Source organism: Mustelus asterias, unplaced genomic scaffold, assembly GCF_964213995.1.
Source record: "Mustelus asterias unplaced genomic scaffold, sMusAst1.hap1.1 HAP1_SCAFFOLD_102, whole genome shotgun sequence".
In the NCBI taxonomy this organism is placed as follows: domain Eukaryota; kingdom Metazoa; phylum Chordata; class Chondrichthyes; order Carcharhiniformes; family Triakidae; genus Mustelus; species Mustelus asterias.
Genome location: NW_027590149.1, coordinates 1 through 105148, shown reverse-complemented (window position 1 = coordinate 105148; position 105148 = coordinate 1). Strand labels below are relative to the sequence as shown.

The 105148-nt window shown below is 47.4% G+C and overlaps 2 protein-coding genes across 2 annotated transcripts; one reads left to right on the top strand and one right to left on the bottom strand.

Annotated features, from left to right (window-relative positions):
• The first annotated feature begins 1719 nt into the window (after positions 1-1719).
• On the top strand, positions 1720-59227 carry LOC144484370 (NACHT, LRR and PYD domains-containing protein 3-like). Its single transcript, XM_078202892.1, has 11 exons — positions 1720-1774; positions 1893-2059; positions 3244-3348; positions 18585-18756; positions 18860-18925; positions 22632-24369; positions 33074-33160; positions 40077-40247; positions 49544-49714; positions 54992-55159; positions 57870-59227. Exons 1-11 carry the CDS (start codon positions 1720-1722, stop codon positions 57955-57957), a joined length of 2988 nt encoding a protein of 995 aa, XP_078059018.1. The 3' UTR covers positions 57958-59227.
• A 24616-nt stretch (positions 59228-83843) lies between these two features.
• LOC144484369 (NACHT, LRR and PYD domains-containing protein 3-like) lies at positions 83844-95466 on the bottom strand (the record flags this gene model as incomplete). Its single annotated transcript, XM_078202890.1, has 3 exons — positions 83844-84178; positions 89759-89926; positions 93729-95466. Coding segments are annotated over 3 exons (1994 nt in total), but the record flags the coding sequence as incomplete, so codon positions are not given.
• Positions 95467-105148: the final 9682 nt, after the last annotated feature.

Sequence of the window (105148 nt, the reverse complement as noted above, 5' to 3'; positions counted from 1 at the left end):
CCTACACGCCGTGACCAGGGTAATCAAACATCCAGATTTTCTGCACTGTCCTATTTTTGAGCCCTGTATCTCTGGGTTGTCTCCTGCCAGGATGCTCTTTGTCCTGTAATTTTGTGTTTCCAATTCTGGACATGCGCTGTGTGTATTCGCACAGGCACAGCCTTTCTGGCTCTGACCCATCAAGAAGCAACCTGCCCCAGCAATTACAGGTTTGGTAGCCGCTCCCCTGCCCATTCCAATGCCAGAGGTATTTCCTTACCTCAGGGTTGGTCACCGTGACTTTGACTTGAAACTGAACTGGATTAGCCATGTAAATATAGGAGCAGTCAGATGTGGAGCATTCTTTGGAGAGTAAGTCATCTCCTGTCTCACCAAAGTCTACAATGTACAAGGCACAACTGGAAAATTTGCAATTTGTTTACTGTGGCTCCATGAACACTCAAAGCTCAACATCACCAGGATAAAGTGACTCAATTGATTGACACCACCCATCCATCACCTCATTCTCTTTGCCACCGATGCAAGTGATAGCAATATGCATCATTTACAGGGTGCATTTCATCCCCTCACCAAGGCTCCTTCAACAACACTTTCCAAGCCCGAGACCTCTGCCACCCTAGAAGAACAAGGGCAGCAGATATATTGGGATACCATCATCTGGAAGTTGCCCTTTAATCCACACACCATTCTTAAGAACATAAGAACATAAGAAATAGGAGCAGGAGTAGGCCATCTAGCCCCTCGAGCCTGCCCCACCATTCAATAAGATCATGGCTGATCTGACGTGGATCAGTACCACTTACCCGCCTGATCCCCATAACCCTTAATTCCCTTACCGATCAGGAATCCATCCATCCGCGCTTTAAACATATTCAGCGAGGTAGCCTCCACCACCTCAGTGGGCAGAGAATTCCAGAGATTCACCACCCTCTGGGAGAAGAAGTTCCTCCTCAACTCTGTCTTAAACCGACCCCCCTTTATTTTGAGGCTGTGTCCTCTAGTTTTAACTTCCTTACTAAGTGGAAAGAATCTCTCCGCCTCCACCCTATCCAGCCCCCGCATTATCTTATAAGTCTCCATAAGATCCCCCCTCATCCTTCTAAACTCCAACGAGTACAAACCCAATCTCCTCAGCCTCTCCTCATAATCCAAACCCCTCATCTCCGGTATCAACCTGGTGAACCTTCTCTGCACTCCCTCCAATGCCAATATATCCTTCCTCATATAAGGGGACCAATACTGCACACAGTATTCCAGCTGCGGCCTCACCAATGCCCTGTACAGGTGCATCAAGACATCCCTGCTTTTATATTCTATCCCCTTCGCAATATAGGCCAACATCCCATTTGCCTTCATGATCACCTTTTGTACCTGCAGACTGGGCTTTTGCGTCTCATGCACAAGGACCCCCAGGTCCCTTTGCACGGTAGCATGTTTTAATTTGTTTCTTACTTGGAACAATATTGCTGCTGCTTCACTTTTCCTGTATAGAAGTCTTGATATTCCCTTCCCAGCAGTACTGTGTATATATACAGCATGTAAATTGCAGCAGTTCAAGACGGTGTCTCACCAGCTTTCCAAAAACAATTAAGGATAGACAACAAATTCCGGCCTTGCCTGGAACCCTCACACCCAGTGAGCAATTTAAAAAATGTTGATTTTATATTTGAAATTGATGGACTCTTGTTAACCAAGGGTGGGTATGGATTTGGGGCAAAGATGATTGTTGTCAGGTCAAATATGCTTTCACTGAATGTTTCTGTGTTCCCAGAAGGTGTTTGATAATGTGGCTCACAGGAGGCTTTAGTTGCTCTCTGTAAAGGGAAGTGTAACAACATGAATAGGAATTCATTGACAGAAATGTGTTTATTTTTCTCCATTTGTGTTTACAGATCCAAACTCCACAATCCCTCAGTTCCTGACAAACTGTGATGATTACCAGTTGTTCCAATTGACAAAATTCTACCGGGACCGACTAGAGCAGGCGATGGAAGGGGGAGTGGATGGAGTCAGCTTAACGTTAACATACGAGAGGATTTTCACTGGACAAGAACATGGGGTAAGTGGGAGGAATACAGAATTAGTTTGCATTATTCCTATCAGTACACAACTTTCCGGATATATTGACAAATGATGGTAAAAGAGCAGGTTCTGTCCAGATAATCTTCCAGCAGACAAGGAATCACACCCTGCACTGATAATGGAGTTATTGACCAATAATATTCCTGTCTTTAAGTCTACACCAGACCCAGGTATGAGGAGAGGGAAACTTCACAGCTCGACTGTACTCACCACGCACGGGGACAGCAGCTTGGCTGCACTCACCACGCACGGGGACAGCAGCTTGGCTGTACTCACCACGCACGGGGACAGCAGCTTGGCTGCACTCACCACGCACGGGGACAGCAGCTTGGCTGTACTCACCACGCACGGGGACAGCAGCTTGGCTGCACTCACCACGCACGGGGACAGCAGCTTGGCTGTACTCACCACGCACGGGGACAGCAGCTTGGCTGTACTCACCACGCACGGGGACAGCAGCTTGGCTGTACTCACCACGCACGGGGACAGCAGCTCGGCTGCACTCACCACGCACGGGGACAGCAGCTTGGCTGCACTCACCACGCACGGGGGCAGCAGCTTGGCTGCACTCACCACGCACGGGGACAGCAGCTTGGCTGCACTCACCACGCACGGGGACAGCAGCTTGGCTGCACTCACCACGCAGTTTATTGGGATATTACTGGGTCCACTCAGGTGCTTGCGTAAACCAGTGTTAAAGGCGCCCTTGCGAGATCGGAGCTTTAAAACACCATGAAACATGCTTTGATCTCACTGGCAGTTTGTATATTTCGTCAAAACCAATTTGTTTCACTCAGGCCCTTTATAGAGTCATAGAGATTTACAGCATGCAAACAGGCCCTTCTGCCCAACTTGTCCATGCAGTCCCATTTTTTAACCCCTAAGCTAGTCCCAATTGTGCCTTTTTGTCCCATATCCCTCTATACCCATCTCATGTAACTCTCTAAATGCTTTTTAAAAGACAAAATTGTACCTGCCTCTACTACTACCTCTGGCAGCTTGTCCCGGAAACTTAACACCCTCTGTGTGAAAAAATTGCCCCTCTGGACCCTTTTGTATCTCTTCCGTCTCACCTTAAAGCTATGCACTCTAGTTTAGTCTCCTCTATCTTTGGGAAAAGATATTGGCGATCTTGCTGATCTGTGCACCTCTATTTTATAGACCTCTATAAGATCACCCCTCAGCCTTCTACGCTCCAGAGAAAAAAGTCCCAGTCTATCCAGCCTCTCCTTACAACTCAAACCATCAAGTCCCGGTAGCATCCTAGTAAATCTTTTCTGCACTCTTTCTAGTTTAATATACTTTCTATAATAGGGTGACTAGAACTGTACACAGTATTCCAAATGTGGCCGTACCAATGTCTTGTACAACTTGAAGACATCCCGACTCCTGTATTCAATGTTCTGACTAATGAAACCAAGCATGCCGAATGCCGCCTTCACCACTCTGTCCACTTTTTCAAGGAGCTATGAACTTGTGCCCCTAGATCTCTTTGTTCTGTAACTCTCACCAACGCCCTACGATTAACTGAGTAAGTCCTGCCCTGGTTCGATCCACCAAAATGCAACACCTCGCATTTATTTAAATTAAACTCCATCTGCCATTCGTCAGTCCACTGGTCCAATTGATCAAGATCCCATTGCAATGCCAGATAACTGTCTTCACTGTCCGCTATGCCACCAATCTTGGTGTCATCTGTAAACTTACTAACCATGCCTATTAAATTCTCATTCAAATCATTAATATGAATGACAAATAACAGTAGACCCAGCACGGATCCCTGAGGCACATCACTAGTCACAGGCTTCCAGTTTGAAAAACAACCCTATACAACCACCCTCTGTCTTCTGTCATGAAGCCAATTGTGTCTCCATTTGGCTACCTCACCCTGGATCCCGTGAGATTTAACCCTATGCAACAACCTACCATGTGGTACCTTGTCAAAGACCTTGCTAAAGTCCATATCGACAACATCAACTGCACTCCCCTCATCTACCTTCTTGGTTACCCCTTCAAAAAACTCAATCAAATTTGAGAGACCTGATTTTCCACTCACAAAACCACGCTGACTGTCCCCGTCAGTCATTGCATCTCTAAATGCCTGTAGATCCTGTCTCTCAAAATACCTTCTAACAATTTACCCACTACAGATGTGAGGCTCACTGGCCTGTAGTTCTCAGGCTTTTCCCTGCAACCCTTCTTAAACAAACGCACAACATTTGCCACCCTTCAATCTTCAGGCATCTTACCTGTGACTTTAGCTGAGGAAACCTGCTGTCCTGACTCAAGCTGGCCTGTATGTGGATCCAATCACACAGAAATGTGGTTGACTACTCACTGCCCTCTGAAATAGTCTAGGAAAAGAGGCAAATTTTCCCAATCAGGATTGTCTTGGCAGCACGATTACTGACTGAACTTTCCAGGCTGAACTTGTGGCAGATTCACTTGTTCATGACAGTGTTGGTAAGACTCAGCGCACAGCCTGTGTTGGAGATGAAGTAGCTCTTTAAACTGAGGAGTGGGTGTGGTGTTGTGCGATGCTCTGCCCTCGTGAAATGTGATAGATTTATCAGGTGCAGCATTGCTTATCCATCACTCCACCATTATAATCAAACCAGAGGCCTAGCTCTGGTTCAATGAGTTGTGTAGACGAGTGTTATGACGGCCATAAAGGACATGGGAGATTGTCATTAAATCTCCTGTCAGCTTTTTGAAGTACAAACTTCCTGCTTGAGCGGAGGCTTTAATCGGACTGCTGGTCTTGGGATACAGACTTGCTTGCTGTATGTCGTGATTGCGGCTCTTCCATTTGGTTTTCAGTAAACGGTTTCTGGTGATGGGAAAGTGGATTTGGAGGCTGACTGCATTGGCGATGAGGAGTGAATAAAAAAACATTTTTTTCCCCTCTGTGGACGACCGCCATTTGTCAAGTAGCTTCTTCAGTAATGAAAAGCAAATATGTTTCTTCTTGGGAAACCTGAGCCCTATGATAACAGTGTACAGAGTGCATGCATGACTACCTGTCAGGCAGGGAGGAAGCAGACGTGTGAGGGAACCGTGGTTTACTAAGGAGGTGGAATCTCTTGTGAAGAGGAAGAAGGAGACTTACGTTAAGATGAGACGTGAAGGCTCAGTTAGGGCGCTTGAGAGTTACAAGTTAGCCAGGAAGGACCTAAAGAAAGAGTTCAGAAGCGCCAGGAGAGGGCATGAGAAGTATTTGGCAGGTAGGATCAAGGAAAACCCTAAAGCTTTCTATAGGTATGTCAGGAGTAAAAGAATGACTAGGGTAAGATTAGGGCCAGTCAAGGACAGTAGTGGGAAGTTGTGCGTGGAGTCTGAAGAGTTAGGAGAGGCACTAAATGAATATTTGTCGTCGGTATTCACACTGGAGAGGGACATTGTTGTCGAGAGGAGTACTGAGATGCAGGCTGTTGGACTGGATGGGATTGATGTTCATAAGGAGGAGGTGTTAGCAATTCTGGAAAGGGTAAAAATAGATAAGTCCCCTGGGCCGGATGGGATTTATCCTAGGATTCTCTGGGAGGCTAGGGAGGAGATTGCAGAGCCTTTGGCTTTGATCTTTGTGTCGTCATTGTCTACAGGAACAGTGCCAGAAGACTGGAGGACAGCAAATGTTGTCCCCTTGTTCAAGAAGGGGAGTAGGGACAACCCTGGTAATTATAGACCGGTAAGCCTTACTTCTGTTGTGGGCAAAGTATTGGAAAGGATTATAAGAGATAGGATTTATAATCACCTAGAAAGGAATAATTTGATTAGGGATAGTCAGCACGGTTTTGTGAAGGGTAGGTCGTGCCTCACAAACCTTATTGAGTTCTTTGAGAAGGTGACCAAAGAAGTGGGTGAGGGTAAAGCAGTTGATGTGGTGTATATGGATTTCAGCAAAGCGTTTGATAAGGTTCCCCATGGTAAGCTTTTGCAGAAAATGCGGACACATGGGATTGAGGGTGATTTAGTGGTTTGGATCAGGAATTGGCTAGCTGTAAGAAAACAGAGGGTGGTGGTTGATGGGAAATATTCATCCTGGAGTTCAGTTACTCATGGTGTGCCGCTGTTTTGGAGCCACTGCTGTTTGTCATTTTTATTAATGACCTGGATGAGGGCGTCGAAGGATGGATTAGTAAATTTGCGGATGACACTAAAGTCGGTGGAGTTGTAGACAGTGCGGAGGGAAGTGGCAGGTTACAGAGGGACATAGATAGGCTGCAGAGCTGGGCTGAGAGGTGGCAAATGGAGTTTAATGCGGAGAAGTGTGAGGTGATTCACTTTGGAAGGAGTAACAGGAATACAGAGTACTGGGCTAATGGTAAGATACTTGGTAGTGTGGATGAACAAAGGGATCTGGGTGTCCATGTGCATAGATCCCTGAAAGTTGGCACCCAGGTTGATAGGGTTGTTAAGAAGGCGTACGGAGTGTTAGCTTTTATTGGTAGAGGGATTGAGTTTCGGAGCCAGGAGGTCATGCTGCAACTGTACAAAACTCTGGTGCGGCCGCATTTGGAGTATTGCGTACAGTTCTGGTTGCCGTATTATAGGAAAGATGTGGAAGTGTTGGAAAGGGTGCAGAGGAGATTTATCAGGATGTTGCCTGGTATGGTGGGAAAATCGTATGAGGAAAGGCTGAGGGGCTTGAGGTTGTTTTCATTAGAGAGAAGAAGGTTAAGAGGTGACTTAATAGAGGCATACAAGATGATCAGAGGATTAGATAGGGTGGATAGTGAGAGCCTTTTTCCTCGGATGGTGTTGGCTAGCATGAGGGGACATAGCTTTAAATTGAGGGGTGAGAGATATAGGACAGATGTTAGAGGTAGGTTCTTTACTCCGAGAGTAGTAAGGGCGTGGAATGCCCTGCCTGCAGCAGTAGTGGACTCGTCAACATTAAGAGCATTCAAATGGTTATTGGATAAACATATGGATGATATTGGAATAGTGTAGATTAGAGGGGCTTTAGATTGGTTCCACTGGTCGGCGCAACATCGAGGGCCGAAGGGCCTGGACTGCGCTGTAATGTTCTATGTTCTACTTTCATGTTAGCAACATTGAAGGAGATGAAAAAGAAATGTAATGTTGTTGACAGCTTGCGAGGCCCTGACATTCAGTATGATTTTAAAAGTTTGACCTTGCCGCATGTCCCTGACTTAAACTTTTGATGAGCTAGTAGACCTGGGGAAAAACCACCGTGACCTGAATCCCTCTGTTATACTCCAGAGATACCACTTCAACGTGGCTGAGAAACCTGTAGGGAACCTGTCACCCAATTCTTGTCTGGATTACAAAAATTAGCAGAACATTTGTGAAGTCATGCTGCCTCTGGATGAATTGTGGCGATATAGATTGGTATGCAGCGTAAATAACCTAACTCGCCAAAAGAAGCTGTCGGCATAACTCAGTCTGGATTTACAACAAATAGTTCCAAGAACCTCATGTCAGGAGAATGCAGACGAGGTGCTCAGGAGCTACAAGGGTCGTCAGGCAGCAAAGTTATCCAACTGGGGAGTGTGTCATTGTGTAAACAGTCTTCAATAGAGAGTGCTTGTGTAAAGCAGGTGTTAAAGGACCCCTTTGCGAGATCGGAACTTTAAAACACCATGAAACAGTCAACGAAAGGCAATAATGACCTGAAGAGTGTTAGAGAACATTGGCCAGAGAGTTGCAGATGCCAGACAATAAATTATTACAAGTACTGCCAAAGGGCACAGCCAAGGTGAAATTTTAGAAATAGGCAAAATGCGTGCTGCCCAGTGAAGAAACCATGGCCAATACCTGATCGTACCATGCTGCTATTCCTTCTTCCAGAGTCAGGGATATACAACGGAATCACATCACCACAACAAAGGCTGCCCTCATAATTACAGAATTACTGGTAAATGGCTAACCCCAAAGAACAAAGAAACAGGAACAGGCCCTTCAGCCCTTCAAGCCTGCAGCAACCATGCTGCCCGACTTAACTAAAACCCCCTACCCTTCCAGGGACTATATCCCTCCATTCCCATCCTATTCATGTATTTGTCAAGATGCTTAAAGTCACTATCGTATCTGCTTCCACTACGTCCCCCGGCAGCGAGTTCCAGGCACCCACCACCCTCTCTGTAAAAAATCTGCCTCGTACATCTCCTTTAAACCTTGCCCCTCGCACCTTAAACCTGTGCCCCCTCGTAATTGACTCTTCCACCCTTGGGGAAAAAACTTCTGACTATCCACTCTGTCCATGCCCCTCATAATCTTGTCGACTTCTATCAGGTCGCCCCTCAACCTCTGTCGTTGTAGTGAGAACAAACCAAGTTTCTCCAACCTCTCCTCATAGCTAATGCCCTCCATACCAGGCAACATCCTGGTAAATCTTTTCTGTAACCTCTCCAAAGCCTCCACATCCTTCTGGTAGTGTGGCGACCAGAATCGAACACTATATTCCAAGTACGGCCTAACTAATGTTCTATAAAGCTGCAACATGGCTTGCCAATTTTTAAACTCAGTGCTCCGGCCGATGAAGGCAAGTATGCCGTATGCCTTCTTGACTACCTTCTCCACATGCGTTGCCACTTTCAGTGACCTGTGTACCTGTACACCCAGATCCCTTTGTTTATCAATACTGTTAAGGGTTCTGCCATTTACTGTATATTTTCTTTCTGTATTAGACCTCCAAAATGCATTACCTCACATTTGTCCCGATTAAACTCTGCCACCTCTTCACCCAAGTCTCCAACCGATCTATATCCTGCTGTATCCTCTGATGGTCCTCATCGCTATCTGCAAATCCACCAACCTTTGTATCGTCCGCAAACTTACCAATCAAACCAATTACATTTTCCTCCAAATCATTGTAATATATATTATATATATATATATAAAACAGCAATGGTCCCAGCACTGATCCTTGAGGAACGCCACTGGTCACAGCCCTCCATTCAGAAACGCACCCTTCTACTGCTACTCTCTGTCTTCTTTGACTGAGCCAGTTTTGTATCCACCGGCACGGTACGGTACGGTGGATACAAGGGCGGCACGGTAGCACAGTGGTTAGCACTGCTGCTTTACAGCTCCAGGGTCCCGGGTTCGATTCCCGGCTCGGGTCACTGTCTGTGTGGAGTTTGCACATTCTCCTCGTGTCTGCGTGGGTTTCCTCCGGGTGCTCCGGTTTCCTCCCACAGTCCAAAGATGTGCGGGTTAGGTTGATTGGCCAGGTTAAAAAAAAAAATTGCCCCTTAGAGTCCTGGGATATGTAGGTTAGAGGGATTAGCGGGTAAATATGTGGGGGTAGGGCCTGGGTGGGATTGTGGTCGGTGCAGACTCGATGGGCCGAATGGCCTCCTTCTGCACTGTAGGGTTTCTATGATTTCTATGACCTTGCCAGCTCACCTCTGATCCCATGCGACTTCACCGTCTGCACCAGTCTGCCATGCGGGACCTTGTCAAAGGCCTGACTGAAGTCCATGTAGACAACATCCACTGCCCTACCCTCACCAATCATCTTCGTCACTTCCTCGAAAAACTTGATCAAGTTAGTGAGACATGACCTCCACTTCATAAAACCATGTTGCCTCTCTCTCATTTCCAAGTGGGAATAAATCCTGTCTCGAAGAATCCTCTCCAATAATTTCCCGACACTGATGGACATCATAATGGATACCCATAATGGGCATTTGGTACATCCTTAGCTGGTCTCTGTTCTAGGAGAACAGACACACAAACACCTCCAACTTGGCATCCAACTCCTAAGTTTGGAAGACACAAAGGCCAGGCTAGCCACCTGCACACGGGAATCTTTACAAGTAAAAATCACCACCGTGGTCTCAGTGACTTCAAGGCAGCAAACAACTCGCCTTACACAAAAGGATCAAGTTTCATGGGACGAGATTGGCTCCAGAAGATCCGTCTGATGCGGTTGGAGATCTTTAGGCTAGGCGTTGGGTGACTGTTCAAATTCCAGTCGATGCCCTGGAAGTTTCCAAGAAAGTCTTGAAAAAAGTAAAAGGGGCCAAGGCCAAGATCTACATCGACCCCGATCTAAACCTAGGGCAAGACCAGTTCCTTACTCCGGGCTGGAGAAATTGGAAACTGAACTGGGGTGTCTTGAAAGTGTAGATAGAATAAGGCCTGTGCAATTTGCAGAATGGGCGGTGCCTGTAGTGGCTGTTTTTTAAGTCCAGCAAATCAGTTTGTCATCGGGATTATAAACAGTCAGCTGGTTTTTCAAACTCTATACTCCCCTCTGCTTGAACAGAGGGGAGTACGATAGGATGAGGGTGGAATTGGCTAATGTAGACTGGGCGAGCAGACTGGTAGGTAGGACAGCTGAGGAACAGTGGAGGATTTTTAAGGAGATTTTTTTTTTAAGTACTCAGCAAAAATATATTCCGGTGATAAAGAAAGACTGTAAGAAAAAGGATAACCGGACGTGGATAACGAAGGAAATAAAGGAGAGTATTAAAATAAAATCAGATGCATACAGAGTGGCCAAAAATAGTGGAGAATTAGTGGATTGGGAAAGCTTTAAAGAAAAACAAAGAACGACTAAGAAAGCGATTAAGAAAGGAAAAATAGATTATGAAACTAAACTAGCTCAAAATATAAAAAATGATAGTAAAAGTTTTTACAAGTATATATAAAGGAATAGAGTGGCTAGAGTGAATGTTGGACCCTTGGAAGATGAGAGGGGGGATTTAATAGTGAAAAACGAGGAAATGGCTGAGACTTTAAATAAGTTCTTTGTGTCGGTCTTCACAGTGGAAGACACAAATAGTTTGCCGAATATTAGAGATCGAGAGTTGGTGGGAGGGGAGGTCCTTAATACAATTACTGTTACTAAGGAGGTGGTGCTTGGTAGACTAATAGGACTGAAGGTAGACAAGTCCCCGGGCCTGGATGGAATGCATCCCAGGGTACTGAAAGAAATGGCTGAGGTAATAGCAGATGCGTTAGTAGTAATTTATCAAAATTCGCTGGACTCTGGGGTAGTGCCGGCTGACTGGAAAACAGCTACTGTTACGCCGCTGTTTAAAAAAGGAAGTAGACAAAAGGCGGGTAACTACAGGCCGGTTAGCTTAACGTCCGTAGTTGGGAAGATGCTAGAGTCCATTATTAAAGAGGAAATAACAGAGCACCTGAATAAGAATGGTTAGATCAAGCAGACGCAGCATGGATTCATGAAGGAAAAGTCGTGTTTGACGAATCTACTGGACTTTTATGAAGATGTCACTAGTGCGGTTGACAGGGGAACCGGTGGATGTGGTGTTTTTAGATTTCCAGAAGGCGTTCGATAAGGTGCCTCACAAAAGGTTGCTGCAGAAGATTGGGGTACACGGAGTTAGGGGTAAGGTGTTGGCGTGGATTGGGGATTGGCTATCTAACAGGAAGCAGAGAGTTGGGATAAATGGGTGCTTTTCTGGTTGGCAGTTGGTGACCAGTGGCGTGCCGCAGGGATCGGTGCTGGGGCCTCAATTGTTTACCATTTACATAGATGATCTGGAGGAGGGGACTGAATGTAGGGTATTCAAGTTTGCTGATGACACGAAGGTGAGTGGGAAAGCGAATTGCGTGGAGGACGCGGAAAGTCTGCAGAGAGATTTGGATAGGCTGAGCGAGTGGGCGAGGATCTGGCAGATGGAATATAACGTTCGCAAATGTGAGGTTATCCACTTTGGAAGAAGTAATAGTAAATTGGAATATTATTTAAATGGAGAAAAATTACATCGTGCGACTGTGCAGAGGGACCTGAGGGTCCTTGTGCACGAATCGCAAAAACTCAGTCTGCAGGTGCAGCAGGTGATCAAGAAGGCGAATGGAATATTGGCCTTTATCGCGAGGGGGATAGAATATAAAAGCAGGGAGGTCTTGCTGCAACTGTACAAGGCACTGTTGAGGCCGCAACTGGAGTACTGTGTGCAGTTTTGGTCCCCTTATTTGCGAAAGGATATATTGGCCTTGGAGGGAGTGCAGAGAAGGTTCACCAGGTTGATACCGGAGATGAGGGGTGTAGCTTATGAGGAGAGATTAAACAGATTGGGTCTGTACTCATTGGAGTTTAGAAGGATGAGGGGTGATCTTATAGAGACATATAAGATAATGAAGGGGCTGGATAGGGTAGAGGTGGAGAGATTCTTTCCACTTAGAAGGGAAACCAGAACTAGAGGGCACAGCCTCAAAATAAGGGGGGGCCGGTTCAGAACAGAGTTGAGGGGGAACTTCTTCTCTCAGAGGGTAGTGAATCTCTGGAATTCTCTGCCCATTGAAGTGATGGAGGCTTCCTCTTTGAATATGTTGAAATCACGGGTAGATAGTTTTCTGATCAATAAGGGAATTAGGGGATATGGGGAGCAGGCGGGTAAGTGGAACTGATTCGCTTCAGATCAGCCATGATCTTGTTGAATGGCGGGGCAGGCTCGAAGGGCCAGATGGCCTACTCCTGCTCCTATTTCTTATGTTCTTATGATAAGCACTCCTGTTCAGAATCAAAGATCTCTATGCTAACTCAACAGGTGGCCAGATGTTCACCAATTTGGACATGTGCCACGTCTATCTTCGGCTTGTATTGGATAAGTCCTCCTAGAAATATGTGATAAATGCGAACAAGGAACAATAGAAGTAAACTCGCTTGCCCTTCGATCTCATCAGCGTGCCATTTTCCAATGAGTCATGGAGAACATTCTTCAAGGGCAACCCAAGTAGCTTCGTAACAGGGACACCTGGCATACTTTAAAAAAGGTCTTGCAGAGTTTTTCAAAAACGGGCGTGTGCTTGATGAGGGAGAAATGCATCTTCCAAGCAGCCGAAGTAACCTACTTAGGCTACCAGATAGATGGCAACGGGTTAGACCCAGTGGAGGATAAGCTAAAAACAATCAAGGAGGCATCAACTCCAAAGAACTCCACAGGGGTTGAAATATTTTCTGGGATTGGTTACTTATTATGGAAAAATTATCCTGAATTTGCCTTCCATGCTGGCTGCCTTGCACGCCTTACTATGAAAATACAGAGATGGTCCTGGGAAGCTCCACAGGCAGAGGCTTTCGCCAAAGTCAAACGTTGGCTATTATAATCTAACTCATTGGCCCATTTTGATGCCGACAAATAACTTGTGCTGACACGCAACGTTTCCCTGTACAGGGATGGGCCGGTGCTTTTACAGCACTGGAAAGATGGGACGGAGAAGCCCACCGTGCCTGCATCCAGGATCTTTCTGGATGTAGAGTGAAGGTATTCTCAGATTGAGGAAGAAGGGTTGGTGGTGTATTTGGTGTGGGAAAAGTTCCATCAGTATGTCTACGGTAGACGTTTCACAATCATTACCAACCACAAATTCATATTGGGACGTTTCAACCAGGACAAGGCATCCCGTTATTGTCTCCATCCAGATAGAGTTGGGCCTTTTTACTGGCCGCCTACAAATATCATACAGAGCACCAGTCTGGAATCCAGATTGCCAATACACTGAGTCGCCTCACATTGCCCACAAGCCTGTCTCCTTTACCAGCATTGCATCAGGTCGTGATGACACTAAATCATTTGGAGAGTTTGCCAGTCTCCGCAAGGCAGATTAGAGCCTGGACATAGAAAGATCAATCTCCAGCATTTGATCCTAGATGGAGGATTCCAATGATGACCCTGCGAAGAAATGCAACCTTACCTCGCTAAGAAAGACTAGCAGTGTTGAGGATGGGATCATTGAGGGTCTCGAGTGTCGTTCCGCCCCCAGGATGACATCCAATATTAGTGGAACTACATAATGGCCACCTTGGAGTATCAGAGATGAAAATGCTGGCCAGGAGCTACGTCTGCTGGCCCGGCCTCGACTCAGTCACTACGGACTTGGAGAAGCAGTGTGACTTGTGCTAAGAAAATCAAAAGCTTCCTCCCTCAGCCTCTCCACACCCATGGGAATAATGTGGCAGGCCATGGGTACAAGTACATGTGGACTTTGCAGGGCCCTTTATGGGTTCCATGCTTTTAATCATGGTACATACACACTTCAAATGGTTGAAGATGTACTGCACGAGTTCCACGACTTATCCCAGGCTGCGATCAATAAATTGCGATAAAGCTGTTGTACGCATGGGACAGCAGAAGCCCTGGTTTCCAATAGTGTTATGGCCATTACCTGCAGTGATTTTCAGAATGTCGGCTCTCTAATAGTGTCCAAATCACCCGACTCAGCACCTACCAGCCCGTCGTCAAACAGATTGGCGGAACAGGCGGTGCAAACCTTCAGAAATGGCATGAGAAAAAGAACTGATGGCAACCATGGAGAGCAAACTGACATGATATTTGTTTGACTATAGGACCGCACCACATATAACAAATGGAGTTGCCTCTGTGGAACTGTTACTGGGATGGCAGCTTCATATCAGACAGAGACTGCTGTTTCCAAACCTGGCAGGGAGGGTGGGGACCCACCGAGAAAATCAGAAGAAAAATCAAGATTCTACAAGGACAGAAAGAACATTTGAAACAGGTCACCTGATTCACACAATCAACTTCAGCGATGGTCCCAGCTAGGACCCTGTGCTTGTTATGGAGAAAACGGGGCCTGTATCTTAAGTGTAAAGCATTAAAGAAACAGCTGGAGCATCTCAGACGCAGGTTGTCCACTTCTGAACAGGTCTCACTCCCATGGAGACAGCCGCTTCCAATGTTGGCCCTCAACGTGAAGCTGAGTCCGCATTAGCCTCTCCAGATAAAGAAGGCATGGACTCTGAGATGAAAGCTGAGGAAGCGGGTGTCCAGGCTACAAAAAAACCAAAAGAGGAGACCGCATCAGTGAACCTACGATGCTCCCTCGAAACAGAGGTCCCCATTCACTTCACTGCCTGACCCAGGCCCGCCTTCAATGCACAGCAGTCCAAACGCTAAGTGACAGAAAGTATCTCCTCATGGTGGGGGTTGAGGGGGAGAAACGGACTCGAGGTGGGGAGAGGGGTGGGGCGAGTGTTATGAAGGACACGGGGGATTGTTGATAGATCTGCCCAGGGGCTTTGTGGAGTGCAAAGTCACTTATTAAGCAAAGGGAGCCTTGCCCAATGGGAAGATAGCGATTGGAATTTAAAACCTTTTGCTTTAAGCCACACTGTTATTGCAGGTCCCAGGTTTACAGACTTGTTTACTCTAATGGATGCAACTCTTCTTGTTAGTCCCATTAAAGGGTTTCTGGAGAGAGGAAACTGTCTCTTTCTGAATTACTACAGAGGGCATTGCAGGAACAGCAGCAGGGATACATAAAAATGATGTGCCAACCTGGTGAATCTACAACCCCTCACCATGCTATAGATAGACAGGCAAGTTGAGCCACAACTGACACAGCATAAAGCTTTTCTATCCTGCCACGCCAGGCATATCATGTTGGATAATTAAACAGCAAACGTGTGGAGGGGATTTTGCAAAGTTCCACATCAAAAACATCAGAGTCCAGCTCATGAGTGCAAAAGACACGGCTGAAGCATTCGCAATAATATTCAGTCAGACATGTTACTGAGTTATTCATTTCAGCCTCTTCATGGGATCCCCATCATCACAGAAAAACCAATTCAATTCCCTCCACATGATCTAAAGGAATAACTTAGTGCTTGGTGTGCAGCAACACTGACAACATCCTGGCTGTGATACTGAAGCTTTGTGCTCCAGCACAGGCTGCACTGTGAGCCAAGCTGTTCAGTGCAGCTACAACACTGGCATCTACCCGACAATATGGAAAAATTGCCAGCAACAGCCTGTCCATGATAAACAGGACAAACCCACTCCAGGAATTACCATTCTATTAATCTATTCACAGTCATCAAAATGACGGAAGGGATCATCAACAGTTCTTGCAGTGGTCCTTGCTCAGCAATAACCTGCTCACAGATACTTAGTTTGCGTTCTGCCAGGACCACTCTGCTGCAGAGCTCCTTTGGTTCAGACATGGTTAAAAGAATTACAGGGGAGAGGTGAAAGGGTCTGTCATTCACATCAAGACAGCATTTTCACTCGATTAGCATCAAAACCTTCCGGCAAAACTGGAGTCAATGGAAATCCGTAATCATATCGCCTCTGAAACTTGTTTTCAGTGAAGACAGATCCACTTTCCACAATGGGTCCTCGTCCAACCACACAATCATCTCAACCATTCCAGTTGTTTTCAGAAGCTGCAATAATTTTGTTGCACTGAGGGAACCACAACTGGATACAATATTCTAAATGTGGTCTCATCAATGATTTTAGAAATGAGCTGTATTGTCTCACTTTGACTCTATTGTCCTCATAATACACCACAACGCTTAGTTTACTGCAACTGACACTGACTCGTATCAATTTTCGATCCTTAGTCTCAGAATCTTACAGAATAGAAGCTGGAATCATGTTAAAAAGAATGCTGCCCCTATTTTTTTCATTGTGGAAAGTCAGTCTTCACGGGGGAATATAACATCATTGAATTCATTCACTTTGTGATTTTCTGCCCCTGTGCTCTGGGAAAGTAATTTACTCCCTCTCTTAAACATTGAAAAAAATAACTCCATTGTCTGCTACCCCCAACACAAACTCCATCTCCTCACCACCTGATTGTATTCCATTCCCAGCCGCTGACTGACACCTGGCCAGACTATCTGTGACTTCAGTGTTCAGAATCAAGCTGAACTCCATTTCCTGCATAATTGTCAGTGCAGAAATATCCTTATTCTCTGAATGTAACACTGCAAATTTCTCCTCCCACCTCAGCACAGCTCCTGCTGAATCCAAATCTATATTTTTGTTACCCCCAGATTCGTCTGTTCCAATGTTCTCCTGTTGGGCCTCCCATATTGCCCTTTATCTTCAGCTCCTCAGATTCTGCTGCCTTTACTGTGTTCCCCGTCAGACTCCAGATATCACTTTGTGCTCACAATGGCCCCCCAGTCCTCAGATGTCTTCAATTTAAAATTCCCATTCTTCTAGTTTGTGAGTCAATGAGTTTGAACCATTCCTGTAAACTCCAGTCTGAAATTCTCCATTAGCACGACTCTGACATCTTGCGCAGCCCCTCCTTCACACCCCACTTGTAACTGTGTTACTATCTCTCAAATCCGATCTAACTCCCCTCTCCTCTTCACCCAGATTTCATACTAGTAATTTGAAAACAAAAAATGTTTTGTTTCTGGAATTTGAGTTACTGAGTGGTAAAGATTACATTAGATTTTTCACCATTGTCAATGGCTCATTCTCCTGCCCTAAATTAGCAGTCGGTATTTGGATTAGTCAATGGCAATTTGTCAGTCAAATTTTATTTTAACATTGCTTCCATTTAAATAACTTAAGGATCAGATTCATTATTTCCCTGCCATCTGAGTTCTGATTCGTTGTTTATTTTACTTACACATGGAGAGCAGGAATCCCTACAGTCCATAAGTAGGCCCATCATTCTGCACCAACTCTTTAAAAGAGCAACTTACCCAGGCCCATCTTTAGACAATGGAAACAGGAGCACCTGCAGGAAACCGACACAGACATGGGAAGAATGTGCAAACTCCGCACAGCCAGTCACCCAACACCGGGATCAAACCTGTGCGACTGCAATGGTAACCACTGTGCGGCTAGGAGTGGGCCGTTCAGCCCCTCGAGTCTGCCCCGCTCTTTAATGACATGATTTGATTGTAGCCTCCAATCTGCAGACTGCCTATCCACGATACCCATAACTCCTTGCTGACCAAGACGCCATCCACCTCTCCGTTCCTACCACCGTTTGAGGAAGAGCGTTTCAAAGACGCATTACCCTTTCGGAGAAAAAAAACCATAGCCACATCTCATCAGGATCCTGGTAAATCACAGCGTGATTTAAGTGTGTGGAAAAAGTGCATCATGTTGTCAATCAGTCATCGAATGTCATAGAATCAGAGAAACCCTACAGTGCAGAAAGAGACCATTCGGCCCATCAAGTCTGCACCGACCACAATCCCACCCAGGCCCTACCCCCATATCCCTAAACATTTACCCGCTAATCCCTTTAACCTCTGCATCTCAGGACACTAAGGTGCAATTTTAGCATGGCCAATCCACTTAACCCGCACATCTTTAGACTGTGGGAGGAAACCGGAGCACCCGGAGGAAACCCACGCAGACACGAGGAGAATGTGCAAACTCCACACAGTGACCCAAGCTGGGAATCGAACCCAGGTCCTTGGAGCTGTGAAGCAGCAGTGCTAACCACTGTGCTACCGTGCCGCCCCATCATGTTGGACACTGAAGGACAGACAGCTAATCACATGTAAATATATCAGATTCACAGTGATTCCTCACACGAGTTGAAATGTGTTTTTGATTTCTAGTTCAGTTGATTCACATTTGTTTATTGTTAGTGATTGGAACGAGATTTCGAGAGAATTTTCAGTCCGTGTTTATTATAGATCAGGACCCGGCCCAGTGACTGATTTCTGAGCTGAAAACAACTGGGAAATCCCATCACTGAGCAGATCCTTTCCATCTCATTCTCAGTGTTTATCTTTCACTCTGCGTCTCACTATTCTTCATTACTATTCTCCATAGAAAGTCACTGAGCTCGTGGATAAGGGAAACCGGGCGGACAGTTCCAAACTTCTCCTCAATCTGGTGATGGAAAAAGGATCTCGGGCTCGAAGGGTGATGTGGGAATCCTTTGTGAGAATGCGTCACGGAGTCCCAAAACTGGATAAAATACTGAAAGAAACACAGGAGCTTGGTACGGTAAAATCACAGTGAATTCAATTTTCCATTTAAACACTGTCGATATCACTGTAATATTACACTGAGCCGATTACATGGAAGTTCATTTATTTAAACAGGTGCTGATTCGTTTGATTATATCAACATCGCACATGGTTTATCTGAATTACCCACTAACCTGAAAGGTAAGAGAGGAAATGGAGATTATAAACTATTTCACTTCTGAGAATCTGAATGATTGGTTGGAGCCTTTGTTTAAGAGATTGTGAAAATCTGGGATACTGAAAATTAAAGACTGTGGAAATTGGGTAGAGCATGATTCGGTTTTGTCATTAATGCTCGACCATACATAGCTTCAAATTACAATTCAGATGATCTGTCTTTTTTTTTCCAAAAATGTGTGACCATTGCATCTTTTCACTTAACCTCGCTGTTAATTGCTATTACTTCTGAAGTCTTATAGACACCTGTCCGAAACCCGGTACCGTGTGAATTCAGTACAGAGCTCCTGCGTGCCTGGGTGTTCTAACAGAAAGCAAAGAGTGGGGTAAATGGTTGTTTTGGTTGGCGATCAGTGACGAGTGATGTGCCTCAGGGATCAGTGTTGGGACCGCAATTGTTTACGATTTACACAGATGAGTTGGAGACCAAGTGTAGTGTGTCAAAATTAGCAGATGACACTAAGATGAGTGGCAGAGCAAAGTGTGCAGAGGACGCTGAAAGTCTACAAAGGGATATAGATAGTCTGAGTGGGCGAGAGTCTGGCAGATGGAGTGCAATGTTGGGAAATGTGAGGTCATCCATTTGGGTACGAGTAACAGCAAAATGGACTATTACTTAAATGGCAAAAAATTGCAGCATGCGGCTGTGCAGAGAGACCTGGGTGTCCTTGTGCAAGAATCACAAGGTGTTTGTAGGTGTAGCAGGGAATTAAGAAGGCAAATGGAATTTTGTCCTTCATTGATAGACGGATGGAGTTTAAAAACAGCGAGGTTATGTTGCAGCTGTATAAGGTGCTGGTCAGGCCACACCTGGAGTACTGTGCATAGTTTTGGTTTCCTTACTTGAGAACGGATATACTGGCACTGGAGGGGGTGCAGAGGAGATTTGCTCGGATGATTCCGGAGTTGAGGGGGTTGGCTTTTGAGGAGCGACTGAGTGGACTGTGAAGATACTTATTGGAATTCAGAAGAATGAGGGGAATCTTATAGACACATATAAGATTATGAAGGGAATAGATAAGATAGAAGCAGGGAAGTTGTTTCCACTGGCAGGTGAAATTAGAACTTGGGGGCATGGCCTCAAAATAAGAGGGAGCAGATTTAGGACTGAGTTGAGGAGGAACTTCTTCAACCAAAGTGTTGTGAATCTGTGGAATTCCCTGCCGAGTGAAGCAGTTGAGGCTACCTCACTGAAGGTTTTTAAAGCAAGGATAGCTACATTTTTGAACAGTAAAGGAATTAAGTGTTATGGTGAGCAGGTGGGTAAGTGGAGCTGAGTCCACAAAAAAATCAGCCATGATCTTATTGAATGGTAGAGCAGGCTTGAGGGGCCAGATGGCCTATTCCTGCCCCTAGTTCTTATGTTCTGGGCTCACAGTAAAGAGTTGGGTCTTGAGCCAGATGTAAAGGGTTCGCTGCACCTGAGAAATCATTCCTACCATAAACATATCAAATTAGTGAGTAGCAAAATCCCAGATGGCCCGTCAAGCCAAACCCGGGCCACCAGGGCTCAGTGTTCAGAAGTGGAGATGTCCACTGATGACTGTACAATGTTCCAGAACATTCATGACTCCTCAGATACTGAAGCAATTCCTGTCCAAATACAGCAAGTTCTGGACAAAATCTAGGCTTGATCTGACAAGGTTGCATGTAAATTTCACACCACACACGTACCAAGCTATAACTATCTCCAACAAGAGTGGATTCAATCATCGCTCCTTGACAATCGGTGGCATCACTGTTTGCTGTATCCCCCACTATCAACAACCTGAGGGTTACCATTGACCAGAAACTGAACTGGACTCGATATATAAATAGGGTGACGACAAGAACAGGTCAGCTGCTCAGAATTCTACAGCGTGAAAGTCATCTCTTACTCCCTGTAAACTTTCCACCATCCACAAGGCACAAGTCAGAAGTGTGATGGAATTCTCTGCCCTCACCTGGGTAAGTGCAGCTCAACGACACGCGTGGAATTCCTCACATACCAGTTTAAAGTAGACTGTTTGATTAATACCCGCCCACAAAACGTATCCTCTCCACCACCGACGAAAAATGGCAGCAGTGTTTACCACACTGAGACTCCTGAACAATTACAGCCTCTCCCGCTCCTACGCAGTGTCTAATATCCCACTTAGCATTTCTGCAGCAGATTGGGAGCTCTGACCAGTTCACAAACTATGTGGACTGCTATATAATCAAGATCTACCAATGAGATGTCTATAATAAGGGCAGGGAGGAAAGTATTAACCATCAGAGTTAAAACATCACCTTTGTAACATCAATGGGGGCGATTCTCCCAGGTCGCTGTGCTGCTTTGGTAGTGCAGCAGACCAGGAGACTGGTGCAGAGCCGTTTCACAGGCTCCCCGCTGGGGGCCATAGCCTGCCTGCGTCTCCGGCAGCTGGATTTCGGGCACCGACAGCTCCGTGCCAGAGATCCGCGCGGAGCTGTATAAATTATTACAATGCGCATTTGAATCTGCTTAAAAGTCATTAGCGGGCCCAGCACTGAGATTTCCGGGCCCACGAGCCTCTCGCCCCGCCACCCCCTCACGTCAGGAGTGGTTCACTCCGACGGGGTTTTGTACAACTTCCCATTTGCAGGGAGCTGGTGACCAGACCCCGCTGGAGTGAAGGGGATGTCATCGAGGCCCCCAGGAGGTTGGAGGTGGCTGGGGTACCCTGGGCATTGCCAGCCTGGGCCCCTGGCACTTCCAAAGGGGCAAAGTGCTAATGTCCAGGACACCTTGGCACTGCCTACTGGGCATTGAGCAGTGCCAAGAGTACAGGGCCTAATGGGGATCGGGCCTGTGGGGGTGAGCAGTGGGGGTGGGGAGTCCCGCTTCCACTCTGCATTCGGGCTGAGTGACGGAGGGAGGGAGGACAGCGATTGGGGCTGGCCATCAGGGTGGGGGGAGGAGATCAGCCTTCTGGGGGGGGTGGGGGAGGGTCAACATTACGGCGGGGTCAGTCCGTTGGGATGGGGGGGAGGGGGCGTTGGGACTGTGTAGGAGGGGGAGGGGAGGGGGCGTTGGGACTGTGTAGGAGGGGGAGGGGAGGGGGCGTTGGGACTGTGTAGGAGGGGGAGGGGAGGGGGCGTTGGGACTGTGTAGGAGGGGGAGGGGAGGGGGCGTTGGGACTGTGTAGGAGGGGGAGGGGAGGGGGCGTTGGGACTGTGTAGGAGGGGGAGGGGAGGGGGCGTTGGGACTGTGTAGGAGGGGGAGAAGTGCTGGCCGCCGGCATTGTGGGGCCAGTACGCATGCGCCGATCTCTGCACTGACAGATCATCGCACGCACAGTGGCCGCTCAGCGCGATGCTGCCGGCCCCTCCAGCCTGATTCACGCTCGTGCAATCTGCTCTGCAGAGATTGTGGGAGATTCATTTTGAAACTCCCGCTGAAAAGTCCAGCATGATTTACTCCAGTTTTTACACAAATTCGACACCGAGATTCCTTTTCGGGAGAATCGCCCCCAACATGTGATAGAAATATTGGAATTAAGTGAAGACCTGAAACCTTAAGTGGAAATTAATCATTGTCAAATGAGGTTTTCAATAATTCAATTTTATATCCCACTCAAACCTTGACTGACACTGTAAAATAAATCTCTCAAATCAGCAAAGACAGTGTCTTAATGCAACTAACATTTTCTCTCTGTTCTTATTGAAGATCTCCAACAGAAACACAAGGAGACACTCCGGGTACAAACTGAAACACTGAGAGTGAGCACTATCCTCATAAAGGAGAAGGTTAAGATTTTCCAGCTGGTTGATCGATACGCTGAGCTAACGGTTATTTCTACAGTTCGAGATCGGACACTTGTCGAACATGAACTGCTGGCAAGAGGCCGAGACCATGAAGAATGGAGAGAGAAACATCTCCGGAAAGAACTGGAAAAAATCCGAACTGATCAATTGTTCCAGAGCAGCTTTTCCCAGAGAAAATTCAAATCTGGGAATTCAGCAGCAGTGAGCGGAGTGCCGGGAATTGGAAAAACAACAATGGTACAAAAGATTGTTTATGACTGGGCCACTGGGAAAATATACCCACACTTTCAATTTGTTTTCAGTTTTAAATTCCGGGATTTGAACACTATTAACTGTAGAATAAACCTGAGGAATCTGATACTGTTTTTCTATCCTTACTTTGGGAATATTCTGGGAGAGTTCTGGAAGAACCCAGAGGGATTGCTGTTTATATTCGATGGTTTGGATGAATTCAAGGACAGTATTGATTTTGCTGACAATCGGAGAAATACAGAACCTCAGTACATGTGCACAGATCCCGAATGCTGGTGTGAAGTGTCTGACATTGTGTACAGTTTAATACAGCACAAGCTGCTCCCAGGATGTTCAGTGTTAGTGACCAGCCGCCCCACTGCATTACATTTATTGGAAAAGGCTGACATCAGTGTCTGGGCTGAAATCCTGGGATTTGTTGGTGATGAACGGAAGGAATATTTCAACAAGTTTTTTGAAGATCAGACGGTGGCAGCAGCTGTTTTCAAACACGTGGAGGAGAACGAGATCCTGTACACCATGTGTTACAACCCTTCCTACTGCTGGATCCTCGGTCTGTCACTGGGTCCCTTCTTTACACAAAGAAACAGGAAACAGCAGCAAGTTCCCAAGACCATCACCCAACTATATTCCTACTATATTTACAACATTCTGAAAAACCATGGCCGAGAGATTGAAAACCCCCGTGATGTGTTACTGAAGCTTGGTGAGATGGCCCACACAGGAGTGTCTGAGAAGAAGATTGTGTTTAGAAATGGAGATTTGATCAAGTACAAGCTGGAACCTTCCCAGTTCCTGTCTGGATTCCTGGTGGAACTTTTGGAGAAAGATGAATCTGCCCAGAGTGTGGTTTACACATTCCCACACCTCACCATCCAAGAGTTTGCAGCTGCACTCTCACAATTCCTGACTCCAGATCCCGGGGAGATCGGGAAACTCCTCAGTGAAGCCCACAGCGAGGATGATGGGCGATTTGAGATATTTCTCCGTTTTGTTGCTGGTCTGTCCTCCCCACAGTCAGCTCGACCCCTGGTGGAGTTTCTGGGTCCGTTTCTTCATCAAACAACCTGCCGAGTGATTGACTGGGTGAAGGAGAAGGTTGAAGGGCAGATTGGAGACACAGAGACTGAAACTGGGAAGAGGAAGCTCCTGAACACATTCCACTACCTGTTTGAGTCTCAGAATAAAGCACTGACTCGGAACACAGTGGGATCGGTGGAAACACTTCCATTTAGTGAATTGCGACTGACCCCGATTGACTGTGCGGTCCTGTCTCATGTCATTGGACTCTGTGATACAATAAAACACCTCGAGGTGGAGCGATGCTACATTCAGTGTGAAGGGCTCCAGTGGCTGGGACCCGTTCTGCACAAGTGTCAGGAATTGAGGTAACTGTTTGGTCTCAGAGCGGATATTTTCATTGTTGAGAAGCCATTTCCTTTGTTCCAAATAAAACAGAGACATGTTCAGTTGAGGAAGTCAAGAGGGAAACAATGTCCAATGGTCACAGAGAAAGCGCGGGAGAATGGCACAAAGCCATAAAGCTCATTTGAGAGCAGATGCAGACATGATGGGCCGATTGGCCTCCTTCTGAACCTGTAATAAATTTTGAATTCTCTGATAAAACTACAGCGGTTCAAGAAGGCAGATTCTCGTGGGCAAATAGGCATCGGCAATAAATGTTGGCAAAACCAGCGATGATCACGTTCCTTGAGTGAATAAAAGCATTATTGGGATAAATTTTAAATAATTCGAGGTGTAAAGGCCTCGTTACAAATTTAAAAAAAGGATATTTCACTCTCCCAACAGAAACCATCTGATTATGTATGATGCTAGAAGGAAATTTGTTTCTCTTGTGTTCGGTGCAGCTGACAGTTTGTGGCTATTGTCAGGATTATTTTCCTGCACGCTGCCTCTGTTATGTATGATAGTTGGTGTGTGTTTTATCGGGACAGTGTCCTTTTATAAGTCATGTGATAACTGGTAACATCAGTCAGGGTCGCAGTGGAGGTTCAGTCTTGTATTAAACCTCACAGTGTGCAGTTGTGAAAAGAAACCTCCCTTAGGTTACAGCAGCCCACGCTGTTTCTGTTCCATGGTTCTGACTGCAGCCTCATAAAACCTGAATCACTCGCTGTGTTTAAAAAAAATAGCTTTATTCACACTGTATTTGCATCTTTTTCAAATCACTTTAAATCTTGTTGTTGATCCTTGTCCGAGCAGCAACATTTTGATTTGCTCCCTGTTCTCTCCAGCACCATCACTATTTTGAACATTTCTATCAAATGTCCTCTCAGCTTTCTTCCTTCCAAGGTGAACAACCTCTCCTATCGATCCTCGTGTCCGAAGTTTCACATCCCTGTAGCCAATCTTTTAAACATCTTCAGCGCTCTTTCCAATGTGTTCTAAGCCTTCCTAAAGTATGACGCGCTGAACTGAGATCTAACTGATGTCTTTTGCAGGTTCAGCACAGCCTCCTTGCTCTTGTACTCTATGCCCCGATTGACAATGTTATGATCCCAGCTGATTTCTGGACAGTCAGGTCGAAGAGCAGAAACCCGGCTCAGTAAATCATAACTTTTATTTATTGTTTTATTATTTAGAAATGTAGATGAACAGAATAACAAGGGAGGCGATTAACTTTTAACAAAAGAATAAAACCTTTGTTAAAAAAATAACTGCAATGCACCACCCCATCTAACTTCACAGATGTCTGCAGATCTGTAAGGATGACACGAGTTACAAAATAGATCTTATGCTTTAATGTTCTCAGTAAGTACACAGTTAATGTAAACCAACAATCCACCTGTGGTTCAGATACACCACTCTCTGAAACTCAGTGACAGATGCCACCCAAAGTAACTTCAGTGGATTCTTCTTCAAATCCCCCCAAATGTTTGTAACAATGTGAGAAAACCCGTCTCACTGGGACTGATGCTTCCGCTCCAGAAGCTCCACTCTAGAAACAAAAGCAGCTTTTGGAATCTTTTCAATGCTTTCTCTCAGGTGCCTTCACCAAGGATCCCTGTCCAATATTTCAAAGTTTCCTTTCATTATTCCTCCATACTCAGCCATGCCAACAGACACCAGTGCCTCATAGTCTGTATGAAGGTGTCACCAACTTTAGGAATATATCAGATATCTGGATTCTCGTGAGCAAACTTTACAATGTCTGCATCTCGCAGCTCTGTCTTTAACTGGGAACCTCTCTCTGCTCCTCTCTTTAACTTCGGGAGCAGTAGCTTGTTCAGATTCAGGTTTTGTTGTCGCTTTGACTTCTATCTTCCTGGCACTCCTCTTTTCCTCCTTGGTTTCTGACGGTGATTTATCTTGTGGGTCCTGCTTTCTGAGTCCCTGCATTGCCCTGCCTCTCCTGGCAGCCTCTGTGAACTCCATCTCGCTTCTTGGGTTAACTGGTTGTAACTGAAACTCAGTGTTTCTATCATTCATTGTGGACTTCTGAATAGAAACAACCATTTTTTTAACCTCTCTAACTCTGACAATGTCGTAAACCTTAAATTAAAATGCAGGGACACAAAAAACCCGCAGGCAGGCAGCTTTGTTTAACACGAAGTGAAATTAAAGTTTTGGCTCTTTCTTAACACACAAGCACAGAAACACAAATTCAACTTAAACTCATGAATTATTATCTGATCCCTACAAACATAAACTATTTCACAGCAGTAAAGCCCAAGATGCTGTATTCTTTATTAACTGCTCCCTACACTTGCTCTGCTAACGGCAATGATCAGTGTACATATACGTCCAGTCCCTTTGATCCTGCAATCCATTAACAATTCCACCGATTATTTTATATTCCTTCCTCATGTGCATGTTTCCTGAAAGTATCACCTCACCCGTCTCTGCATTGAACTTAATCTGCCACCTATCTGTACACTCCACTATTGTCCGTTTTTCAGTCCCAAGCTCTTCTCCTCACAGTTTACGACGCCTCAAAGGTTTCTGTGATCAACAAACTTTGATATTTTCCTCTATACTGCAAACACCTAGATCATTCACATATATCAGGGAAAAGCAAGGATCCCAATACTGACCTCTCGGGTTCTCCACTACCGACATCCTCCAGCCTGAAAAATATCCATTACTCATTGTTCATCCAATTTTGTATCCACATTACGACTTTCCCATTTATTTTATGAGCTTATGCCACAAGTCTGTTGTGTCACTGCATCAGATGATTTTTGAATATCCATGTACACCACATCAACAGCAGAACCATCATTGACCCTTTCAGTTGCTTCTTCCAATTAACAGCAATATAAAGCCAGTCACAAACGGCATTTCTTTTTACCAACCAATGAATTTAGTTTTCTGTGTGTCATTATTAGACTTACCATTTCCCTTTTGAACTTAGCATGGGCCGGCTCAGAGTGGCTGAATGATCAACTGACCCTCGGACCCTCAGCTAAGTTTAACACTACTGCTCCAGGCTGGAGCCGCAGACTTGACTAAATTGGATTGACCCAGTCTTTTCGGTTGTGGTTACTGCCTCCTGGCCCTCTCTTCATCCACTCCAACAAACTGAGATAGCTGGGAATTAAACCTGTATCAACTGCTTGGAAAGCAACTATGCTCGCTATTATATCACTGTCATTGCATTTAGTGACTCCTGTGGAGTAGGTGCACCCACAGAGCTGTGAGAAAGAGAGTTCCAGAATGTTGGCCCAGTCACTGTGAAGGAACGGTGCTATATTTCCAAGTCAGGATGGTGTGTATCTTGGAAGGAAACTTCCAGGTGATGATGTTTCCATTCATCTGCTGCCCTTGTCCTTAGGGATAGAAATCACAAGTTTGGAAGGTGCTGTGTAACGAGCCATTGGGAGTTGTTGCATCTTGTAGATGGTACACACTGCTCGCTCTGTACCTCTGTGGTGGATGGAATGAATGTTGAACGTGGAGCACCAGTCAACAAGCAGAGTTATCCTGGATGGTGGCGAGCTTCCTGAATCTTGAGCTGCACTCATGCAGACAAGTGGATGGTATTTAATAAAATTCCTGACATGTGTCTTGTCGATGGTGGAAATGTATTTGGAAGTCAGGAGGTGAGTTACTCTGCGCAGAGTTCCTGGCCTTTAATCTTCTCTAAAATCCACAGTAATGATATGTCTATTCTGTTTCTGGCCAATGGTAGCATCGAAGGTGCTGATCGTCAGGATTCAGGTGATGATAATCCCATTGAATGTAAAGGGAGATGATTGTATTCATTCTTGGTGGAGATGGTCATCGCCTGGCACTTGTCAGCCTTCCTTGAATATTGTTCAAGCCTTGCTAAATATGGACAGGTCCTGCATTACTATCTTGCGGAGTCGAGAATGGTGCTGAACGTTGTACAGACATCAGCAAACATCTCCACTTCTGACTTTATGATGGATGAAATTTAATTGATGAAGCAGCTGAAGATGGTTGGGACGAGGGCACTCTCCTGAGAACTTTCTGCTGTCATTTCCTGGAGTTGAGATGACCCTCACTTCACCCACTCCCAACAAACTGAGATATCTGGGAATTAAACCCCTATCAACTGCTTGGAAAGCAACTATGCTCACAATTATATCACTGGAATTGCATTTAGGGACTCCTGTGGTGTAGGTGCTCCCACTGTGCTGTGCGAAAGAGAGTTCCAGGATTTTGACCCGGTCACTGTGAAGGAACGGTGCCATATTTCCAAGTCAGGATGGTGTGTATCTTGGAAGGGAACTTCCAGGTGGTGATGTTTCCATTCATCTGCTGCCCTTGTCCTTCCAGGGATAGAAATCACAGACTGGACAGTGCTGTGTAACGAGCCATGGTGAGTTGTTGCACTGCATCTTGTAGATGGTCCAACAACCATAACTAACTTCCTTTGTGCTGGTGTTGCTCCAACCGGCAGATAGTTTTTTTTCTCTCATTTCCATTGACTTCAGTTTTTCTCTGGCTCCTTTTTGCTACATGTGGTCATATTCTGCCATGATGTCAAGGGCAGACACTCTCATCTCACATCCTGAGTTCAGCTCTGCTGTCCGTGTTTGCATCAAGGCTGTAATGAGGTTGGGGACTGAGTGACCCTGAGTTGCGTCGGTATTCACAAAGGAGAGGGATGTGTTGACTGGGAGTGTCTTGGAGGGGAGTGTTGAACTGTTGGAGAAAATCTCCATTACAAAGGAGGAAGTGTTAGGTTTGTTAGAGAATATTAAGACTGACAAATCCCCAGGGCCTGATGGAATCTATCCAAGGCTGGGAGACGAGAGGTGAAATCGTTGGGCCTCTGACGCAAATCTTTGTCTCGTCACTGGACGCAGGTGAGGTCCCAGAGGATTGGAGGATAGCTAATGTGGTCCCGTTATTTAAGAAGGGTAGGAAGGATAACCCGGGTAATTATAGGCCGGTGAGCTTGACGTCCGTGGTGGGGAAGTTGTTGGAGAAGATTCTTAGAGATAGGATGTATGCGCATTTAGAAAGGAATAAACTCATTAACGATAGTCAGCATGGTTTTGTGAGAGGGAGGTCATGCCTCACTAACCTGGTGGTGTTTTTTGAAGAAGTGACCAGAATGGTTGACGAAGGAAGGGCCGTGGATGTTGTCTATATGGACTTTAGTAAAGCGTTTGACAAAGTCCCTCATGGTAGGCTAGTGAAAAAGGTTGGATCTCATGGGATAAAGGGGGAGGTGGCTAGATGGGTGGAGAACTCATAGAAGACAGAGGGTGGTAGTGGAAGGGTCTTTTTCCGGCTGGAGGCCTGTGACTAGTGGTGTTCCGCAGGGCTCTGTATTGGGACCTCTGCTGTTTGTGATTTATATAAATGATCTGGAAGAAGGAGTAACTGGGGTGATCAGTAAGTTTGCGGACGACACAAAACTGGCAGGACTTGCAGATAGTGAGGAACATTGTCAGAGGCTACAGAAGGATATAGATAGGCTGGAAATTTGGGCAAAGAAATGGCAGATGGAGTTCAATCCTGATGAATGCGAAGTGATGCATTTTGGTGGGAATAATGTAGGGAGGAGCTACACGATAAATGGAAGAACCATAAAGGGTGTAGAGACGCAGAGGGACCTGTGTGTGCAAGTCCACAGATCTTTGAAGGTGACGTCACAGGTGGAGAAGGTGGTGAAGAAGGCATATGGCATGCTTGCCTTTATAGGACGGGGCATAGAGTATAAAAGTTGGGGTCTGATGTTGCAGATGTATAGAACGTTGGTTCGGCCGCATTTGGAATACTGCGTCCAGTTCTGGTCGCCACACTACCAGAAGGACGTGGAGGCTTTGGAGAGAGTACAGAGGAGGTTTACCAGGATGTTGCCTGGTATGGAGGGGCTTGGTTATGAGGAGAGATTGGGGAAACTGGGGTTGTTCTCCTTGGAAAGACGGAGGATGAGGGGAGACTTAATAGAGGTGTATAAAATTATGAAAGGCATAGATAGGGTGAACGGTGGGAAGCTTTTCCCCCGGTCGGTGGTGACGTTCACGAGGGGTGATATCAGAAGGACATATTTTACACAGAGGGTCGTGGGGGCCTGGAATGTGTTGCCGGGCAAGGTGGTGGAGGCGGACACACTGGGACCGTTTAAGACTTATCTCGACAGCTATATGAATGGAGTGGGAATGGAGGGATACAAAAGAGTGGTCTAGTTTGGACCAGGGAGCGGCGCGGGCTAATTGTTCTTTGTTTCTCGTTTCAAGGCTTCATTCTATGATCATCTTGTTGGTGCCAGTACAGAGCGAGACTGCGGATAGTTGGGAACCTATCTCGAGGGCAGGGAATTCAGATGGTGTTCGTAAAGCAGAAGTGGAAATGAATAGGGTTGGGTAGCATTTTCTGATCAGGGCCAGTGTGATCTCCTGGACTCGTTTCGATCGCCTCAGGGGGTCGGAGAGGAATTTCCCAGATTTTATTTTCCCCATATTGGCCCTGGGGTTTTCACTCTGGGTTTTCGCCTCTCCCTGGAGATCACATGGTCTGGAATGGGGGGGTGGGGGTGAGTTAATAGGTTGTGATGAACAAAGCATCGTAGCTGTGAGGGACAGCTCGGTGGATAGGATATTAGGATGTAGATAGGCTGGAAAATTGGGCGGGGATCCTGGATTCAGGATTCAATCCTGGACCGGGGAGCGGCACGGGCTTGGAGGGCCGAAGGGCCTGTTCCTGTGCTGTATTGTTCTTTGTTCTTTGTTCTAAGCACAAGCTCAGAGTCAGCGAGCAGGTCATTGCTAATTAAATGCTGCTTGATAGTCTCGATGACGCCTTCCTCTGTTGGTGATTGAGAGGAGACTGATGGGGTGGTAAATGGACAGATTGGATTTGTTCTTTCCTTTTTGTTTACGGTCATATCTGGGCAATTTCCCACTATTTTAGGTAAATATCAGTGTTGTAGCTCTACTGGAACAGCTTGGCGAGGAACAGAGCAACTTCTGGAGCAGTAATCTTCAGTACAGTTACTGGAATATTGTCAAGATCTGTGGTCTTTGCAGTATCCATTACCTTTAGCTATTTCTTGACATCATGTGGAGTGAATCGAATTCGCTGATAAATATCTGTGATGCTGGGGACCTCTGAACGGTTTAGCCACTGAAGTTGGTTACTAATATTTGAGCCATATCTTTTGCACTGATGTATTAATCGTCTCCGTCATGAGGATGGGATATTTGTGGAGCCTCCTCCTTCTGTTGTTTCATCATCCACTACCATTCACAGCTCAATGTGGCAGGACTGCAGAGCTTACATCTGAGCCGAGGAAACCAGAATTTCCTGAATGAGGAAACCTGCTGCTGGAAAATCTCCAGTCAAACTGTCAGTGATATGAAACCGGGTTTGCGGATAACCCTTTCCCTGGGCGGCACAGTAGCACAGTGGTTAGCACTGCTGCTTCACGGCTCCAGGGTCCCGAGTTCGATTCCCGGCTCGGGTCACTGTCTGTGCGGAGTTTGCACATTCTCCTCGTGTCAGCGTGGGTTTCCTCCGGGTGCTCCGGTTTCCTCCCACGGTCCAAAGATGTGCGGGTTAGGTTGATTGGCCAGTTTAAAAATTGCCCCTTAGAGTCCTGAGATGCGTAGATTAGAGGGATTTGCAGGTAAATATGTGGGGGTAGGGCCTGGGTGGGATTGTGGTCGGTGCAGACTCGATGGGCCGAATGGCCTCCTTCTGCACTGTAGGGTTTCTATGATTCTATGATTCAATGTGAGGATCGACTGGAAGTAAGAACTCATGGTAATTCCCGGAGATAGAACACGAGCCAGACCTGCAGAAAATGTAGAGCCTGTTTACTGTGGAATGTAGCGGGAGACACCCCTCCCCTATAAGCTAATCAAACAGAAATATTTCAACTTTCTAATGGGAGAATATTCTTTCCTTGTTGTATAAAATTTAGGGGATGGACCTTAAAGCAACAGTTAGCACAGTTTCACACTTTAACTTGCCCTGAGATAGTATACAGATGTTATAATGTCAGCACAGGGAATCCCGAGCGATCCACTCTCACAGCTTTATTATTTAACCCTCAGTAAAATGTACAATTCTCAGAAAATCCTGGATTTATGTAACAGCAGAAATGATTTGAATTTTTGGAATCTTAGCAGGGTCAGTGAGATTCAGGAGGGTAATTCTGATGATCAGGAAATGAGACCAGAATGTGGGACATGTTTAAAAATTACTTGCTTGTTCACAGGATGTGGGCATCACCTCCTCGAGGGGCCATTAGCAGTGGGAAATAAATGCTGGTCTAGCCAGCGACACCCATATCCCATGGACAATTAAACAAAATATACATTTTGAGAGGTGTAAAAGAGTTAATTGTTCATCATTTTTCAATGCTGACTATTGCCTCTTCCATTCAACAGAAAGGGTTTGATATTATCTAATTTAATATTGTCACATTTATTAGTGCCAAAGCATGCCGTACATAGGGAAGGAAAGGAAAGAGTCCAGAATGCAGTGTCACAGTCACAGCTGGGGTGCAGAGAAAGATCAACTTGGATGAGATATAATATCGTAACTTGAATCAGGTCACCACTCGTTCCTGACACAAAAATAGATCCAGCTATTTTTTCTGCTGAACATTAATCTGAATTTAATGTGTTTTTCACTTTCTCCATTTAGTCTGCGTCACAATGAAGTGGGAGATTCAGGAGTGAAACTACTGTCTGCGGCTCTGAGGAATCCAGAATGTAAAATACAGAAACTGGAGTAAGTATCAGACTGTGTGAGATTGTGTTAATAATCAGTGGATGGTCTGACACTGTAAATTATTATCAGTGTCCGTAATCGTGTCATTAATAACCATTCCACATCATTCCTGTCAGTATTCGTGTTAAACACCACGGATTCGCTCTGATTCCTGAAATCTTTCTCTCTCTGATCTCCAGTTTGGAGAGTAACAGCCTCAGATATTCTCACCTCTGCTCTCGGTACAAACCAGTCAGTGATGTGTCTGAACCTGAGTTACAATAAACTGCGAGATTCAGGAGTGAAATAATTAACTAATCATTTATAATTATTCTCAAATCCATTCATGAGAATAAAAAAGATGAACAAAACAATTAAATGTTTATAGAATTCCCAGATATTGCTGGTCGCATGTTCAATTTAGTTTAATTTGTCATTCATATTATAGATGTTTATGTCTGTCGGCTTCTCAGTTTGATTAAATGTAGAAAACTGCTGTGTATCGGTAAGGCAGATTACAAACTACATTGAATTCTGATGAGTTTTATCCCGAGGGATCCACTCTCAAATTTACGTTAAACGGAGCTTAAGGAGCATCTGAAAAGAGAATGCAGAGATGGAGGTGGGGAGGGTTATGAAGAGAATTCCAGAGCTTACAACCCAGCAGTTCAAGGCACAGCTCAGCTGGCAATGGCAATAATCACAGTGCAGAATAGTCTGAATGATGTCCCTATCAATAATGGACATTGTTTTTAAGAACACAAATAATGATACTAAATATACCATTGCTATCAGTATTCGTGTTATTAAAAACACTACCCGCTATTAGTAGACACAAAATAAGCTTGGGAGCAAAGTTGGAGACCATGAAATAAAAGAGGCAAAGGCAGCCTGGATATGAAGTTATCTGAGTGACAGGAAACAGGCAGGAGAGGTGAACTGTACCTTTTCATTTATCGGAAGCTGACAGTGGCTTTCCCCAGCAACCAGTACTGTGTTACTACGACTAATTTTCTTTACATATACTGCCAAATGAGACTTGGGTTTATCTAAAGATGAGATGTGAAGCTCCAGCACACGGCCACCAGAACAGAGAGCGGACACAGCATATGATAGACCGAGCTCAATCACACCAAAACCAATGGATCAGATCAGAGATCTGCTGTCTTGCCATATCCAGTCATAAATAGTGTTACACATGCCACAAATGGTGGACATGCCGCTTACATGAGGTGACACGGTGGCACAGTGGTGAGCACTGCTGCCTCACAGCGCCAGGGACCAGGGGTCAATTCCGGCCTTGGGTGACTTGATGTGTAGAGTTTGCACGTTCTCCCAGTGTCTGTGTGGGTTTCCTCTGGGTACTCCAATTTTCTCCCACAGGCCAAAGATGTGGATATTCGGTTGATTGGCTATACTAAGTTGTCCCTAGGTGTCTCAGGGTGTGTAGGTAAGGGGATTAGTGGGCCACATATGTGGAGTTACAGAGATAGGCCCTGGGTATGATATTCTTTCAAAGAATTGGTGAGGACTCGATGGGCCAAAGGGCCTCCTTCTACACTGTGGGAATTCTATGATTCTATAAACATGCCACAAGAATTCCATCATTACTGATGAGGGAACCCAGAGCATCAGTGCCATCTTCAGCCAGAAGTGCTGAGTAGAATGATTAATCTCGGCCTCCTCCTGAGGTCCCCAGCATTACAGAAGACAATTTGATTCACTGCATGTGAGGTAAAGAAATGACTGAAGGCACTGCATACTGCAAACTCTGTCAGCCTGGCTGTACCCCAGCAATGGTACTGAAGAATTGTGCTCCATAACTAGCCATTCCCCTGGCCAAGCTGTTCCAGTACAGCTACAACACTGGATCTACCGGACAATGTGGAAAAAAACAGGGCAAATCCAATCTGATGAATTGCTGCTCCATCAGTCTGCTCTTGAACGTCAGAAAAGTGTCATCCTTCCAGTGCCTCATGAACATCACTGCAGGAGTTCCTGAGGGTGATGTCCAAATCCCAACCACCTTCAATTGCTTTATCAATGTCCTGCCTTCCATTATAATGTCAGAAGTGAGGATGCTCACTAATGATTGCACAATGCTCAGTACTGTTCACAATTCCTCAGAGACTGAAGCAGTCCATGTCCATAAACAGCAAGACCTGAACAAAACAGAAAATGCTGGAAAGGCTCAGCATGTCTGACAGCTTCTGTGGAGAGAGAACAGCTAACCTTTCGAATCTGGATGACACTTCGACAGAGCTGGCGTCTTAAGCTCTGAAGAACTTTCAGGCTTAACCTGATAAATGGCAAGTAATGTTTCACTACACAAATGCCAGGCAAGGACCATCTCCAACAGACGGGAATCTAACCATATTCCCTTTACATTGAATGGCAACACCATCGCTGAATCCTCGACCATCAACATCCTGAGTGGTGGGGGCGCACTGGGACCATTGAACAGACACTGAACTGTAAACACTATGGCTCCAAGGGCAGATCACAGTCTGGGAATTCGGAGATGAGGAACTCGCCTCCTGTCTCCCAAATTTTTCCCACCATCTCCAAGGCACAAGTCAGCAGTGTGATGGAATCCGCTCATCTTGCTGGATTGACTGCAGCTTCAAAAACACTGAAGAAGCTCATCCATGGAAAATGAGCAGACTGGATCAGCTGGCCATTCACCAAACTAAACATTGGCTGTCTCTACCACTGACGCACAGTGGCAGCATTTTACCACATACAAGGTGGAATGTAGCAGCTCACCAAGGTTCCTGAGCCAGCATCATCCAAACAGGCACTATCCATCACCGAGATGGCCAAGGAGATCAGAAGGATGGGACACCAACCAGCTTCAGATTTCTTTCCAAACCACACACCATTCTGACTTGGAATATATTGCTTTTCCATCACTGATGCGGGATCATAATCCCGGATGTCCCTTCCTAACGGTTTTGTACCAGATGCTCTGCAGAATTTAAGAAGATGGCTCACCACCTCCTTCTCAAGGGTAATTGGGGATGGGCTGCAAGTGTTGGCATTGCCAGTGATACCATCATCCCTTGAAAGAATTAATAAAGACAAGCGCTACCTACTGTAGAGGTGGGTAATTGTGCCTGTGTGTAACCCAAACACAGTCACGGAAGAGAGAAAAAACAGCTGCGACAGGACAAATAGTGTGACCATTGCACAGGCCAGAGGAATTCTAAAGATAGATCTGGTGGAACTATTTAATATACTCAGCGAGGGTCTCAAATGTCCTGGTGTTGTGCTGTGTTCCATACAACCTGGATCTAGAGTGGAGAAGCTGTGAACAAAGTGTGATGCAATACAATGTTGACCAGATGCTTCATGATGAGGAACCCCATGGACCACAGGCCAGGGACATGGGATATGTGTCAGGGAGGATGGAGATTCAGTAATGCAGACATGTTTTCCAAGAACCTTAACTCACACAGCCATTCAGTGTAATAAATCTTCACCATCTCCAGCCCTGTTGCTGTTTCTGTGAATGTTTTATAATTTCCCTGGAGCCGTCACGACATGAAACAAAGGTATTGGAATTGTATTGACCTGATTCAGTGCTGTATTTCCCATCTCACATTCCCAGTGAACTGTTAAAGACCCAGTAATATGGTGAAGGATTTTTTTAGTGGTGCTCCATCTCTGAATTTACTCAAAATACAGACATAACAAAGTGACCAGTAATAACAAAGTATAATCCTGTGAAACCCAAGGAAGCAACCCCACCATGACAACCACCGGCATCCCCGCACTTTCCGCTGAGCTGCAGGCAGCATCTTACCTCTCTCCTCTCCTCTGGGAATTTCGATGACCGTGGCCTTTGTCCTCGGATTTCCTGAGTCCTGGAAGGATCCGGCCAACTGCGGGTCCTCTGCACAGATGCTGGAGTTGTCTCTGTCATCATAGCTTCGTGAGGTGCTTGTGTCACAGTCGGAGCAGAAGGGGACCCACTGCCCACACCAGAGGCATCCTGAGAGGAGCTCCCGAATACTGCAGGCAGCCGCTCCTCTATCCATTCAGGGCAAACTGGACCCTCCCTGCTCAGCTGGGGAGGTCCTGACAGTTACTCCACACACATTTTCCCACCCCTCCCACAGCCCGTGTTCCACAGAGCTCATGGAGGTGGTGAGAACATGCAGGTTAATGTGTATTTCCTGTGGGTGATAGGCTGGATGTGACTCTCCATGAAGGTCACCAATCTCTCTGTGGAGGATGCTATTTGTGCTCAGACCTGAGACATGGTAACACTGCTGGCCTGGATTGACTCCTCCATCCTTTGTGTATGGATACACACAGCCTTTGGAAACTCCACCAGATGTTAAAGTATCCTACGCTGCAGCTCCAGTATCTGCTGCATTGTTAAAGACTCCAGTCACATTTCATCTTCCTGAAGCTGACAATGACCTGTCCCCTCGAGAGTGTGAGTGAACTCAGCTATTGCTGCCTTCATCAGCTGCTCGGGTTTGTGTGTGCTCTCCTGTGCTGCCAGATTGTAACCCCTTTGCTAATCGTGAGAGACATTATCTGCTCTGGCGGACGTTATAGAGTATAATGTGACAATCCATCCTCTGACCCCCTCCCCATCTTCAGAGCTACACGCCTGTCTCCCGCTCACCGCAGCTGTTGATTTGTGAGAGAGTGAAGAATGTTAGAGGGTAAGACACATTCCAACATGTCCTGGAGACTGTTCCTAACCCAGAGCTCCATGTGACCAATGGAAGACACACAAGCACCAGGTTTTGGACTCAGCAGCAGAGCCTCTCCTGTGCCCATCCATTCACTCACTCACTCTCTCTGGATCCACAACCCATCTCACCATCAGCGATTGCCCACCCAGCCTCCAGGTCTCCCAGCTCCAGCACTGCATCTTCCATTGACATAAGGATGACACAATCCAGACACTGTCATTCTTGGCTCCTTCTCTGATGGGTGAGTAACAATGGAAATTTATGTTCTTGTAGAAGAGGGCACACAGCGTCAAAGACACACACAAACCTGACGCTAATTTAGACTGCCCATCATGGGACCACCAGGATGGTCACTCAGTGTCGGCAGTGCAGCAGCCATCTCTGACTGACTCTTTACTCAGAGAGCGGTTGGGGTGTGGAATGGACTGCCTGCTGTCATAGTGAAGTCGGACACTTTAGGAACTTTCAAGCGGTTATTGGATAGGCAGATGGAGCACACTAGAATGATAGGGAGTGGGATAGCTTGAACTTGGTTTTGGACAAAGCTCGGCACAACATCGTGGGCCGAAGGGTCTGTACTGTGCTGTACTGTTCTATGTCCTATGTTCCATGTAACCCTTCACAGAGAGGCTGACATGTTCCTGAAGATTGATGCTGCTGTCTGGACATTGCCAGTGTCTGGGTGGAGATGTTCTTTCCACAATTTCTCTTTCATCCTTATTCACATATCAGCCTGTAGGCTTAACGCTCACCTTGTCAGAACATATCAGATTATTCATCTTTTGCCTCATTGCAGCCACTGCTCAGACCTTTGGCAGTGTCTATCCAGACTTGCTTGGGTTGATGTGACAGGTATCCTTCTCCAGTCCTGAGGGAACAGAACCTTCCTCCAAACCGAAATAGCCTTGAGAATTTCCAGGGAAGTGTCAGCGAATTGGGTTTAATCTGCCTTCTGCCATTTCAGCTCTTTGTTCATTAACCAGGGCTCCCTCACTGCTCCCTTCAGAGCCTTTAAAAGTGCTGCTGGCTGCCTTTAAATCTGGTGCCAGCATTGCCAGAATTGTGCTGTCCCCTGCAGCCAGTGGTTAAGCTCTGGAATGTGCAGGGATTTGGGGGAAGGTGGGGGAATGCCACTTAGTGAATTGCTCATTCGGAGAGTCAGTGCAGACACGATGGGCCGAGTGGCCTCCTTCTGCTCTCTAACAATACTGTGATTCTGCCTGTGCTGCCTGAGTGGACGGATTTCCCGAACCTGTCAGACATTTACTGTGCCCGTTCTGGCTCTGTGGAGTTGGTTAGTTCAGTTGGTTCGGTGTCTCCAGCGTGATGTAGAATGACGCTGTTGTTGAGGGTTTGGTCCTCGTACTGGCTGTGGGGTTAATGGAATCCCAACTCTTCCCATATCCCCACGTTTACTAAGTTGTATCCCTGAAGCGACATGTACCAAATTGTGTCTCTTTCTATTGGAGAGATTTCATTGAGGAATGTGGCTACTAACACTGTCCACACGGCAACATCACCAACTTCCAGTTGAAATATCGATAACATTTTCAACCACTGTCTCCACAGAATTCTTACGGAGCACAATGAGGCCATTTGGCCCATCGTGTCTGCACCAGCTCACCAAATTGACATTCGAAATTCGTGTCATTCTCCAGCCTTTTTGTCGTATCCATTTTCGTAGCTCATTGCCTATCTTCAAAAAATCATCTAATTCCTTTTTGACTGCTTCGATGCAGCCGACCTCCACCACACTTCCCGGCTGTGAATTCCAGACCCAAACCACTGGCAGTGTGAGAAAGGTTTCTGTCGCATCATCTTCAACCCCACCACACACTCCATTCCTGAGCCCCAGTTAGAATACTCACTGTCTCCATCTCCTGGTGTCCCTGTCTAACTGCACTCAGTTACCCCCCTCACTGTCTCCATCTCCTGGTGTCTCTGTCTAACTGCACTCAGTTACCCCCCTCACTGTCTCCATCTCCTGGTGTCTCTGTCTAACTGCACTCAGTTACCCCCCTCACTGTCTCCATCTCCTGGTGTCCCTGTCTAACTGCACTCAGTTAGAATACTCACAGTCTCCATCTCCTGGTGTCCCTGTCTAACTGCACTCAGAAGACTCATTGAATGTCCCGCGCTGTACATTATTATTGTTAATGATCTTATTCTTAAAAGCACTGTGGATTTACCCTGATTCCTGTTATTTTTCTCTCTCTGATCTCCAGTCTCCGTGGTAACGATCTCACAGATTCTTGTGCCGAGGACCTGGCCTCTGCTCTCAGTACAAACCGCTCACTGATAGATCTGGATCTGGGTGTCAATAAACTGGGAGATTCCGGAGTGAAACTGCTGTCTGTGGCTCTGAGGAATCCGGACTGTAAAATACAGGAACTGCAGTAAGTAGCAGACTGTGTGAGATTGTGTTTATAATAACTGAATATTCAACAATATAATTTCACCACTGGTATTTGTATAAAAAACACTGCCCATTACTATTGGCGTCAGTTATGAATAAGGAAAACTGCTTTTCCTCTGACTCCTGTTGCTTCTCTCTCTGATCCCTGAGCAATGGGATGTCAGTCCCACAGATCCTTATGTTGAGGGAGTGGGGGAATAATGTTATGGTTCACCCTCTGAGGTCCAGTCATTGGCAACTGCAAACTGTATTGAATTTCTACCTTCGGGTGTGCTGACTCTCAGAATCCCCAACCTGATCCAATCACATGACTTCATATTATAAGAGCCGACAGCTTTGACAAATCAACAGAAAAGGCAATGAGGGACAATTCGCCTGGGAGCAAAGGTCGCCAGTCACAAATCTGATAGGTTTGTGGTCACAGCACAGCTGAAGTAACGTATATAGTTTTGGTCACCTTATGAACGTATTTTATAAACAATTGAGAAAATGTTGGCTTGAGTCTTTCATGGCATGCCAGGCTTATCTTATGAAAAAATATAGAAATTATTCGTCCTATACTCACTGCAATTGGGACGAACCACAGCTGATCATGGTCGGCAGGGTGGTAGAGCTGTTAGCACTGCTGACTCAGAGCGCCAGAGACCCGTGTCAATTCCGGCCTTGGGTGACAGATTGTGTGGAGTTTGCATGTACTCTCCGTGTCTGCGCAGGTTTCCTTCAGTTACTCCAGTTTCCTCCCACATGCCAAAGATGTGCACGCTAGTTTGAGCGGCGATGGTAAATTGACACTTCATGTCAGGGGGATTTGCAGAGTTAATATGTAGGGTTACTGTTATAGGGCCTGGGCGGGATTGTTGTTAGTGAAGGATTGATGGGCCGAATGGCCCACAGCTTGTCTGGACTTGCAGAATCTCACTGGCTGTCCTGTCTGGAGACAATACACATCTCTTTAACCTGTGCTTAATGCTTCCTCCATTCACACTGTTTGTACCTTTAAGACTTGATTATCTGTAAAGACTGCACTCCAGTTATTATTCTGTAAATTGAGTTTGTGTCTCTGTATGCCCTGTTTGTGAGCATTTCTACACTCCACCTGACGAAGGGGCAGCACTCCGAAAGCGAGTGGCATTTGCTACCAAATAAACCTGTTGGACTTTAACCTGGTGCTGTTAAACTTCTGACTGTTCCTAACTCAGAGCTCCATGTGACCAATGATGAACACACAAGCTCCAAGTTATGGACTCAGCAGCAGAGTCTCTCCTGTGCCCATCTATTCACTCACTCACTCTCTCTGGATCCACAGCCCATCTCACCATCAGCGATTGCCCACCCAGCCTCCAGGTCTCCCAGATCCAGCACTGCATCTTCCATTGGCATAAGGATGACACAATCCAGACACTGTCACTCTTGGCTCCTTCTCTGACGCTGAGTGCCCTCTTCTACAAGCACATAAATTTCCATTGTTACTCACCCATCAAAGACACACACAAGCCTATGGTGCTGCCAGACTGCCCATCATGGGACCACCAGGATGGTCACTCAGTGTTGGCAGTGCAGCAGTCATCTCTGACTGACCGGAACCCTTCACAGAGAGGCTGACATGTTCCTGAAGATTGATGCTGCTGTCTGGACATTGCCAGTGTCTGGGTGGAGATGTTCTTTCCACCATTCCTCTTTCATCCTTATTCACATATCAGCCTGTAAGTTTAACGCTCACCTTGTCAGAACATATCAGGTTATTGATCCTTTTGCCTCACTGCAGCCACGTGCTGCCTGCTCAGGCCCTCGGCAGTTTCTATCCAGATTTGCTTGGGTTGATGTGACAGGTCTCCTCCTCCACTCCTGAGGGAACAGAGCCTCCCTCCAAACCGATATATCCTTGAGAATTTCCAGGGAAGTGTCAGTGAATTGGGTTGAATCTGCCTTCTGCCATTTCAGCTCTTTGTTCATTAACCAGGGCTCCCTCACTGCTCCCTTCAGAGCCTTTAAAAGTGCTGCTGGCTGCCTTTTAATCTGGGGCCAGCATTGCCAGAATGGGGTCTTCCCCTGCAGCCAGTGGTTAAGCTCTGGAATGCACAGGGTTTTGGGGGAAGGTGGGGGGATGACACTTAGTGAGTTGCTCATTCGGAGAGTCAGTGCAGACACAATGGGCCGAATGGCCTCGTCCTGCTCAGTCACAATTCTGTGATTCTGCCTGTGCTGCCTGAGTGCACGGATTTCCCGAACCTGTCAGATATTAATGTGCCTGTTTGGTTATATGTGGAGTTGGTTAGTTCATTTGGTTTGGTGTTTAGAGTGTGATGTAGAATGATGCTAAATCTGAGGGTTTGGTCCTCTTACCGGCTGTGGGGTTCATGGAATCCCATCTCCTCCCATTGCCGCACGTTTATTAAATTGTATCCCTGAAGCTACATGTAACAAATTGTCTCTCTCTCTATTGGAGAGAAACACAAAGAACAAAGAAAATTACAGCACAGGAACAGGCCCTTCGGCCCTCCAAGACTGCACCCACCATGCTGCCTGACTTAACTAATATCCCCTACCCTTCCGGGGACCATATCCCTCTATTCCCATCCTATTCATGTACTTGTCAAGACGCCCCTTAAACGTCACCACCATATCTGCTTCTACTACCTCCCCCAGCAACGAGTTCCAGGCGCCCACTACTCTGTGTAAAAAATCTGCCTCGTACATCTCCTTTAAACCTTGCCCCTCGCACCTTAAACCTGTGCCCCCCTAGCAATTGACTCTTCTGCCCTGTGAAAAAGCTTCCGACTATCCACTCTGTCCATGCCTCTCATAATCTTGTCGACCTATATCAGGTCTCCCCATAACCTCTGTCGTTCCAGTGAGAACAAACCAAGTTTCTCCAACCTCTCCTCATAGCTAATGCCCTCCATCCCAGGGCAACATCCTGGTAAATCTTTTCTGTACCCTCTCCAAAGCCTCCACATCCTTCTGGTAGTGTGGCGACCAGAATTGAACACTATATTCTAAGTGCGGCCGAACGAAGGTTCTATAAAGCTGCAACATGACTTGCCAATTTTTAAACTCAGTGCCCCGGCCGATGAAGGCAAGCATGCCATATGCTTTCTTGACTACCTTCTCCACCTGCATTGCCACTTTCAGTGATCTGTGGACCTGTACACCCAGATCCCTTTGCCTATCAGTATTAACATTTTATTGAGGAATGTGGCTACTAACACTGTCCACACGGCAACATCACCAACTTCCAGTTGAAATATCGATACATTTCCAACCACTGTCTCCACAGAATTCTTACGGTGCACAATGAGGCCATTTGGCCCATCGTGTCTGTACCAGCTCACCAAATTAGCATTAGGAATTTGAGTCATTCTCCAGCGTTTTTCTCGTATCCCAGCTCATTCTTTATATTCAAATAATCATCTAATTCCTTTTTGACTGCTTCGATGCAGCCGACCTCCACCACACTTCCCGGCTGTGAATTCCAGACCCGAACCACTGGCAGTGTGAGAAAGGTTTCTCTCTCATCATCAGCATCAACCCCACCACACACTCCATTCCTGAGCCACTGACCATCCCATGTCCCTCCCTGTGACTCAGGGTAAGGACATGGGAATCCTGTGCTCTTCCCTTTCACCATCGTCCTTTTTGTCGTTTAATCACTCCGGCACTTCCATTTTGTTCTTTCCTTGTCACCCGCCCATCCCCAGCTCCCTGTCACTTAAAACTATTTAATTCACCGCTATTTCCAATTTCTAATTTTAGCTCATTGAACTGAAACTAAATCTGTTTCTCTCTTCACAGATATTGCCTGACCTGATGAGAGTTTCCAGCAGATTCATTCATATTTCAGATTTACAGCATCAATAGAATTTTGCCTTCTGTATCAACTGAAGTTGTGTTTCTTGAATGTCCCGCGCTGTACATTATTATTGTTAATGACCTTATTCTTAAAAACACTGTGGATTTACCCTGATTCTGTTATTTTTCTCTCTGATCTCCAGTCTCCAAGGTAGCGATCTCACAGATTCTTGTGCCAAGGACCTGGCCTCTGCTCTCAGTACAAACCGCTCACTGATATATCTGAATCTGGGTAACAATAACCTGGGAGATTCCGGAGTGAAACTGCTGTCTGTGGCTCTGAGGAATCCAGACTGTAAAATACAGGAACTGGAGTAAGTAGCAGACTGTGTGAGATTGTGTTTATAATAACTGAATATTCAACAATATAATTTCACCACTGGTATTTGTATAAAAAACACTGCCCATTACTATTGGCGTCAGTTATGAATAAGGAAAATTGCTTTTCCTCTGACTCCTGTTGCTTCTCTCTCTGATCCCTGAGCAATGGGATGTCAGTCCCACAGATCCTTATGTTGAGGGAGTGGGGGAATAATGTTATGGTTCACCCTCTGAGGTTCTCTCCTCCTCCTCAGATGTGCACAGCTCTCCCCGGACACACCATCCATTGATTAGTGAAAGGGGGGAGAGTGAGTGGATGACAGTAAATGGAGGACAGGACATGGTGGTGGAGTCTCGCTGTTAGTAACAGATGTCAGTACAGCAGCGAGAGCTGAAATTAGTTCCAATGATCAAGATGCAGAATCAGTTTGGGGAGAGATAAGCATTATCAAAGTTAAAAGATCACTTGTAGGAATCTTTTATAGGCCCCTAACAGTATTCAGAATCTCCAACACAGGAATATTAATGGGGTCTTGTAAAAACATTCTGCAATAATCACGGGTGATTTTAACATTCATGTACAAAGAAGAACAAAGAGCCATGCAGCACAGTAACAGGCCCTTCGAACCACCAAGCCTGCGGCGACTCCTCATTCTTATTCAGACCCTGTACTTATTGCTCATACGCAGCTTCTATTCCTCTGTTCATCTCCTGTTCATGTTTCTATCAAGATTAACCTTGAACATTGGGAACGTGCCTGCGTCCGTCAACTTCACTGACTGTGCACTCGAGGCACCCACCACTCTCTATGTGAAAACTTTCCCCGCACGTCTCCTCTAAACTTTCCCCCTCTTGCCTTCAAACTGTCCCGTCTTGTAGTTGATCTTTCCACCCTGGGGAAAAGACTCCAACTATCAACCATATATCTGCCTCTATCAGGTCGCCCCTCAGCCTCCGTCTTTCCAGTGAAAACAATCCGAGTTTATTCAACTTCTCTTCATACCTTAACCAGACCAGGCAACATCCTTGTAAACCTTCTTTACACCTTCTCCAAAGCAGCCACATCCTTCTGGTTGTCTGGCGATCAGAACTGCACACAATATTCCATGTTGGGCCTAACTAAAGTATAATTCAGCTGTAACATAACTTGCCAACTTTTATACTTGATGCCCTGGCCAATGAAGCAAGCATGCTGCATGCCTTGTTGACCAAGTTATCCACCTGTGTTACCACTTTCAGGGATCAGTGGACAAGTACGCACAGATCCATCTGTATGTCAATGCTCCTGTTAGTTTTTTCAGACCGGGAAGGCTGGGGGGCGACCATGTGGAGTTGTATCAAATTATAGAAATAAACCTTTCCCCTTTGTTTTAGGAGACAATAACCAGGGGCATAGGTTTAAGGCATTGGGGAGGAGTTTCAGAGGAGAATTGAAGATGACAGTGTTTAGCATTGCTGCCTCACAACGTCAGGGACCTTTGTTTAATTCTGGCCTCGGGTGACTGCCTGTGTGGAGCTTGCATGTTCCCCCCCATGTGTGCGTGTTTCCGTCAGGTACTCTGGTTTCCTCCCACAGTCCAAAGATGTGTAGGTTAGGTGGATCGACCATGCTAAATTATCATTTCATGTCCAGAGATATGTAGTTTCAGTGGATTTGCCATGATAAATGTCCAGTGATAAGCAGTTGTGTGGGCCTGGCTTTTTCGGACAGTCAGTGCAGAGTCGATGAGGCGATTGGGCACCTTCTGCACAGTGGGGATTCTATGGTTCTGTGGAAAAGTTTTTTCACCCAGAGGGTGGTGGGAATCTGGATCTCACTGTCTGAAAGGGTGGTGGAGTCAGGAACACTCGCAACATTTAAGAAGCATTCAGACAAGCACTTGAAATGCCGCAGCAGACAAGGCTATGGAGCAAGTGCTGGTAATGGGTTAGAATAGATTGCTGCTTGATGGCTGACACAGACACGATGGGCCGAAGGGCCTCTTTCTGTGCTGAAAAACTCTATAAAGTCCCAGGGGTTGGAAGTTCTGAACCAGAACCTGAATTTTCACTGATTCCTGTGATTTCTCTCTCTCTGATCCCAATGCAGTGGAATGTCAATCACATTGATTTTTGTGCCCTGGGTATAGGGGAACAATGTGACGGTGACTGAGGACCCGTTCACATGCTTACAGGGGGACACACGTCACCCAGTCACACAGCCCTTGATTTGTGAGGAAGAGTAAAGAGTGAATGGAGGCAATTGTTAAGATGCAGACCAGAAACTCCAAGGTGTTTTGTGAAGTTAGCCTGGACCCTTGGTTTTACATTTGATTTTGGCATTGATGAGCATGAGGTGTTTCACTCCAGGTATGAATCAAGTGACCCACTAGGATGCTTTTATCAAACACAGTTTATTTAAGAATGCAGTTAGAATATAACAACAAGAATTAGCATAACCTTCACCAATTGCAAGACTTAAACATGACACAGTATAACTCTTAACAGCTAGCTATCTCTGTTGTTCCAATATAAAGCAATACCCACAGACATACACCCTTCTCCAACATTAGTTAGCACAAAAACAAGTAAGCTCACGTGATGCCGATTTCCAGCTTTTTACCACTTCCGGAGAGCCAACAGACAATTGTTTTCAGAGAAGGATGTCGCCTCCGAACAGCCCAACCGCAGAGAGGTAACCCCAGTCTCTGACAGCTTCCAACACAGCAACACTTAAACAGCAAAAACTCCAACTTCAGAGAGGGAAACAGCACTGCTGTTTGTCTTAACTTCAAGCAGCTTCTGAAAGCAGAATTGAAACTAGAATGTTCTGTGAAAAATAGCTGTCCCTCAGTCACATGACATAACCTGTCAATCACCCGCAATCAAGCTCTACACTGCCATCCCAGGGGAAACACTGAAACAACAGAACACTGCATTAGTTCAGATTAAAATCAACATGATGTCAATTATACTGCTTCAGTAACAATAAAGGAAACCGGCTACAGACAGCACGGTGCCGACAACATAACCTGCAGAGAAACATGATTAAAATAGAAACTAGAAGCAGGAGTCGGCCCTTCGAGCCTGCTCCACCATTCATTTTGTTCATGGCTGATCATCAAATTCAATATCCTTCAATATTCAGTATATTTCTTCAAGACATAGTTTGTAACAAAATGTACATTCCAACACGTCCTTCAGCCGGTTCCATGTGACCGGTGATGGGCACACAAGCTCTGTGTGTTGCAGGCACCAGAGAGTCTCCTGTGTCCATCCATTTGACCGCACACTCTCAGCTCCACAACCAGTATCACAATCAGCGATTTCCCACACTGCCTGCTGTTCTCCCAGCTCCAGCGCTGCTAATTCTACATGCAAGGATTACAAGATCTGGACACTGTCATCATTTTTACTTCATTCCCTGACGTTTCGTGCTCTCTTCTACAGGCACATAAAGTTCCATTGTTACTCTCCCATCAAAGACACAAGCCTATGCTGGTGAGAACCTGACTGACCATCATGTCTACACAGGGAAAGCCTCTTGCCTGTGACCATCCCATTCTCACAGTGCTAGAGTTATCTGACTAACTAGAACCCTGCAGAGAGAGGCTGACATGTCTCTGACAGTCGATGCTGCTGTCTGGGCATTGCCTGTGTCTGTGTGGGGATGGCCTTTCTACCATTTCACTTTCATTCTCATTCGACCCCATATGCCTCAGATTATATGCTATAAAATGCTTCACCACCTTGTCAGAACTTGGCAAATTATTCATCCTTTTGCCTCACTGCAACCATATAACCCACGCCTACTCAGGTCTCCAGTAATCTCCATCCCGATATACTTGGATTGATGTGGCAGATACTGTCCAGTCCTGAGAGAACAGAAATTTGCTCCAGACTCGTGTCGCCTTGGGGAAGAGTACCAAGTGTTGCCAAGTGCATCATTGAATTGAGTTTAACCTTTCTCCTCCCATTCCAGCCCTGTGTTCTTAACCAGGTCTTCCTCACTGGTCTCTCCAGAGCTGCTGCCTATCAAAGTGCTGCCCGTGCCAGCATTGCCTGAACCGGGACTTCCCCTGCAGCGAGTGGTTAAGGGCTGGAGTTCACTGTCGGAGAGTGTGGTGGAGACACGTTCAGTTGAAAATTTCCAATGGGAATTGGATTATGATCTGAATAGGAAGATTGTGCAGGGTTACGGGGAGAATTTGGGGGAATGACACTTCGTAAGTTGCTCATTCAGAGAGTCAGTGCAGAGAGCATGGGCCGAATGGTCTCCTTCTGCTCTGTAACAATTCTGTGATTCTATCTGAGAGAGATACCAATGGCCCTTTGTGGACACTGGCTAAATTACCTCACCCTGTTGACACTGCAACATCACCAGCTTCCAGTTAAAATGCCGATACATTTCCAACCATTATCTTCACAGAATTATTGCGGAGCACCACGAGGCGAAATGTGTCTGCACCGGCTCACCAAACTAGGATTAGGAATTTGTCTCATTCTACTGCCTTCTCCTCGTATCTTTGCACATTGCTTCATTCGATTGTTCATCGACTGCCCTCTGTGATGTCTCGAATCAGCCTGCCCCCACCACACTTCCAGACTGTACATTCCAGACCCGAACCACTGGCATCGTGAAAAAGGTTTCTCTCTCATCATCAACCCCACCACACACTCCATTCCTGAGCCACTGACCATCCCATGTCCCCCCCTGTGACTCAGGGTAAGGACATGGGAATCCTGTGCTCTTCCCTTTCACCATCATCCTTTTTGTCATTTAATCACTCCGGCACTTCCATTTTGTTCTTGTCACCCGCCCATCCCCAGCTCCCTGTCACTTCAAACAATTTAATTCACTGCTACTCCCAATTTCTAATTTTAGCTAATTGAACTGAAACTAAATCTGTTTCTCTCTTCACAGATGCTGCCTGTCCTGCTGAGATTTTCCACATATTTTATTCATATTTCAGATTTACAGCATCAATAGAATTTTGTCTTCTGTATCAACTGAAGTTGTGTTTCGTGAATATCCCGCACTGTACATTATTATTGTTAATGATCTTATTCTTAAATACATTCTGGATTTACCCTGATTCCTGTTATGTTTCTCTCTCTGATCTCCAGTCTCTGTGTTAATGGTCTCACCGATTCTTGTGCCGAGGACCTGGCCTCTGCTCTCAGTACAAACCGCTCACTGATAGATCTGGATCTGGGTTACAATAAACTGGGAGATTCCGGAGTGAAACTGCTGTCTGTGGCTCTGAGGAATCCGGAATGTAAAATACAGGAACTGGAGTAAGTAGCAGACTGTGTGAGATTGTGTTTATAATAACTGAATATTCAACAGTATAATTTCACCACTGGTATTTGTATAAAAAACACTGCCCATTACGATTGGCATCAGTTATGAATAAGGAAAACTGCTTTTCCTCTGACTCCTGTTGCTTCTCTCTCTGATCCCTGAGCAATGGGATGTCAGTCCCACAGATCCTTATGTTGAGGGAGTGAGGGAATAATGTTATGGTTCACCCTCTGAGGTCCTCTCCTCCTCCTCAGATGTGCACAGCTCTCCCCGGACACAACATCCATTGATTAGTGAAAGGAGGAGAGTGAGTGGATGACAGTAAATGGAGGACAGGACATGGTGGTGGAGTCTCACTGTTAGTAACAGATGTCAGTACAGCAGCGAGAGCTGAACTTAGTTCAAGATGCAGAATCAGTTTAGATAGAAATAAGATTTAACAAAGTTAAAAGATCACTTGTGGGAATCATTTATAGGCTCCTAACAACAGTCACAATCTCCGACACAGGACACAGGAAAAATAACGGGGCCTTGTAAAAACATATTGCAATAACCACGGGTGATTTTAATCTTCATATACAAAGAAGAACAAAGAACCGCACAGCACAGTAACAGGCCCTTCAGCCCACCAAGCCTGTGGCGCCTCCTAACGCTTATTCAGACCCAGAACTTACTGCCAATTTGCGGTTTCTATTCCTCTGTTTGCCTCTTGTTCATGTATCTACCAAGATGCACCTTGGACATTGGAAACGTGCCTGTTTCTGCCACCTCCATTGGCAGTGCCTTCCAGGCACCCACCACCCTCTGGGTGAAAACTTACCCCACACACCTCCCTCCAAACTTTGCCCCTCTCACCTTCATCCTGTGCCCTCTTGTAGTTGACCATTCCACCCTGGAGAAAAGTCTCTGACTATCCACCATATTGATGCTTCTCATAATTGTGGACACCTCCATCAGGTCACCCCTCAGCCTCCCTTTTTGTAGTGAAACAATCTGTGTTTATACAACGTCTCCTCATAACCTAACCGTCCTTGACCAGGCAACATTCTGGTAAACCTTCCTTGCACCCTCTCCAAAGCATTCACATCATTCTGGTCGTGTCGCGAACGGAACTGCAAGCAATATTCAAATGTGGCCAACTGAAGTTTCATGCAGCTGTAACATAACTTGACAACTTTGACACTCGATGCCCCGGTCGATGAAGACAAGCATGTTGTCTGCCTTCTTGACCACCTCATCCACCTGTGTTGCTACTTTCAGGGATCTGTAGACTTGTACACACAGATCCCTCTGTAGGTCAGTGCTCCTGTGGCTGCTTCCATTTACTGTATAAATCGCTCAGATTGTCAAAAGTTGAAAAGAAGATTCGTTCACAGAATATATTCAAGCAATTTCTTGGAGAAGCATGTTCCAGTGCCAATCACACATCAAGCTGTTTTAGACATGGTGATGTGCAAATGTGTGGCGTTTCCAACAAAAATACATTCCTTTCATTTGGAGAAGAGCAGCAGAAGTGTTCCAGCCGTTGCTAATTCAAGGAGTGTATTAGATTAAGTGAAGATGTGGCACCGGGGTTGGCACTGCTGCCTCACAGCGTCAGGGACCCGGATTCATTCCAGCTTTGGACGACTGTCTGTGGAGTTTTCACGTTCTCCCCGTGTCTGTGTGGGTTTCCTTCGGCTGCTCCTGTTTCCTCCCACAGTCCAAACAAACTGTGTAGGTTGGGTGGATTGGCCGTGCTAAATTGCCCGTTAGTGTCCAAGATGTGTAGTTTCGGTGGATTAGCGGCATAAATGTGTGGGGTTACGGGAACCCGGGCAACTGCAGATCTATTAGTCTGACATTGATGGTATGGAAATCCTATAATAATCTATAATAAAGGAAGTGATAACAGAACACTTCGAAATTAATGGCAGGATTAGACAGGGCCAACATGGATTTATGAAAGGCTGGCACGGTGACACAGTGGTTAACATTGTTGCATCACAGCCAGGGGCCCGGGTTCAATTCCAGCCTTGGGTGACTGTGTGGAGTTTCCACATTCTCCCCGTGTCTGCGTGTGTTTCCTCTGGGTGCTCCGGTTTCCTCCCACACTCCAAAGATATGGATGGTCGATGGATTGGCCATGGTAAAATTGCCCTTCATGTTCCAAGATATGTCGTTTAGGTGGATTAGCCCGAGTAAATTAGTGAGTTTATGGGGAGCGGACCGTGGTAAGTTCCTCTGTCAGTGTGTCTCGATGGGCCGAATGACGATTCCAACACTAGGGATTCTATAGTTGCATGATTCACACACAAGAGGTTATTAAATAAAATTGGAGCACGTGGGATTGGGAGGAATATACCAGCATGGATTGAGAACTGATCAATGGACAGAAACAAGGAGTTGGAATAAATGGGTTACTTTTGGGTTGACAGCCTCTAACTAGTGGAGTACGGCAGGGATCAGTGTTTGGGTCTCAGCTATTCAGAATCTACATCAATGATATGGATGTGGGGATCAAATATAATATTTCCAAATTTGCGAATAATGGAAAACTAGGTGAAAATCTGAATTGTGAGGAGGATGCAAAGATGTTTCAAGGGGATGTGGAGAGGCTCAGGGAGGCTCCACAACTGGAGTAATGTGTACAGTGTTGAGCTCTTTACTTAAAAAAGGATAGAATTGTATTGGAACCAGTTCAGAGTAAGTTCACTCGGCTGATTCATGGGATGGAGAGGTTTATTTTACAAGGAAAATGTGAGCAGATTGGAGCAATATCTATGAAAGTTCAGAAGGTTAAAAGGTGATCGCATTGAGGGGATGAGACAGGGTGGTTGCTGAGAGGCTGTTTCTTCTTGTAAGAGAGACCAGAACAAGGGGACAGATTTTAAAATGTAATTGTCAGTCCCTTAAGACTGAGATGAGGAGAAATTTATATTTTTAGATGGTGGCTGGTCAGTGGAATTCTCTTCCCTGGAGACTCGTGGCGGCAGAGTCATTGAATATATTCAAGGCTGAGTTAAGAATGATTTTGGATTGAGAAGCGAATCAAGGGTTACGGGGAAAAGAGTTGAGACTATAATTAGATCAGCCGTGATGGAGTATGCTCGAGGGGCTGAATGGCCTTCTGCTGTTCCTAGTTATTTTGTTCCTATCCCAATACGTCCTTCAGACTGCTCTCTGTGACCAGTGATGGATAAACAAGCTCTATGTTTTGTCCTCACCAGACGCTCTCCTGTGCCCATTCATTAGGCCACCCACTCAACCCATCTCACCAGCAGTAATTACCCACTCTGCCCCCAGGCCTTCCTGATCCAGCACTTCATCTTCCATTGGTGTAAGGATGGCAAGACCTGGATGTCTCCACTCTTCTTCACTCATTCCCTGATGATGTTTGCTCTCTTTCCAAGCACATAAATTGTTACTCACCCATCAAACACATGCAGTAGCCCAGGGTTGTCCAACGTGTGGACCAAGGGGCGAATGTGATCCTCGAAGCCCCTCAATGCGGCCCCCGGAGCGAGTTTCCAGAATCTCAGTCACACAGTTCAGTTTGAATGGAAGAATCTGCATGGAGCTGCTCCTCCAATCACATCCCGTTTCTTTCCCATGTTTGCTGCTGATAGGTTTTTGAGCCAATCTGCAGCAAATGTGGGAGAGAAACAATTTGTGATTGATGAGGATTAAACTCTAATAATCATCTTTATTTATTACTCATTATTGTGCTCAGCAAGTTGTTTCCTTTCATATCTCGGTTTAGTTTTTAATTGAAATTTCTGCTGTGCCAAACTTTATCATTCTGAAATTTACTCATCGGCCGCTTGAGTGAGAAAAACATTGACGTGTGTTTGCCCAGTGAATATGTTGGTCAGCCCTGCTCGAGCCTATGCTGGTGGCAGCCTAACGGACATGTCTCTGACAGTCAATGCTGCTGCCTTTGCATTGTAAGAGTTTTAACAACACCAGGTTAAAGTCCAACAGGTTTATTTGGTAGCAAATACCATTCTCTTTCGGAGCGCTGCTCCTTCGTCAGATGGAGTGGAAATCTGCTCTCAAACAGGACACAGAGACACAAAATCAAGTTACAGAATACTGATTAGAATGTGAATCCCTACAGCCAACCAGGTCTTAAAGAGACAGATAATGTGAGAGAAGGCAGCATTAAGCACAGGTTACAGAGATGTGTATTGTCTCCAGACAGGACAGCCAGTGAGATTCTGCAAGTCCTTTGCATTGCCAGTGTCTGGGTGGAGAAGTTCTTTCCACAATTTCCCCCTCATCCTTATTCACATATCAGGCTGTGCTGCACTCACCGTGGCAGAACACATCAGGACATTGATCCTTTTCCACTCTGTAACCACGGGTCTGAAACCTGCTCACCTCCCAGCAATCTCCATCCAGACTGGCTTGTACCGATGGGATAATCTCCTCCCATCCTGAGGGAACAGGACCTCCCTCTGAGCCTGAGCAGCCGGGAGGAGCCCCTCCAGGGAGGGAGGGGAGGGGTGGGGGGGGGCGCAAGCCTTGCTCTGCTGTCTGACATTTCAGCCCCTCATTCAGTGAGCAGAGCTCCCTCGCTGCTCCCTCCAGAGCTGCTGTGTTTGAAAGTCCTGCTGCCTTTGGAGATGGTGCCAGCATTGCCTGAACCGGGACTGCCCCGTGCCCAGGCTGCCTCAGTGGGCAGCTCCCCCTGCCTTCCAGCCGTTAATTGTCCCCCTCTGACAATATCACCTTCATAACTCTGCCTATCCTGCCCACACGGACACACCACCCATTTCCAATCCCCATGCTGGGACTTCAGAGCTTCTGGTAAAATCACAGCCATTATCTTCAACCTCACCACAAACTGCATTCCCAAACCACTGACCATCCCATGTCCCTCCCGAGCCACTCCGAGTAAGGACATGGGGATCCTGTGATTGTGGTCCTGTCCCATCATCACTTTTATCATTTAATCACTCCTGTAATTCCAGTTTGTCCTTTCTTTGTTTCTTCCCCAGCCACCCACCGCTGTCACTTCAAACCTGTCAATTCACTGCCCGTTCCCAGTTCCAATGGAAGCTCAAACTTTACCCCTGTTTCTCTCTTCACATGTATTCAGCGAACCTGCTGAGCATTTCCAGTTTATTTATATTTCATTTTCAGCATTGAGTATTTCCTCATTCTACAGAAATGCAGGTTGTGTGTTTGGAATGTCTGATACAATACATTATTATTGTTATTAACAGTATTATTTAAAACACTGGGGATTGAGCCTGATTCCTGTTATTCCTCTCTCTGGTCTCCAGTCTCAGTGGTACCGCTCTCACAGATTCTTGTGCTGAGGATCTCGCCTCCGCTCTCAGTACAAACCAGTCACTGAGGATTCTGGACCTGGGATCAAACTCCTTCACAGATCAATCTGTCCCTGCTCTCCGCCGCCTCATACTGACCTGCAGGAGTCTGGAGGAGATCTGGTGAGTGTTTGTGTGAAGTTTTAGTGTAACAATTAAAATATAAATCGATTTAAAGTATAAATGGGCCTGAATCTTCCAAGTAGCAGCAATGGTATGTGTGAAAATTCCCCCAAACTGAAACTGCTGCATATTTCTCCCAGGATCTTCGGTACTGCGACCCTGGGAGCTCCATCAGAGCAGACAAGAGTCGGGGAAGAGACAGCACACACCCTATTTACAGCACAGTGACCCCGGGGAGCTCCATCATAGCGGAGTAGAGTCGGGGAAGAGAGAGCACGTACCCTATTTCCAGCACAGTGACCCCGGGGAGCTCCAGCACAGCAGAGTAGAGTCGGGGAAGAGAGAGCACGCACCCTATTTACAGCACAGTGACCCCGGGGAGCTCCATCATAGCGGAGTAGAGTCGGGGAAGAGAGAGCACACACCCTATTTACAGCACAGTGACCCCGGGGAGCTCCATCATAGCGGAGTAGAGTCGGGGAAGAGAGAGCACGCACCCTATTTACAGCAGTGACCCAGGCGATCTCCATCAGAGCAGAGTGGAGTCACGTAGAGCGAGCACACCTTATTTACAGCACAGTGACCCCGGGGAGCTCCATAAGTGTTAGTTGATTGTGGGAGTGAATGGGTTGGTGTGTCGCTGGATGAATGGTTAGTCAGGGAGCTGAGGAGAGGTTCAAGGATTAGTTCTGGGTGTCGGGAGGGTGGTCGAGTTGTGTTGTGTTGGGTTGGAGGGTTAATCAGCAGTTTGGATGGTGGCTGGGAGTTGGTAATGTTGGGTGTCTAGTTAGATTTGGTTGCGTGGTCGGAGGTTGGGATTGGTTTATAGCTTTGGAGAGTAGTGGGTTTGGGTTGGTTCTTGAGTAATCAGTTTAAGTCAGAGATATAGTCAAGAATGTATTCAAGAGGCGGCTGCATATAGCACTTGGGGTGAACAGGATCAAAGGTTATGGGGAGAAAGCAGGATTAGGCTTTTGAGTTGGACGATCAGCCATGATTGTGATGGATGTTGGAGTCGGCTTAAAGGGCCAAATGGCCGCCTCCTGCTCCTATCTTCCATGTTTCTGTGTCAGGTCAGGAGAGGTTGGGACGGATGAGGCCAAGTTGGGAGGTTTAGTCAGATTTGTTCAAGGGCTAGTGGGAGGTAGTCGGGCTGGAGGGGAGGGAGAGATGATTTACGGGAGTGATAGCCTGTCAGGGGGAGGTACCAGCAGTAGCCAGGCCTGTGACATCACAGCTGGTTCTGCTGTGGGACAGGGTCGGGCAAAGAGCAAGCGAGCAGTAGTAATAGGGGACTCGCTAGTTAGAGGCACAGACAGGCGTTTCTGTGGCTGCAATCGAGACTCCAGGATGGTGTGTTGCCTCCCTGGTGCCAGGGTCAAGGACGTCTCTGAGCGATTGCAGGACATTCTTAAGGGGGAGGGTGAGCAGCCAGAGGTCGTTGTACATATTGGTACCAACGACATAGGTAGGAAAAGGGATGAGGTCCTGAAATGTGAATACAGAGAGTTAGGCAGAAGGCTAACGTGTAGGACCTCGAAGGTAGTAATTTCAGGACTACTATCGGTACCACGTGCTAGTGAGAGTAGGAATAGGAGGATTAGGCAGATGAATGACTGGCTTGAGAGCTGGTGCAGGGGGCAGGGATTTAGATTTTTGGATCATTGGGATCTTTTCTGGGGAAGGGCTGATCTGTTCAAGAGGGATCGGTTACATTTGAACTGGAGGGGGACTAACATCCTGGCGGGGAGATTTGCTCGAGCAGCTCGGGAGCGTTGAAACGAGGTTGGCAGGGGGGTGGGATCCAAAGCAGTAGGGAGACAAAAGAGAAGTTTGAGGACAGCACGGAAGTTAAAGAGAGCACATTAATTAGTAAAGGCAGTGTCAGTAATCCTAGTACCAGACAGATCAGACAGAAGCAAGACAGAGAGCAAGGGAATTCCAGATTAAACTGCATTTATTTCAATGCAAGAGGCCTGACGGGCAAGGCAGATGAACTCAGGGTATTGATGGGTACATGGGACTGGGATATTATAGCAATTACTGAAACATGGCTAAGGGAGGGACAGGACTGGCAGCTCAATGTTCCAGGGTACAGGTGCTATCGGAAAGATAGAACAGGAGGTAAGAGAGGAGGGGGAGTTGCACTTTTGATTAGGGAAAGCATCACGGCCGTACTGAGGGGGGATATATCCGAGGGTTCAGCCACTAAGTCTATATGGGTGGAACTGTAGTTTCGGGTGTTTTTTAAAAAAGGGTGGCATGGACAAGTTGGGCCAAATGGCCTGTTTCCATGCTGTAAACCTCTGTGACTCTATGAGTGGGTCTAGTCGGATTGTGGGAGGTGGAGTATGGGGATCAGTGGGAAGTGATTGGGGGACTCGGGTTGTGCTGTTCAGGTATTAGCCCAGGTGGTGAGCTGTCTAACATTACCTGAGTAACTATCCAGGTAAACTTTGTGGATCTGTCCCAAGTATCTGACTCTAACTGCAGCAGGGGGGTTCCCCAATAGTAGTTAATACCTCTGGGACAATTCCCAGGTAGATCAGTGCGTCAGGACATCCACAGGGTCCCGATGCTCATCTTCGGATGTGTGTCTGGCCTCTGGCGATCCAGAGACCAGAAGATTTGTCCCATTAACTCCAGTCTCCTGTTATTTACTCTGTTGTTCAATCTGTTTATTTCCTGTTTCATCTTTACTCTGTTCCAGGCTGCTCGGTAATCAGTTCAGTTCGAATGGGAAGAGACAGCTGGAGTCACTGCGGGAATCCAGACGGGGACTGACAGTGACAGCGTGAACATTTCAATCTATAAACATTGCTGCTCCACCGGTTACAGTGAAATCCTGAATTGTGAAGATCTTCGACAGCTCCTTCCAAACCCTTCATTCCTGCCCCTCTCCCTCCCTATTCCATCAGCCCCTCCAGCCTGGCACTGATTTCCCTGCTTACCTGGTTTCCCAGCTGGAAAACTGTTGTAGTTTTAGTCTCCACATTGAAGGAAAGATTGCTGCAAACCATTGTTTAAGCAGCAATGTGTTGTCAGTGTTCTCAGCAACAGAGTCTTCAACCTCCTTTCAAAATGGAGCAGCAGAGATCATTCTCCAGAGAGAGAACAGTGTGTGTGTGATTCTGACAGTACCCAGCAGGGGGCAGATTGGTCAATCTTGTCAGAGTTTCCTCTCTGTCTCTGTGAATGAATTAAAGGCTCCACCAGCCTCTCCTCAAAACCTCTTTCACTATCTGGTGATTAAAGTGACACAATGCCACCATCTGCTGGTGGCTCACAGCTACTGCAGGCGCTGCTCTCTGTGAGCCTCAGACAAGTTCAGTAAGTCCCATGTCTGCATCTGGGAACCGGTTCCTGCAGCGTGAATATTGAACAATATTGACAGGGATTGGAGTTTGCAGCAGGAACCCCGGCTGGTGAATTAACCCTTTTATCACCAGACACTGTACATGAACTCTGTTCCCTCATTCCCTATGGGAGATATTGTCTGGAGGTTGTAGTTGGGGATGATCTCAGACTGTAATGTGTACATTTGGTGCAGTTATCAGACACTAATCCCATTCAGAATGGGAGTGGGTAAACTCTGCTGCACTCTGTAATTCCTGTGTCAGACATTCAGTGTTTAATCTTACACAATGGATCTTGCAAACGGTTCTTTTAACGTTTCCAAGATAATTGTCTCAATCTCACAGACTGGTTCTCTGAAAATTGGAAACACAAACATTTTGAGACACAATTACAACCTTTAATCACATTTTGTCCGTGTTCGAACAGAAAATAATTTCCAAACAAACTATTCCCCTTTTGCAGCTCTTGCTTTCCAATTGCACAGGTTTTGGTGATACAGAGAGCAGCTCAGTTGGAATCCAAATTCTCTCATTCCACTCTCGCCCCCCGTTTACCCTGCCAATTATCAACCTCAACACAAGTTCCCACGTATTTATCTGGGACAGTTTCAGTGTTGACTCTGGTGAAGCAGGGTTTCCATTCCTTCACCCACAACACACACACACGGTAAATGTTACTGCAATTATTTCTGGAACTGTTACAATCCCGAATGCACAGGTTGATTAAAGTGATTCCAATCCAAAGGTGGAATGGGTTTCTGATTTATAATCTCAATCACACAGAGGCACTGACATTCCCACACAAAAACACACAATCACAATCTCACACACACGCTCACAGAGAGACACAGAGCAACACACAGAGAGGCACAATCATGGAAACCGACATACAGACACATAATCATACACATACACACATCTGTGCATCCTACACACATCCCTCCAGACACACACACACAGACACAAACTGGCACCCACACTCATTCACACACTGACAAACTCTCACACATGCTCACGGGCACAGAGATACATACTCTCACAAACACACACATACAAACCCAGACACTTCCACACTCTTACCCACGTACTGAGACACAGAGAGACTTACAGAGAGAAACACAGAATCTCTCTGAAATACACATAACACGCAGCCATACACCCACAGAAACACACATCACAAACCCATGCATTACAGCGGTGAATGAATTCTCAGCACCCCACAACCAAATGATTTAAGTTGGACAAAAGTGATAGCATTTCCTCTGAAACCGACATCCCTCGAACGAAAGCAACACAGGAACACTGGCGCAGCATTGCACAGGATCGGAGCCTCGGAAATGCAGTTTCCTCTTTCCTTGTTCCTTATATCTCACTGAGCAGATGCAGAGCGAGAGCATCGAAAGCTAGAATTCACAATTTCACTCTGTTCCTGCACACTCACCTCAGCTTTATTTAATTTCTGAATGTATGATTTATTTTGGATTATCCCAAAGATCTCAGGACAGATGCATGATGTCAGATATTACCATTATTTATAAAACTGTTTATTTTACCATGACAGATATTACCTGGTGTTTGTCAGATTGTTGCTTTTCATCCATCGACAGTTGCAGATGCCGGTGCTGAAAAGTGGGTAGATATTCTACACCATTAAAAGCATCACATTGGATCGGGGAAATTCTTCAAAGACTATGAATTAATCACTTTCAAATTAATATCATTTCTTCAGAACAAACTATTCATATCATCTATTATTGCAATTTAAACTAACTTTATTGTGTTGTCTGGTCTGGGCTAGTTTTAACTGAATACTGCTCAGTATGTGACATGATCTGTGTTATTGAGTCTTGGAAGAGAAAGGGTTAGTGCTGCTGCTCTGTAATTGTAATGAATATTCCTGATTTTATAATATGTATAACTGTAGTTATTTACAATTAAATGCTTATTGGTTAATCAGTTAAATGCTAATTGTGAATCATTGGAATGCTGAAACTAATACATACACAAGCTAATAAAGAGCGGGGGACTGGTGTAAATAATTGTGTAATAATAATAGTGTAAATAGTGTAAACGCTAACAGTGAGCGTGAAACTGAAAAGACCATAAGATACAGGAGCAGAATTCAGCTATTCTGCTCATCGAGTCTCCTCCACCATTTAATCACGGCTGATAAGTTTCCAAACCCCCGTCTCTCTCCCCCACCCCCCCGTCTCTCTCCCCCCACCCCCCCCCTTCTCTTCCCCCCCACCCCCCCCTTCTCTTTCCCCCCCACCCCCCCCTTCTCTTTCCCCCCCACCCCCCCGTCTCTCTCCCCCCCACCCCCCCCGTCTCTCTCCCCCCCACCCCCCCGTCTCTCTCCCCCCCACCCCCCCGTCTCTCTCCCCCCCACCCCCCCGTCTCTCTCCCCCCCACCCCCCCGTCTCTCTCCCCCCCACCCCCCCGTCTCTCTCCCCCCCACCCCCCGTCTCTCTCCCCCCCACCCCCCCGTCTCTCTCCCCCCACCCCCCCCCTTCTCTCCCCCCACCCCCCCGTCTCTCTCCCCCCACCCCCCCGTCTCTCCCCCGCCCCCCCGTCTCTCTCCCCCCACCCCCCGTCTCTCTCCCCCCACCCCCCCGTCTCTCTCCCCCCCCCCCCCCGTCTCTCTCCCCCCCACCCCCCCGTCTCTCTCCCCCCCACCCCCCCGTCTCTCTCCCCCCACCCCCCCGTCTCTCTCCCCCCCACCCCCCCGTCTCTCTCCCCCCACCCCCGTCTCTCTCCCCCCACCCCCGTCTCTCCCCCACCCCCCGTCTCTCTCCCCCACCCCCCGTCTCTCTCTCCCCACCCCCCGTGTCTCTCCCCCACCCCCCGTCTCTCTCTCCCCCACCCCCCGTCTCTCTCTCCCCCACCCCCCCGTCTCTCCCCCCCACCCCCCGTCTCTCCCCCCCACCCTCCGTCTCTCTCCCCACCCTCCGTCTCTCTCCCCACCCCCCCGCCTCTCTCTCTCCCCCACCCCCCCGCCTCTCTCTCTCCCCACCCCCCCCGCCTCTCTCTCTCCCCACCCCCCCGCCTCTCTCTCTCCCCACCCCCCCGCCTCTCTCTCTCCCCACCCCCCTGCCTCTCTCTCTCCCCACCCCCCCGCCTCTCTCTCTCCCCACCCCCCCGCCTCTCTCTCTCCCCACCCCCCCGCCTCTCTCTCTCCCCACCCCCCCGCCTCTCTCTCTCCCCACCCCCCCCCGCCTCTCTCTCTCCCCACCCCCCCGCCTCTCTCTCTCCCCACCCCCCCGCCTCTCTCTCTCCCCACCCCCCCGCCTCTCTCTCTCCCCACCCCCCCGCCTCTCTCTCTCCCCACCCCCCCGCCTCTCTCTCTCCCCACCCCCCCCCGCCTCTCTCTCTCCCCACCCCCCCGCCTCTCTCTCTCCCCACCCCCCCGCCTCTCTCTCTCCCCACCCACCCCGCCTCTCTCTCCCCCCACCCCCCCGCCTCTCTCTCCCCCCACCCCCCCCGCCTCTCTCTTTCCCCCCTCCCCTCCCGTCTCTCTCCCTCTCCCCCCTCTACTCTCTCCCTGTCCCCCTCTCTCAGGCCCAGTCGAACCAGATGACTCCACGCCGTACCTGTCCCCTCCCCTGCTCCCCCCCTGCCCCCCTCCGAGCGCTGCCCGCGGGGGTCCTCGGACGGCCCGCCCCGCCTCCACGTCCACCAGTGTTGGCACTCGGACATCTGCCAGCCACACTTGCTGGGCAAGTGCGAGCTGGGTCCAAGCTGCCCTCGTCACCACACCCGCTTCCCCTACCACTGGCAGCTGCTCCGACGCCGCCCCGCCAAGTGGATCAGCCTGCCGGAGCTGGCCCAGCACCAACTGGAGCGGCTGTACTGCGCCGGGAAGCCCAGAGAGAAAGAGTACCTCCTCAGTGTCCCTCAAGGCTGAGGCTTCAAACTGGGCCTATTAAGGAATTAGGCCCCACTCCATCCCTGTGTGAGTTGTGATACACAGGGACTAGGCTTCAATCTCGGCCTACCAAGGAGTTTGACACGCCGATCCTACTCAGGATGTCAAAAGCTGCACGGAGGAGCGACTCTCCGATCTCATTGAAGAGGGAGATGAGGAAGACTCGCTCAGAGAGTGATTAGTCTGCGGGATTCATTCGGCCCCCACGGAGAGCAGCGGGGACGGAGGGGCGCTGAATATATTCGAGGCAGAGGAGGATGGATGGGAGGGGAGGGGGACATCAAGGGGTAATGGCGGGGAGGAGGGTGGAGAGAACAAACTGATCTTATCAAATGGGATAGTAGAGGTGGAGGGGCGGAATGGCTGATTCGTGCCCCGAATTTGCACATTCCTGCGCGCTCGATGGTGGCAGAGGCATGGGAGTGGGTTGCTTTCGTTAATCTGTGCGTGCCTCTGTTTTCCCTCCCCCTCCCTCCCTCCCTCTCCCTCCCTCTCCCTCCCCCTCTCTCCTCCTCCCTCCCCCTCCCTCCCTCCCTCTCCCTCCCTCTCCCTCTCCCTCCCTCTCCCTCCCTCTCCCTCCCTCCCTCTCCCTCCCTCCCTCTCCCTCCCTCCCTCTCCCTCCCCCTCCCTCCTCCTCCCTCAGCCCCTCGCCTCAGAGATTGAAGAATCCTACAAGCTTGAACAGAAACGTTTCCGCTTCGCGTGGGACGGCACGGAGTTTGTCATCAACTGGGTGGACCTGAGCGAGAGCGATTTGACCAATGGGGTGTATCGCAAAATCTGCCGTCGCCCCGTGTTCTGCTCACCGCTGGAAATGGTTCCCTATCTGAGGTGGGTCCCTACCTGAGCACGGTGCTCCGAGTGTGGGCCTAACCGAGGGGATAGGGAGAGCGGAACTGTGCACGGTGCTCCGAGTGTGGGTCTAACCGAGGGGATAGGGAGACCGGAACTGTGCACGGTGCTCCGAGTGTGGTCTAACCGAGGGGATAGGGAGACCGGAACTGTACACAGTGCTCCGAGTGTGGTCTAACTGAGGGAGAGGGAGACGGGAACTGGGCACGGTGCTCAGAGTGTGGTCTAACCGAGGGGATACGGAGACGGGAACTGTGCGCGGTGCTCCGAGTGTGGTCTAACCGAGGGGTTCAGGAGAACGGAACTGTGCACGGTGCTCCGAGTGTGGGTCTAACCGAGGGGATAGGGAGACTGGAACTGTGCACGGTGCTCCGGGTGTGGGTCTAACCGAGGGGATATAGAGAGCGGAACTGTGCACGGTGCTCCGAGTGTGGTCTAACCGAGGGGATAGGGAGACCGGAACTGTGCACGGTGCTCCCAGTGTGGTCTAACTGAGGGGATAGGGAGACGGGAACTGTGCACGGTGCTCCGAGTGTGGGTGTAACCGAGGGGATAGGGAGACCGGAACTGTGCACGGTGCTCCGAGTGTGGTCTAACCGAGGGGATAGGGAGGCCGGAACTGTGCACGGTGCTCCGAGTGTGGTCTAACCGAGGGGATAGGGGGACCGGAACTGTGCACGGTGCTCCGAGTGTGGGTCTAACGGATGTATCTAAAGGTGAATCTCTCTCTCTCTCGCCAGGACTCTCCCATCTGCCGACCTCCCTCGAGAACCGCTCCACCACACGGCCAGCCCCGGGGGGGATGCTGCAGCCCCAGGGGTCGAATTGCCCGCCTCCTGGGTGGCCTACCCCCAGAGCCAGGGGGTGGCGTGGGTCCCACTCGCGCTGGCAGACTCGGAGTACCAGATGGTGTACTGGATGTTTCACCAAACCATCAGCGAGTCCAAGTTTATCATCGCCCACATCTACCGAATCCAGAACGCGGCACTCTGGGAAAAATATGCCAAGTGAGCGGGCTTTTCCTGAGTGGGGGGAGGGGGAGGGACCGGTGACCCCGCCATCAGAGGGGGGAGGGAGGGCGGTCGAAACCCCTGGCTCCCATTCCCACCCCCGCTGCACCCCGAGGCTCTGCAACCCTTAACCTCTTGTTGCGCAGGCCTTGATTGTGGCCTGGCTGGGGCTGGGAATCGGCACAGGCCTCGATTGCGGCCTGGCTGGAGCTGGGAATCGGCACAGGCCTCGATTGCGGCCTGGCTGGAGCTGGGAATCGGCGCAGGCCTCGATTGCGGCCTGGCTGGAGCTGGGAGTCGGCGTAGGCCTCGATTGCGGCCTAGCTGGGGCTGGGAGTCGGCGCAGGCCTCGATTGCGGCCTGGCTGGGGCTGGGAATCGGCGCAGGCCTCGATTGCGGCCTAGCTGGGGCTGGGAATCGGCACAGGCCTCGATTGCGGCCTGGCTGGAGCTGGGAGTCGGCGTAGGCCTCGATTGCGGCCTAGCTGGGGCTGGGAGTCGGCGCAGGCCTTGATTGCGGCCTAGCTGGGGCTGGGAGTCGGCGCAGGCCTTGATTGCGGCCTAGCTGGGGCTGGGAGTCGGCGCAGGCCTTGATTGCGGCCTAGCTGGGGCTGGGAGTCGGCGCAGGCCTTGATTGCGGCCTAGCTGGGGCTGGGAGTCGGCGCAGGCCTTGATTGCGGCCTAGCTGGAGCTGGGAATCGGCGCAGGCCTCGATTGCGGCCTAGCTGGGGCTGGGAGTCGGCGCAGGCCTTGATTGCGGCCTGGCTGGGGCTGGGAGTCAGCGCAGGCCTCGATTGCGGCCTAGTCGGGGATGTACAGGATGGGAACAGACCCTTTAGTCCAACTTGTCCTCTTTGTTTAACTGGAGTGAGAGTGGGGGAGAGAGTCTTAGCAGGAGTGCTGAGAGTAAGCTAAGAAGTGATTTAATTATTCATTTAAGGGTATTCCTAGTATATTTCGCGGGCTTTTTTCAGGGTTTTGAATTGAGGAAGTGAGGTCAGCTGAAGGGGATTCTGGGAGGTTGAGTCTTAGTATAAAAGGCAGTTACTTGGGGGGTTCGCTGGGAGCATAAAAAGCCGTCTGCACTATACAGCGGGCAGCGTCGGGAGCGGGCAGTGGAGTGAGTGGGGAGCAGAGTGTGCATTATAAGGGCTTTGGCTCACAGGGCTTGGGCTAAAAGGGCAAGGCAAGGCTAGTTATTTTTTACCCAACCCTATAAAGGATAAGGGCAGGTATGACTGATCGGCCAGTTCAGTGCTTCCGATGTGGGAGTTTCTGCAAACACCGAGCTTCCCAGAGGTTCACATATGTGCCAGGTGCGTGGAACTGCAGCTCTTGAGGGACCGTGTTAGGGAACTGGAGCTGCAGATCGCTGACCTTAGCCTAATCAGGGAAAATGGGAGAAAAATTGACAGCAGTTATAGGCAACTAGTTACACCGGGGCATCGGGAGAATGACACGTGGGTCACAGTTAGGAGGAGTAAAGGGCAGAAGGGTAAAGTACAAGGGAGGTCTCCAGAGGTGTCTCAAAATAGGAAGGGCTTGGTGACAGGTGTGAGAGGGGAGGGGAGTGGACAGTTAGAAGAAGGGTCACCTGTGGTTGTCCCACTCCAAAACAGGTACATTGTTTTAGATAGTGTGGAGGAGTGTGCCTCTCCAGGGGTAAGACACAGTGACCAGGTCACTGGCACACAGTCAGGCTCTGTGGCCCGGAAAGGGAAGAGAGGGGTTAGGAGAGCGATAGTGGTGGGGGATGCGTCAGTTAGAGGGACAGACAGGCGATTCTGTGGGGGCGAACGGGACTCCAGGATGGTAGTCTGCCTACCTGGTGCTGGGGTCACGGATGTCTCCGAGCGGATAGGAGGCATTTTAAAAGGGGAAGATAAAGAAACGGATGTCATTATACACATTGGTGGAAATGACGTAGATAGGAAGAGTAGGGGGGTCCTAAGGGAGCAATTCAGGGAGTTGGGAAATAGGTTAAAAAGTAGGGTCACTCGGGTGGCCATCTCTGGGCTGCTCCCAATGCCTCGTGCCAGTGAGGATAAGAATAGGGAGTTGGTTCAAATGAATGCCTGGCTAAAGGACTGGTCCAGGAGGGAGGGCTTTATTTTCATAGACCAATGGGAGGTTTTCAGGAGAGGATGGCACCTGTACAAGAGGGAGGGGTCACAACTAAGTTGGAAGGGCACAAATATCCTGGCTGGGAGCTTTGCTAATGCAGTTCGGGGGGGTTTAAACTAGTATGGCAGGGGGGTGGGGATCAAACTATTAGGTCTATAAGTGTGGTGGCTGGGGACGAGCTTGGGGCTGGGACAAGGCTGGCAAAGAAGAAGAGCACTCTGGGGGAGGACGACCTCACTGAGCCTGGGGGTCTGGAGTGCTTATACTTCAATGCAAGGAGCGTAGCAGGTAAAACAGACGAACTTGGGGCCTTAATGCGCACGAGGAATTTGGATGTGGTTGCGGTGACGGAGACTTGGTTGAAAGAGGGACAGGACTGGCAGCTGAATATTCCAGGGTACAAGTGTTTTAGGCGAGACAGAGGAGGGGCCAAAAGAGGTGGGGGAGTAGCGGTATTGGTTGGAGAGCATATTACAGCGGTGCAGAGGGAGGACAATTCGGAGGAGTCGTGTAGCGAGTCACTCTGGGTGGAGCTTAGAAACAGGAAAGGCGCAGTCACTATGTTGGGGGTGTACTACAGGCCCCCCAACAGCCCAAGGGAAGTGGAAGAATGGATATGTCAGGAGATACTGGATAGGTGCAGGAAATATAGGGTTGTTGTAGTGGGAGACTTCAATTTCCCTGGTATAGACTGGAAATCGCTGAGGGCAGGGACTCTGGATGGTGAGGCATTTGTAAAATGTGTACAGGAGGGTTCGTTGGAACAATATGTGGACAGCCCAACTAGAGAGGGGGCTATACTGGACCTGGTGCTGGGGAATGAACCCGGTCAGGTCTTCAAAGTTTTGGTCGGGGAACATGTGGCAAATAGTGACCACAATTCTGTTAGCTTTAGGATAGTGATGGAAAAGGATGAGTGGTGTCCCAAGGGTAAGGTGTTGGATTGGGGGAAGGCTAACTTTATTGGGATCAGGCAGAAATTGGCAGCTCTTGATTGGGAGAGGCTGTTTGAGGGTAAATCCACATCTGGTATGTGGCAGTCTTTTAAGGAATGGTTGTTAGGGCTACAGGACAAGCATGTGCCTGTAAAAAAGAAGGATAGGAAGGGTAGGATTAGAGAACCGTGGATAACCAGGGAAATTGAGGGACTGGTCAAAAGGGAAAGAGAGGCGTATGTTAGGTCCAAGCAGCTAAAAACGGAGGGAGCTCTGGAAGAGTATAATGAAAGTAGGAAAATACTCAAACGGGGAATTAGAAGAGCAAAAAGGGGTCACGAAATGTTCTTGGCAGACAGGATTAAGGAGAATCCCAAGGCATTTTATTCATACGTTAGGAACAAAAGGGTTGTAAGGGAAAAAATCGGACCTCTCAGGGACAAAAGTGGGGACTTATGCTTGGAGCCCAAAGAGGTAGGGGAGATCCTAAATGAATACTTTGCGTCGGTATTCACTAAGGAGAGGGATGTGTTGACTGGGAGTGTCTCGGAGGGGAGTGTTGAACCGTTGGAGAAAATCTCCATTACAAAGGAGGAAGTGTTAGGTTTGTTAGAGAATATAAAGACTGACAAATCCCCAGGGCCTGATGGAATCTATCCAAGGCTGCTCAGGGAGACGAGAGGTGAAATCGTTGGGCCTCTGGCGCAAATCTTTGTCTCGTCACTGGACACAGGTGAGGTCCCAGAGGATTGGAGGATAGCCAATGTGGTCCCGTTATTTAAGAAGGGTAGGAAGGATAACCCGGGTAATTATAGGCCGGTGAGCTTGACGTCCGTGGTGGGGAAGTTGTTGGAGAAGATTCTTAAAGATAGGATGTATGCGCATTTAGAAAGGAATAAACTCATTAACGATAGTCAACATGGTTTTGTGAGAGGGAGGTCATGCCTCACGAACCTGGTGGTGTTTTTTGAAGAAGTGACCAAAATGGTTGACGAAGGAAGGGCCGTGGATGTTGTCTATATGGACTTTAGTAAAGCGTTTGACAAAGTCCCTCATGGTAGGCTAGTGAAAAAGGTTGGATCCCATGGGATAAAGGGGGAGGTGGCTAGATGGGTGGAGAACTGGCTTGGTCATAGAAGACAGAGGGTGGTAGTGGAAGGGTCTTTTTCCGGCTGGAGGCCTGTGACTAGTGGTGTACCGCAGGGCTCTGTATTGGGACCTCTGCTGTTTGTGATTTATATAAATGATCTGGAAGAAGGAGTAACTGGGGTGATCAGTAAGTTTGCGGACGACACAAAACTGGCAGGACTTGCAGATAGTGAGGAACATTGTCAGAGGCTACAGAAGGATATAGATAGGCTGGAAATTTGGGCAAGGAAATGGCAGATGGAGTTCAATCCTGATAAATGCGAAGTGATGCATTTTGGTGGGAATAATGTAGGGAGGAGCTACACGATAAATGGAAGAACCATAAAGGGTGTAGAGACGCAGAGGGACCTGGGTGTGCAAGTCCACAGATCTTTGAAGGTGACGTCACAGGTGGAGAAGGTGGTGAAGAAGGCATATGGCATGCTTGCCTTTATAGGACGGGGCATAGAGTATAAAAGTTGGGGTCTGATGTTGCAGATGTATAGAACGTTGGTTCGGCCGCATTTGGAATACTGCGTCCAGTTCTGGTCGCCACACTACCAGAAGGACGTGGAGGCTTTAGAGAGAGTACAGAGGAGGTTTACCAGGATGTTGCCTGGTATGGAGGGGCTTGGTTATGAGGAGAGATTGGGGAGACTGGGGTTGTTCTCCTTGGAAAGACGGAGGATGAGGGGAGACTTAATAGAGGTGTATAAAATTATGAAAGGCATAGATAGGGTGAACGGTGGGAAGCTTTTCCCCGGGTCGGTGGTGACGTTCACGAGGGGTCATAGGTTCAAGGTGAAGGGGGGGAGGTTTAACACAGATATCAGAAGGACATATTTCACACAGAGGGTCGTGGGGGCCTGGAATGTGTTGCCGGGCAAGGTGGTGGAGGCGGACACACTGGGAACGTTTAAGACTTATCTAGACAGCTATATGAACGGAGTGGGAATGGAGGGATACAAAAGAGTGATCTAGTTTGGACCAGGGAGCGGCGCGGGCTAATTGTTCCTGGTTTCTCGTTTCAAGGCTTCATTCTACGATCATCTTGCTGGTGCCAGTACAGAGTGAGACTGCGGATAGTTGGGAACCTGTCTCGGGGGCAGGGAATTCATATGGTGTTCGTGGAAGTGGAAATGACTAGGGTTGGGAAGCATTTTCCGATCGGGGCCATTGTGATCTCCTGGACTCGTTTCGATCGCCTCAGGGGGTCGGAGAGGAATTTCCCAGATTTTTTTTTCCCCATATTGGCCCTGGGGTTTTTCACTCTGGGTTTTCGGCTCTCCCTGGAGATCACATGGTCTGGAATGGGGGGGTGGGGGTGAGTTAATAGGTTGTAATGAACAAAGCATCGTAGCTGTGAGGGACAGCTCGGTGGATAGGATATTGGCATGTAGATAGGCTGGAAAATTGGGTGGGGATCCTGGATTCAGGATTCAATCCTGGACCGGGGAACGGCGCGGGCTTGGAGGGCCGAAGGGCCTGTTCCTGTGCTGTATTGTTCTTTGTTCTTTGTTCTTTGTCTGTGCGGAGTCTGCACCCCCCGTGTCAGCGTGGGTTTCCTCCGGGTGCTCCGGTTTCCTCACACAGTCTGACAAACCTGCTGGTTAGTGTGCATTGGCCGTGCTAAATTCTCCCTCCGTGTTACCTGACATTAACCGAGTAAGTCCTGCCCCTGATTCAATCGACCAAAATGCATCATCACGCATTTATCTCAATTAAACTCCATCTGCCATTCGTCAGCCCACTGGCCCAATTGATCAAGATCCCATTGCAATCCTAGATAACCTTCTTCACTGTCCACTATGCCACCAATCTTGGTGTCATCTGCAAACTTACGGACCATGCCTCCAAAATTCTCATCCAAATTGTTAATATAATTGACAGATAACATAGAACATAGAACATAGAATGCTAAAGTGCAGAACAAGGCCATTCGGCCCATCGAGTCTGCACCAACCACAATCCCACCCAGGCCCTATCCCCATAATCCCATGCATTTACCCGAGCTAGTCCCCCTGACACTAAGGGGCAATTTAGCATGGCCAATCCACCTAACCTGCACATCTTTGGACACTAAGGGACAATTCAGCATGGCCAATCCACCTAACCTACACATCTTTGGACACGAAGGGGCAATTTAGCATCGCCAATCCTCCTAACCTGCACATCTTTGGACACTAAGGGGCAATTCAGCATGGCCAATCCACCTAACCTGCACATCTTTGGACACTAAGGGACAAGTTAGCATGGCCAATCCACCTAACCTGCACATCTTTGGACACTAAGGGGCAATTTAGCATGGCCAATCCACCTAACCTACACATCTTTGGACACGAAGGAGCAATTTAGCATGGCCAATCCACCTAACCTACACATCTTTGGACACTAAGGGACAATTCAGCATGGCCAATCCACCTAACCTGCACATCTTTGGACACTAAGGGACAAGTTAGCATGGCCAATCCACCTAACCTGCACATCTTTGGACACTAAGGGGCAATTTAGCATGGCCAATCCACCTAACCTACACATCTTTGGACACGAAGGGGCAATTTAGCATCGCCAATCCACCTAACCTGCACATCTTTGGACACTAAGGGGCAATTTAGCATGGCCAATCCACCTAACCTGCACATCTTTGGACACTCAGGGACAATTTAGCATGGCCAATCCACCTAACCTGCACATCTTTGGACACTAAGGGACAATTTAATGTTAATGAAATTTAAGGTCTCAGGCCTCCAGTCAGATGGGGGATGGTGGAGGGGGAATGGGGAGCTGTCTTTGGAATGTGGGAGGAACATAGAAACCCCTTAGCATCGCCAGGCGAGGCCCAGGCTTCATTTGGGGCCTAGCTGCCCCTCAGCTGTGGCCTGCCGGGGTTCAAAGGTTGTAATGGACGTGACGGGAGAATGGGGTTGGCATGCAGTCGAATGGTCACTGATTTTTCTCTCCCTCCCTCTCTCTCTCCCCCCTCCCCCTCAAGATGCCGTGCCCAATTCCACCAGAAACTGTGGGAAGAGTGCCCCTCGGGATGCTGGGATCGCCACCTCTTCCACGGGACGTCAGCGGAGTCGGCGAGCTCCATCGGCTGCCACAACTTTGACCCGGGGCTAAGCGGCCGCAATGGCTGCCTCTACGGTCGCGGGAGCTACTTTGCCACCAGGGCGCGCTACTCCCACGAATTCGCCCTGCCCGTTCGCCCCCGCCACCTGTCCCCCCGCCGGGCTCCTCTCCTCCACATGTTCCTGGCCAAGGTGCTGACGGGCCGCAGCGCCCTGGGCTGCCGTAACGCCCCCGGGCCCCCGTCCCTGGCCCCCGCCCAGCCGGCCGGAGGCCGCTTCGACTCCTGCGTCAACTCCCTGGACCGCCCCACCATCTACGTCCTCTTCGACAGCGCCCAGTGCTACCCCTATTGGCTCATCCAGTACCAGGCTGTCGACTCCATTGTCATCGAGTGAACTGTGGCCAATCGGGGCTGCAGTGGGGCGGGGGGCGTGACTTAGCAAACCAAAATGGCCGCTCTTCCCCATAGGCAAACCAAAATGGCTGCTTCCCCTTGGCAACCAAAATGGCCACCTCATTGGCACGGACAGTGAATTTTGCCAATGTAGAGGCCTGCGGCCTAATTGAACTGTTACCTTCCACCCTTGCAAGGGTGGCTCTGCGATTCTTGTGTGACCAATCCTGCAAGGCCTGAGGCCTACGTGAACTCTGACCTTTCATCTTGTCCTAAGGGCGCCCCGGTTGATTCCTACAGAATCTGTGTTGGATTATTTAATATATTTGAGATTTAAATTTATATTTAACATATTTTAAATGTTTTGTCATGTGAATTGACTGATCTATTTATATAATAAAGGCTATTTTTCTCAACTTTCTGCCCTGCTTCCTCATCTGCAGATGGGAACTGTGCACGGTGCTCCGAGTGTGGGTCTAATCGAGGGGATAGGGACACTGGAACTGTGCATGGTGCTCCTAGTGTGGGTCTAATCGAGGGATAGGGACACTGGAACTGTGCACGGTGCTCCTAGTGTGGTCTAACCGAGGGATAGGGAGACTGGAACTGTGCACGGTGCTCCGAGTGTGGTCTAATCGAGGGATAGGGAGACTGGGACTGTGCACGGTGCTCCGAGTGTGGTCTAACCGAGGGGATAGGGAGACGGGAACTGTGCACGGTGCTCCGAGTGTGGTCTAACCGAGGGGATAGGGAGACCGGAGCTGTGCACGGTGCTCCGAGTGCGGTCTAACCGAGGGGATAGGGAGACGGGAACTGTGCACGGTGCTCCGAGTGTGGTCCAGACATTCCATGGCGTAACCATCACAGAATCCCCTCCCCCACTATCGACGTTCTGGGGGTCACCATTGAGCAGAAACTGAACCGGGGCCCAGCCATATAAATACTGTGGCTCCCAGAGCAGGTCAGAGGCTGGGAATCCTGCTGAGAGTAGAGTCATAGATTCATCGAGTCAGCATGGAAAAAGGCCCTTCGGCCCAACTTGTCCATGCCGCCCTTTTTTTTTAAACCCCTAAGCTAACCCCAATTGCCCACATTTGGCCCATATCCCTCTATACCCATCGTACCCATGTAACTGTCTAAATGCTTTTTAAAAGACAAAATTGTCCCCGCCTCTACTACTCCCTCTGACAGCTTGTTCCAGACACTCACCACCCTCTGTGTGAAAAAATTGCCCCTCTGGACCCTTTTGTATCTCTCCCCTCTCACCTTAAACCTCTGCCCTCTAGTTTTAGACTCCCCTACCTTTGGGAAAAGATGTTGACTATCTAGCTGATCTGTGCCCCTCATTATTTTATAGACCTCGATAAGATCACCGCTCAGCCTCCTACGCTCCAGAGAAAAAAGTCCCAGTCTCTCCAGCCTCTCCTTATAACTCAATCCATCAAGTCCCGATAGCATCCTAGTAAATCTTTTCTGCGCTCTTTCTAGTTTAATAATATCCTTTCTATAATAGGGTGACCAGAACTGTACACAGTATTCCAAGTGTGGCCTTACCAATGTCTTGTACAACTTCAACAAGACGTCCCAACTCCTGGATTCAATGTTCTGACCGATGAAACCAAGCATGGAATGCCTTCTTCACCACTCTGTCCACCTGTGACTCCACTTTCAAGGAGCTATGAACCTGTACCCCTGGATCTCTTTGTTCTGTAACTCTCCCCAATGCCCTACCATTAACTGAGTAAGTCCTTCCCTGGTTTGATCGACCAAAATGCATCACCTCGCATTTATCTAAATTAAACTCCATCTGCCATTCGTCAGCCCACTGGCCCAACTGATCAAGATCCCGTTGCAATTGGAGATAACTTTCTTCACTGTCCACTCTGCCACCAATCTTGGTGTCATCTGCAAACTTACTAACCATGCCCCCGATATTCTCATCCAAATTATTAATATAAATGACAAATAACAGTGGGCCCAGCACCGATCCCTGAGGCACACCGCTGGTCACAGGCCTCCAGTTTGGAAAACAACTCTCTACAACCACCCTCTGGCTTCTGTCAAGAAGCCAATTTTGTATCCATTTAGATACCTCATCCTGGATCCCGTGAGATTTAACCTTATGCAACAACCTGCCACGCGGTACCTTGTCAAAGGCCTTGCTAAAATCCATGTAGACAACATCAACTGCACTGCCCTCATCTACCTTCTTGGTTACCCCTTCAAAAAACTCAATCCAATTTGTGAGACATGATTTTCCACTCACAAAGCCATGCAGACTGTCCCCAATCAATCCTCACCTCCTGGCTCCCACCTCCCCAAAGCCTGTCCCACCATCTACAAGGACACAAGTCAGGAGTGCGATGGGAAACTCTCCACTCACCTGGATGAGTGCGGCTCCCGACAACACTCGGGAAAGCTCAACACCCTCCAGGATAAAGCAGCTCCTCCGCCCCTCCCCGCTCGATCGACACGCTAACCACAAACATTCACTCCCTCCACCACCGACGCACAGCGGCAGCCGTGTGAACCGTCTACAAGATGCACCGCAGCGACTCGCCAAGGCTCCTTCAACAGCACCTTCCAAACCCCCCACCTCTACCATCCAGAAGGACAAGGGCAGCAGACACATGGGGAACACCCACCGCCTGCAAGTTCCCCCCTCCGAGCCCCTCACACCATCCCCGACTTGGAAACATATCGGCCGTTCCTTCACTGTGGCTGGGGTCGAAATCCCGGAACTCCCTCCCTAACAGCGCCATGGGTGTACCTACACCACACACACAGGGACTGACTGATGTTCAATAACAATCCCGGAACTCCCTCCCTAACAGCGCCGTGGGTGTACCTACACCACACACACAGGGACTGACTGATGTCCAATAACAATCCTGGAACTCCCTCACTAACAGCACCGTGGGTGTACCTACACCACACACGGGGACTGACTGATATCCAATAACAATCCTGGAACTCCCTCCCTAACAGCACTGTGGGTGTACAAAGAACAAAGAAATTTACAGCACAGGAACAGGCTCTTCGGCCCTCCAAGCCTGCACCGACCATGCTGCCCGACTGAACTAAAACCCCCTACCCTTCCGGGGACCATATCCCTCTATTCCCATCCTATTCAGGTACTTGTCAAGACGCCCCTTAAAACTCACGACCGTATCCGCTTCCACTCCCTCCCCCCGGCAGCGAGTTCCAGGCACCCACCACCCTCTGTGTAAAAACCTGCCTCGTACATCTCCTTTAAACCTTGCCCCTCGCACCTTAAACCTGTGCCCCCCGAGTAATTGACTCTTCCACCCTGGGGAAAAAGCTTCTGACTATCCACTCTGTCTATGCCCCTCATAATCTTGTAGACTTCTATCAGGTCCGCCCCTCAACCTCCGTCGCTCCAGTGAGAACAAACCAAGTTTCTCCAACCTCTCCTCATAGCTAATGCCCTCCAGACCAGGCAACATCCTGGTCAATCTTTTCTGTACCCTCTCCAAAGCCTCCACATCCTTCTGGTAGTGTGGCGACCAGAATTGAACACTATATTCCAAGTGCGGCCGAACTAAGGTTCTATAAAGCTGCAACATGACTTGCCAATTTTTAAACTCAATGCCCCGGCCGATGAAGGCAAGCATGCCGTATGCCTTCTTGACTACCTTCTCCACCTGCATTGCCACTTTCAGTGATCTGTGTACCTGTTCACCCAGATCCCTCTGCCTATCAATACTCTTAAGGGTTCTGCCATTTACTGTATATTTCCAATCTGTATTAGACCTTCCAAAATGCATTACCTCACATTTGTCCGGGTTAAACTCCATCTGCCATCTCTCCGCCCAAGCCTCCAACTGATCTATATCCTGCTGTATCCTCTGATGTTCCTCATCGCTATCCGCAAATCCACAAACCTTTGTGTCGTCCGCAAACTTACTAATCAATCCAGTTACAGTCAGAAACACACTCTGACATTCAACTAGGGGAGGCGGCGCGCAGTCAGAAACACAGTCTGACATTCAACTAGGGGAGGCGGCGCGCAGTCAGAAACACAGTCTGACATTCAACTAGGGGAGGCGGCACACAGTGACAAAAACACCCGGACATTCGACTGGGGGAGGCAGCACACAGTGAGAAACACACTCTGACATTCAACTAGGGGAGGCGGCGCGCAGTCAGAAACACACTCTGACATTCAACTAGGGCAGGCAGCACACAGTGACAAAAACACCCGGACATTCGACCGGGGGAGGCAGCACACAGTCAGAAACACACCCTGATATTCAACTGGGGGAGGCAGCACAGTGAGAAACAGACTCTGACATTCGACTAGGAAATTTGGCATGTCAGCTACGACTCTCACCAACTTTTACAGATGCCCCATAGAAAGCATCCTTTCTGGTTGTATCACAGCTTGGTCTGGGGCTCCTGCTCTGCCCAAGACCACAAGAAAATTCAAAGGGTCGTGAACTTAGCCCAGTCCATCACACAAACCAGCCTCCCATCCATTGACTCTGTCTACACTTCCCACTGCCTCCGGGAAAAGCAGCCAGCATAATCAAGGACCCCCCCACGCACCCCGGACATTCTCTCTTCCACCTTCTTCCGTCAGGAAAAAGACACAAAAGTCTGAGGTCACGTACCGACCGACTCAAGAACAGCTTCTTCCCGGCTGCTGTCAGACTTTTGAATGGACCTACCTCGCATTAAGTTGATCTTTCTCTGCACCCTAGCTGTGACTGTAACACTACACTCTGCACCCTCTCCTTTCCTTCTCTATGAACGGTATGCTTTGTCTGTAAACCGCGGAAGAAACAATACTTTTCACTGTATCCCAGTACATGTGACAATAATGTATCAAATCAAATCAAAGGCTGTTGACGGTGGAATAGGCCCCACTTTTCGATGTGATTTGATTTATTGTTGTCACATGTATTGTAATGCAATGTTAGCATTCATTTCTGGAGGGCTAGAATACAAGAGCAGGGATGGACTTCTGAGGCTGTATAAGGCTCTGGTCAGACCCCATTCGGAGTATTTTGAGCAGTTTTGAGCCCTGTATCTAAGGAAGGATGTGTTGGCCTTGGAAAGGGTCCAGAGGAGGTTCACAAGAATGATCCCTGGAATGAAGAGCTTGTCGTATGAGGAACGGTTGAGGACTCTGGGTCTGTACTCGTTGGAGTTTAGAAGGATGAGGGGGATCTTATTGAAACTTACAGGATACTGCGAGGCCTGGATAGAGTGGACGTGGAGAGGATGTTTCCACCAGTGGGAAAAACTAGAACCAGAGGGCACAACCTCAGGCAAAAGGGACGATCCTTTAAAACAGAGATGAGGAGGAATTTCTCCAGCCAGAGGGTGGTGAATGTGTGGAACTCTTTGCCACTGTGGAGGCCGGTTCATTGAGTGTCTTTAAGACAGAGATAGATAGGTTCTTGATTAATAAGGGGATCAGGGGTTATGGGGAAAAGGCAGTGGAATGGGGATGAGAAAAATATCAGCCATGATTGAACAGCGGAGCAGACACGATGGGCCGAGTGGCCTAATTCTGATGATCTGAGGGAACAGGCTGTATTTTAGACAGGCCTTTGACTGTAAAACAGGTCGTACTTTAACCAGGCTGGCGGTGAAAGAACAGGCCGTACTTTAGTCAGGCTGGTGACGATAGAACAGGCCGTACTTTAGTCAGGCTGGTGACGATAGAACAGGCCATACTTTAGTCAGGCTGGTGATGACAGGACAGGCCGTACTTTAGTCAGGCTGGTGACGATAGAACAGGCCGCACTTTAGCCAGGCTGGTGACGATAGAACAGGCCGTACTTTAGCCAGGCTGGTGACGATAGAACAGGCCGCACTTTAGCCAGGCTGGTGACGATAGAACAGGCCGCACTTTAGTCAGGCTGGTGACCGCAGAGCAGGCCCTTAATTTAGCACAGGGGTGATTGGCCTTGCTATTGCTCTGGTTAGCCCGCATGACAAGGCGCGGGGACGGTGGAGGGTGAATAACCACCCACATTCTTCATTCAGGGGGAAAGGGGGCAACAAAGTGGACAGGATTTGATTTATTATTGTCACATGTACTGGGATACAGTGAAAAGTATTGTTTCTTGCGCGCTATACAGACAAAGCATACCGTTCATAGAGAAGGAAAGGAGAGGGTGCAGAATGTAGTGTTACAGTCACAGCTCGGGTGTAGAGAAAGATCAACTTAATGTGAGGTAGGTCCATTCAAACGTCCGTCAGCAGCAGGGAAGAAGCTGTTCTTGAGTCGGTCGGTACGTGACCTCAGACTTTTATATCAGTTTCCCAATGGAAGAAGTTGGAAGAGAGAATGTCCGGGGTGCGTGGGGTCCTTAATTATGCTGGCTGCTTTTCCCCGAGGCAGTGGGAAGTGTAGACGGAGTCAATGGATGGGAGGCTGGTTTGCGTGATGGGATTGGGCTACATTCACGACCCTTTTGTAGTTCCTTGCAGTCTTGGGCAGAGCAGGAGCCCAGACCAAGCTGTGATACAACCAGAAAGAATGGTTTCTATGGTGCATCTGTAAAGGTTGGTGAGAGTCGTAGCAGACATGCCAAATTTCCTGAGCCTCCTGAGAAAGAAGAGGCTTTGGTGGGGCTTTCGTAACCATAGTGTTGGTGTGGAGGGACCAGGACAGGTTGTTGGTGATCTGGACACCTAAAAACTTGAAACTTTCAACCCTTTCTACTTGGTCCCCGTTGATGTAGACAGGGGGATGTTCTCCTTTACGCTTCCTGAAGTTGATGACAATCTCCTTTGTTTTGTTGACATTGAGGGAGAGATTATTGTCGCTGCACCAGTTCACCAGATTTTCTATCTCATTCCTGTTCTCTGTCTCGTCATTGTTTGAGATCCGACCCACTACGGTGGTGTCGTCAGCAAACTTGAAAATCGAATTGGAGGGGAATTTGGCCGCACAGTCAGAGGTGTATAAGGAGTATAGTCGGGGGCTGAGAACACAGCCTTGTGGGGCACCGGTGTTGAGGATGATGGTGGAGGAGGCGTTGTTACCTCTCCTTACTGACTGTGGTCTGTGAAAAAGCTAAAAGAAGAACTTAGGGGCTGGGGAAAGGGTGCTCATGGTTTGCACCAACCAGAGGACGCGGAGGGCTTATAGGGACAAACGGTCGAGAGCTTCAAGTTTTTAGGTGTCCAGATCACCAACAACCTGTCCTGGTCCCCCCACGCCGACGCTATAGTTAAGAAAGCCCCACCAACGCCTCTACTTTCTCAGGAGACTAAGGAAATTTGTCATGTCAGCTACAACTCTCACCAACTTTTACAGATGCACCACAGAAAGCATTCTTTCTGGTTGTATCACAGCTTGGTCTGGGCTCCTGCTCTGCCCAAGACCGCAAGGAACTACAAAAGGTCACGAATGTAGCCCAATCCATCACGCAAACCAGCCTCCTATCCATTGACTCCGTCTAACACTTCTCACTGTGCTGCCTCCCTTAGTTGAATATCAGGGTGTGTTTCTCACTGTGTGCTGCCTCCCCCAGTTGAATATCAGGGTGCGTTTAGCACTGTGTGCTGCCTCCCCGGTTGAATGTCAGGGGGTGTTTCTCACTGTGCTGCCTCCCCTAGTTGAAAATCAGGGTGTGCTTCTCACTGTGTGCTGCCTCCTCTAGTTGAATATCAGGGTGTGTTTCTTACATTGTGCAGCCTCCCCTCGTTGAATGTCAGGGTGTGTTTCTCACTGAGCTGCCTCCCCTTGTTGAATGTCAGGGTGTGTTTCTCACTTTGTGCAGCCTCCCCTAGTTGAATGTCAGGGAGTTTTAATCACTGTGTGCTGCCTCCCCTAGTTGAATGTCAGGATGTGTTCCTCACTGTGTGCTGCCTCCCCTAGTTGAATGTCAGGGAGTTTCAATCACTGTGTGCTGCTTCCCGTAGTTGAATGTCAGGGTGTGTTTCTCACTGTGTGCTGCCTCCCCTAGTTGAATGTCAGGGAGTTTTAATCGCTGAGTGCTGCCTCCCCTAGTTGAATATCAGGGTGTGTTTCTCACTGGGCTGCCTCCCCTTGTCGAATATCAGGGTGTGTTTCTCACTGTGTGCTGCCTCCACTAGTTGAATATCAGGGTGTGCTTCCTCCCCCAGTTGAATGTCAGGGTGTGTTTCTCACTGTGTGCTGCCTCCTCTAGTTGAATGTTAGGGTGTTTCTCACTGTGCTGCCTCCCCTTGTCGAATATCAGGGTGTGTTTCTCACTGGGTGCTGCCTCCACTAGTTGAATATCAGGGTGTTTTTCTCACTGTTTGCTGCCTCCCCTAGTTGAATATCAGGGTGTGTTTCTCACTGTGCTGCCTCCCCTAGTTGAATATCAGGGTATGTTTCTCACTGTGTGCTGCCTCCCCTAGTTGAATATCAGGGTTTGTTTCTCACTGTGCTGCCTCCCCTAGTTGAATATCAGGGTGTGTTTCTCACTGTGCTGCCTCCCCTAGTTGAATATCAGGGTATGTTTCTCACTGTTTGCTGCCTCCCCTAGTGAATATCAGGGTTTGTTTCTCACTGTGCTGCCTTCCCTAGTTGAATATCAGGGTGTGTTTGCTACCGCCCCTAGTTGAATATCAGCGTGTGTTTCTTACTGGGCTGGCTCCCCCAGTTGAATATCAGGGTGTGTTTCTCACTGGGCTGCCTCCCCTAGTTGAATATCAGGGTGTGTTTCTCACTGTGCTGCCTCCCCCAGTTGAATATCAGGGTGTGTTTCTCACTGTGCTGCCTTCCCTAGTTGAATATCAGGGTGTGTTTGCTACCGCCCCTAGTTGAATATCAGGGTGTGTTTCTCACTGTGCTGCCTCCCCTAGTTGAATATCAGGGTGTGTTTCTCACTGTGCTGCCTTCCCTAGTTGAATATCAGGGTGTGTTTGCTACCGCCCCTAGTTGAATATCAGGGTGTGTTTCTCACTGGGCTGCCTCCCCTAGTTGAATATCAGGGTGTGTTTCTCACTGGGCTGCCTCCCCTAGTTGAATATCAGGGTGTGTTTCTCACTGTGCTGCCTCCCCCAGTTGAATATCAGGATGTGTTTCTCACTGTGCTGCCTCCCCCAGTTGAATATCAGGGTGTGTTTCTCACTGTGCTGCCTCCCCCAGTTGAATATCAGGGTGTGTTTCTCACTGTGCTGCCTCCCCCAGTTGAATATCAGGGTGTGTTTCTCACTGTGCTGCCTTCCCTAGTTGAATATCAGGGTGTGTTTGCTACCTCCCCTAGTTGAATATCAGGGTGTGTTTCTCACTGCGCTGCCTCCCCCAGTTGAATATCAGGATGTGTTTCTCACTGTGCTGCCTCCCCCAGTTGAATATCAGGGTGTGTTTCTCACTGTGCTGCCTCCCCCAGTTGAATATCAGGGTGTGTTTCTCACTGTGCTGCCTCCCCCAGTTGAATATCAGGGTGTGTTTCTCACTGTGTCTCTCACCAATGTTTAACACACAGCATGGAAAACATCCTTTGGATGGTTCTTTGGGGAAGATGTAACACAGCTCCATCCCCCTGACATGAAGCGGCCAATCTCCCCAACCCGCACATCTTGGACTGCAGCAAGAAAGCAGTGGAGTGACCCGAGGACGGGACCTGAACCCAGCTCCCTGGGGCTGGGAGGCAGCAGCAGCATTAAGCCACTGTGCCCCAACTCCCCCAGCCTGAGGGGAACAAAGGGCCAAGGGGAAGAATGGGGCACCACGACATCTGGATGTTTATGAATGGGAGCTGCTGCCCAGTATCAGTCTGGGTTAAACACTGGCAGAGCACCACTGTAACTGGGAGTTTGTCCAACTCCCACCACAGCCAACAACAGCTCTTTCCTCTGTCATTGATTAACAGTAAGAAGTTTAACAACACCAGGTTAAAGTCCAACAGGTTTATTTGGTAGCAAAAGCCACACAAGCTTTCGAAGCTCTTAGCCCCTTCTTCAGGTGAGTGGGAATTCTGTTCACAAACAGAGTTTATAAAGACACAGACTCAATTTACATGAATAATGGTTGGAATGCGAATACTTACAACTAATCAAGTCTTTAAGAAACAAAACAATGGGAGTGGAGAGAGCATCAAGACAGGCTAAAAAGATGTGTATTGTCTCCAGACAAGACAGCCAGTGAAACTCTGCAGGTCCACGCAACTGTGGGAGTTACAAATAGTGTGACATGAACCCAATGTCCCGGTTGAGGCCGTCCTCGTGTGTGCGGAACTTGGCTATCAGTTTCTGCTCAGCGACTCTGCGCTGTCGTGTGTCGCGAAGGCCGCCTTGGAGAACGCTTACCCGAATATCAGAGGCCGAATGCCCGTGACCGCTGAAGTGCTCCCCAACAGGAAGAGAACAGTCTTGCCTGGTGATTGTCGAGCGGTGTTCATTCATCCGTTGTCGCAGCGTCTGCATAGTTTCCCCAATGTACCATGCCTCGGGACATCCTTTCTTGCAGCGTATCAGGGAGACAACGTTGGCCGAGTTGCAAGAGTATGTACCGTGTACCTGGTGGATGGTGTTCTCACGTGAGATGATGGCATCTGTGTCGATGATCCGGCACGTCTTGCAGAGGTTGCTGTGGCAGGGTTGTGTGGTGTCTTGGTCACTGTTCTCCTGAAGGTTGGGTAGTTTGCTGCGGACAATGGTCTGTTTGAGGTTGTGCGGTTGTTTGAAGGCAAGAAGTGGGGGTGTGGGGATGGCCTTGGCGAGATGTTCGTCTTCATCAATGACATGTTGAAGGCTCCGGAGGAGATGCCGTAGCTTCTCCGCTCCGGGGAAGTACTGGACAACGAAGGGTACTCTGTCCACCGTGTCCCGTGTTTGTCTTCTGAGGAGGTCGGTGCGGTTTTTCGCTGTGGCGCGTTGGAACTGTTGATCAATGAGTCTAGCGCCATATCCTGTTCTTATGAGGACATCTTTCAGCGTCTGGAGGTGTCTGTTGCGATCCTCCTCATCCGAGCAGATCCTGTGTATACGGAGGGCTTGTCCGTAGGGGATGGCTTCTTTAACGTGTTTAGGGTGGAAGCTGGAGAAGTGGAGCATCGTGAGGTTATCCGTGGGCTTGCGGTACAGTGAGGTGCTGAGGTGACCGTCCTTAATGGAGATGCGTGTGTCCAAGAATGCAACCGATTCCGGAGAGTAGTCTATGGTGAGCCTGATGGTGGGATGGAACTTGTTGATGTCATCATATAGTTGTTTCAGTGATTGTTCACCATGAGTCCAAAGGAAGAAAATGTCATCGATGTATCGAGTGTATAGCATCGGTTGAAGGTCCTGTGCGGTGAAGAAGTCTTGTTCGAACCTGTGCATGAAGATGTTGGCATATTGAGGTGCAAATTTGGTCCCCATGGCTGTTCCGTGTGTCTGGATGAAGAACTGGTTGTTGAAGGTGAAGATATTGTGGTCCAGGATGAAGCGGATGAGATGTAAAATTGCATCTGGAAACTGGCAGTTGTTGGCGCTGAGCACTGAGGCCGTTGCAGCAATGCCATCGTCATGGGGGATGCTGGTGTAGAGTGCCGAGACATCCATTGCCAACAACTGCCAGTTTCCAGATGCAATTCTGGCCTCTAATTCCCATTGTTTTGTTTCTTAAAGACTTGATTAGTTGTAAGTATTCGCATTCCAACCATTATTCATGTAAATTGAGTCTGTGTCTTTATAAGCTCTGTTTGTGAACAGAATTCCCACTCACCTGAAGAAGGGGCTTAGAGCTTCGAAAGCTTGTGTGGCTTTTGCTACCAAATAAACCTGTTGGACTTTAACCTGGTGTTGTTAAACTTCTTACTGTGTTTACCCCAGTCCAACGCCGGCATCTCCACATCATCACTGTCAGAATCACACACACACTGTTCTCTCTCTGGAGAATGATCTCTGCTGCTCCATTTTGAAAGGAGGTTGAAGACTCTGTTGCTGAGAACACTGACAACACATTGCTGCTTAAACAATGGTTTGCAGCAATCTTTCCTTCAATGTGGAGACTAAAACTACAACAGTTTTCCAGCTGGGAAACCAGGTAAGCAGGGAAATCAGTGGAAGGCTGGAGGGGCTGATGGAATAGGGAGGGAGAGGGGCAGGAATGAAGGGTTTGGAAGGAGCTGTCGAAGATCTTCACAATTCAGGATTTCACTGTAACCGGTGGAGCAGCAATGTTTATAGATTGAAATGTTCACACTGTCACTGTCAGTCCCCGTCTGGATCCCTGCAGCGGCCCCAGCTGTCTCTTTCCATTTGGACTGAACAGATTCATCTCCAGCCTGAAACAGATTAAAGATGAAACAGGAAATAAACAGATTGAACAACAGAGTAAATAACAGGAGACTGGAGTTAATGGGACAAATCTTCTGGTCTCTGGATCACCAGAGACCAGACACACATCCGAAGATGAGCATCGGGACCCTGTGGATGTCCTGACGCACTGATCTACCTGGGAATTGTCCCAGAGGTATTAACTACTATTGGGGAACTCCCCTGCTGCAGTTAGAGTCAGATACTTGGGACAGATCCACAAAGTTTACCTGGATAGTTACTCAGGTAATGTTAGACAGCTCACCACCTGGGCTAATACCTGAATAGCACAACCGAGTCCCCCAATCACTTCCCACTGATCCCCATACTCCACCTCCCACAGTCTGACTAGACCCACTCAGAGTCACAGAGGTTTACAGCATGGAAACAGGCCCTTTGGCCCAACTTGTCCATGCCACCCTTTTGTTTTTAAAACCCCGAAGCTAATCCCAATTGCCCGCATTTGGCCCATCCCCCTCTATACCCATCGTACCCATGTAACTGGCTAAATGCTTTTTAAAAGATAAAATTGTACCCGCCTCCACTACTACCTCTGGCAGCTTGTTCCAGACGCTGTGAAAAAATTGCCCCTCTGGATACTTTTGTATCTCTCCCCTCTCACCTGAAACCTATGCCCTCTAGTTTTAGACTCCCCTACCTTTGGGAAAAGATATTGACTATCTTGCTGATCAAAGCCCCTCATTATTTTATAGACCTCTATAAGATCACCCCTCAAACTCCTTCGCTCCAAGGAAAAAAGTCCCAGTCTATTCAGCCTCTCCTTATAACTCAATCTATCAAGTCCCAGTAGCATCCTAGTAAATCTTTTCTGCACTCTTTCTAGTTTAATAATATCCTTTCTAAAATAGGGTTACCAGAATTGCGCATAGTATTCCAAATGTGGCCTCACCAATGTCTTGTACGACTTTAACAAGACGTCCCAACTCCTGTATTCAATGTTCTGACCGATGAAACCAAGCATGCCGAATGCCTTCTTCACCACTCTGTCCACCTGTGACTCCACTTTCAAGGAGCTATGAACATGCACCCCGAGATATTTTAATTCTGTAACTCTCCCCAACGCCCTACCATTAACTGAGTAAGTCCTGCCCTGGTTCAATCTACCAAAATGCATCACCTCTCATTTGTCTAAATTAAACTCCATTTGCCATTCGTCAGCCCACTGGCCCAATTGATCAAGATCCTGCTGCAATTGGAGATAACCTTCCTCACTGTCACTATGCCACCAATCTTGGTGTCATCTGCAAACTTACTAACCATGCCCCTATATTCTCATCCATATCATTAATATAAATGACAAATAACAGCGGGCCCAGCACTGATCCCTGAGGCACACCGCTGGTCACAGGCCTCCAGTTTGAAAAACAATCCTCTACAACCACCCTCTGGCTTCTGTCAAGGAACCAATTTTGTATCCATGTAGATGTCTCACCCTGGATGCCGTGAGAATTAACTTTATGCAACAACCTACCATGCGGTACCTTGTTAAAGGCCTTGCTAAAGCCCATGTAGACAACATCAACTGCACTGCCCTCATCGACCTTCTTGGTTACCCCTTCAAAAACCTCAATGTAATTTGTGAGACATGATTTTCCACTCACAAAGCCATGCTGACTGTCCCTAATCAGTCCTTGCATCTCTAATGCCTGTAGATCCTGTCCCTCAAAATACCTTCCAACAATTTACCCACCACAGATGTGAGGCTCACCGACCTGTAGTTTCCAGGCTTTTCCCTACAGCCCTTTTTAAACAAAGGCACAACATTTGCCACCCTCCAATCTTCAGGCACCTCACCCGTGACTATCGATGATTCAAATTTACTCCCTAGCCTCCCACAATGTCCTGGGATATACCTCATCAGGTTCCACAGATTTATCTACCTTGATGCACTTTAAGACTTCCAGCACCTCCTTCTCTGTAATATGTACACTCTTCAAGACATCAATATTTATTTCCCCAAGTTCCCAAACATCCATGCTTTTCTCAACAGTAAATACTGATGAGGAATATTCATTTAGGATCTCACCCATCTCTTGTGGATCCGCACATAGATGACCTTGTTGATCTTTCAGAGCCCCGACTCTCCCCTTGTTACTCTTTTGCCCTTTATGTATTTGTAGAAGCTCTTTGGATTCTCCTTTGCCTTATCTGCCAAAACAATCTCATGTCCCCTTTTTGCCCTCCTGATTTCTCTCTAAACTCTACTCCTACACCCCCTGTACTCATCAAGAGATTCACTTGATCCCAGCTGCCTATGCACATCATGTGCCTCTTTCTTCTTCTTGACCAGGGCCTCAATATCCCGAGTCATCCAGAGTTCCTGACTTCTGCCAGCCTTGCCCTTCACTCTGAGAGGAATGTGTTTACCCTGAATCCTGGTTAACACACTTTTGAAAGCGTGCCACTTACCAGACGTCCCTCTTCCTTCCCACAGACTCCCCCAATTAACTTTTGAAAGTTCCTGCCTGATACCATCAAAATTGGCCTTGTCCCAGTTTAGAATATTAACTTTTGGGACAGACCTATCATTCTCCATAGCTATCTTAAAACTAATAGAATTATGGTCACTGGTCCCAAAGTGATCCCTCACTCACACTTCTGTCACCTGCCCTTCCTTATTTCCCAAGAGGAGGTCAAGTTTTGCCCCCTCTCTAGTCGGGCCATCCACATACTGAATGAGAAATTCCTCCTGAATACACTCAACAAATTTCTCTCCATCCAACCCTCTAATACTATGGCTGTCCCAGTCAATGTTGGGAAAATTAAAATCTCTGACTATTACCACCCTATTTTTCATGGAGCTATCTATAATCTCCTTACATATTTGCTCCTCAATTTCCCGCTGACTATTTGGGGGCCTACAGTACAACCCTATCAAAGTGATTTCCCCCTTCTTATTTCTCAGTTCTACCCATATACACTCAGTGGCTGAACCCTCGGATATATCCCCTCTCAGTACGGCCATGATGCTTTCCCTAATCAAAAGTGCAACTCCCCCTCCTCTCTTACCTCCTGTTCTATCTTTCCGATAGCATCTGTACCCTGGAACCTTAAGCTGCCAGTCCTGTCCCTCCCTTAGCCATGTTTCAGTAATTGCTCTAATATCCCAGTCCCATGTACCCATCAATGCCCTGAGTTCATCTGCCTTGCCCGTCAGGCCTCTTGCATTGAAATAAATGCAGTTTAATCTGGACTTCCCTTGCTCTCTGTCTTGCTTCTGTCTGATCTGTCTGGTACTAGGATTACTGACACTGCCTTTACTAATTAATGTGCTCTCTTTAACTTCCGTGCTGTCCTCAAACTTCTCTTATGTCTCCCTCCTGCTTTGGATCCCACCCCCCTGCCAAACTAGTTTAAACGCTCCCGAGCTGCTCGAGCAAATCTCCCCGCCAGGATGTTAGTCCCCCTCCAGTTCAAATGTAACCCATCCCTCTTGAACAGATCAGCCCTTCCCCAGAAAAGATCCCAATGATCCAAAAATCTAAATCCCTGCCCCCTGCACCAGCTCTCAAGCCAAGCATTCATCTGCCTAATCCTCCTATTCCTACTCTCACTAGCACGTGGTACCGATAGTAGTCCTGAAATTACTACCTTCGAGGTCCTACACGTTAGCCTTCTGCCTAACTCTCTGTATTCACATTTCAGGACCTCATCCCTTTTCCTACCTATGTCGTTGGTACCAATATGTACAACGACCTCTGGCTGCTCACCCTCCCCCTTAAGAATGTCCTGCAATCGCTCAGAGACGTCCTTGACCCTGGAACCAGGGAGGTAACACACCATCCTGGAGTCTCGATTGCGGCCACAGAAACGCCTGTCTGTGCCTCTAACTAGCGAGTCCCCTATTACTACTGCTCGCTTGCTCTTTGCCCGACCCTGTCCCACAGCAGAACCAGCTGTGGTGTCACAGGCCTGGCTACTGCTGGTATCTCCCCCTGACAGGCTATCACTCCCGTAAATCATCTCCCCCTCCCCTCCGGCCCGACTACCTCCCACTAGCCCTTGAACAAATCTGACTAAACCTCCCAACTTGGCCTCATCCGTCCCACCCTCTCCTGACCTGACATAGAAACATGGAAGATAGGAGCAGGAGGAGGCCATTTGGTCCTTTAAGCCGACTCCACCATCCATCACAATCATGGCTGATCGTCCAACTCAAAAGCCTAATCCTGCTTTCTCCTCATAACCTTTGATCCTGTTCGCCCCAAGTGCTATATCCAGCCGCCTCTTCAATACATTCTTGACTATCTCTCTGACTTAAACTGATTACTCAAGAACCAACCCCAACCCACTACTCTCCAAAGCTAGAAACCAATCCCAACCCCCGACCACGTAACCAAATCTAACGAGACACCCAGCAACATTACCAACTCCCAGCCACCATCCAAACTGCTGATTAACCCTCCAACCCAACACATCTCGACCACCCTCCAGACACCCAGAACTAATCCTTGAACCTCTCCTCAGCTCCCTGACTAACCACTCATCCAGCGACACACCAACCCATTCACTCCCACAATCAACTAACACTTATGGAGCTCCCCGGGGTCACTGTGCTGTAAATAAGGTGTGCTCGCTCTACCGCGACTCCACTCTGCTCTGATGGAGATCGCCTGGGTCACTGCTGTAAATAGGGTGCGTGCTCTCTCTTCCCCGACTCTACTCCGCTATGATGGAGCTCCCCGGGGTCACTGTGCTGTAAATAGGGTGTGTGCTCTCTCTTCCCTGACTCTGCTCTGCTGTAATGGAGCTCCCCAGGGTCACTGTGCTGTAAGTAGGGTGTGTGCTCTCTCTCTCTTCTAGGACTGTGCACTGATGGAGTTCCTTGGAGTCACTGTGCTGTAAATAGGGTGTGTGCTCTCTCTTCCCCGACTCTACTCTGGTGGAGTTCCCCGGGGTCACTGTGCTGTAAATAGGGTGTGTGCTCTCTCTTCCCCGACTCTACTCTGGTGGAGTTCCCCGGGGTCACTGTGCTGTAAATAGGGTGTGTGCTCTCTCTTCCCCGACTCTACTCTGATGGAGCTCCCCGGGGTCACTGTGCTGTAAATGGGGTGTGTGCTGTCTCTTCCCCGACTCTGCACTGATGGAGCTCCCCGGGGTTACTGTGCTGTAAATAGGGTGTGTGCTCTCTCTTCCCCGACTCTACTCTGGTGGAGTTCCCCGGGGTCACTGTGCTGTAAATAGGGTGTGTGCTCTCTCTTCCCCGACTCTACTCTGGTGGAGTTCCCCGGGGTCACTGTGCTGTAAATAGGGTGTGTGCTGTCTCTTCCCCGACTCTGCTCTGATGGAGCTCCCCGGGGTCACTGTGCTGTAAATAGGGTGTGTGCTCTCTCTTCCTCGACTCTACTCTGCTCTGATGGAGCTCCCAGGGTCGCAGTACCGAAGATCCTGGGAGAAATATGCAGCAGTTTCAGTTTGGGGGAATTTTCACACATACCATTGCTGCTACTTGGAAGATTCAGGCCCATTTATACTTTAAATCGATTTATATTTTAATTGTTACACTAAAAATTCACACAAACACTCACTCGATCTCCTCCAGACTCCTGCAGGTCAGTATGAGGCGGCGGAGAGCAGGGACAGATTGATCTGTGAAGGAGTTGAATCCCAGGTTCAGAAACCTCAGTGACTGTTTTGTACAGAGAGCGGAGGCGAGATCCTCAGCACAAGAATTTGTGAGAGCGTTCTTATCCAGACTGGAGACCAGAGAGAGGAATAACAGGAATCAGGCTCAATCCCCAGTGTTTTAAATAATACTGTTAATAACAATAATAATGTATTGTATCAGACATTCCAAAAACACAACCTGCATTTCTGTAGAATGAGGAAATACTCAATGCTGAAAATGAAAGATAAATAAACTGGAAATGCTCAGCAGGTTCGCTAAATACATGTGAAGAGAGAAACAGGGGTAAAGTTTGAGCTTCCATTGGAACTGGGAACGGGCAGTGAATTGACAGGTTTGAAGTGACAGCGGTGGGTGGCTGGGGAAGAAACAAAGAAAGGACAAACTGGAATTACAGGAGTGATTAAATGATAAAAGTGATGATGGGACAGGACCATAATCACAGGATCACCATGTCCTTACTCGGAGTGGCTCGGGAGGGACATGGGATGGTCAGTGGTTTGGGAATGCAGTTTGTGGTGAGGTTGAAGATAATGGCTGTGATTTTACCAGAAGCTCTGAAGTCCCAGCATGGGGATTGGAAATGGGTGGTGTGTCCGTGTGGGCAGGATAGGCAGAGTTATGACGGTGATATTGTCAGAGGGGGACAATTAACGGCTGGCAGGCAGGGGGAGCTGCCCACTCAGGCAGCCCTGGCAGGGGGCAGTCCCGGTTCAGGCAATGCTGGCACCATCTCCAAAGGCAGCAGGACTTTCAAACACAGCAGCTCTGGAGCTCTGCTTACTGAATGAGGGGCTGAAATGTCAGACAGCAGAGCAAGGCTTGTGCGCCCCCCCACCCCCCCCCCCCCCCCCCCCCCCCGGGAGGGGCTCCTCCCGGCTGCTCAGGCTCAGAGGGAGGTCCTGTTCCCTCAGGATGGGAGGAGATTATCCCATCGGTACAAGCCAGTCTGGATGGAGATTGCTGGGAGGCGAGCAGGTGTCAGACACGTGGTTACAGAGTGGAAAAGGATCAATGTCCTGATGTGTTCTGCCACGGTGAGTGCAGCACAGCCTGATATGTGAATAAGGATGAGAGGGAAATTGTGGAAAGAACATCTCCACCCAGACACTGGCAATGCAAAGGACTTGCAGAATCTCACTGGCTGTCCTGTCTGGAGACAATACACATCTCTGTAACCTGTGCTTAATGCTGCCTTCTCTCACATTATCTGTCTCTTTAAGACCTGGTTGGCTGTAGGGATTCGCATTCTGATCAGTATTCTGGAACTTGATTGTGTGTCTCTGTGTCCCGTTTGAGAGCAGATTTCCACTCCATCTGACGAAGGAACAGCGCTCCGAAAGCTAATGGCATTTGCTACCAAATAAACCTGTTGGACTTTAACCTGGTGTTGTTAAAACTCTTACAATGCAAAGGCAGCAGCATTGACTGTCAGAGACATGTCCGTTAGGCTGCCACCAGCATAGGCTGGAGCAGGGCTGACCAACATATTCACTGGGCAAACACACGTCAATGTTTTTCTCACTCAAGCGGCCGATGAGTAAATTTCAGAATGATAAAGTTTGGCACAGCAGAAATTTTAATTAAAAACTAAACTGAGATATGAAAGGAAACAACTTGCTGAGCACAATAATGAGTAATGAATAAAGATGATTATTAGAGTTTAATCCTCATCAATCACAAATTGTTTCTCTCCCACATTTGCTGCAGATTGGCTCAAAAACCTATCAGCAGCAAACATGGGAAAGAAACGGGATGTGATTGGAGGAGCAGCTCCATGCAGATTCTTCCATTCAAACTGAACTGTGTGACTGAGATTCTGGAAACTCGCTCCGGGGGCCGCATTGAGGGGCTTCGAGAGTCACATTCGCCCCTTGGTCCACACGTTGGACAACCCTGGGCTACTGCATGTGTTTGATGAGTGAGTAACAGTTTATGTGTTTGGAAAGAGAGCAAACATCATCAGGGAATGAGTGAAGAAGAGTGGAGACATCCAGGTCTTGCCACCCTTACGCCAATGGAAGATGAAGTGCTGGATGAGGAAGGCCTGGCGGCAGAGTGGGTAATTACTGCTGGTGAGATGGGTTGAGTGGGTGGCCTAATGAATGGGCACAGGAGAGCGTCTGGTGAGGAAAAACATAGAGCTTGTTTATCCATCACTGGTCACAGAGAGCAGTCTGAAGGACGTATTGGGATAAGAACAAAATACCTAGGAGCAGCAGAAGGTCATTCAGCCCCTCGAGCATACTCCATCACGGCTGATCTAATTATAGTCTCAACTCTTTTCCCCGTAACCCTTGATTCACTTCTCAATCCAAAATCATTCTTAACTCAGCCTTGAATATATTCAATGACTCTGCCGCCACGAGTCTCCAGGGAAGAGAATTCCACTGACCAGCCACCATCTAAAAATATAAATTTCTCCTCATCTCAGTCTTAAGGGACTGACAATTACATTTTAAAATCTGTCCCCTTGTTCTGGTCTCTCTTACAAGAAACAGCCTCTCAGCAACGACCCTGTCTCATCCCCTCAATGCGATCACCTTTTAACCTTCTGAACTTTCATAGATATTGCTCCAATCTGCTCAAATTTCCCTCGTAAAATAAACCTCTCCATCCCAGGAATCAGCCGAGTGAACTTACTCTGAACTGGTTCAATACAATTCTATCCTTTTTAAGTAAAGAGCTCAACACTGTACACATTACTCCAGTTGTGGAGCCTCCCTGAGCCTCTCCACATCCCCTTGAAACAATAGGGGCATAGAGTACAAGAGCAAGGAGGCTGTGCTGAACCTGCAAAAGACATCAGTTAGATCTCAGTTCAGCGCGTCATACTTTAGGAAGGCTTAGAACACATTGGAGAGAGCGCTGAACATGTTTAAAAGATTGGCTACAGGGATGTGAAACTTCAGACACGAGGGTCGATAGGAGAGGTTGTTCACCTTGGAAAGAAGAAAGCTGAGAGGACATTTGATAGAAATATTCAAAATAGTGATGGTGCTGGAGAGAACAGGGAGCAAATCAAAATGTTGCTGCTCGGACAAGGATCAACAACAAGATTTAAAGTGATTTGCAAAAGATGCAAATACAGTGTGAATAAAGCTATTTTTTTTTAAACACAACGAGTGATTCAGGTTTTATGAGGCTGCAATCAGAACCATGGAACAGAAACAGCGTGGGCTGCTGTAACCTAAGGGAGGTTTCTTTTCACAACTGCACACTGTGAGGTTTAATACAAGACTGAACCTCCACTGCGACCCTGACTGATGTTACCAGTTATCACATGACTTATAAAAGGACACTGAACCGATAAAACACACACCAACTATAATACATAACAGAGGCAGCGTGCAGGAAAATAATCCTGACAATAATTAGCCACAAACTGTAAGCTGTACCGAACACAAGAGAAACAAATTTCCTTCTAGCATCATACATAATCAGATGGTTTCTGTTGGGAGAGTGAAATATCCTTTTTTTAAATTTGTAACGAGGCCTTTACACCTCTAGTTATTTAAAATTTATCCCAATAATGCTTTTATTCACTCAAGGAACGTGATCATCACTGGTTTTGCCAACATTTATTGCCGATGCCTATTTGCCCACGAGAATCTGCCTTCTTGAACCGCTGTAGTTTTATCAGAGAATTCAAAATTTATTACAGGTTCAGAAGGAGGCCAATCGGCCCATCATGTCTGCATCTGCTCTCAAATGAGCTTTATGACTTTGTGCCATTCTCCCGCGCTTTCTCTGTGACCATTGGACATTGTTTCCCTCTTGACTTCCTCAACTGAACATGTCTCTGTTTTATTTGGAACAAAGGAAATGGCTTCTCAACAATGAAAATATCCGCTCTGAGACCAAACAGTTACCTCAACTCCTGACATTTGTGCAGAACGGGTCCCAGCCGCTGGAGCCCTTCACACTGAATGTAGCATTGCTGTAGATCGAGGTGTTTTATTGTGTCACAGAGTCCAATGACATGAGACAGGACTGCACAGTCAATCGGGGTCAGTCGCAATCCGCGAAATGAAAGTTTTTCCACAGATCCCACTGTGTTCCGAGCCAGTGCTTTATTCTGAGACTCAAACAGGTAGTGGAATGTGTTCAGGAGCTTCCTCTTCCCAGTTTCAGTCTGTGAGTCTCCAATCTGCCCTTCAACCTTCTCCTTCACCCAGTCAATCACTCGGCAGGTTGTTGGATGAAGAAACGGACCCAGAAACTCCACCAGGGGTCGAGCTGACTGTGGGGAGGACAGACCAGCAACAAAACGGAGAAATATCTCAAATCGCCCATCTTCCTCGCTGTGGGCTTCACTGAGGAGTTTCCCGATCTCCCCGGGATCTGGAGTCAGGAATTGTGTGAGTGCAGCTGCAAACTCTTGGATGGTGAGGTGTGGGAATGTGTAAACCACACTCTGAGCAGAATCATCTCTCTCCAAAAGTTCCATCAGGAACCCAGACAGGAACTGGGAAGGTTCCAGCTTGTACTTGATCAAATCTCCATCTCTAAACACAATCTTCTTCTCAGACACTCCTGTGAAGGCCATCTCACCAAGCTTCAGTAACACATCACGGAGGTTTTCAATCTCTCGGCCATGGTTTTTCAGAATGTTGTAAATATAGTAGGAATATAGTTGGGTGATGGTCTTGGGAACTTGCTGCCGTTTCCTGTCTCTTTGTGTAAAGAAGGGACCCAGTGACAGACCGAGGATCCAGCAGTAGGAAGGGTTGTAACACATGGTGTACAGGATCTCGTTCTCCTCCACGTGTTTGAAAACGGCTGCTGCCACCGTCTGATCTTCAAAAAACTTGTTGAAATATCCCTTCCGTTCATCACCAACAAATCCCAGGATTTCAGCCCAGACACTGATGTCAGCCTTTTCCAATAAATGTAATGCAGTGGGGCGGCTGGTCACTAGCACTGAACATCCTGGGAGCAGCTTGTGCTGTATTAAACTGTACACAATGTCAGACACTTCACACCAGCATTCGGGATCTGTGCACATGTACTGAGGTTCTGTATTTCTCCGATTGTCAGCAAAATCAATCCTGTCCTTGAATTCATCCAAACCATCGAATATAAACAGCAATCCCTCTGGGTTCTTCCAGAGCTCTCCCAGAATATTCCCAAAGTAGGGATACTGATCCAATATCAGATTCCTCAGATTTATTCTACTGTTAATAGTGTTCAAATCCCGGAATTTAAAATTGAAAACAAATTGAAAGTGTGGGTATATTTTTCCAGTGGCCCAGTCATAAACAATCTTTTGTACCATTGTTGTTTTTCCAATTCCCGGCACTCCGCTCACTGCTGCTGAATTCCCAGATTTGAATTTTCTCTGGGAAAAACTGCTCTGAAACAGTTGATCAGTTCGGATTTTTTCCAGTTCTTTCCGGAGATGTTTCTCTCTCCACTCTTCATGGTCTCGGCCTCTTGCCAGCAGTTCATGTTCGACAAGTGTCCGATCTCGAACAGTAGAAATAACTGTGAGCTCAGCGTATCGATCAACCAGCTGGAAAATCTTAACCTTCTCCTTTATGAGGATAGTGTTCACTCTCAGTGTTTCAGTTTGTACCCGGAGTGTCTCCTTGTGTTTCTGTTGGAGATCTTCAATAAGAATGGAGAGAAAGTTAGTTCTATTGGCATTTTACAAACATCCCGGTAAAATTGACCAATCCATAAAATATTGCAGGCATTAGTTCAGTTCCAACATAGATTTTTGTACAACTGGCTTTGACAACTAATGGCCCATGGGCCAAATTCAGCCACTGAACTGTTTGTATTCAGCCTAATAAATATGGCTGGACAGCTCAGCTCTGCAGAAGTCAAATCTGATCCAAACACCGGTCTCCCTTTCTGCCTCTGCAGATCTGCAGAGTTTCTCCACAATTTTCTCTTTTTATGTCATTTGTCCTGCAACAGAATTAGACCACAAATAAAGAAAATATGTGGAGAAAGGAGGCTGTGATTGAACAAGCAGCAAAGTGTTGAAAACTCCACTTTTCTATTTCAATTTGAATCTTACAGCGCTCGTATCACGACAGCGAATAGCAGAGTTCAGGTCAGGGCAGAGAAAGGGCGAGAATCCTGAGGAACAATTATTGTACGTGAGTGGGGTGTTTGTGTGTGCAAATATATGTGTGAGTGAGTGCACAGAGAGAGAGAGAGAGAGAGATGGAGAAAGAGAGAAGCAGAGTGTGTGCGAGAGAGTGTGTGTGAGATTATGTGAGAGTGACAGAGAATGAGAACAACTGACAGAGAGCGTGTGGGAGGGAACATGAGAGTGAAAAATTCCCTGAGACTGTGGGTGTTAAACAGAATGCGATAATAACAGAGGAAAGGTTGAGGGATAAAGGTTGTGAGACTGTGTTAGGGAGAATGACAGAGGAAGCGATGAAGAGGGAGATAGTGTGCGTGAGGAAAGGCGAGAGGATAATATTGTGAGACTGAGTAGGTGAGAGTGAGAATGTCGATATAAGATAAAGAGAGAAAATGTGAGCGCAAAACAGAGTTATCGATGTGTGTTTGAGAAACACACAGCGTGTATGGAAGAGAGTGCGTGTGAGAGGAAGAATGAGGGTGTTGTGGGTGTACATAAGAAAGAGATTGTGAGAGTATGTGAGAAATATGTGAGAGGAAGACCATGCGAGAGATTATGTGACAGAGAATCTGTGTGTGACTGAGTGACGATGAGTCTGAGAATGTGTGTATGAGTGCGTGTGTGTGAGTCTCTGTGAGGAATAGAGTGTGAGAGTGTGTGCGCGAGTGACAGTGAGTATGAGAATGTGTATGTGAGAACATGTGTATAACTGTGTATGTGGGACAGCGTGTATGTGTGTGAGAGAGAGTGTATTGTGACAGAAATTGTGCAAGAGAGTATGTGCGAGAGGGTCCATTGGAGAGGTTTTTTTAAATCATTGACTGGATCCAGATGTCACTGGCTAGGGTAGCATATATTGTCCGTCGCCGATTGCCTTTGCGATTGTGGCGATGAGCTGCCTTCCTGAAGTCAAGGAACCGAACAGCACGTCTTTCGGGCTGTGGGAGAGAAACGGAGCACCCGGAGGAAAACCATGCAGGCGCAGGGAGAACGTGCATACTCCACATAGACAGTAACCCAAACCAGGAAAAGAACCCGTGTCCCTCGCCTGTGAGGCAGCATAGAGGGAGCAGCTGGAAAATGCAAGGTTAAAACAAGGTTAGTGAAGCAAAACTTGAAACTGACATGTGGCCTTAGAAGTTGAACAATATAATGATATGCAAGTGTCACGGGTGAGTCACTTTCATACACACTGTGAGAAGGACGATAATGAGATAGAGAGCTGTGATAGAGAGGAATGCAGCTAACAAGAATTTGGGGAGATAGTGCAGAAATATAGTAAATTCGAGGCAACTGTGAAGTGAAACAGAGAACACAATCAAAAACTGTCTAACAACACAACGTGTCAGAAGGAGATAGAGGCTGACATAGAGAGTGATAAATTGACGTCTCTATTCTCAGCTCAAATGGTGTGATGTGCAGTTTTAAGAACCATGGGCTGGATGGAATCAGTGATAAATTGAATTATTGAATTCCCTGCTATCGCCTATGATGGGTTGTTTTGCACATTTGGGAACATAGAGCTGGATGAAGACAGCGACAGGGACGGAGATATGGTGTGCATTTGGTGAAACCATCAGGTCCACTTGCACCCATGATCACGACCCTCACATAGACCGCAAAGAAACCCAAGGGGCCATTTGCACCAAAACAAGTAAGTGAGCAAGTGATTGCGCGATGTTACAGAACTGGGAGGGGAAGGAACGATGTCCCCACACAGCACCTGGAAATGTTGTAAACAAATTGGCAAGAGGCAAATGCAAGGGTAGGTTCATACCGATCCACTGCTGTGCTGTAAATTGGTGGGAGGCTCAGGTTATAGATAAAACAGATCACGCCTGTATGGCTAAGCTAACTAACAATCTGGGAAAAGGCTTTGAATCACAGCATTCTGAATGCACATTTAAAACACAATACGCTTTGATAAGGAAACTTGTGTTTGAGTAAGTTTCTGTGTTGTGTGACAGGTCCGTGTGATTTTTCTTGCCAGCGAATCTGTGCCTCCTGTCTGTGGCATTGAATTGTGCTGGTGAACCCTCTGTGATTTGGTTCCATTCGCTGGTTTCAAGTTTCTCGGTAAATGCATGCAGTTATATGTTGAAATAGGTTGAGTCAGGAGAAGATAATTGTGATAAAATGATACAGGAGTTTTTGAAGCACCTGCTTTGTTTTGGCGGGAGAGTGGTGATGATGGGACAATAAATATAATTATTTACACTTTGGTTTAACTTCAAAGACTATCTATGGCTTAGAGAGATTGACTGTTAAACCAGAAAGGCATTGTTTATAATTTCTTCAGAATTTACCTTTAGCTTGGAGGATAATTACAGTTTTTGTAGAAAGAAGAATGATGACTCCTGTCTGAACCTATTCCCTTATTTTATTTTAATATTCTATTTTCAGTTATAAATCGTTAACAATGAATGAAAGCAAAGTTTAATGCTGTGCAGAGGATATGTGAATGTGAGGCATCCATGCTCGATGAGTCTGTGTGTCTAATAAAACACTGGTATGGATTTTTCTTTGCTGTCTTGGTAGCTTTAATGTTTTGTTTACCTTAATTGCGATTTTGTAATAAAAGTTTCAATAAACAGTTTATAATCAAATGTGGGTCATGAGCAGAATGAAAAATGAAATTTATAACCAGGCAAAACTTTGAAATTCCTTAATCCTGGGCACGGTTGCTGATAACTTATTTGTATTTTTTTTAAACGGGCAGTGATGATGTGACTACTTTTGAAAACTTTTGTTCTTTTTTCATTTCCAACTAGCAAAAACTTAACAATTCTCTGTTTAAATTTATTGCACATCTCATATACGGATTGCGGTTTTTTATTGAGAGCAGATTTTAGCTTTCAGTTTTTCTCAAATGGACAGATATATCTGGACTGAATTAACTAACTTGGCTCCAAGCCAAATGTATATTTTGTGTTTTTTTCAAATATATAGCTCATGAAGCACAAGACAAGAAGGAAGTCGAGCAGCTTCAAGACTTCAAGATTGTTTATCACAACATAATGATAATTGGGGATGTAAAAGCTTTGTCGTTTTGTAGAAAAGCTGAACTCATTTAAACTAATTTGTTACCCTTTGAATTAAAGTATTTGTGATTAAATTCACTTAACTTCCATTTCAACTCGGGCACTGCTGTATCTGATAATTTAACCCTTCTCTTAAAACTGCCATCCCTGGATATTTAACTGTTTAAATAAATTGATTGTATGAATATTAGCAACTCGTATTTAAGAAGTTACATACTGTTTAAGAGGCTAATAAGCATTTTTAAAAATTGTTTTTAAGGAACAAAGAGTAATATGATTTAGTCTATATGTTTTCTTTTGAGTTTCAAGACCTTTTAGTTGTTCAAAAAGTGATGAGTTAAACATATTCTCAGCTTCTGGTCAATTTGAATCTTAGCCTCAATTTCTAAAGGTAATATGAAGTGTTTTGTGTGTTGTGCATGCGGAGTAATGTTAATGTAAACTCAGCTAACGTATACAGAGGCATGAAAAATATGTTGCTGAATTTATACTTAATTAACTGCTAATATATTAGAAATTAATGTCTGTAAAGTAATTTTACAATAACACTTTAGGGCTGTTATGTGTTCAGGAATGAGGTGATCTGCAGATAGGAAGATAAAGTTAAATATTGGGAATGACAATGAAGTTGCAACAGATGATGAGATTTTTCCATCATTTAATTGTCTGCAGTTATGGAATGGAATTCAAAACCTTAAAAGAAGAATAAAATACAGAGTTTGCGCCAATCACGCTATTCACGAACTAAAGGAAAAATAGTTAAGGACAGTAGAAGGGAAAGCTGGTGGGTACCACATTAGCAGAATTCTATCAAAGAGACAAGATAATTGCTTGCTCCTTCCCCATATGCCAATGTGCCACCCCTATTCAAAAAGGGATGGAGGCAAAAAGCAGGTAACTATCGGCCGAATAGCCTAACATCTATTGTGGAAAAAGATTGGAATCAATTATTATGGAAGCAATAGCAGCAGATTTGTAAAATTATAATCTAATTAAACAGCATCACCATGGCTTCATGAAAGGGAAATATGTCTGACTAATTTATTAGACTTTTTCGAGGAACTCTCAACCAGAGTGGAGAGAGGGGAAGCAGTAGATGTGATGTATTAGGACTTCCAGAAGGCGTTTTACAAGGTAAGTCAAAAAAGTTCAAGATATTAGATATGAGCCCATGATGTTTGAGGCAGTGTATTGGCATGGATCGAGGACTGGCTAATGGGCCGGAAACCGCGAGTGGCATAAAGGGTTCCTTTTCAGGTTGGTGACCTAGAAACAGTGGGTTTACACAGGGATCAGTGCGGGACTGCAAATGTTTACAAAGTATAATAATGACTTGGATGAAGGAAATTAATGTTTTGTAGCCAAATTTAGACAATACAAAAATAGGTGGAAAGGCAAGTTGCAAGATGGATTCAAATAACCTATAAATATTTTATTGTAAGCTAAGTAAGTGGGCAAAAAGTTGGCAAATGGTGCATAATTTGAGAAAATGTGAAGTCAGAACATAGAACATAGAACAGTACAGCACAGAACAGGCCCTTCGGCCCACGATGTTGTACCGAGCTTTATCTGAAATCAAGATCAAGCTATCCAACTCCTTATCATCCTGGTGTGCTCCATGTGCCTATCCAATAACCGCTTGAATGTTCCTAATGTGCCTGACTCCACTATCACTGCAGGCAGTCCATTCCACACCCCAACCACTCTCTGCGTAAAGAACCTACCTCGGACATCCTTCCTATATCTCCCACCATGAACCCTATAGTTATGCCCCCTTGTAATAGCTCCATCCACCCGAGGAAATAGTCTTTGAACATTCACTCTATCTATCCCCTTCATCATTTTATAAACCTCTATTAAGTCTCCCCTCAACCTCCTCCGCTCCAGAAAGAACAGCCTGAGCTCTGTCAACCTTTCCTCATGAGACCTCCCCTCCAGACCAGGCAGCATCCTGGTAAATCTCCTCTGCACTCTTTCCAGCGCTTCCACATCCTTCTTATAGTGAGGTGACCAGAACTGCACACAATATTCCAAATGTGGTCTCACCAAGGTCCTCTACAGTTGCAGCAAAACCCCATGGCTCTTAAACTCCAACCCCCTGTTAATAAAAGCTAACACACTATAGGCCTTCTTCACAGCTCTATCCACTTGAGTGGCAACCTTCAGAGATCTGTGGATATGGACCCCAAGATCTCTCTGTTCCTCCACAGTCTTCAGAACCCTACCTTTGACCCTGTAATCCACATTTAAATTTGTCCTACCAAAATGAATCACCTCACATTTATCAGGGTTGAACTCCATTTGCCATGTTTCAGCCCAGCTTTGCATCCTATCTATGTCTCTTTGCAGCCTACAACAGCCCTCCACCTCATCCACGACTCCACCAATCTTGGTGTCATCAGCAAATTTACTGATCCACCCTTCAGCCCCTTCCTCTAAGTCATTAATAAAAATCACAAATAGCAGAGGACGAAGCACTGATCCCTGTGGCACTCCGCTAGCAACCTGCCTCCAGTCCGAAAATTTTCCATCCACCACCACCCTCTGTCTTCTATCAGATAGCCGGTTACCTATCCAATTGGCCAACTTTCACTCTATCCCATCCAAGTCGTTCATTTTGGAAGGGAGAACAAAAGAAAAGCGTATTATTTCAATGGAGAAAAACTGCAGTAAGTCACAAGACAAAGTACCTTGGTGGTACGTGAGCACGAAGCACAGACATCTGGCACATAGGTGCAGCAGGTAATCAGGAAATCTACTGGAATGTTGGCCATTATTTCAATGGTGTTGGAGAACGAGTAGGGAAGTCGTGTTGCAAGTGTTGGTGAGACCACATCTGGAGTACTGTGAGCATTTTTGGTCCCCTTATTTAAGGAATATATTATTTCATTGACGGCATTTCACAGAACTTATGGAGGAATTGTCTTATGAAGAAACGTTAAGCAGGTTGGGACTCTACTCATTGGAATTTAGAAGAATGAGAACTCATTTCATTGAGACAGACAGGATTCTTAAGGGGCTTGTCAGGCTAAATGCTGAGGGAATGTTTCCAGTCATGGGAGACTCTGGGACAAGAATGCATAGACTTCGAATAAAGGGACGCCAATTAAAGACTCTTCTCCCACAGGGTTGTGAGTCTTTGGGACTCTTTTCCACAGAGAGCTGCGGCGGAAGAATTATTGCATATTTTTAAGGCTGAGAAACATATTTTTGCTCAGCAAGGGAATCAAGGGTTATGGCAAATGGCGGGGAAGTAGGCATGAGGAATGTCAGATCAGATGATTCTATTGAATGGCTGAGCAGGCCCAAGGAGCTGAACAACCTATGTCTGTATGTTTTTCTTACGGTCTGATGTTCTCATGATCTTATGATGGGCAGCACGTTAGCACTGCTGCCTCACAGCACTAGGGATCCGGGTTCGATTCCCGGCTTGGGTCACTGTGTGCGTGGAGTTTGCACATTCTCCCTGTGTCTGCGTGAGTTTCCTCTGGGTGCTCCGGTTTCCTTTCACAGTCCAAATGTGTGGGTGAAGTGGATTAGCCTTGCTAAATTGCCAATTAGTGTCAGGGTGCATAACTAGTGTAAGTGCATGGGGATATGGGGATAGGACCTGGGTGGGATTGAGGTTGGTGCACTCGATGGGCCGAATGGCCTCCTTCTGCACTGTAGGATTCTATGATGTATGATCTTGTATATTCCAGCGTAAAAGCCTTGTGTGGATTTAAAACAGACAAACATCTGAATTGTACAATGGAAATCCGAACCCTCGATATTGACAGTGTCCAAGTTCCTTATAAGGGAAACGGGGAATATTGTATTACCACCTAATTGAAAGAATAGGAATATGGCTGTGAGAGTTTTTCCCATTGCTAACACCATCCTTTGCTTTAAAGCCCAGATCCCATCATGCTGAGGCCACCTCAAGCTGCTCGACAGAGATAAACTGGAAGAAAACATTAATAATGTCACTGAAGAATCAAACAGTACTTTGGGCAATTACGATGATAAGTGTGAAACTAACATTACAATTTTACATAAAGTCTGGCAATGGATCAAGAAACAAATACAATTCACCAAACTATTGCCCAAATCATTCAACAAAGAGGGAAAACCAGGCAACTGATTGCAGCAACAAACGGAACCAACTGTTGAGTTGAATTTTGGAATTGGGTGCGAAAGTACAAATACAACTATGGATAAGAATTACTTTGCATGTTGCAATTATAGTTGTAGTTTCGACGCTAAAGTAACAAATGCATACTTTGATCATTTGAATTCCGGAGAGATGAAGTGGAAAATAAGTTAGAAACAGAATTGTACATAAGAAAGCCCGAACTACTGATAGATATACTTCGAATGTAACATGACATGGATTTGAGTATCTGCTTAAACAGGGTGTGGACGGAGAAAGAACGGCTATGACAATGACTTAACAAGAATAATGGCAACAGTGACTGTAAAAAGGGTATTCTCGCTGGGAGAGAAGCATGCTGGGATTTTTATTCAACATAGATTAAAACCAGGTGCCTGTCGGAAAGAGACTGTGGTCTGGGAGCTGTGTTCTGAAATTCCTGTATTGGCCCAGATAAGGGAAGTTGTTTCCATTAACAGAAACACTGCGTCTCTGATTTATATAGCTGTTATGTATGGGATATATAAAATGAACTAAGCGTAAAGGCGTCTTTCAAAAGTAATTTCAGTGGATGTTCGAGCCATGCGATCGGTTTCTGGTTACACAATTAGCTGGATGACAGATAATCTTCCGGAGGCGAGTGAAGAATTGTGGATAAAAAGCCATGTGAGTCCTTTGTTTGGCAGCGATAACTCAAAGAGACCGACCATCGCAAGTAGACTTGTACCCTGAAGGATGCTTCAGAGAAGGGGAAAATAGATTCTACATCGAGGATATTTAATGCTCTCCTCAACTGGGTAGTATCTATTTTCAGTTAAATAGTTAAAGTTGATGTTCAGTTAAAGTGCAGTTTAAGAGTTAAAGTTCAATTGAAAGTTGATGTTCAGTTAGTTCAAGTAGAGTGAAGAATTAATGAGTTGCAACTGTTTATGTTTGAATTGGTACGAGAAGTGTAAAATGAAGCAATAATTGAATTGCTGTCCTTGTTTGTCTCATTAAATGAAATGCTTGGAATGTGTTTCTATTAAAGCTGCATGACAAGAGTGAGGTTTGATGAGGCTCAATTGTGCTCCAATTCGCTAATGCTCAAAGGGGGACTAACAGCGAAATGTCTGCAGAGCATGATGGGAAAAGGTCAACTTTGCACAAACAGGAGAAATGCTGCAGTTAAGGAACACAAGCAATAAACGTAGGCCGTCAGAATCTATAATTGGGTAATAGCGGCAAGACAAGAGCATTTTACGGGACAAGTGGATCCTTATTACCTTAATGAGAGAGAGAGTGCGAGCGAGAGTGAGTGAGCAGAATGTGTGGGTGTGAATTAGAAGTGGTGAGAAACATAGTATGAAATACGGTGTGAGAGAATGAACATGAGAAAGTAAGTTTGAGAGAGAGAGATAATCTGTGAGAGAGGTGATGAAGGTGTGAGGGAAAGTGTGAAAGAGTGAGTGAGAGAGTTTGAAAGTGTGTGAATGTGTGAGAGATGGAGGATGTGATCGAGAGAGTGAGTGAATGAGTTATGGAGTGAGAGAGTGAGAGAGAAAGTGATGGAGATTGTGAAGGAATCAACAGAAGAATGTATGCGTGCAGGAGGGAGGGCCCGCGCGCCAGAGGGAGGGCCCGCGCGCCGGAGGGGAAGTGCGCGCGTGCCGGAGGGAGGGAGGGACGTGCGTGCCAGGGAGAACGTGTGCGCCAGTGGGGGGGGGGGTGTGCATCAGTGGGGGGGGTGTGCGCCAGTGGGGGGGGGTGTGCGCCAGTGGGGGGGGGGCGTGTGCATCAGTGGGGGGGGGTGTGCGCCAGTGGGGGGGGGTGTGCGCCAGTGGGGGGGGTGTGCGCCAGTGGGGGGGGGTGTGCGCCAGTGGGGGGGGGTGTGCGCCAGTGGGGGGGGTGTGCGCCAGTGGGGGGGTGTGCGCCAGTGGGGGGGGGTGTGCGCCAGTGGGGGGGGGTGTGCGCCAGTGGGGGGGGGGTGTGCGCCAGTGGGGGGGTGCGCGCCAGTGGGGGGGGGTGCGCGCCAGT

Coding starts and splice junctions, on each gene's coding strand:
- LOC144484370 (XM_078202892.1), top strand. CDS start 1,720: ATGATTGTTGTCAGGTCAAATATGCTTTCACTGAATGTTTCTGTGTTC. Junction 3,349..18,584: donor CAAGTCCCGGTAGCATCCTA/GTAAATCTTTTC, acceptor TATTCTCCATAG/AAAGTCACTGAGCTCGTGGA. Junction 40,248..49,543: donor TGTAAAATACAGGAACTGCA/GTAAGTAGCAGA, acceptor TCTGATCTCCAG/TCTCTGTGTTAATGGTCTCA.